This window comes from Armigeres subalbatus, chromosome 3 (assembly GCF_024139115.2).
Source record: "Armigeres subalbatus isolate Guangzhou_Male chromosome 3, GZ_Asu_2, whole genome shotgun sequence".
NCBI lineage: Eukaryota > Metazoa > Arthropoda > Insecta > Diptera > Culicidae > Armigeres > Armigeres subalbatus.
In genome coordinates, this window is record NC_085141.1 from 11,879,034 (window position 1) to 12,023,212 (window position 144,179).

The following is a 144,179-nucleotide window of genomic DNA, read 5'->3' on the forward strand; positions in this document are numbered from 1 at the left end:
CACTGTTAGTTTTGACGCTATTTATGAAAATCACGCATAAAATTTTATCTCTAGAATATTGGATTTGGCACCCGAGTACAATTTCTATCCCGAAGGGTATTGAAAGCATTGATATTGATCTCTATTATTGGCTCTCTGAAGAACCGTTTGTTTTTTGGACATACATGCTGCGTCATGTGGCTTGTCTTCAGCCTGTCTCGGCTCAGCACCGATGCCGGCCGGTCTCGGCTCGACTCTGCTGCTGCTGCCGGTATCTGCTCTGCATTGCTGCTTTGTCGGGTCTGTAGGGTGGACTGCTGATGTATGGCTAGGTTTCGGCTGATGATGGTGGCTTCGATGACTTCATTCCCTGCTAAAAGGTGTGAGTGCAGTTCAATCGATGATGCGGTTGCTTCGCTTGTCCCGGTCAGAATGAAAGGAAAAAATCGCGTTGCGCTATTTTATGGCTTCTCGGCAGACCCAGCGGCTGCTCATTCGCTGGTGTCAGCACCAATCAGAACGTGGTAATGGAATGATGCAAGAATGATGCGGTACCCATATTTATAGGTTCCCTTGATCTCAATGTTTTTAATTGAAAACAGTTTCATGCCTATTGAAACAAGTTTTTCGGGTCTTATCAAGCATGGACATGGAAGGCATACTTGAAATCGGTCGATTTAGGGGCTTACCGCGGAAATTCGTCCACTGAGACGAACGCTATTAACGTTTAAAATCTTTCAACATAGCGTAACGCGGTCGATTTGAATATTTTGAAATGACACCCGGTATAGTAAAGAGAGACGTAAGTCCTACGTCAAAACACATCCGAGATATTGTTCGATGTTTAATCTCGCAATTTTCTGGCGTCGTTTTATCTTCGAGCTAACACGCTAAACAAATTTACTCAAAATTGATATAAATTGAAGAACTCAAAATTTGGTCAAGTTTGGTTTATGCTATAGTTTAGAGTTCAATTTTCGAAGCGTGAATGTAAATACACGAAATAAATTAAGTACTTCTATACTAGTATACTATACTATACTTCTATACTAGTACTTAAGTACTTCTTCCATTTATTTTGTTAGCCTCAAATAAAAATATACAGCCATCCAGTTCCAACATTATTGATATGATCCCTCAAAATTACCTTATATTTGGTAGGATCGTTCCTTATAGAACAATATTGGACCCATTTTATTATCTCCCCTTTATGGTGACCAATTTCAATATAGGGTATTCAGAAAAATCGATTATTTCAGGAATTTTAATTTTTCATAAAATTGTAACTCCCAAATCATTAGGCCTATTTGTTGTATTAACAAATCAAATAAAAGCTCTTTATTTCTACAGGTATACCTCGATATAACGTAACTAATTTTTCACTCTTCAAATCGTTGTATCTCCAAAACCACTGGTCCTGCAAGAAAAATGTGTTTCTTGCTTTTGTGAAGTGATATTTGATCGTGCAAGTTGAATACATAAAATGGATTCAAAATCTAAGGAAGAAATAAGTATGGAACTTGTTGTCCCAATTGAAAGTTTTAAAGGTGTAAAGTTGCCTTCAAACGGTGATGTGCTTGGTCGGATGCGTTTTATAATGAAAAATCAACACTTGAGTATAAAACCAGCTGTTAAAACTGTAGTAACTGAACTTCAAATTTTTTGGGAGAAATATAGAATTCCTCTAATGCAACACTACAATGCTGTTGTTAAGCTCCTAAAATTATTTAACAAAATGCGAGCAATTATCAAAAAATCTTCTCACGCGGGAGATAAACGGAAAGAGCAAGAGTCTAGTTTCATTAATAATTTGGATCGATTGTTTGACATTGCTCGATGAAATGCATTAAATTTGATTAAAAACGATAAGGGTAAACAGTTTCTTATTCTGCAAAGAGAAGTTGGAAGGACTGGATCTGCCTTTGCGAGAGTTAAAAAAGGCAAAATCGAAGAAGAACCAACAACGGAACCAGAGCCTTCCTTGGAATCTCAATCAGCTACCAGCGTTTTTACTATTGATGGAGGAGGTAAGAATATAATCAAATAAGATGGTAACTTCTACTATATGTCAATATTTTTATGTATTGCTTCCAGATGAGAAACCCTCCACTAGTAGAGCGTTTTCCGAGCGAAGTAAATCAAAAATAATGACTCGTATACTAGCTGCCACCCTAGCCCGTATTGGACTAAGCGACCGAAATACAATGTATGTTATTTCTGCGGTTTTAACAAGTGCTGGACTAAACTTAGGTAAGTTCTCCTTAACCGTACTTTTATTGTATTGTTCTTTCTCCTTGAGTTTAATTTTATTATATTGATAGTATCTTGTAACTAAAACAAAATCTTTATCAACTTTATCTATTTTTCAGACGATTTTACCGTTAGCAGACAAACAATCTCAAGGGCCCGTGCAGAATATCACGAAGAGGTTGCACAAAATATCCAAAGCAATTTTGATCTAAATGGACCACTTGTTGTACATTGGGATGAAAAGCTGCTTCAAGATCTCACAGGTAATATATTTGAGTATTTTTATAGCTTTGAAATGTTTTATTCTGTGTTATGATTTTTGGATATCTTCTAACTAAGCATGATTTGAAGAAATCGATAGGTTTTTTTGTTATTTGAAATTTCTTTCCTATAATTGGGTCCTAAAGCCCTACCTCGCTTTCTGTTGTTAAAAAAATTCTAGTAAAATTCTACATCAGTAAAAATAATATTTTTGTGTTTAAGACATTTTAAGGCAAATTTTGGGCTGTGCAACATTTCAGAACGAATGAACCATCAGCCCAAAACGTCAGCCCCATATATTAGCTGTCAAAGGTTGAGTCAAGTGCCCTGCGGTGTTTTGCTAGTGCGTTTGAATCCGTACGTCAAACAAGACCGAAAATGTCGAGGAAGCATTTTTCACCTATTTTTCAATTTCAAATTAAACAATGTTCTTTTCGATTTTTGAGTCGAAAGAAAAAAACTTACATGTTCAGGATGATTAACTTCATCGTTCCCTGAAAGAAAATCGAATATCGGTTCTTCATTTTAGGACCCAATTATAGATTACATTTGGTAATATTTGTTTTTTTTTTAAAGAAGCTTTTTAACTTTTTTTTTAAGGAATCTATCTGATTTTTTTTTCTTTTCAGGTACTGACAAAATAGAAAGATTGTCAGTTTTGGTATCTTCTGGAGCAAATGTTCAGCTGGTTGGAGTCCCAAAATTGTCCTCTGGAACTGGTGAAAGACAGGCAAACGAAATTTGCAAATTGATGAATGTATGGGAACTAAGCGATCGCATCTGTGCAATGGGATTTGATACAATAGCAGCAAATACAGGAATCAAAAAAGGCGCTTGTACCCTAATCGAGAAGCGGATTGGCAGAGATCTTTTATGGCTAGCGTGTAGGCATCTTATTGCCAAAGTTTTGATGACAGCAGCTTGGGAAAAACTATTTCCTTCAAAAGGCCCTTCTTCAAGTATTTTTATAAAATTTAAATCGGCATGGCCTACTATGGATCAATCCTTTGATGAAAATATGGTAGACGAAAACATTATTGAGATCCTTGGTGATGAAACACAACATTTGATTGAATTTTTGAAAAACCAACTCAATATTCAACAGCAACGACAAGACTATATAGAGTTGCTAAATTTATCTTAAACATTTCTTGGTGTGAAAAGAATTAAATTTTCGCCACCAGGAGCACATAGCAATGCCAGATGGATGGCGAAACCAATATATTGTCTTAAAATATGGCTGTTTAGAGGCCAATTTGACATGACCGATGATGAAAGGCGAAAAATTCCAGTAATGTGTGCTTTTATTTTACGAGTTTACATTTGGTCTTGGTTTAAAGCTCCTTTACCCTCATCAGCAGCACGAAATGATCTAAACCTGGTAAAAAAATTGATAACTTTACGAGATGCTTTTGTCTCCCCTTAAAAACTTCAGCTTGTTGGCTTCAGTGGTAAGTCACCCCCTCCCTCTCTAGCTACACTGCTGTACAGAGCACGGAAAGTATTTACCAATCGGATAAAAATTCGCGAGATTGCGTGATAATCATGCATTTTATTTCGCACGGTACCGAATACGCCTGCATCGCCGCCGCAATGGTCGGTGGTACGTTGCTCTCATATTAAACACCCCTGGGGACACGCTCGACATCCTCGACTTTGGATGCTTATAACTTGGCCAATTTCAAAGGGATTTACATCCGGTCTTCACCAGTCGCTTCCTTATATAAAAAAGGTTCTACATTTTGTCCACAACAGGAATCCGTCGACTACAGCGCCACCTAGAAGCAAAAAACTGAAACGGTTGCGTTTCCTCATACATTTGGATCACTTTTCCCATACAAACTTTGAGCCATTTGCGCACGCCAATCACTGGACCGAATGAGCTGAAATTTTCAGGGGAGCTTCTGGGACCCCCAAACTGTCATTTAAGGGTGCAATGTTTGAAATTCCAGACTTTTCACTTTTTCCATACACTGGATATTGTTTTTACGCGATTTACAATTTCTCAATTTTCCACTCATCCTAAATGTTTAACGCATATTAATTATCATGTGATTTTTCTTCGATTTATTCTGGATTTTTTGAAACATGTTGCGAAGAGTTTGGTGGTAAATTGAAGTCACACGATAAAAAATACGAATCCAATCCAATTCCAATTCAAATGCAAGGCCTCGCTGCCAGTACAATGAGTCACACCGAATATGAGTACTTTCTTCTTTTTATGTGTCCTTTCGATGCTTCGGCATCGATTATCTAGAACTGCTTGTGATCGTAGGGCGCAGGAGTTAAAAAGGATCACGCTGTTTATTTTTTGGTGACCGCGCTGTGCATTTGGAGATAGCGCACTGACCGAGCACTCAGTTGTGTTGAATAACGACACACCTACTCATTGGCCGCAGGAGCTGGTAGATTGAATTTCGAGAGCTTTCGATCAAGTGAACTGAAGCTTATGAACCCTTATGATCAGTAGTGAATAAACGTTTGGCAAAAAAATGGAACCCGGCTTTGCAATCCAAAACCAATGTTTGACCGGAGTCCCAGAGATATTTAGCTTAGAAAGAATTGCTCAGTTTTAAAAAATCTCATATTTTACTTACTCGGACAACGTGAAAGAAGAGATCCATTATTTATATAACGTCTATTTTCACCCCTCCTCTCTCTGTTTGTACGAATCATCTGGAAATTGAATAACCCCTCGAAGTAGTAGAATTGTGTGTATGTGGAACGGGCACACAAAAAATAGTAATTTCTCAAAAAATAATAATTTAACGAAAAAAGCTAATGTATTTCTTAAACAATTAATCACACTCGTTGTAGTGCAATACTGAACAGTCACTGTCGCAGCTCGTTCGAAAGCAATCATCACAAAATAAGTCAATTTTCATCCTATTGTGCTCCCAGAACAACCATTCGCTCGTCCAATCTTTGGAAAAAGGATTGTGCAAACAGCGAACATAACGAACATTCACACGAACAGCAACATCAGCACATAAAATCAATTGCTCGGAATGCCATTCCATTTAATGTTTGCACCACCAAGGGGCCACTTCTACTCAATTCAACCACTACGAACTACCGAGCCAAGAAGAGCCCCAACACCAACAGCCAGCTGATGGTTAGTGTTGTACTACCGCCACTCGAAACACTAACTGTTGAAATTTATTTGGCTGAAAGTGATTTCCACGAGACACAAAAAATCATTCCCCCGTGGTGTTTCGAAAACAAAACACTCTCATTGTATATGGCTGTGCATTGTGCATGAAGCTCTATCGCAGCCAAACACTCGGTCCTACAGCCCGAACGAATAGCCAGATAATATTTGAAGATAAGGTGAGCTATGCATCCTCTCGATTTCATCGCCACAAAACTCGATATCGAACCTGCTGGATAGTGATAAACAAAATATAATACGATAACGAGATTTCCAGTTGATGTTTATCGAAGGGAATTCTGCTGCTGCAATCCACTTCAGTCGAATCGCTCGTCGTTTTCTCGATTTTCCACTGATTCGAGAATGGAACACGTTTTGCCACTATTGCCATGGAACGTAAGAACGGGTTGATTGCCGCAGGTGCCGGTCCGGTGGTGCTGTGCTGCTCGACACATGGAATGTAAGTGAAAGCCAAATGCAGGGCGCTGTTTGCGATGCTCAATTTCAAACAAACCAACCTCGAACAAGACGATAGTCTAGATCACGTTGGAATTGAAATTGAGTTCATAGATTTTTTTTTCGTATGGTTATAAATTGATTATGCACCATTTTCTTAGAACAATTTTAACTTTTCTCCGATAGTAATTTCATCACTGACGTAATTACTTTCAAATCTTAATCTTAACACATGTTAATTTGGAATCTGACTTTTGAATCTCAATTACAATTGAATTTTCCTTTGAATGAAATTCGGCCGATGCTATAAACTATAGAGTAATGTGTTTGACAAGGATATGCACGGTAATCCAGTGCTAACCTCTTTTCTGTGAATATTTTTTTTCTGTTCATTTTCCATGGAGAAAGGGATCGAACAAAAGCAAAACGTTTTTGTCCCAAGTAAAATATGTTCGATATTTTACTGACATTGACGAGAGAATATGGCAACCAACCAGCTGCAGAGTATCGGTTGGCAGACAAAGCTGAAATATGGAGCTGACGCCACTCAAGTGAAACATTCCAACCGTGCTCGTTCGTTCTGTTTTAAACGGAATGTCTTGTGGGGGTGTGATGAGAGCGAGAAACGTAAAATGATAGTTTACATTGGATATCAGATCACCCCAGCATTATACCGGAAGAAAAAGGAATTCATCCCAGAGTTTGTTCAATGAACATTGAATCGAAGCAGTGCTAGTGGCGGGTTTCCTACTTACTGCTACCAAATGAAAAGCGCTAACTTCTATGGACAAATGAAATCTATAACAAAACATCGAAGGACATAAGGTTGAAGACAAACACAAACTACTACAGTGTTGACCCGATTTTGTCACTCCCCGATTTTGTCACTCCCCGATTTTGTCTACCCCCGATTTTGTCTACCCCTGATTTTATCACGTTTTCGACCCGATTTTATTGTGTCCCGATTTTATCACGTTTTCAACCCGTCACCCCGTTATGAACGACTTCTGAGAACCTGGGAAATATTCCGTAAGCCATTTCGACAAGAAATAACGGGTACCGTTCACGCATTTGGCCTTTCCAAGGAATAAAATTATTCATATTTGTGGAATGAATTGAAAAATTGGAAATTTTTATCACCCTGTTTTATCACCCCTGTTTTATCATTTTTATTAATTAACCTTCTGTCTGTGCTCAATGAAACTTACGTTGTCTGTGCTCTGGGGTCATATCATATTGACCCCAAATTGAGATTGCTATAACTTTTTTATTGTTCGGCCAATTTAGAATTTTTGGGCTGTTTCGAAAGGTGGAAGGGTCGTTTGGCCGAAACTCATTCGGCCGAAAGCCATTTGGCCGAATGCCACTAAGCCGAACAAACCATTAGGCCGAAAGTCATTTGGCCGAATGCCACTAGGCCGAGCAAACCGTTAGGCCCAAAGGGTCGTTTGGCCGAAAGGGTCATTTGGCCGAAAGGATCACTTGGCCGAATAGGGAAGGGCCGTTTACCGTTTGACAGAAATGGTTATTAGGCCGAAAGGGCCATTTGGCCGAAAAGGTCATTTGGCCAAAAAAGTCGTTTTTCCAAAAGGATCATTTGGCGAAAAGGGTTATTTGGCTGAGTAGGAAAGGGCCATTTGACCGAGTATCTTTTGACCGGAAGGGTAAATTGGCCGAAAGGGTCATTTGGTCGAATGAGAGATTTGGCCAACTAGGACATTTGGCCGAATAGGTCATTTGACGGAATAGGTCATTTGGCCGAAAAGGACACCTTTACGTGGTGTGTTACGGTGTAAGATCTACCACGGTCATATTGTCAGCTACAGGCAAATCCTGACCCAACGAATACCTTCCCCAATATCCAACTCCGTGGTACTTATGAGGGTGTCGCTAAGTCGTTGGCCTCTCGTTAAGTAAGTACCACATCAACAGTTCCTTTCTCTCCCTAGTTACGGTGAAGATGGGCGTGGCCATGAGTAATAATCCTCATGCTTTTGTTATTTTTGTTCAAGACTGGAATCAAGGACCACTTCCCTTATTGATTTCTGATAGCATTCTAGATAAGGATTTCAAAAGTAAAACATGAGTATCACTAGTGTCCAATCTATCAATTACATCGTGACTATGCTAATGCTAATGCTAATAGGACTTCTTCTTCTTCTTATTGGCATTACATTCCCACACTGGGGGACAGAGCCGCCGCGCAGCTTAGTGTTCATTAAGCACTTCCACAGTTATTAACTGCGAGGTTTCTAAGCCAAGTTACCATTTTTGCATTCGTATATCATGAGGCTAACACGATGATACTTTTATGCCCAGGGAAGTCGAGACAATTTCCAATCCGAAAATTGCCTAGACCGGCACCGGGAATCGAACCTAGCCACCCTCAGCATGGTCTGCGTTTTACCGCACGGCTAAGGAGGGCCCCACTAATAGGACATTTGGAAGAATAGGACTTTTGACCGAACATGTCATTTGAAAAGTGAGAAATGAGGAGTGAGAACTCACTACTCATTTCTCACTGTTAAAAGCAAAAAGTGACAAGTGAGTAATGAGACGTCTCACTGCTCACTTCGCACTACTCACTTTTCACAGTGAGAAGTTAATGAAGAGTGGGACGTCTCAATACTCACTTCGCGCTTCTCACTTTTTACAGTGAGCATTGAGAAATGAGAAGTAGTGAGACATGAAGTAATTTCTTACTTTTCAAAAATGATCTCTTCGGCAAAATTGCCTACAGTTAAACCTCCATGAGTCAATGTTCTATGACTCGATATCGACTCATGGAAGCAAATTATTAAATACTTAAAAATATTTTCTGGGTTACTGGTCTCTCTAAAGAGTTTTACAAGGATTTTCTATTCCACATCTCGATATTTCCATGAGTCGATGGTCCCTTCAATATCGACTCATGGAGGTTTGACTGTATATGGGGAAATGTCGGAGTCACTGTATATCGGGAAATGGATCCTTTACACCAGCGGTTCTCAACCTGGGGTACATATACCCCTGGGGGTACCTTCGCCAAGCCCAGAGGGTACCTTGGTCAAAAATGCATAATGGCGGATATATTACAATTTTTATAAATAATAAGTTTGATTAAAGTTTTGATATATGCATAATTTTTTATTTAATAATTTTGTCTTGTACATAATATGCATGGCGATCAGTTACTTGAAAACTATTGAATCCTGCCCTCCACAACCAGCACAGAGGATGAAGATCAAAAGGACAGGACGACGAATGAGCAAATTTAAAAAATCTTCGGGAGCCTCCATTTGAGAGACATGAAGGTTTTTTTTTCTTCTGAAAAGCTCAGTTGCTTCATTGCAAGAGGATTGGAAGCATCTTTCTACGCTTCTCGAAAACCTCCTTTTAAGCACCTCCGAGTACTTCTTTCAAGAGAATTTTAAGCCTCCTTTCCAAAGCTTTGGAAACCTACTTTCAAGAGGCTCAGAGGCCTCCTTTCAAGAGGCCCGGAAACTCCCTTCCAAGAGGCTTGAAAGCCCCATTTTGAGAAGCCTGGAAGCCTTCTTGCAAGAGACCCGGAAGCCTCCTTTCAATAGGTTCGGAAACTTCCATACAAGAAGCCCGGAAGCCTCCTTTCAAGAGGACCGAAAGCATCCTTTCAATAGGACCGAAAGCATCCTTTCAAGAGGCCTAGAAGCCTCCTTCCAAGAGGCCTGGAAGCCTCCTTTCAAGAGGCCTGGAAGCCTTCTTTCAAGAGGCCTGGAAGCCTCCTTTCAAGAGGCCTGGAAGCCTCCTTTCAAGAGGCCTGGAAGCCTCCTTTCAAGAGGCCTGGAAGCCTCCTTTCAAGAGGCCTGGAAGCCTCCTTTCAAGAGGCCTGGAAGCCTCCTTTCAAGAGGCCTGGAAGCCTCCTTTCAAGAGGCCTGGAAGCCTCCTTTCAAGAGGCCTGGAAGCCTCCTTTCAAGAGGCCTGGAAGCCTCCTTTCAAGAGGCCTGGAAGCCTCCTTTCAAGAGGCCTGGAAGCCTCCTTTCAAGAGGCCTGGAAGCCTCCTTTCAAGAGGCCTGGAAGCCTCCTTTCAAGAGGCCTGGAAGCCTCCTTTCAAGAGGCCTGGAAGCCTCCTTTCAAGAGGCCTGGAAGCCTCCTTTCAAGAGGCCTGAAGCCTCCTTTCAAGAGGCCTGGAAGCCTCCTTTCAAGAGGCCTGGAAGCCTCCTTTCAAGAGGCCCGAAAGCTTCCTTTCAAGAGGCCCGGAAGCCTCCTTTCAAGAGGCCCGGAAGCCTCCTTTCAAGAGGCCCGGAAGCCTCCTTTCAAGAGGCCCGCAAGCCTCCTTTCAAGAGGCCCGGAAGCCTCCTTTCAAGAGGCCCGGAAGCCTCCTTTCAAGAGGCCCGGAAGCCTCCTTTCAAGAGGCCCGGAAGCCTCCTTTCAAGAGGCCCGGAAGCCTCCTTTCAAGAGCCCCGGAGCCTCCTTTCAAGAGGCCCGGAAGCCTCCTTTCAAGAGGCCCGGAAGCCTCCTTCAAGAGGCCCGGAGCCTCCTTTCAAGAGGCCCGGGGCCTCCTTTCAAGAGGCCCGGAAGCCTCCTTTCAAGAGGCCCGGAAGCCTCCTTTCAAGAGGCCCGGAAGCCTCCTTTCAAGAGGCCCGGAAGCCTCCTTTCAAGAGGCCCGGAAGCCTCCTTTCAAGAGGCCCGGAAGCCTCCTTTCAAGAGGCCCGGAAGCCTCCTTTCAAGAGGCCTGGAAGCCTCCTTTCAAGAGGCCCGGAAGCCTCCTTTCAAGAGGCCCGGAAGCCTCCTTTCAAGAGGCCCGGAAGCCTCCTTTCAAGAGGCCCGGAAGCCTCCTTTCAAGAGGCCTGGAAGCCTCCTTTCAAGAGGCCCGGAAGCCTCCTTTCAAGAGGCCCGGAAGCCTCCTTTCAAGAGGCCCGGAAGCCTCCTTTCAAGAGGCCCGCAGCCTCCTTTCAAGAGGCCCGGAAGCCTCCTTTCAAGAGGCCCGGAAGCCTCCTTTCAAGAGGCCCGGAAGCCTCCTTTCAAGAGGCCCGGAAGCCTCCTTTCAAGAGGCCCGGAAGCCTCCTTTCAAGAGGCCCGGAAGCCTCCTTTCAAGAGGCCCGGAAGCCTCCTTTCAAGAGGCCCGGAAGCCTCCTTTCAAGAGGCCCGGAAGCCTCCTTTCAAGAGGCCCGGAAGCCTCCTTTCAAGAGGCCCGGAAGCCTCCTTTCAAGAGGCCCGGAAGCCTCCTTTCAAGAGGCCCGGAAGCCTCCTTTCAAGAGGCCCGGAAGCCTCCTTTCAAGAGGCCCGGATGCCTCCTTTCAAGAGGCCCGGAAGCCTCCTTTCAAGAGGCCCGGAAGCCTCCTTTCAAGAGGCCCGGAAGCCTCCTTTCAAGAGGCCCGGAGGCCTCCTTTCAAGAGGCCCGGAGGCCTCCTTTCAAGAGGCCCGGAGGCCTCCTTTCAAGAGGCCTGGAGGCCTCCTTTCAAGAGGCCCGGAGGCCTCCTTTCAAGAGGCCTGGAAGCCTCCTTTCAAGAGGCCCGGAAGCCTCCTTTCAAGAGGCCCGGAAGCCTTCTTTCAAGAGGCCCGGAAGCCTCCTTTCAAGAGGCCCGGAAGCCTCCTTTCAAGAGGCCTGGAAGCCTCCTTTCAAGAGGCCTGGAAGCCTCCTTTCAAGAGGCCTGGAAGCCTCCTTTCAAGAGGCCTGGAAGCCTCCTTTCAAGAGGCCTGGAAGCCTCCTTTCAAGAGGCCTGGAAGCCTCCTTTCAAGAGGCCTGGAAGCCTCCTTTCAAGAGGCCTGGAAGCCTCCTTTCAAGAGGCCTGGAAGCCTCCTTTCAAGAGGCCTGGAAGCCTCCTTTCAAGAGGCCTGGAAGCCTCCTTTCAAGAGGCCTGCAAGCCTCCTTTCAAGAGGCCTGGAAGCCTCCTTTCAAGAGGCCTGGAAGCCTCCTTTCAAGAGGCCCGGAAGCCTCCTTTCAAGAGGCCAGGAAGCCTCCTTTCAAGAGGCCTGGAAGCCTCCTTTCAAGAGGCCTGGAAGCCTCCTTTCAAGAGGCCTGGAAGCCTCCTTTCAAGAGGCCTGGAAGCCTCCTTTCAAGAGGCCTGGAAGCCTCCTTTCAAGAGGCCTGGAAGCCTCCTTTCAAGAGGCCTGGAAGCCTCCTTTCAAGAGGCCTGGAAGCCTCCTTTCAAGAGGCCTGGAAGCCTCCTTTCAAGAGGCCTGGAAGCGTCCTTTCAAGAGGCCTGGAAGCCTCCTTTCAAGAGGCCTGGAAGCCTCCTTTCAAGAGGCCTGGAAGCCTCCTTCAAGAGGCCCGGGAGCCTCCTTTCAAGAGGCCCGGAAGCCTCCTTTCAAGAGGCCCGGAAGCCTCCTTTCAAGAGGCCCGGAAGCCTCCTTTCAAGAGGCCCGGAAGCCTCCTTTCAAGAGGCCCGGAAGCCTCCTTTCAAGAGGCCCGGAAGCCTCCTTTCAAGAGGCCCGGAAGCCTCCTTTCAAGAGGCCTGGAAGCCTCCTTTCAAGAGGCCTGGAAGCCTCCTTTCAAGAGGCTCGGAAGCCTCCTTTCAAGAGGCGGGGAAGGCTTCATTCAAGTGGCTTAGAAGCCTCCTTTCAAGAGGCTCGAAAGCTTCCTTTCAAGAAGCTCGGTAGGCTCTCTTCGAGAGGATCGCAATTCTTATTCAAAGATGCTTCGAAACTTCCTCATACGAAGCTCCGAAGCCTCCCTTCAGAGACTTTAAAGGTTCCTTTCACGAAGCGCGGAAGCCTACTTTCAAGAAGCTGAGAAGCTTCCAGATGTCATCAAAGATTCATAGAAAGCTTTATTATAAACTTAGTTTGAATTGCAAGAATTCGCGGAAAAACGATGATTTCAGATAACATTTTTGAGAGCATTAGTTTGCAGGTCTGTTTTAATATATCTTATGAGTTATTCTTATTTTAATTAACAGCGAAAAAATAGGGTGTATGTCAATGAATGTAAAAATTCGAAAGGGTACCTCTTCAGAAAAAGGTCGAGAACCATTATTCTACTGGATGAAGTTACTGAAAATATTTTCGTAGGAAGTTTGAAAGAAATTCCTGGAGGAACTCTTGAAGTATTTTCTGGAGCACTTTTTGAAGTAATTTTTGAAGCAATTAGTTGTCTTATTCGTCTTATTTGTCTTACTTGTCTTATTTGTCTTATTTATCTTATTTTTCTTATTTGGGGTGATGGCCATTTCTGGGTGTCTTATCCAACTCAATAATACTAAAAACATCAAATGATTTTCATCGTTTTGATTAAGCAAAATGAATTATTTCAAGAATTTAGAAGTCCGATGAAGAAAAATGATTCCAAATCTTCTGGAAGTCTATGTATCGTCGGGTTCTGCTGAATCGCACCAAGCGCCATCAAAAATTACCCATGTTTCTGCTCAAGCTTTCGTTTTGCAGGTTTTATTAATCACAAAACGTATCGGACATCCCTAAACTTCATAACTGAGGATATGTATGTGTTGTTATGAAATGATTTCCGTTTTTCTTGTACGATCAAAATGTCAGAAGTCAGTCAACAAGCCACCTGGTGCGGTTTAGCAAAATCCCTACCATATGACAATTAAAAACTTTCATCGAATGTACATATTTTAAAGCGCTATGCCATTAATTGCTTTATACTTGTACTGTGTTGACCTCTCCAAAGAACTTATCTCGATACATTTTATAATGAGCGAGAAAGGCATCATCGCCGATAGGTGGATTAATCTGGATTTTTATAATTTCCTCCACTGATCCACTACACGATAGATAAGCTTTTCACAGCCCAAATAATAATTCAGACTATTGAATTTTTGAATTAGAATATTTACTCCTACAGTGAATTAATTCGGATTGTTTTAAGTATGATTCCAAACACAAGCCAATTTCAGTCATGGGGTCAAGCGGAAATTTTATTCTAATAATTATTCCCAGCTAACTTTTATGTACAAAATTATTGAATTTACAATGATTCTGTGTTGATCTTGCTCAACTCTTGCATTTATTTATTTTTTCTTACTCAGCCCTCATTATTACAGTGCTCGACGTGGCTACGAGCCATTCCTCGTTCATCGTCATTTTTCTATGTACAGTGCGCTGGCTGGTGTTGGTGATTTTCTTGAATTCTTTTCTTCTCTGACATTCTCCTCACTTACTGTACAATAAATTGAAACCAAACAAAAACTTAACAGGAAAACTAAACTCGGAAAAAAGCTATTTTCTTTTGCTGTCAGCTCTCGAGCTGGACCATGAACGCTATCAAGTAAATCACGCCGTACTGGTTCCTACCTCTTCGATGCACCTCCCACCCCTTCTACCCTTAGCTCGTAAATATAATATTTATACTTTTTCTCAAGTGTGTCCTTTTCTCGATTCACGCTAAACTTTGCTCACTACTTTTGATATAGTTTGTCTTTTTCGTTTTTCCGTTTCGCTGTCTTCATTTTTCCCAGATAAAATCTCCGGGCTGTCGGTGCCGTCTTTTCCGCTGGATGGCCAGTCGAGGTCTCATAAGTTTTTCTCTACTTTCGGAAACTATACCCCCTAGAAGGAACCACTCGAGGGGACTTGGATGGTTGGATTGTTGAACGACGTCCATTGCTTTGCTTCCTAAGTTGGTGACAGCAGGACATGTTCCAATTGTTTTGGTGCGGACTGTAGTAGCTACGGATGCAATCTGAACGTGCTGATGATGACAAGGAGGACGTACCAAAGGAGCACAACCACACTGCTGAGCACCCGCCGTGAGCTGCCACTCCGCACTGTGAAGCAAAGAAATATGGGGGGAGAAATGATTAATTGAGCGAGGTGGTAATTTTTACTATTTCTTAGCACAATAAGAAAAGTTCTTATCGCATCATTCAAAAAAAAAATCTGTGATATATTCTGCCTCATTGGCACATTATGTGATTTGGTCCAGGAAATTGAACCAACCATCAATGCAAAATAAAAAGTTTTAAGCATCAGTTTTTGTTAATGCACAGAAGTAATTATTTATCAACTTCAACTATTTATCAAGTGCTCGATGTACTTGAAGAAGTATTAAACTGCGGTCGTTTTTTTCACGCGGTTTGGTTTTGATTGTATCCGGCCTATGGAATCAACAAAACAAAACGACAAATCAAATAAAAAATCATGTGCAATTTAAAATATTCTGGAAGTTGAGGTAGACCGAGATATAAATGAAATCTATCCACTAAAAGCTGACTTCTGTGATCTTTACAACATTGCTGATTACTCACCTAACAACATGGCGACCCGATTATCCAGTGGTGGTTGTTCCCACTGCATGATGCTCTCTTGCCCGTTCCGCCACAGCACTGGCGATAAATTGGCCACGCACTTCAGTTTCATGGAACCATCGATGTAGTGCTGCGGCTGCACCACCATGTTTAACCCCAGGAAGCTTGTCAGCAGTCCGTGCTGATTGACCATCCGTGGATAGTGCACGATACTTCGGGGGTCCATCACTAGTTTGTCGTTGAGATACCACTGCAGAGTTGACGCCGGATAGGACCGTCCGGAGGTGCAGTTAAGCTCCATGGATTCACCTATGTGGTAGGATCGTTTCTCACTCCCATTGATGTGCGGACCATCCTTGGGCAGATCTACGTGCACGAAACGTTGTAAAAAGCGAATGAAACTCTAACAACACCGTACTTACATATCACATCCATTCGGCCCTCGCCTTGGACCGAGTCGAAATTGGGTGCCTCCGCAGAAATCTCGCATCGGTAAACCCCGGACGACTTCAATGTGAGGGTTTTCAGCATCACCTTAGTGCCGTCCGAGTGATTCGGATCAACCCGAATGCCTTCGATTTTGTAGCTCTTGATGGGCTGATTCGCCGAAGGAACGTATCGGTAGAACTCTTCGTTATCTTTGTACCACTTGATGGAGTAGAGGCGTTCTTCGCCGGTTTCCGAATCGCTGTAGTAGTCATGGTCATGGTAGACGTGATGCCGGAAGCCACCAGCCGTGTCATTCCATGGGCGACCACGCTGCTGCTGATGGGAAGAGTGGTAGTTGTTGTGATTGCTGTAACCGTTGTGGGTTTGCTGCCCTTTTAGTTCGTATTGACATTGTAGCAAAGCTGATTCTCCTCGGAGCTTGTAAGGCGGGATGTGGACTGTTTTGAGCCGCAAGGCCAAGGAATCTGTGGAGCAGAGAATGAAATACAAACATGTTTTTTTTTAATTCATCCAGTAATAAAAAAGAAGCTTCTATGTCAATAAGTATAATATTTTATCAGATACGTCATATTTGTTGCATGTTGTTGCGAATTCAAATATCAAACACCTTGCTACATTCGAAGTGGTTTCACACCTGACTCCCTTTCTCATATATGTACCTAGATAAGAGCGTATGAATGATCGTAATTGATTGTCATAAATATGGTCTTTATACTAACCACTGACCTCATCGTATCGCACGAAATACGACAGGCAGTTAGCCAGAATTGAAACGCCAACCACATCGCATCGAAGCGATTTCATGCTCAACTCGATTCGATTCGATTTCATGTAGATCGCAATAAAATTTAAGAACAAAAGTGTTCAGTTTTCTATCACCAATAAATTTATTGTTGCTCATTATAAACTGCGTCGCAGTTCCTAAGTGCAAGTCCGAAAACGAATCCTTCCCCAACGTGCAGTGCCAAAAGCATGTGATTGGTCCTTCGAGCCAGACGACCGTTGGACGATCGATTGAGCACAAGTGCGAAGCGTTGTATATTGCTGAGGGTGGCTGGGTTCAATTCCCAGTGCCGGCCTAGACAATTTTTGGATTGGAAATTGTCTCGATTTCCCTGGGCGTAAAAGTATCATCGTTTTAGCCTCATGATATATGAATGCAAAAATGGTAACATGGCTTAGAAACATCAATTAATAACTATGGAAGTGCGGAATGAACACTAAGCTGCAATCTCACCTTCCAATCGATAAGAAAAAAATGTTTTAAGCTCTTTTTAGTGGAATGTATTCAACCGTCTAAGACGAGTTTAGTACTTTCCATTTAATTCCACTAAAATTTGTTATTTTTGCAGATACGTATTTCGACCTCAACTGTGAGGTCGTCTTCAGTGTATCGTACTTGACTCGACTTGACAATTAAATGGAAAGTACTAAACTCGTCTTAGACGGTTCCAATCGATGTGCATTCTGCTCTGAAGAGGCACACTCTGCCTTCAAGTGCCAAAGATTCATAAGGATGAAAGCTCCCGAGCGATACGGAAAGGTGAAATGCTTCGAGCTGTGTCTTAGCTGCCTGTCTCCATCGCACATGGTTCGAGCATACACAGCATACACTATTCGCCCCACCACTCCGTGGAAGATTTACCGCCTCTAAACCCCACAATTCTTCCTCCGGCCCACAAGTTTAGAACCTATCACAAGTGACAAACACACAACCAGCACAGCCAAAATCACGGAATCACCCAACATCGACTCATATAGCTGATCCTAGAACTAGCTCCTATCTATTGCAATCATGGAAATTTACTGCTAGCAAGAGTTCTTCTTTTCTTAATTGATGCTCGAAGTATTATTTCATTACAACAAGACTTGGGGGCAGCAGGGACTATGTCCAAGGGCTTGACGATCCCTCCCCAGGCCATCTGCGTTGTGGCGCCTGCCTGAGATGTGGTGGGGTTTGACAGTGGGCCCTGTTAAACCTCTATAAAAAGCTGCATGTATCCGCAAGTAGGCTCCGTCAAAGCGACCGTGTGCCGCTCAAAGCGCACAAGCCCAAGTCCTGGTGTTAGGTGGGACGCTAAACAGCCCTGACACGACGGCCCTCCGACGAGACAGGAGGTTTGCGCAGGCCCAATAAGCCGCCTTTAAAAACAACCATTCTTCTTCTTCGTTGGCATTACATCCCCCACTGGGACATTGCCGCCTCGCAGCTTAGTGTTCATTAAGCACTTCCACAGTTATTAACTGCGAGGTTTCTAAGCCAAGGTTACCATTTCTGCATTCGTATATCATGAGGCTAACACGATGATACTTTTATGCCCAGGGAAGTCGAGACAATTTCCAATCCGAAAATTTTCTACACCGGCACCGGGAATCGAACCCAGCCACCCTCAGCAATATACAACGCTTCGCACTTGTGCTCAATCGATCGTCCAACGGTCGTCTGGCTCGAAGGACCAATCACATGCTTTTGGCACTGCACAAATACGTATGAAGTTTTCTTCTATAAAACGTCTTCAGTGTTTCCAAAATTCAAATTCAAATTATGTGATATTTTTTTACTATTTGCACAATATGAATGCGGAATCGATCGTGGAAATGCAGTGAATGAAAAAATCTACCTCGCGTAGCAGAAATTTGTTTAACCAGTGTGCAATCTATCATGTTGACGCTGATCACGCCAGCTAGTGTGAGAGAACGCGAAGTGATAAAACTAATGTCTGCACCGAAGAGCACAAAATTATTTAGTGCGGAATCGATCGTGTTGTAGAAGCTTCTTAAACGAAGTACATTGATCTTGCGTTAGATATGGGTCTGTGAAATTCATTCTGAAATACATAACTTTATGCATTTTAGAAAGGTGCACAGGATTCTTCTAGTGAGCAAATGTATGCTATATGGAAAGGAAAGGATTTGCGTAACAAATGTTTCATGTGCCGAGCGGAAGGTCACCGGAAGGATGCGTGTCCATAAAGAACAAAAATGAACGATCAAAAGGGACGATCAATCGGAAAGAAAGAGGCGAACATGACAACGCAAGGTGGGCAACGGAAATCATGTTCCGGTGTCGTTATCGGATTTGATGCAGCAACCCGTCAAGCATCATCGGATGCAGCGCAGAACGACGTAATTGAAATGGCTGAGGAAGAAGTGATTGGATTGGATACCGATTCAACAGAACGGATGAAACCATTTGAAATTCCCGATTTAATGGTGGAGCGCGAAAAACTAGCAGAAACTATGACATTCAAGAATAATACAGATCGGATCTGGTTCGTGAAGAAAGGAATCATGGGCTACACGGACTCCTACAGAAAAATTAGAGAGGAAAATGATAAAAAGCAACTAGCGCAGTCTACGAGTCAGGGACGGGATCGTTTGGTTACTGATGGATCAATGGACCGATCCGCTCAAAAGAAGACCTCACGCAGAAATGTTTCTGAAACTTCTTCGGAATAATTAGTTCTATTATTTCTTATGTTTTCGGCTCCGTAGAGTTTATTATTTAACATCCGAGCCTAATAATTAAACAGATTGGTAAAAATATGTGCTATATATATATGTAGACGAAGAATAAGAAGGAAATGGCTGTTACGCTCTTTTCAAATGTCTAGTAGTATCAATTCTCTATCAACGTATACGTTTGGCAGATGTGGATACATAACTGAGTATCCCACTAAATAAAAAAATAAATCTAAGCATTAATTTCCCAATTTTGAGCACGATACTATAAAACCAGGCTGGCAAGACAATATAAATAGAGGTGTGCGCCGGTCCAAAAATCGTCGGCGGCGGCGTTTGTCAGAATTTTGGTCAGCGGCGGCGGCGTGAATCGGCGTGGAGATTTTTAACGTTTGTTTTTTAAGTTTTTTTTCTGCATTTTTACAGGATGTTTTTAAGACTTCAACGGGAGAATCTTTTGCATTTCGTCGGAAAAATCTGATGAATTTCTCTCGAAAATTCTCTGAGCTTCTCCAAAATAGTAATTTGAAAATTATTTTCGGACTTTCCATGGCAACAACTTTGATGTTTTGATATTTCTTCGGAATTTCCAAGGAAACACTTTGGAATTTCCAAGGAAAATTGTTTGAGTTGCCACAGGAAAATGTTCGGAAAATCCACGGAAAGAAGAAGGGTCGTTAGACCGAAAATCATTTGGCGAAAGCCGAATAATACGTTAAGTCAAAAATTATCCAGCAGAATTGTATTTGATCGAAATAAACGTTTGGGCAAAACGGTTATACAACGAAAACCAGTTTGGCCAGAAATTTCATTTGGTCAAAGCACTCTTCCCCAATACGTCATTTGGCTGATATGGTCGTTTGGCTGAATAGGTTATAAGGCCGAAAATGTCGTTATGCCGAAATGGATGTTTGACAGAAAAGGTCATTTGGTCAAAAATGTTGCTTGTAATATGGTCAAAAATATCCAACAGTTTTTTTTATCTGAAAATGTCATTTTGCCGAAATGGTAGTTTGTCCGAAAAAGGCATTTGATCGACTAGATCTTCTTCTTCTTCTTGGCATTACATCCCCACACTGGGACAGAGCCGCCTCGCAGCTTAGTGTTCATTAAGCACTTCCACAGTTATTAACTGCGAGGTTTCTAAGCCAGGTTACCATTTTTGCATTCGTATATCATGAGGCTAGCACGATGATACTTTTATGCCCAGGGAGGTCGAGAAAATTTCCAATCCGAAAATTGCCTAGACCGGCACCGGAAATCGAACCCAGCCACCCTCAGCATGGTCTTGCTTTGTAGCCGCGCGTCTTACCGCACGGCTAAGGAGGGCCCCATCGACTAGATCATTTGGCCGAAAACGTCATTTGGTGGAAATGGTCGTTTGGCAGAAAAAATCCTTTGGCCTTTCTGCAAAACAAACATTTCAGCCAAACAGCATTTTCTGCCAAATGACCAATTCATTCGAGCGACACTTTCGGTCGAATGCTTATTTCGGTCATCGGTCATCTGTTTTTTTTTTCAGCCTAAGGAACTGTTCGTCCAAATGACATTTTCGGCAAAGTAATTTTAGACTAGATGTTCAGCCAAATGTAGTATATTAGGCCAACCAACTTTCGGACTTACCAACAAACCACTCAAGCTCTAGCTGGAATAAGGGCGAATGTCACAAGAGAGGATTCTCTTCACCGACTTCCCCTCTTTTGAATAAAAAGTGACAAGCAGGGGATTTCTTTGAAGTTTATTACCTCAGAAAACTAGAAAACAATGAGAACTTGCATTCTGAGGTTATAAACCGCTAATAAATCTTCTGCTTGTTACTTTTATTTAAAAGAGGGGTAGTCGATGAAATTAATTCTCTCTTGCGACATTCGCCCTTTTGCCAGATAGAGATTGAATTTTAGCTATACAGTCGACTCTCTACATCTCGATGTTCTATATATATAGATATCTCTCCCTATGACGATAGTTTTTTCGGTCCCTCCAATCTACATACATTTGGGCCTTCTACATCACGATAACCTACATATCTCGATGTCTTCTTCTTCTTATTGGCATCACATCCCCCACTGGACATTGACGCCTTGCAGCTTAGTGTTCATTAAGCACTTCCACAGTTATTAACTGCGAGGTTTCTAAGCCAAGGTACCATTTTTGCATTTGTATATCATTAGACTAACACGATGACACTTTTATGCCCAGGGAAATCAAGACAATTTCCACCGGGAATCGAATCAAGGATAGTCTTACTTTGTAGCCGCGCGTCTTAGGCTAAGGAGTGACGTCACTATTTGCGTTGCATAAGATCAGTGGGAGAGTAAAAGAGAGAGCTAGTGGCACGCAGCGCTGATCTGCGCCACCTTAGTAAAGTCTAGCTCATTGACGATGGATGCCCACTGCGGGACGTCAAAATCGTCATCGGTGACATGAACGCTCAGGTAGGAAGGGAGGAAATGTATAGACCGGTCATCGGACAGGATAGTCTTCATACCGTATCGAACGACAACGGCCAACGATGCATAAACTTGGAAGCCTCCCGCGGAATGATAGCCCGAAGCACTTTCTTCCCCCGCAAGAATACCCACAAGGCCACATGGAAATCACCTAATCAAGAAACGGAAAACCAAATCGACCACGTTCTAATCGACGGTAAATTCTTCTCCGACATCACGAACGTACGCAATTACCGCAATGCGAATATTTAATCCGACCCCTACCTCGTTGCAGTATGGCTGCGCTCAAAACTCTCGACGCTGTACAACACGCGTCGGAGTCGTCCGCCGCGGCTATAAAACAGTAGCCTAGCCCAAGACTACACGCAGCAGATGGAGGTGACACTTTCAACGGAAAAGTAGCTAGGCGCAGCGTCTCTTGAAGATGGCTGGAGAGATATTCGATCCGCCATTTGAAGCACCGCAACCGCTGCACTAGGCACGGTGGCTCCGGATCAGGGAAACTACTGGTATGACGGTGAATGTAAGCAGTTAGTTGAGGAGAAGAATGCAGCATGGCATAGTGGCTAAAATCGTGTTTTGAGCGCGTTTAATTAACAGTTTCTTTATTATGCAATTTAGCATAATGGTGTCTTCGAGACATTTTATCAGTAAGTTTTTGTGATTTTTCTGAGGTATTCAGTTTACTGATCAATCCCCCTAAAAGTTAGATGAAAAATTTATTTTTTCCAAGTAGCAAGTAGTAGCAAAAGTTCTCCTGAAAAACTTTGTCGAATACACCGAGTTCGTAATTTCATTGCTTTTGGAGATTCATTGATTTTTATTCCAACAAGTTTTGAGCATGTTCGATGTATAAGCAATAAGCATACAAGCACATGGAGACGCATGGTACATTAGTTCATCAACTTTTATGAAGAATCAAATTTTATATGTTGTGAAGTGCAAAAAATATTTTTTTCATCTCACTTTTCATAAGGATGAATACCTCTAAAAAAGCGCGTCGATTTACTGATAAAATGTCTCGAAGACGCCATTATGCTAAATCACATAATGAAGATACTATTAAATGAACGCGCTAAAAACACGATTTTAGCCACTGTGCATGGGTGAGATTGCTGCAACACCGCACGAGGGCGAACGAGGCACGATACAAACGGGCGCGGAACAGACAAGACTCGATTTTTTGGAGGAAAGCGCGCGAGCTGGAAGATCGAGACCGTGGAAAGACGGAGCAACTGTACCGCGCTAATAACGCACGAAAGTTCTATGAGAAGTTGAACCGTTCTCGTTAGGGCCACGTGCCACAGCCCGATATGTGTAAGGACATAAACGGGAACCTTCTCGAACGAGCGTGAGGTAATCCAAAGGTGGCGGCAGCACTACGAAGAGCACCTGAATGGCGATGAGGCAGACAACGGTGGCGGTATGGTATTGAACCTAGAAGCACGCGCGCAGGACATGCGACTTCCGGCTCCGAATCTATATAAAATCCAGGAGGAGATCAGCCAGCTGAAAAACATCAAAGCCCCTGGAGTTGACCAACTACCAGGAGAGCTGTTTAAACACGGTGGTGAGGCACTGGCTAGAGCACTGCACTGGGTAACTACCAAGGTTTAGGAAGAAGAGGGGCTGCCGCAGGAGTGGATGGAAGGTGTCGTGTGTCCCATCTTCAAAAAAGGCGATAAGCTGGTTTGTAGCAACTACCGCTTAATCACATTGCTGATCACCACCTGCAAGGTACTCTCCCAAATTTTATGCCATCGGTCGACTAGCACCAACCCCAACATAGTTCGTGGGGCAGTACCAGACGGGATTTATGGGTGAACGTTCTACAACAGACCAGGTGTTCGCCGTACGTCAGGTACTGCAGTAGTTCCGCGAATACAACGTACCCACACATCATCTATTTATCGACTTCAAAGCCGCATATGATACAATCGATCGAGACCAGCTATAGCAGCCAATGCACGAAAACGGATGTCCGGATAAATTGATACGATTGATCAAGGCGACGATGGATCGGGTGATGTGCGTAGTTCGAGTTTCAGGGGCATTCTCGAGCCCCTTGGAAACGCTTAGAGGGTTACGGCAAGGTGATGGCCCTTCGTGTCTGCTATTCAACATCGCGTAATAGGAGGGAGTAATAAGAAAGGCAGGGATTGACACGAGTGGTACGACTTCCACAAAGTCCGTCCAGTTATTTGGTTTCGCCGACGACATTGATATTATGACACGTAACTTTGAGAAGATAAGGGAAGCCTACATCGTAGATTAGCCTATATCACGGATTGGATTAGTCATCAACACGTCGAAGATAAAGTACATGATAGAAAGAACCCCAAGAGAGGACAACGTAAGCCACCCACCACGAGTTTGTATTGGTGGTAACGATATTGAGGTGGTTGAAGAATTCGTGTACTTGGGCTCACCGGTGACTTCCGAAAACGATAACAGCAGAGAAATTCGGAGACGCATCATGATAGAAAATCGAACGTACTTCGGACTCCGCGAAACGCTCCGATCGAATAAAGTTCGCCGTCGTACCAAACTGACTATCTATAAAACGCTCATTAGACCGTTGGACGACCAACGCGCACTGGAAGTTTTCGAATGGAAAGTGCTGCGTACCTTCTATGGTGGGGTGCAGATTCCGCACGATATACGTGGAGGAGGCGAATGAACCACGAGTTGCATCAGCTGTTGGAAGAATCATCCATCGTTCACACCGCGAAAATCGGAAGACTGTGGTGGGCCGGACACGTAGCCAGAATGTTGGACAGTAATCCGGTGAAAATAATGCTCAACAACGATCCGGCAGGAGCAAGAAGGCGAGGTGTACAGCGAGCTAGGTGAATCGATCAGGTGGAGGACGATTTGCGAGCCATGGACCGAGCTGAATGGAGAATACGGTTTCGCACTGCACAGGCCACTCCGGCCACTGTCAAAGGTACAATCAAGTTATTAAATGGGATAGTACGAACTCGTTTTATGACAAGTGAAGATATTCCACTAAAACCTCAACATAATTTTAATAGAAGAAATGTTGTATTATTGAACTATAGTGTCTCCAGTAGCTTTGCGAGCAAAGGCGTAGGATTTCCAATCCGGAACTGGCGAGTTCGATTCGCGGTCCGATCTATCATCGACTCCCTGGGAATAGTGTATCCATTGTACTTTTTGTTTTCCAAGTTCATTTATTTGGTTGGCTCAGGCGTGTATAACACTTTACGGAGCCATGGTTCTTTGTGATATATACAATCAATATCATTTTATTATACAGTTAATAAGAGAGGGGAAGGAGCCAGCGTACTCGTGGTGACTCGAGGTTAGTTTACAATATTTAAGGATGGACGGGGCTTAGGATTTGGGATAAGGAAATTTCAGCTTCTCATCCGGGCATTTGGCGTCAGTGACGATGTGGCGTGTCGTCATGCTCGAGGAATGGTTCGACTGGGAGCATCTTCCGGATGGCAAGAGCTATGGAGCTCTAAGAACAAAAAGGCAGAGACTAAACAAAAAAAAACTTTGAAGAAAGAAGAAAAAAAAAACAAAATATTAAATTTTGATGTCAGAAGCACAAAGAAAACTATAAATGGCCTGCATATAGACAACATCACGATCTCCCAAAACACCTCGAACTTCCCTGAAGGGTTGTTTACCTCGGGCCACAAGGGTATCCAATAATTGCTCTCTGGAGGCGTCATTTTCCGAGCAGGACCAAACTACGTGATCGATGTCATCATAACCGGCTCCGCACCTACATAAGTTGCTATCGACAAGGTTTATTCTGTACAGATGTGCGTTTAGTGAATAGTGATTGGACATAAGTCTCGACATCACGCGAATGAAGCCTCGACTTAAGTCCTCACCTCTGAACCACGCTCGCCCAGAAACTTTAGGAACTATGGAAAATAGCCACCGTCCAAGTTCATTGTGTGTCCAATTCCTTTGCCAACTTTGAAGAAAACTCTGACGGACTAATGGGAAAAACTCGTTGCTCGAGAATTGTCTATCATAAACCTCACCTTCCTGTGCGCCCACCTTTGCCAGCGAGTCTGCCTTTTCATTGCCGTAGATTGAGCAGTGAGATGGGACCCAAACAAAGGTAATCTTGAATGATCTTTCGACCAAACCACGCATCTGCTCTCTTATGTTTGTAACAAAATAAGATGCGTGCTTAACAGGTTTCATCGACCGGAGTGCCTCGATAGAACTAAGACTATCCGAGAAGATGAAATAATGGTCTACGGGCTGATTTGAAATTATCCCCAAAGCGAAGTTAATTGCTGCCAGCTCAGCAACATAAACCGAACACGGTTCCTGAAGTTTTCGGAAGGTGGTTGAAGTTACATTGAAAACACCGAAGCCAGTGGATCCGTTGATGCGAGAACCATCAGTGAAATATCTGTGGTTGCAATTGACATGTTCATATTTTTCAGAAAAAAGTGAGGGAATAGATATTTGTCGAAGATGATCTGGTATTCCTTGAATAGCGTGTTTCATGGACAGATCGTATTCAATTGAGGAACTGTCGTTGGTGAAGTGAACTCGAGGTGGATTATAATACGGAAGACAAAGATCTGACGATATGTAGTTGAGATAAACTCTCAGGAATCTTGAATGACAAGTTAGTTCAAGCATATTATCGAAGTTATCTAGAACAAGTGTGTTACTTGTTCCACATTTGATGAGTATTCTAAGTGAGAGCTCCCAGTAACGGTGCTTTAAAGGAGTGACTCCAGCAAGCACCTCCAGGCTCATGTTATGCGTTGAATGCATGCAGCCAAGGGCAATACGCAAACAACGATACTGAATTCGTTCCAATTTGATCAGGTGGCAATCAGCTGCTGAGAGGAAGCAGAAGGAGCCATACTCTAAAACAGAGAGAATAGTCGTTCTATAGAGTTTGATGAGGTCTTCCGGGTGAGCACCCCACCATGTTCCGGAGATAGAACGTAGAAAATGGATCCTTTTCTGGCATTTTTGTATCAAATACTCAATGTGGAGTTTCCAGGTGCATTTGGAATCAAACACGACCCCAAGGTATTTAGAAGATAAAGATTGGTTGATGTCATCATTCAACAGCTTGAGTTTCAGTTGAGCTGGGTACCGCTTCTTAGTAAACACAACCAATTGAGTTTTTTGCGGAGAGAACTCGATCCCAAAATGTCTGGCCCAAACAGTCAGATTATCTAAGGTACTTTGCAATGGTCCTTGCAAGACAGCTGCACATGGTCCTCTTAAAGAGACCACGGCATCATCTGCAAGTTGTCTGAGCGTGCATTGTCCTTCCAAACAATTGTCAATATCTTTAACATAGAAATTATAAAGCAAGGGACTTAAACACGAACCTTGGGGAAGGCCCATGTAGCTATTTCTGGAAGTTGTCAGAGTGCCGAGTGTGAAGTTCATTTGTTTTTCTGACAACAAATTGTACAAGAAATTATTCAAAATAACGGGTAATCCACTACTGTGCAGATTGCCTGACAGTACTTCTATGGAAACAGAATCAAAAGCGCCCTTAATGTCCAAGAATACTGAAGCCAATTGCTCCTTGTGCGCAAAGGCCAGTTGTATATCTGAAGAAAGCAACGCTAGACAATCGTTTGTTCCTTTCCCTTTTCTAAATCCAAACTGAGTATTTGAAAGCAATGCATTTTCTTCGACCCAATGGTCGACTCTTGAAAGGATCATTTTCTCCAATAATTTTCTCATGCATGATAGCATGGCAATCGGTCGGTATGAATTGTGATCAGACACTGGTTTCCCAGGCTTTTGAATAGCTATTACTTTGACCTGTCGCCATTCAGGTGGCACAATGTTGTACTCCATGAAACAGTTGTACAGGTCAAGTAATCGTCTTTTTGCGATATCTGGGAGGTTTTTAAGAAGATTGAATTTGATGTTATCGCATCCCGGAGCAGAGTTATTCGATGAAAGAAGAGACATAGAAAGTTCCAGCATTGTGAATGGTCCACCCAAAGAACCGGGATCAGTGACTGATTCTCGAAATAGCGGTTCTGCTGGTACGGAATCTGGACAGACCTTTTTTGCGAAGTTGAATATCCATCGATTGGAGTATTCTTCACTCTCGTTGGTGGAAATGCGGATTCTCGTGATAGTCCCTCGACAAAACGTCGCCAGTAGCTACGTTTTTTTGCCTTGAGAAGATTTTTGAGCTTTCTTTCGAGCCTCAAATACTCTTCAAAAAGCTCGGACCTTCCGTGTTTACGGAAGGACTTGAAGGCATCAGATTTCTCAGAATACAACTTAGTACATTCATCATCCCATCCAGGAGTGGCTGGTCTTCTTATGACAGATGTACTTGGAACGCGTCGTTTCTGAGCTTCCAGTGCGCTTTTATGAATCAATTCGGTGAGGAATCGATACTCATCCAGTGGCGGAAGAATATCAGTTGATTCAATACCAATTTTTACCGCCGATGCAAATTTTGGCCAGTCAATGTTTTTCGTGAGGTCGAAAGGAACATTAACTGGCTCAGATTGTTGATAGCTACTTTTAATTGTGGTAACTATCGGCATATGGTCACTACCATGGGGATCTTGGATTACCTTCCACGTGCAATCTAATGATAGTGGATTTGAACATTAAGACAGATCAATACGGCTTTGTTGACCATTTGGTCCTATTCGAGTTACTTCAGCAGTGTTCAAAATATTCAAATTGAAATCGTCACACAAATCATAGAAAATAGGCGCTCTACAATCGTCATACGTTTCGCCCCACCCAATACCATGTGCGTTCATATCACCCAATATCAATACTGGAGATGATAGGAGGGAGACTGCGCTCCAAAAATGTCAACGATTAATAGAGGCATTTGGAGGAATGTACACTGAAGCTATGCAAAGATCTTTATTCTTCACATTTACTTGGCATGCGACGATTTCTAAGCCGGGAACAGTCGGAATGGGAATTCTGTAGAAGGAGTAGCATTTTTTGATCCCCAAAAGAACGCCACCATAATGATCATCCCGATCTTGGCGAATAATGTTAAAATCGTGGAAGTTGATTTCATCTTCAGAAGAAAGCCATGTTTCACAGAGTGCAAATATATCGCAATCGGAATTGCGAATCAAAAATTTGAACACGTCTAATTTATTTTTCAGACTGTGACAGTTCCACTGCAGCACAGTGATTGTATCTTCGGTGTTGGCCGTATTATCCATCGAAAGATACAATTTCTGCAAGAAGGGGCCATGAAACAGTCAATTGCTTCAGATAACTTTCAACTGTTGGAATAAAGAGGTCAATGATTGGCCTCAATGAATTCGGAATATTGAACAAGTTCAAAAAACGGTCCACAAGGTCCTGAAAGGAGATCAATCCTCGCTTGGACGGAATACTTTTTCTAGAAGTGCGAATTTGTTTTTTCTTTCGTTGATTCTCCTAGCCGGATGTTTCTTCGAAACATCGGATTTAGGCAATGGCGGGAATGTCTTACTGCAACTAGGATCAAAAGAAGCAGTAGGGACAGATTGCTTCGGGATTTTAGAAAAAACCCCATTACCTTCAGATTTTGGCAAGCTTTTATGGATGACTTTTGTTCTCTTACGGCGCGATCCCGGGAAGACGGTTGCTTCCTCTTTTCGGGCACGTGTACCTCCGCAGAATCATCCATGTCGGCTGCGTCAGAGTCCAATTCGTCAATTGATATGGAATCATAATAATCACTTACACGAACGGTGGCTGAAATAGCAGTCGATGCAGTGGCTGTGGCGGATGTGTCTTGCGACCTAACCATTTCCGCATACGACTGCTTGGAGCGCTGTACCAACGAGCGCTTCACTTTTGGGTGCGCTTTTGTACACCGGGCATTCTTGCAAACCATGGGAGGGTTCAAACCACAATAAGCACATTTTGTTGCTTGTTGCTGGCAGAACTCCTCCCGATGTCTTTGTGAGCATTTGCCACAACGTGGTTTGTTGTCACAAAACTCGGCAGTGTGACCAAGTTGTTTGCAGTTGGTACAATTAAATACCCTTGGCACAAAAAGACGCACCGGAAACAACATATTTTCTATATCGACATACTTTGGAAGCATCGGACCGGCGAATGTCACCCGAAGCGAGCCTGACTTGGAATAAACCTTTTTGCCATCTACCGTGGCTGCTGAATGCAATTCCTTGCAGTCCAGAATATCCACGGTAGATTGCAGGGCAGGCGACCTTTCCCTGCAAGCACATCCTTGCAAGTCAAGCTCGCTGCGTTGATTACGCCTTCTATCTCGACCTCCCGCGAGGGCACATAAACTAAATATTCAACATTGTACGCCCTGTCGCCAGCAATTTCATTCGCCACCTGGTATGTAGGTGCGGTGATGCGTAGTTTGTTCCTGTTGATTTGGCTGAATTCAAGCTTCGTAAAACGACGCGTCAAATCTCGTTTTATGCCCAGAAAATCTAGGCTCTTCACTTTCTGCCGAAAGTAAACAACCCAAGGCCCAGGCGAAGCCGCATGGTACAATCGTGTGCGCCCTGCATCTTTTGGAGGCCCATTGCCTTCCACAGTCTCTGTCTCCATTCTCACCCCGCAAGGTGGAAGGATGATTTTGCTTATGTTAACTTAAGACTAATAGCCAATCAGAAAAAAAAATAAAAAAAACTAATTTTATTTATTCTATCAGTCCCACTCCGAAACAAGCAGATGGGAGAACAATAAAAACGTTTCTACTTATCTGCCCCTGCTGCTGTAGGTAGCAGCAGTAACAATAGCCTGCTTCACTGGCGTCACCAGAAGCAACTAGGGGAACTAGGTTTAAAATGCGCCAGTCAGCTAATACGAGCCATTGCATTTTCTGGGTTAATAGGCTAAATTAAGTTACAAAACCGATGGCAGCTGGCGCCTAAACATGTTTTTAGATTACCAAATTAAAAACAATAGTCAAAACATCTATAATGAAATTTTTAAAAATGAATTTGTTTTTTCCGTCTTTTGATAAAATTTAACCTTCCGTTCCCTTAAGGCTTTTCCACTGGATAAGAACATTTTTACAATAATCTTTGCACATGTCTGGAAAAACAAATTAGTAAAGATTGTGCCAAGTTACTAAAAGTTAACTTTACTACATTTTTCATAGAAAAACACACATTTTAATAAAAACTCTGCATGCAGGATAAAACGCGCCCATCTAATGTGCTTGACTATGGATGTCATAGTTTGAGAAGGGCGTGTGATAATAATTTATTTTTAAAATATTATCAATTAAAAAGTAAAAAAGTAAAAATTGAAAAGTGATAAAATAAAAGTGAAAAGTGATGAGTGAGAAGTTATGAGTGATGAGAAGTGAGAAGTGAGAAACAACAAGCGAGAAGTAGGAATTCAGAATTCGACTAAAAAGCCCTAAATAGTTTTATAATCAATCGTGAATTGTAAGCTGGATTTGGGATATGAGAACTGAGGACTGAGGTGGGAGAAGCAAGAAAAAAAAAAGAGAATTGAGAAGTGAGAAGCGAAAGGCAAGCAGTAAAAAGTGCGAAATAAGATGTGATCAGTGAAAACGAGAAGCAAGTAGTAGAAGGGGAGAAGTAGTAAGCGAGATACTTTGTGTGAGAAATGAGTAAAAAAGCATGAAGAGGAATATTACAATTGATAAATGCAAGGTGCAAGGTACAAGGAGTGAAATTGTAGAATAGAGAAAAAAAAGCAAGAATAGATGCGAGTTTTTTCAGCATAGATTTTTGGGCATCCAATACATCCTTTTGGGTATGTATATGTAGAATATTCTAAGTCAACGGCAGAAGTTTTCGGTCATCCAAGAAATCCATGGAGTTAGGTCCTCTGATCTACACGCGTAACAAAAGTTCAGTTGGACTGTTTAAATTATGGCACATGTCCTTTTGGATGGTTAGAATAGAATGAGCTATCGTAAGAGATTCTGGGTCATTCAAGAAACCCCTGGAGTTAGGCCTTAAGATCTACACCCGTCACTTTAAGATTTATCGGACTATTTTAAATCTAGTACTGCAAAACCTCTTTTTGCGCCCAAAACGGGGGAGCGTAAATTGAATCAGAGCGTGAAAAGAGGGAGCGTTATTTGGAATTTTAGGCGTAAAAAGAGGGAGCGTTATTTGTGATTTTGAGCGTAAAAGGAGGGAGCGCTATTTGGAATTTGGAGCGTAAAAAAAGTTTGCAAACTTTAAGGTAAGCAAAGTATGCTATTTAACACACTTTTAGTCTTAAGATGTGTCTTTTACCTATTTCGGTATTAGGGTCGTCCAAATTGTTTTCGTTATAATGGTCGTCCCATTGTTTGAGGGCTGAGGCCTTAAGATGTTCTTGGTACGCCAAGAAATCAAGAAGTCATAAGTGGTAAAGATTGATGACGCACAGTAAGACGTTCGTTATCATTTTCAAGGCTTTAAAGTTTTTCGAGAACCTCCTGGAGCTTGGACCTTTGTTTTGCGATACATTGGATAGAATGCAACCATTGCATATGTTCATGGTCATCCAAGAAAACTCTGGAAAAGGCCTTAAGATCTACACGCGTACCCAGAGCTCTTTCGGCTTGTTTCAAAAGTGGTACAACTCCTTTGTGGTACATAGAATAGAATGCGTCCATTGCATAGGTTCATGGTCATCCAAGAAAACCCTGGAATAGGCCTTAAGATCTACACGCGTAACCAGATCTCTTTCAGCTTGTTTCAAAAGTGGTACAACTCCTTTGTTGTACATAGAATGAATGCGTCCGTTGCATAGGTTCACGGTGATCCAAGAAAACTATGGAATAGGCCTTAAGATCTACATGCGTAACCAGAGCTCTTTCAGCTTGTTCTAAAAGTGGTACAACCCCTTTGGGGTACGTAGGATAGAATGCGTCCGTTGCATAGGTTCACGGTGATCCAAGAAAACTCTGGAATATGCCTTAAGATCTACACGCGTAACCAGAGATCTTTCGACTTGTTTCAAAAGTGGTACAACCCCTTTGTGGTACATAGAATGGAATGCGTCCATTGCATAGGTTCACGGTGATCCAAGAAAACTCTGGAATAGACCTTTAGATCTACACGCGTAACCAGAGCTCTTTCGGCTTGTTTCAAAATTGGTACAACCCCTTTGTAGCACATATAATAGAATGCGTCTATTGCATAGGTTTATAGTCTCCAAGAAAACTTTGGAATACGCATTAAGATCTACACGCGTAACCAGAGATCTTTCGACTTGTTTCAAAAGTGGTACAACCCCTTTGTGGTACAAATAATAGAATGCGTCCATTGCATAGGTTCATAGTGATCCAAGAAAACTCTGGAATACGTCTTAAGATCTACACGCGTAACCAGAGCTCTTTCGGCTTCTTTCAAAAGTGGTACAACCCCTTTGTGGTACATATAACAGAATACGTTCATTGCATAGGTTTATAGTCTCCCAAAAAAACTCTGGAATAGACTTTAAGATCTACACGCGTAACCAGATATCTTCCGACTTGTTTCAACAGTGGTACAACTCCTTTGTGGTACATAGAATAAAATGCGTTCATTGCATAGATTCACGGTCATCCAAGAAAATTAGGGAATATGTCTTTAGATCTACACGCGTAGCCAGGAATCTTTCGGATTGCTCAACAAGTGGTACAAGCCCTTTGTGGTAGGGGCCTTCCTTAGCCGTGCGGTAAGACGCGCGGCTACAAAGCAAAACCATGCTGAGGGTGGCTGGGTTCGATTCCCGGTGCTGGTCTACGCAGTTTTCGGATTGGAAATTGTCTCGACTTCTCTGGGCATAAAAGTATCATCGTGTTAGCCTCATTGATATACGAATGCAAAAATGGTAACTTGGCTTAGAAACCTCGCAGTTAATAACTGTGGAAGTTTAGCGTTTAGCGTCCCACCTAACACCAGGACTTGGGCTTGTGCGCTTTGAGCGGCACACGGTCGCTTTGGCGGAACCTACTTGCGGAGAGGTTTACCAGGGCCCACTGTCAAACCCCACCACATCCTAGACAGGCGCCACAACTCGCAGATGGCCTTTTAGACCTGGGGAGGGCCTTTTAGATCTACACGCGTAATCAGAGATCTTTCGGCATGTTTCAAAAACGGAAAATGCTCTTTGTGGTATACAGAGGAAAAAGATTGATGGTCATCCAAGAAAACCTTGGAAAAGGCCTGCACGCTTAACTAGATATCTTTGGGCCTGATTGAAAAGTTGAACATGCACTTTATGGTACGTAGAATAGAATGCGTTATTTCAAATTTTCATGGTCATCCAGGAAAACCCGGAAGTAAGACGTTTGGATCTAAATGTTTAACCAGAGATATATCAATCTATTTTGAATGTGGTACTTTTCCTTTGTGGTCCATAGAATAAAATGCGTTCATGGCATATGCTAATGACCATCCTAGAAATTTATGGAGTAAGGCTTCTAGGCTTACACACGGTAACACGGTAAGGTAAGGTCAGGTGGTAACACGGTACATGATCTAATATAGCGCCGTTTTTTCCTTACGTTTTTAACGTGAAGTTATCTCGTTCCAATTTATTCACATTTTGCATTTCCAAGAAATAAACAGTTTCGTACGTGATATGAATAAAGTTAGTATACTACCTGGAACCCATGACAACAAGAACTACTTGGAATGCGAATATATCAAAATGAGGTTGCACACCTTGTCAATAACTGCCTAGAGCTAATGACACAAACTTGAACTATTTGGAATGCTAACATATACCAACAGCCTCCCGTTCGGGATTAATCTGCAAATCATAACTGTATCGTGTTCATACATAGTTCCTACTACCATGGGAACAACTAAAGATACTTGGAATGCATACATTCACTCAGATGAGGTTGCACAGCTTGTTATTTTTTCGATAAATGGCTTCATCACGGAGGTTAATCAGCAGGCCCTAACTGTACGAATTTCGTAGATTACTTCGAACCCATGACAATAATATGCTCCACATGGAATGCGAACATATACAGTATTTACTCGATTTTGTCGACCCCGATTTTACCACGTTTTCGACTAGATTTTATCACCACAAAAGTTTTTAATTTTTTTTGTCGTTTCTATTGTTTTCAAATACACCCGATTCTTTTTTTACACGGGGGATGCGTGCCGTGTGAAAAAAATCCGTGTAAAAATAATCCGTGTTATTTCGAGAATCCGTGCAAAAAAAATCCGTGCTATTTCGAGAAACCGTGTAAAAAAAGCCGTGCAAAAAATATCCGTGTAAAAAAAGTAACCGGGTCTTTGTTAAGATGGAGGATGCGTTCCGTGTAAAATAAATCCGTGTAAAAATAATCCGTGTTATTTCGAGAATCCGTGTAAAAAAAATCCGTGCTATTTCGAGAAACCGTGCAAAAAAAATCCGTGTTATTTCAAGAATCCGTGTAAAAAAAGCCGTGTAAAAAAAATCCGTGTGAAAATAATCCGTGTAAAAAAAGAATCGGGTGTAATACCGAAAGCAACAATAAATTTCATGAAATAACTTTCACCGCCTGTGGTGTATTATGGATCATTACAGAAAATCTGTCAAGAATTTTGCAAGCCTGTTCGACAAGAAATTACGGGTTCCTTTCACGTATTTTGCCTTTTTCTATTTCATCCCCCCAAAATTTACTAGGATTGATAAAATCTGGATATTACTGTACCAAAAGGGGTCACAAAAAGTGTTTAATGCTCAATAACTACGTCCATTACGGAGCCCACGACAGCAAAAAGAACTACTTTAAAGACAAACATATATCAAGAAGGGGCCACACAACTTATTTGTTTTCAAATAACTGCCTCCATTAAAGAGGTTGATACACCGACCTTGATTCTATGGAGTAGACTACCTGGAATTCACGACAACAACAAGAACTACTCGAAATACAAACATATATCAGGAATAAGTCACACAACTTGTTTATTCTTCAATAACTGCCTCCGTTTCGGAAGGTGATCCACAGACCTTGACTCTATGGAGTTTAAAGACTACCTGGAGCCCACGACAACAACAAGAACTACTTGGAATACTAACATTTACCAAGAAGGGGTTCCACAACTTGTTTATTTTTCAATAAATAACTGCCTCCGTTACGGAGGTTGATCCACAGGCCTTGACTCAATGAAGTTCGTAGACTACCTGCCACCAATGACAACAACAAAAACTACTTGGAGTACAAACATATACCAAAAAGGGGTCACACAACTTGCTTATTCTCCAATAGCTGCCTCCATTACGGAGGTTGATCTACAGACCTTGACTCTATGGAGTTCGTAGACTACCTGTAGCCCACGACAACAACAAAAACTACTAATAATACAATTATATACCAAGAAGGGATCTCACAACTTGTTTATTCTCCAATAGCTGCCTCCATTTCAGAGGTTGATCTACAAACCTTGACTCTATGAAGTTCGTACACTACCTGGAGCCCACGACAACAACTCGGAGTACAAACATATACTAACTAGGAGTCACACAACTTGTTTATTTTTCAATAGCTGCCTCCATTACGGAGGTTGATCCACGGACCTTGAAACTATGGAGTTCGTAGACTACCTGGAGCCCACGACAACAACAAGAACTACTTAGAATACAAACATATACCAAGAAGAGGTCACACAACTTGTTTATTCTCCGATAATTGCCTACATCACGTAGGTTGACCCATAGACCTTTACTTTCTGGAGTTCGTAGACTACCTGTCACCAATGACAAAAGGAAAAACTTACTTAGAATACAAACATATATCAAGAAGGGGTCACACAACTTGTTTATTCTCCAATAGCTGCCTCCATTACGGAGGCTGATCTATAGACCTTGACTCTATGGAGTTCGTAGACTACCTGAAGCCCACGACAACAACAAAAACTACTTGCAATACAAACATATACCAAGAAGGGATCACACAACTTGTTTATTTTACAATAACTGCCTCCATTACGTAGGTTGATCCCCAGGCCTTGAATCTATCGATTTCGTAAACTACCTGGCATTAGTGACAACATCAAGAACCACTCGAAATACAAACATATACATAAAAGGGGTCACACAACTTGTTTATTCTCCAATAGCTGTCTCCATTACGGAGGTTGATCTACATACCTTGACTCTATGGAGCTCGTAGACTACCTGGAGCCCACGACAACAACAAGAGCTACTTGGAATACTAACATATTTCAAGAAGGGTCACACAACTTGTTTATTCACCAATAACTGCCTCCATTGCGGAAGTTGACCCATGGACCTTGACTCCATGGAGTTCATAGACTATTTGGAGCCCACGATAACAACAAGAACTACTTGAAATACAAACATATACTAGCTAGGGGTCAAACAACTTGTTTATTTTTCAATAACTGCCTCCATTACGTAGGTTGATCCACAGACCTTGAAACTATGGAGTTCGTAGACTACCTGGAGCTCACGACAACAACAAGAACTACTTGTAATACACACATATTTCACACAACTTGTTTATTCTCCAATAACTGCCTCCATTGCGGAGGTTGACCCATGGACCTTGACTCCATGGAGTTCATAGACTATCTGGAGCCCACGACAACAACAAGAACTACTTGAAATACAAACATATACTAACTAGGGGTCACACAACTTGTTTATTTTTCAATAACTGCCTCCATTACGGAGATTGATCCACTGGCCTTGACTCTATGGAGTTCGTTGACTACCTGGCACTAATGACAACAACAAGAACTACTTGGAATACAAACATATACCTAGAAGGGGTCACACAACTTGTTTATTCTCCAATAGCTGCCTCCATTACGGAGGTTGATCAACATACCTTGACTCTATGGAGCTCGTAGACTACCTGGAGCCCACGACAACAACAAGAGCTACTTGGAATACTAACATATACTTAGAAGGGGTCACACAACTTGTTTATTTTTCAATAACTGCCTCCATTATGTAGGTTGATCCCCAGGCCTTGAATCTATGGTGTTCGTAGACTACCTGGCTTCAGTGACAACATCAAGAACTACTTGGAGTACAAACATATACCAAGAAGGGGTCACACAACTTGTTTATTCTTCAATATCTGCCTCCAATACGAAGGTTAATCAACAGACCTTGAATGTATGGAGTTCGTAGACTACCTACAACCCATGGCAACAGGTAATACCACTTCGCATCCAAGTAATCTTTGGATCCGCATGTAGACCTAAAGGCCTGTTCCAGGGATTTCTTGGATGGCCAAGAACTCATACTTTGATCACATTATTTTCTGTGCATCAAAAAGGGCAAGTCCCATATTTGAAACAATCTAAGAAATCTTTGGTTCCGCGTGTAGACCGAAAGGCCTATTCCAGGGATTTCTTGGATGACCTAGAACCTATGCTGGGTACGCATTCTATTCTATGTGTCATAAAGGGCATGTACCATGTTTAAAACCGTCCGATCGATTTTTTGTTGCTTCTATAGACTTTATAGCCTTAATCCAAAGATTTCTTGGACTATCAAGAACCTATGATGTGAACACGTTCTATTCTACGTATCACAAAGGGCATATATCACATTCAAAGCAGTCCGATAGATCGTTGGTTACTCATGTAGACCGTAAGATCACACTTCTTGGAAGTGTGATACATGTACCATGCACAGAAAATCGTGATTTGGCTCCGTAATGCACAAGGTCACATGCGCCCACCAAATAAATTAAAGGATAAACATATCTTGTATGCACACATCAACTAGTTACACGAAAATTTAGCAAAAAAAAATTAATTTACATTTCATTGCAGTGGAAACGAGAATAGGACTTTTCATAAATCGATACTTGATTCTTCTGTCAGTTCACTGCTGTTTGTTTACATTCTTAGGCTGGCGCGTTTTAGCCTCGGGGTGGCGCGTTTGAACCCACATAGTTTGAATTTGCAATAAAATCGTTTTCTCGGAATATAATTGGTTTTTCGTCCAAATTTTTATTCCTTATCATAGATGGTAAGTTAAATTAGTGGTTAACACATTGGAAGTACATAATTTCGACCATTATCATCGTTAAATTCGAAGATTTGCTTAGGGGGCGCATATTGAACGTCTCTCCCCTACTTCACTCGCCGACAGCGATCGCCTTGGATCCGTAGGTAGGCACCACACAATAGACTCGCACTACCGAACACAATCCGCGATGAGACACAGCACACACGTCTGGCTCGTTCGAACTATCGGCACGGAATGATATCCATTGTACTTGCCACACACGATACATATTCATGCAATGGCGGGCATGAAAAAGCCTCCAATTATTAACTGAGGAAATGCTAATAGAATACCAAGTTGAACAGCAGGCCAAGTTCCAGTTGGAATGTAGAGCCATTGAAGTAGAAGAAGTGCATTGTTGAACTTTAAACTCACGACAGTCCGAAATGGACAAAGACACTTTGAACTTATATCAAGAAAACATATTTCAAATGAGTGATGTGTTATAGCATCGGTAAGCAACACCATCTTTATTCACAGAATTAAAGCAACGTTTCTCCAGCTTTCAAGCGCGTTCCAAATGCTCACCAAATTAACAGTAATAGCGTTGCTAGCAAATTACGGTATCAATCCCGCAAGAATTTCATTGCTAACTGAGAAAATCAATTCCACCCTCGTTTTTGTACAATAAACGGCAAATTGTAAGATATTGGAACATTTCGTCGAACAGCAATTGATTCGATAACACTTAAATAGAAAATGGTAGAAAATGAACTACAGTATGCCCCTTGTAACATGTTTTTTCAATCGAGCATTATATTGTCACGTTTAGATTAGGCAAGTGAATAGACTCAACTCCAACTTTCCTTTCAAGGAAGTTCAAGGAAGTAATTTTTATGCCCAATTCGCACTCAAGTCAAACGACTTGCTAAATTCACTTGCCCAGTTAGGACACGTCTAGCGATGTGGTGGAACGTGGCTTGAGTACTCGTAAGGCAGTATGTCGGCATTAGGAATCCCTTTGTTCCGCACGTACTGGCATTCAAACACGCGTTATTATGTCATCAGTGTTATGCATTCGAATATGTCCAATTGTTTTCGATTAAGTTTGCTTTGTGCTCTATGCTCCAATTTCCACAACCAGCTAGCTCTCAATTTCATTAAATGGCTTTCCCGTGGTTTGACAAACAGCACAGTGCTCCAGTTTCGTGGCATAATAGAAGGGAGCTCGAACCTCTTACCACCATTTCCCACCCACGCAAAACAAAACCCTAATAGACAAAAGCATTCTCAAATTACCTGATATTGTAAGTAATCCCAATAGCATTCCAATGAAGCTCCTCATGGTTGGTGTTTCTTTGGTGCGGCGGTTTCGGGGGCTGCTGCTGATTGTATTGTAGCTCCCGCCAGCGCAGTTGCCATCCATTCCACGGTCGTCGATGTCGCCTGGTAAGTATTGCTTCGCTTTGTTCGGCATTAAATTAAATTCAGCATCCGCCACCACGTTCCCCGTCATAACCCTTCTTCTGCCTGGTAGAGAGCTCTTCACGAATTTTCACACATACATAATGTAATACGTCGCTGTTGCTTGTTCCAAAATGAGTCTACGCTCTACACTTTCTTCATCCAGGTGCTGCACAGTCGTCTGCGTGAACGAGGGTCTATCCTGTGTCGGCACGGTTGGGATGAGCGATGCTCAAGCGCGAGTTAGTTCCGAGAAGGTAGTTCCTCAGCTAGCGGTTGATGCTAGACTAGATAAGATTGACGTTCATGGTTTATCTGGAGTGCACTTTAGTGGTTAGTATTCTGATTTCACTATGATAGGTATAAAGTACGTTAACGAGGGGTGGAGGTATTGGTTGTCTGTTTCTCATATGACATGCTTACATCAAAGGGCATCAATTCTGATATCAGTAAATTTGAAGATAAAATTTAATCTTTTCATTAAATGGAATTTCATCAATCTAAAATTTAATCAATAATTATTTTAGAGACATCACGTCATCTAAAACGGCAAAAAAAATAATTAGGCGATGTGTATTGTTGTGTTTCTATCCGTGACTTTGCAGTTGTTCATAATTCAATTTGGCCATTCATGCCAAATTAGGCCGATTTAAGGTTCCCTCAAATACATGCGTCGCTAAAATCGTGACGCGATTTTGACTATATTGATTGATTTTTAGCGATAATCGCATAAAAGTCCTAAACGCCAAATTTGCCAAACAGTGTTTTTAAAGTGTGATTTGTTCAAAGTGGTTGCTTATCAGTCAATTTCGATGAACCTTGCTAAAAATATCAAATTTCCAAAGTCTACTGTGATGATTTATTTGCTTATTTTGAAAAGAAAGACCAAAACATTTTTTTTCAATACTATTACTATTGGATATTATTCAAATTCGTAAATATTGGTTCTTCTTCTTCTTCTTCTTTTTATTGGCATTACATTCCCACACTGGGACAGAGCCGCCTCGCAGCTTAGTGTTCATTGAACACTTCCACAGCTATTAACTGCGAGGTATCAAAGCCAGGTTACCATTTTTGCATTCTTATATCATGAGGCTAACACGATGATACTTTTATGTCCAGGGAAGTCGAGACAATTTCCAATCCGAAAATTGTCTAGACCTTCACCGGGAATCAAACCCAGCCACCCTTAGCATGGTCTTGCTTTGTAGTCGCGCGTGTTACCGCACGGCTAAGGAGGGCCCCTATAAATATTGGTAAAATACACGATTCGTGGCGTTGATCCAGTTTGAAAAAATGATTTTTGGCGACTAAACGTGTATTAAACGCAAATTTATGGTATTTTTTACATATGCCGATTATACGATGGGGCGGAGACGGGCAGCTGTTTTAATCGGCCCCATTGCATAATCGGCATATGTGAAAAATACCATAAAGTTGCCTTTTTTCCACGTTTAATCGCCAAAAATCATTTTTTCTACCTGGATTACCACCACGAATCGGGTATTTTACCAATATCTATGCATTTGAATAATATGCAATAGTAATAGTGTTGAAAAAAGTACAATTACTGATCAAATTTAATTTTTTGGTCTTTCTTTTCAAAATAAGCAAATAAATCATCACAGTAGACTTTAAAAATTTGATATTTTTAGCAAGGTATGTATGTATGTATGTATGTAGTTACCCACCATCCTGGCTGGAGTCTTGCTCTGCATGCGGTTCCACTTGACAGTAAGGTCAAATTTCACTATGATTTTGAATTCAACATATTGCTGTATGAAGGGCCAAAAATGGGGGTGGTGGACCTGTAAGCAGAGACACTTACACGAAACCCACGGGAAAATAAGAATCTCCTTCCAGCAGAATGATCCAACAAAAGGAATAATGAAATTTGCAATACTTGTCAAGCTTTCCACGGGATGGTTTGTTTGAAGAAGGGCGCGTCAACTGGTTTACAACTGTTTGGAGATTAAAGTAATAGACGCGAACGACTGATACTTTCCTTCCTTGACTCCGATTGGCTACCACTTCATTGTCCAGTTGTAACTTCATTGATGCCCTGATGCTCCCTCCCAACCCAATCTCATATATTTACAATCAAATCAGTAATATTGTAAGTGAAATTTATGCATCTGTAGAAAGTATATGGAATATTTATCTGGCTGATAATCCTGGAAAGTTACTGTGCTCCAATACTCTACTCTGAAACATCAACTTCATCGTTAATTTAGGTTATAAATAAGGTTATAAATCCTGTAAGAACAACGTAATACGGTGGTGTTTCGGTTGAAGAATACCGCTTTTACTAGACCTCGGGCCTGTATCGGAAAAAAATATTCCTGACGGCATAAGTAGTCGTAAATCTACTGAAAAAAAAATTATAGATATATACAATATATAATATACCTAGCATATGTATTATAAGTTATAAGATATAAGATGAAATATATACATGATAAGAAGCAATGTTATAGTATGAAACAATAGTAATGAATATTTAGAACATAATATATTCAATAGCTTTGCAAGCAAACACATAAGATGGCCAATGAGTTTTATAATTGGTCCTATGTTTGATTTAGCATAGCATAGCATAACTGGGTTGGCTGTCGATAGAGATGTTGGATGCGCCAGAAAAAAATAGCATTTGACATGTTTTTCATTCAACGATCTCTCTGTTCAACCTGACCAGGTCCATATTGAGGTGGGGATATGGGTAGGAAGTGTTGATTAGATACCTATTTAAAAGATGTGGAGAACTCGCGCAACCTTCATAGATATCTGGAGATGGAACGTGGTCAGAACGTAAACAGTCAGAATGGAAAAGATAGAATTTGATATTGAATATGCAAATAGAGAATATTAAAATAATTTATTTACTAGTTTCAAAAACACCGTAGTAATATTAACTCAATGCAATACTCAGCATACCTCTGAAATAAAAACAATAGTAATTGTTTGATTTAAGGTTGATATTGTGGTATAATCCCGTCCCAGATTCTTCATCAGAATCATATGTGACCAAATGAGATTGATAGTGGGGTTAATTATGACAATATAAAGGGACAAAATATTCTGAAATTATGCAAGTATAGAAATATAACTCTATGAATGTATGAAAAAATGGATAAGTGAAAATATGAAAACATGAAGCGGTGGGCTCTGAAAATTTAAAATTACAAATGAAAATACAAAAATATTAATATGTATGGAATTGAAAACAAGAAAATATTTTGAAATATGAAATTATGAGAATATATGAAAGTACGGGTATGAAAACATGGAAATATGCAGATAAGAAAATATGAAAATATGTTTATAAGAAAGTATGAAAGTGAGATATCGAAGTAAGGTAATATGAAATACAAGAATACGAAAATATGAAAAGCGCACATTTTTAGCGTTATTATCAAAAATGTGCTTGGTACACCTTTTTAAAGCTGCAGTGATAAATATTTTTCTACAAATCGATGTATTATCGATAAATTATTGTATACGTGATGAGCTACCATTACCTCCCGTCACCCTACCTACATAAACAAATAAGGTGTGTTCAGTTGAATTGACAAATTAATGCAAATATCGACACATATTTGTTTAAAAAAAATATTGAGAATAGCGACTTAATCAATTGTACTATGAAATTACGGAATATAATAAAATTGTTTTTGGATGCGACAATGAGTCAAATGAGTCTTACCTCCCACTCTCTTATACCACAATAAGAAAAAATGCGGTGACTCGAATTTCGCTCTAAGGGATTTTCCCGTAGTGTTGGTTGGCCTAATACTCCTTCATACGATTGTAAGATACTCCCTTTCCGTTAATAGTTTATGGAATTTATGCAATGTATAAACTATGATTTTTTATGAAATATATAGTACAAGAATGCTTACAGAATACAACTTCGAACTGTATAAACGTGAAAGAGCTGTACAATGGAAAGTTCTGTTCTCAAAAAATGTGTTCTTTAGTTCGCGAAAGGTCACCAATGAATATGGAATTATTTCATAGTATGGATCCGGTGGAATAAACGATTATTAAAGCTATTGATAATCAGTAGCCAACCAGGTATTCCGGTAGTATAAGTGACGTGTAAATCATGGAGTCAAAAAATAGTAATCATATAAATTAGGTGGGTCTCACCAGATAGGTCCTTAGTACTTTCCGATACGTTTCAGTCCTAATCCTGTATACTTGTATGGAGCCTCAACATAAACCATCGTCATCTTGTACAGCAATCATATTTCTTGACCTTGATTCGCCTTCACTTTTCAGCAGACCCGTTACTCGGTGTTTTTTTATATGCAAATAGTGTTTTCACAGCACACAGAAAACAAAGACTTTGAGGAAAAAACACATTTTAATCAAAACTGCCAACAGAAAATTGCATATTCGATAAAAAGTTGACGGAAGTAACGGAGCAACATGTTTTGCATCCTATCTCAAACGCGGCACACTTCGATCTGATTTGATATTTTTAGCAAGGTTCATCAAAATTATCTGATAACCAACTACTCTGAAGAAATCACACTTTAAAAACACTGTTTGACCAATTTGGCGTATGGGACTTTTATGCGATTATCGCTAAAAATGGTGAATATTGACCAAAATGTCGGCATTAATGTATATTGAAACTTCGCTGAAGACACCCATGGTCAATTTCATCATTTCAATGACTGAGAGGTTTATTCCATATTTGAACAAGGGCTGTCCCAGTGTGCGTCGCTGTTAGTGGCTGTGGTAAGCGCATGAAGAAGCGTAAATCTGTTCTTCTCATGACCACTATTTTGAGTTTAAGAGAGCTTATTTAAGTCGAATTTTCTTCAAAATGACAGAACATTGTATAAAAATGATGGCTTCGGTTGCATTCGGCATCGTCGTGATTTCTGCAGAAAATCTATTTGCCGCGATAGCCGCTGAAGCCATTCAGCGGTAGAAGAAGAATTTGTTTGGCTAGATTCAGATATTTGGTTGTTGGTAACGTTTGGATGGCCGAAATTATGACAAAAATATATGTATTGGACAACAACGACAAACTTTAAAAAATCTAAAAAGTTAAAATTTAATAAGTAAGAAAATAATAATTATTTTGGTATTTTGAATTAATTTTCAATTCAGTACATTCTTTCAACATCGAAACACTCTCCAGCTAGTCTGATGTTTATTATGATCAATTGTTTTCATTCATCAACAACAACATAACCAAAGTCGGAATCTTATGAGAAAAATTCACTGAAAATCTATCGACGCTGACGACATTCATCTGATAATTTACCATTGAATTGCTAGATGCTGGGACCGATACCGACGCTATCGGATTTTCTGCAGTCACCATGGGATTGTGCTTTGTAATGTGATTTAACTTGTTTCCTACATTATAGTGGTTCTAAGAGGATTATTAAATTTTCAATTATGCTCCATCCTGTCACTAACAGGATCAAAACGACTCGGAATGTTGTTCATCATCAAATTCAAATTTGACAAATCAAACCTTTTCCGTAAAAACGTGACTCTAAAAAGAACCGAATTATTTTATGAATGCAATTTTGAAACCATTAACAGCATCCGAGGAAATGTCACTTAAGTGCTGCTGCCAAAAATCACCACTCGATAATTTTCAACTAAAAACAAAAGGTTCCTTCATTGGGGCCACCCTGATTGTGACTCTTCGAAAAAGCTTTCTGTCCGATTTACTCCTAATTTCTCCTTTTCTTTTTCTCTCCTCTAAAATTGCTGGTCCTGACAAGCACCGATTGTCCATTGTCCAATCAACTCAACAACAGCCAATCATTAGCACGAAACTTGCTATTACTTGAGTGCTGCTGTTGAACGATGACACGACGATTTCTCGCTAAGCTGCAGCACACGCCATCGCTGAGGTTGAATTCTTAGCAGTAACCAACAGAAGGCCATAACCGATGCTGATGATAATCCTTTGCGACCACTACTGGTGTCATCTTTGCTATGCTGCCGTTAAATGTTCGAACTAGAGTTTCCATTTCCCGGCAATTTATGCTGTCCCGGGATTCGGGATGAAAATTCTTGTGTATCCCGGGATCCCGGGATTTGCCGATGTTTTTAAAAATATTATTTTTTTTGTTCTGAAAAAGTTTTTTTCGAAGTTTAGGGGTAAAGTTCATATTTTAGAAAGGCCAGATGATACATAATTTAAATTGAAACTAAATTCAATTTCAATTTAAATCGATCCTTGGTTTGACTTCAAAAAGCAAATAGTATTTGCGTTTGTATCGAAAAGTAGAACTGGAAGCCCGAACAAATGTTCGCCGAGTTCAAAAAGACGCGTTCGATGTCCGTCGAAGTAGGCTTGATTGTTTGTACTATATTGGATTTAGTCCAGTGCTCCCCAGCGTCCTTACAATCAAGGGCCGCATAGCAATTTTGAACTGCTGAAGCGGGCCGCAGTACATACATACATGCAACATTTGATTTTCATTTCATGTATAATTTTAAAGCTTGATCAATTTTTTTTAATACATTTATTTCACATTTATTTAAATAAAACTTGTTGAGATGAATCTTCTTCAAATAACATAGTAAGCACATTTTATTCTACAGGTTTTATTGCCGTAGCTGACTTTTAGTTGATACTGTGGTAGCGGACTTGACACGAGAAACGTATTTTCGCATAATGTCACCTGATACTAAGATTTTGAATTTTATTGAAGGATTTTTGTTCACTACAAAAGAGTAACGATTCCTAATTATGGATCGACTGTACGTTTTAATGGAATTTATTGAACGGCTGTCTTAAAATTTTACAAGGATTTTATTATTTACCCGACGTTTCGCCACGGGGATTGTGCCTTTTCAAGGGGAAAACAAAAATATTTTAATAATTTGATTATTTTAATAAATATAAGTAACGATTCCTTAACCTCATTCTATCGGCTCAAGGACTTTCAATATGCAAAATATTTGCGCGTAAATTTATGGAATAAAGAGATTTTGATTGATTTGACTCTGATAATTTTATGTCCAATTTGGGTAGTCAAAATATTGAAATCTCCCAATTCTGTGTCATTGAATAGATAAAAAGTAAGATAAGAGACTCCACTGATCGTTATTTGTCGTGTCAAATCGGTACCAACATTTCAAAAGGGCGTAACTGCTTTTGTAAACAAAAGCTTCTCACGTCGCTGGTGGGTTAATTTGAGCCCACCCACGCAATCCAACACCACTGATGGAAGCATCGAATCCTCTTCTTTCATTTAATGGTGCTGGATTGCGTGGGCGAGCACAAATAAGCCCACCAAAGACGTGAGAAGCTCTTGTTTACAAAAGCAGTTTCGCCCTTTTGAAATGTTGGTGCCGAAATAATGTTTCGGAGCCAGGTGAACTTGCCAGCAATTTTGAATAGAAGTTGAATAAATCTGAACTCCGCACTATTTACCGTGTTTCCAGATTTCCGATCAATTGAAATTTACTAAAACCTTCATCAACTAATCGGAGCATGGACAAAATCTTGACTTTGTTGAACAATTTAAGTAGCCAAAAGTACGTTGATATTCAGCTGGAGTTAAAAAACCAATTCAAATTTTGCCAAATCCTAACTTGTATTGAAAGATTGCTCATATCAGAGCAGTGTATGACAACATTATTTTGACCTCAAGTCCAACTTCGTCCTCAAGTCCAAGTTCGCTTGAATATGTGGAAATAAATTATTTGCATAGCCCGGGGCAATACCATCACAGTTGTTTGTTGTTATCCTACGTAACATATGAAGTGATGAATTAAATCAATCATGATGGTTCTTAAACATCAAAATGATGTGAAATTGAAAGATTCCCTGAGAAGCACAAACAATTGGGCATGTTGAAAAGCATTTGGTGATATCTAATGCGTATCAACGGGCCATATGAAGTGTATATTCTGAAATCCTTCGCGGGCCGCAGCAAAAGGCTTCGAGGGCCGCATGCGGCCCGCGGGCCGCACTTTGGGGATCACTGATTTAGACTATTTCTAAGTTTTCATTCAAGCAGCGTATTTTCTGTGGTAATACTAGGTAGTGTCAGATACCTCGCTGTGGACGGAAGATGCACAGTGGAATCGCACTGGGACCATAAGAGTCACAACGAAAACACAATAGTAGAGTTCCCTATACTACATTGCAGGTTACTGACTGATGCTTCTACCAGCATTTACAGCTCCCCCTATTCATAAACAGGTTATGGAACAACAGGCCCAGGAATGGTTCCAGATCTACAACTTAGTGTTGATAAACTTTAGACTTGATCAAAAACCAACTAATTAAGTAACTAATCTTTGACGTAATCGCAGTACGGGATCCATGAATCGATTGTATCTGAGTCGCGTGGCGCCGTGGGCGTGGGATCATGCATTGACTGCGTTAATCATGGGTAGCGTCATACCGAATTTATCGGTGTAGGTCAGCAAAAGTCTAAGAAGAGCAACTTCAAACATTCAGAAGCTGGTCAGCAGAAGTCCTGAAGAAACTCGGACCAAAACATAAACATAGGGGACGAAGAGCTCAGGATGACTAGCTCGGTGTTAGGAGGGCCGAGGAGATTAACGAGGCGTGCACACTATGTAATGACAATTAAATTACGCGTAAAATAGAATCGCAAAATAAAATAAAATAAAATAGAAAAGCAAATATAAACTTTATTTGATTTATTAAAACTATTTTCACATCCTTTACAAAATCAATTTACAAAATATTTCAGGCTGTGTAGAAAAATGCAGAAATATGTATCGGATGCGACTCCGATGTAGACGGAAGATAAGTAGGAACAATGCGTCAGTTAGATGTATCCGCTCTTTTGTAATATCAAGAAATATTGTTAGCTAGCGATATATTGTAGATACTTGTTGTTTAAATATAAGAGAGTTGCAGTTGCTGGCAGAAGTATCAGTCAGTAGACCGCCATAGGGTAAAGAAAACTCTAGTCTTGTGTTTTCTTTGTGAGGGAGATCCCCTTGGCGTTCAATGCAAATAAAAATTGTCAACACTATTAGTAAGACCGATTTTTTGAAGATTTTTTGTCCCGGGTCTCCCGGGATTTTTGGGATTTAAAAAATCATATCGGGAAATCCAGAATTTTCCTAAATCCCGGGATTTTTCGTCCCGGGATGTCCCGGGATGGAAACTCTAGTTCGATTGGAGTCATTGGCGTATATTGCTTGATTTTGATGTTTGTGCTTACAATGCACGCACGGGATTGGTTCTATTTCTAATCTTTTGAACAATGAAAAATGATAAGGCCGATACAAATATTTATAAACACTGAAGACGGCCTTATTGTTGAGGTCGAAATACGTATCTGTCAAGATACAATCAAGTGGTGGAATTCAAAGGGATTGTACAAACTCGTCTTATGACAAGTGAAGACATTCCACTAAAAAGCTCAAAATAATTTTCTTAAAAAATGCTAATGACTTCGCCGGGAAAACTCTTATCTTCTCGCGGTTTTAACATTCCAGGACTCGCACCGTTGTAAAAAGTGGTTGTAGGACAAAAGGTCGAAGGTCAAAAGGTCGAAGGACAAAAGGTCGAAGGGTCAAAAGGTCGAAACAAAAAAACTGCGTCAAAAGGTCGAAGGACAAAAGGTCGATAGGACAAAAGGTCTTTCATTTTTCTTCCTTCTTTCTTATTTCTTCTACCTTTTTCCTTCTATTCTCTTCCTTTTTCCTTCTTACTTCATATGTTTCCTTCTTCAATTCTTTTTCCTCCTTTCTTCTTTCTAACTTCTTTCTTCCTTCTTCCTTCCATATTTCATCTTCTTTATTTCTAACTTCTTTTTTTTTTTTAACTTCCTTCTTTCCTTCATCTTCCTTCATTTTTCCTTCTTTTTTCCTACTTGTTTTCTTCTTTTTTTCTTTTTTTCCTCCTTTCTTCCTTCTTACTTCCTTACTTCTTCTTTTTTTCTTCTTTCTCTCTCCCCCTTTTTGATTCTTTTTTATTTCTTTTTTTTTCTTCCTTCTTTCTTTTTACTTTCTTCCTTTATTTCCTTCTTTACTTTTTGCTTCTATCCCTTTTTTCTCTTCCTTCTATCATCCTTCTTTCTTCTTCCTTTCTTCCGTTTTTCTTCTTTGTTTTTTCTTCCTTCCTTCCTTCTTTCTTCCTTTCTTCCGTTTTTCTTCTTTCTTTCTTCCGTCTTTATTCCTTGTTTCCACCTTCTTTTTTCCTTCTTTCTTCTCTCTTCCTCCTCTCTTTCTTCCTTCTTTGTTCCTTCTTCTTTTCTTCCTTCTTTTCTTCTTCTTTCTTCCTTCTTTTCTTCTTCTTTCATCCTTATTTATCTCTTCTTTGTTCCTTATTTCTTCCATCTTTCTTCTTTCTTCCTTATTTCTTTCTTCTCTTTTCATCTTTCTTCTCTTTTCCTGTTTCTTGATTCCTCCTTCTTTCTTTTGTTTTGCTTCATTGTGTCTTCTCTCCTTCTTCATCTTCTTTTCTTCTTTTATTTTCCTTTTTTCTTCCTTCTTTTTTTCCTTCTTCCATATTCCTTCTTCTTTCTTTCTTTTTTCTTTTTTCCTCTTCTGTTCTTTTTCTTTTTTACTATACGTTTCCTGCTTTCTTTTTTCTTCCTTTTCACTTCTTATTTACATTTCACTTCTTACTTCTCCGTTCCTCACTTCTCACATCACATTTCCCACTTGTCATTTTTTTCTTATTATTTCTTCTTTTCCACTTCTCATTTATTTATGCTCACTACTTCCATCTTGCATCTCACTTGTCACTACTAACAACTCCCATCTCTTTTCTTGTCTTTTGTTCTTTAGACCTTTTGTCCTTCGACCTTTTGACTTTCGACGTTATGACACATATTCGACCTTTTGACCCTTCGACTTTTTGTCCTTTTGACCTTTTGACCCTTCGATCTTTTGTCCTTTGACCTTTTGACCTTCGAATTTTTGACACAGATTCGTAAAAAGTACAACACCTTTGAAAAAAGCAAAATCGTGTTTTTAGCATCTTTATTATGCAATATGAATATAGTGTAATGGTGTCTTTGAGACATTTTATCAGTAAGGTAATGCACTTATTTGGAGGTACTCAGTTTATTGATCAATCCACCTATCTCATTTGGAGAATTAAACTGAAATAAAACTTAATAGTGACATGTCAATAATTATCAAATAACCCTGCCCGCAGAGCATGATTACTTTTGACAGACATCGAATCATTTTGCATCGATGTCTTATTGGAATTGCTGGGTAGCACCAGCCATTTTTATGAACTTTCACTTTTAAGTTTAATTCTCCAAATGAGACAGACCGTAAAAGTGAGATGAAAAATTTATTTGTTCCACTTCACAACATATAAGGTTTGATTCTTTATCAAAGTTGCAGCAAAAGTTCTGCTGAAAAACTTTGTCCAAGACACCAAGTTCGTAATTCCGTTACTTTTGGAAATTTTTTACGTTTTATGCTGACATCCTCTAAAATTTTTTTTCCTCATATCTTGTTCATTTTCATTTTTACATTTTTGCATGCTCTAGAAAGTTTAAGATAATATTAAAATACGCTGTTTGGGGGCTATTGCGACTTTTAAACTATTAATAGCTAGTACCAAGTTAATTGTCTTCATTATGGATAGAAATCCGTCGTTGTAGCGTACCAGCTTTTTATACGTGATTAGAGATGTCGTAAAATCCCGATTAATCGATTAGTAACTAATCGATTACTCTCGATTCTTCTCGATTATTGAATAGAGTAATCGTTGGGTAGTAATCGAATCAAAATTAATCGGTTATCACAACGTTGAATCGATTAAGTTACGACATCCCAGTACGTGACGTAGGCAATTACCTTGAAAGTCGAGTCAAGTACGAGACACTGAAGACGGCCTTACTGTTGAGGTCGAAATACGTATCTGTCAAGATACAATTAAGTGGTGGAATTCAATGGGATTGTATAAGCTCGTCTTATGACAAGTGAAAACATTCCACTAAAAAGCTCAAAATAATTTTCTTATCACTTGAAAGTAGATTGTTACAGGATAATTATATCAATGTTGATATGAAGGTATCAACCTCTGATTCAATTGTGTTACGGCTGGAGGGATTTTTGATATAATTTTTGTTATTTTAACAACTAACCAGCGAAATTTATAACACATTTAATTACAACATTTTTCTGAAATAAATATATCCCCTGGTTATATTTTTGTTATGAATTTGCTAATCGGGAAGCATAACATTCTGTATTTCGTTCTGCAACTACTGAATGAGTATCATAGTTCTCAATCGTTTATGGTACCATTCAGCTTCAAATACCTGTTTTTCGATCAACTGTCTAAGACGAAGTTATTATTTTCCATTTAATTCCACTTCGATTTGTTATTTTTACAGATACGTATTTCGACCTCAACTGTGTGGCCGTTTTCAGTGAGTCGACGAGTCAAGTACGCGACATTGAAGACGGCCTCACAGTTGAGGTTGAAGTACGTATCTGTAAAGATAACAAACCGTAGTGGAATTAAACGGAGAGTACTAAACTCGTCTTAAACAGTTGAAGACATTCCACTAATAGAGGTTAAATAATTTTTCTCCTATTTTTCGATGTTTCCGTATACATTTTTCATATAAATTTCCAATGAGATTCGGCTAAAATTTTGTCTAGAGAATCAGGGCATCAAATACTACGGAATAAAAGGGCGACCCATCAAAAAAAATTAGATACGTTTTTTTTATACTGCATTGAGGCACCCTATTTCACATGGAGAAATGGCTCTGTTTGTGCCTAGCCAGATCCCGTAATAAAGTAATACTTATTCCGTTTAACACATTATAAACGTGATATTGAAGCAAAAGGGTCGATGATGGTAACGACTGATCAAAAGATGATTACCATGTTAATCAGTTCACTGATTATGGATCGACTGTAGGGTTCAATTTTATTTATTGAACGGCTACTCAGTCTTGAAATTATTACAACGAGTTTTTTATTTACCCGACGTTTCGACACGAGGATTGTATCGTTTTCAAGGGGAACTGAAATTTATTGAGTACTCTAATTGTCTTAATTTTATAGATAATAGTCAATTGAACTTATTTTTGTTGTTTGTCGTCGTATGTTTGTCTAATTGTTCGTACATGCTGTAAATTGATGATTTAATTTAATTTGTGTGAAAAATTTGTCTTTGGATATTTAGGACATTTTAGCAACCAAAATGAATGTTCATGTTATGGGGAGGTAGAACAAAGAAAATTTGCGCCATTAGCTAGAAAAAAAAAAGAAAATTGATAACAGTGCTTCCGAAGTGTAAGAATTTAAACAAATATACCTAAATATTTAAAAACTAATTTTTCACACAAATTCAATTAAATTATCATGCTGTACGGACAATTAGACAAACAGACGGTGCAAGTTAGACTAAACATACGACGACAAACAACAAAAATATTGTAAGTTCAATTGACTATTATCTATAAAATTAAAACAATTAGAGTACTCAATAAATTTCAGTTCCCCTTGAAAAAGATACAATCCCCGTGTCGAAACGTCGGGTAAATAAAAAAAACTCGTTGTATTAATTGCACGACTAAGTAGCCGTTCAATAAATAAAGTTAATCACTTCTTCTTCTTATTTGCATTACATCCACACACTGGGACAGAGCCGCCTCGCAGATTAGTATTCATTAAGCACTTCCACAGTTATTAACTGCGAGCTTTCTAAGCCAGGTTACCATTTTTGCATTCATATATCATGAGGCTAGCACAATGCCCGTGGAAGTCGAGACAATTTCCAATCCGAAAATTGCCTAAATCTTACCGCATGGCTAAGGAGGGCCCTTACCATGTTAATCACACCAAGTCGTAAAAAAGTTGCACCATCGAGTGACAATTGCAAGCGTCATTTGATTTCAGCCTTCCACTCTGCAATTAAGTGAACCGTCAGAAGTTAAAAAAATTTGCCATGAAGCCCTCCAGATTTTTTTTTTTGTAATTATCGTTTCGAATTCTTTCATTAAACAATGAATCAGTTTAGTTGTTAAAGATGTACCGAAGAAATGGAGGCTCCGTAGTTGGATTTCAGAGTATTCGAGACCTTCATTTTACATCCCCTCCCAAAATTAAACCCTGTGCACTGTTGATCCTTTCAGAACCTAATCCGATAAATTTCATCGCATGCCACTTTCAAATTTCTTTAAAAAATTTGAACTTTATTGCCTGTTTGAACGACACTCACTCGGCACTTAAATTTCAAACAGCTTATCCTGCTATTCCAATAACCTACACACCAAGTGGCAATTTCCGTCCACCCGCACACAGTCGCCCACTCACTAAGATAGACGGAGTACACCACCGTCAGTACATCCATGAGCTACACCGAGAGTGCAGGTCGAACCGAAATTCCATGACCGGAATTTGTCCATCCCGGTCAGATTGCAGCGACCAGCAGACGGCTATCTTTGTTCATGCTGGGAGCTTCATCTCGAACCGAAGCATGCAACGTACGGTGCGGATCGGCATTAGTTAGTGATGCCTGCTGAGTGCCGGTCGACGCGAAGGATGAAAGGGAAGCGTTATTTCTTCTACCGCTGATATCCAAGCAAGACCGATCCACCTATACAGAAACGGATATAGTCGGGCGCAGAAATAGAGGATATTATGATTACTTTTTATTGTTATAACATCCTTTCGCAGAACTGGGCACCCACCGTCATCTTTTCATGGACTGACTGGTGGAATAAAAAAAATCAGGATCTAAGTTACAGGAAAGGTACTGTGGGTAGTTACGGGAAGGTTCTTTCATCTTAGTCGGTGCTTTACGCGAACAGTTGGGTGGATGGAAAATCCAAGAGAAACAATCGAGACGAAATAGTTGTGCGGTTACTAGAGAATTTCTTTTCTGTGCGGACAAATTAATCCCCTAAGAAATCTCGGGATATTCAGTATTCAACTTTCCTGAGTCAGCATATTCATAGAAGACAGTATGTCATAACAAAATCTAGCGATTATCATACTTCTAAATGATAAAAAAATTGTTTGAAATTTAGTAAAGAGACGCCCTCTGACTCGGAATTCTTGGTTAACTGAAATAAGTACGACGAAATTAATTTAAAACTGGATAATTTCATCTCACAGAAAAATGTCCCATTGCTTTTCTTAAATGAGTGAAAAATTATTTCCAAGTCCACATCCAGTCATAACCATCAGAATCATTAGGAAACGACCAAAGTTTCACTTCATTGCAGCCATTGACCCTTTCTAAACGAATGGAGAAGCGCTACTTTTTTGCACGTTTACCTAGCTGGCGCTCACTGACTGTCGTCCAAACAGGGCAGAAGCGGGACCTAAATGAAAATCGTCGCTTAGCCGTCTGCTCGTCGACCGACAAAGGCCAACTAACCGAGTTTTAGTTTCAATCTTAGCTGTGTGTGGCTGATGGACTACGTAGTGCAGAATGGTGTCAAAGAACAGGTGAGGCAAAAAAAGGGTTGTTAAAAAATATTTCGATCGTAAAATGGAAGAAACGTAAAATAAGTATGATGGAGAAGCATGGTTTTTCATTAGGGTGATTACCAATTGTCCTTAAAATTCACCATTTCATGAGTTCTTTTTAGTCGAGGACGCATTTATGCTACGCATTTTAAATGAAATATTACAACGCCAAGATTTTAAGTTGGAAGTACGTACACCACAAAAACACAAGAAAATCCATACAGTATCATGCTCCCCTGTACGAATCGACCCAAGGACGTCTGCTGCATGCACATCCTCTGGGAAGAAGTGGTATTAAAATTGCAAATCCCTTTTTCTGCAAACCATGACGGTGAGGATTTCATTTTCGAAGGGCCCGCCGCTGCTGGTGCCGAACGCTTAGGGAAATGGACCTTTCGAACACCTTTTCAGCAGAAGGATTAACATTTACTGGTCCATTCGTTAGGGTTGTTTCGGTTGGTTGCGTCAGCACCAAACCCGGTGGGTCCGGTTACCTCAACAATTGGAGTGAGAGGCGAATAAAATAAAAAAAAACTGGGCTAGGTAAAGATTTTAGGTGTGTCAATTGAGGTTATATTCTCGCCAAAAAAGAAAAAAAAGGTTTTCACTATATGTATAGTGGGTCGTTTTGAAAATAATATGATGTTTGCGTTTCTTAACCACCTTTTGTTCGCTTTGGTTACTAAACTGGGTCATAAAAAGAATAATCAAATATCACGGGACCTGTTTGGAAACGAAATAAAATTTGCACTCATGTGAATTAACATTCGATACAGCTAGCATGTGGCTTTTATTATGTGCTGAAAAATGTTGAAAAATAAATTTAGTAAGTACTATTACATCATACTGAACATAATAAAGAAAGCCTTCTCTCATACAGAAGAGGGTAGTATAAAGTACCGTCATCGCAGATGACAATGGTTCAAATAAGAGTAAGCCAAATGTTCCCACAATTTGAAAGCACTGGCGGTGCCAGAGTTCTGGTAATGATAGATTTAGCAATAAGAATTATAATTGGAGGGGTAAATTAGTTAAGCGATGAATCAATTTAAATAAAAGTCGACTAGTTTAAAATATCACGAAATTTTAATTGCATTTAATCTACCATAATATAAAAAAAATTCAGGTTGATATAGAACATGCTTCCGTCCGAACGAACAAGGGAGCATTTAGAGACATTGAGTACCGATTAAGCTGACACCAGGCTGCAAAAATCTCGAGTAGCCGCTGTAGAAACGTAGCATCGCTTGGGCATCTTATGACATAAAAAAGTTTTAAGTCGTCAGCGTGTGATAAAGTTAAGCAGCTTAGGATAAACCCGAGCAGCACAAGTCAGACAAAAATAATTCCAGCAACCTAAATATGACTGAATCTGGTCACATAAAAGTTGCAGTGACCCATGTGGAACATGTGCGCTGCTAGGGAAATTAACATCGTTCATATAAAGTACAAATACAAACGGTCCGATAAGGATGGGAGCATCTTGACGGACGAACGTGTGGTGATCGAAAGGTGGAAGCAGCACTACGAGGAACATCTGAATGGCGCTGAGAGTACAGGCAGTGAAAGTCAAGGCAGCGGAGGAGATGACTACGTCAGTTCAGCGGACGGTGGAAGCCAACCAGCCCCCACCTTGAGGGAAGTTAAGGATGCCATTCAACAGCTAAAGACCAACAAAGCCGCTGGTAACCCGACTAGAAGGTCATATCAAAATTATATCAACCTATGTTATTATGTTATACTAAATTTTTATAACAAAATTTGATAGAAACATGGTGCAGGATGTTGTTAAAATATCTAAATTTCTATCAAAAAATACACTACTGGAAACAAAAAACTATCAAATTTTGTTGCAACTTTATCATAAAAATAACATATTCTGTTACAAATTTGTAAAAGAATCAGATACAAAATATATTGTTTACTGTGCAGTTGGAATTTTTACAGGTCGTGATAGGTCTCCGGATAGTGGTCAACAATCAAAAATTTTTGTTTTTGTTCGAACAAGAATATTTTTCGAGAACATGAAACTAACTACAATTCAAATACGGCAACCTTCTCAAATTATATCAGCGTTGTGATATCTATGGCTGGGAGACTTTGCTAAATCTATTTTAATTGCCTACTGTTGGGCAATTCGGTGTTAGACATTTTTCAAATCATATTATGATATATAATCCTGTTACAACATTTGAAAGATAATTGCTACTGAGAACAAAATTGTATCAAAATAAGTTATAAATATCACAATATGTTAAAATCGTGTTCAGTTTCTGTTATGCTCTTCTAGTCGGGAAGGATGGTATCGGAGCTGAGCTCATCAAGATGGGCCCGGAAAAGCTGACCACTTGCCTGCACAAACTGATAGTCAGAATCTGGGAAACCGACCAGCTACCGGAGGAGTGGAAGGAAGGGGTTATATGCCCCATCTACAAGAAATTGTCGCCTTTAGTGCTGGAGTGTGAGAACTTTCGAGCGATCACCATCCTTAATGTCGCCTACAAAGTGATATCCCAGATCATCTTCCGTCGTCTGTCACCATTAGCGAATGAGTTCGTGGGAAGTTATCAAGCCGGCTTCGTTGACGGCCGCTCGACAACGGACCAGATCTTTACTGTACGGCAAATCCTTCAAAAATGCCGTGAATACCAGGTCCTAACGCACCATCTGTTCGTTGATTTCAAGGCGGCATACGACAGTATAGACCGCGTAGAGCTATGGAAAATTATGGACGAGAACAGCTTCCCTGGGAAGCTTACCAGACTGATCAAAGCAACGGTGGATGGTGTGCAAAACTGTGTGAAGATTTCGGGCGAACACTCCAGTTCGTTCGAATCGCGCCGGGGACTAAGACAAGGTGATGGACTTTCGTGCCTGTTGTTCAACATTGCGCTAGAAGGTGTCATGCGGAGATCCGGGTGTAACAGCCGGGGTACGATTTTCAACAGATCCAGTCAATTTATTTGCTTCGCGGATGACATGGACATAGTCGGCCGAAGATTTGCAAAGGTGTCAGAACTGTACACCCGCCTGAAACGTGAAACAACAAAAGTTCGACTGGTGGTGAATGCGTCAAAGACAAAGTACATGCTTGTGGGCGGAACCGAGCGTGACAGGGCCCGCCTGAGAAGCAGTGTTACGATAGACGGGGATACCTTCGAGGTGGTCGAAGAATTCGTCTACCTCGGATCCTTGCTAACGGCTGATAACAATGTTAGTCGTGAAATACGAAGGCGCATCATCTGTGGAAGTCGGGCCTACTACGGGCTCCAGAGGAAACTGCGGTCGAAAAAGATTCGCCACCGCACCAAATGTGTCATGTACAAGACGCTTATAAGACCGGTTGTCCTCTACGGACATGAAACATGGACAATGCTCGAGGAGGACTTGCAAGCACTCGGAGTATTCGAGAGACGGGTGCTTAGGACCATCTTTGGCGGTGTGCAAGAAGACGGTGTGTGGCGGCGAAGAATGAACCACGAGCTCGCCCAACTCTACGGCGAACCCAGTATCCAGAAGGTAGCTAAAGCCGGAAGGGTACGATGGGCAGGACATGTTGCAAGAATGCCGGACAGCAACCCTGCAAAGATGGTGTGCGCTTCCGATCCAGCAGGTACGAGACGGCGTGGAGCGCAGCGAGCGAGATGGGCAGACCAGGTGCAGAACGACTTGGCGAGCGTGGGGCGTATCCGAGGATGGAGAGATGCGGCCTCGAACCGTACATTGTGGCGTCAAATTGTTGATTCGGTGTTATCTGTTTAGATGTTAACTAAATAAATGAAATGAACAAACGGTCCGAGATGGCTACCTTGTGGGACGACTGAGCTAACCGGAAACGGCGACGAAACATGATCCGCGATTTTGACAGCCATGTTGCGATCGGTCAAATAAGATCGAAGCCAGTTGAGAGTTATTCTACTGAAGCCTAGTTTTTCAAATTTAGCAAGCGCTGTGTCATCTGCAAACAAATATTTTTGACACCCTGGTGGTAAATCAGGTAAGTCAGAATTAAAAATGTTACACAATATGGGCCCCAGTATGCTGCCTTGGGGGACACCAGCCCTCACAGGTAATCTATCAGATTTGGAATTCTGATAGTTTACCTGCAGTGAGCGATCTGATAAATAATTTTGGATCAGTTTAATGAAGTACAGAGGAAAATTAAAATTCATCAATTTTACAATCAAACCTTCATGCCAAACACTGTCAAATGCTTTATCTATATCAAGAAGAGCAACTCCAGTCGAATATCCTTCAGATTTTTTGAGCCGAATCAAGTTCGTAACTCTTAATAACTGATGAGTGGTTGAATGCCCATGGCGAAAATCAAATTGCTCCTCAGCAAAAATAGAATTGTCATTAATATTGAGAATGTCTTCGAAGCTCCGAGTAACCTGATCCTCAATAGGACTAGTGAGACCTAGACTAAAATTATGGGCACTCTCGAACTGCTGAGCAAGTTTTTGAGCCTTTTCGCCATTTGTAAATAAAATTTTATTTCCCGCTTTAAGCGCTGGAATTGGCTTTTGAGGTTTTTTAAGAATTTTCGTTAATTTCCAAAAGGGTTTCGAACTGGGATCCAACTTCGAGACATTATCGATATATGTTTTATATAAATCCCAATCAGCTCTATGATAATTAAAAGTAGAGCTGATTGGATTATAAATGGCTTCTTGTGAGATTTCAAACGTCACAGGAAGGTGATCAGAGTCAAAGTCAGCATGAGTTACCAATTGGCCACACAGCTGACTTGAATCCGTTAAAACTAAATCAATTGTAGAAGGATTTCGACTGGAAGAAAAACAAGTTGGGCCATTGGGATATTGAATAGTATAATATCCCGCAGAACAATCTTCAAATAAAATTTTACCATTGGAATTGCTTTGAGCATTATTCCATGAACGGTGTTTGGCATTGAAGTCACCAATTACGAAGAATTTTGATTTGTTGCGAGTCAGAATTTGAAGATCAGCTTTCAACAAATTCTTTTGCTGCCCATTGCATTGAAAAGGCAAGTAGGCTGCAATGAAGGAAAATTGTCCAAAATTTGTTTCAACAGAAACTCCCAAGGTTTCAAAAACTTTGGTTTCAAACGAAGAAAATAATTTATGTTTGATACGTCTATTAATGACGATGGCGACCCCGCCTGTGGCGCTGTCAAGACGATCATTTCTGTAGATAAAATAGTTTGGATCTCTTTTAATGGAGAGTCCTGGTTTTAAATACGTTTCAGTTATAATGGCAATATGCACATTATGAACTGAAAGGAAGTTGAATAATTCATCTTCCTTACCCTTTAGAGAGCGGGCATTCCAATTTAGAACTTTCACACAATTATTTGGATCCATTAAAACGGAGTCCGATAACAATTTTTGTGTGTACTTTATACCAACCTGAACAGCTTCAGGTATGGTATTTGCTTTGAACGTTTCATCAATCTTGTGATACAGTTGTTCAGTTAAAAAATCAAAATCGTAAGCAGACATGCTCCCTGTATCGGCAGCATGATTGTTTTTTTCCTTCGGGAAATGTGAAAAAACCTCATTTTGAGAAGAGAAATTTTGTCAACCAGCAGCGATGTTTGCATACGTAGGTACATTGGAAAAATTGGAATTTACTGAAGTGCTTGCTATCCGTTGACGAGCGGCAAAATTTGTTTGTGAATTGTGGTGGATATGAATTGCTCGACCGGTAACTGGTTTCGAAATTTGAGCGTTTGAAAAATTTCTACCCGTCGAATCTGGGCTCCGATTGGAATTTCCCGTCATCAATTTTGCACGGGAATTCAAAACTTTTTGCGTGAAGGGCATTCCCAGAAATTGGATTTATGATTGCCCCACAATTTGCACATTTAAATTTATTGGAATCTTCTCTCACAGGACATGCGTCCTTGGCGTGAGAGGTTCCACCACAAATCATGCATTTGGCATCCATGTGACAATGTTTGGTTCCATGACCCCACTTTTGGCACTTACAGCACTGGGTGGGGTTTTGGAAATTTCCCCAGGCCTGCGGAAATGTTCCCATGTAACACGGACATGGGACATAATAAAGCCTTTTCCAAACTTTTCATATTATTTAGTTCACTTTTGTAAAAATGAACTAAATAAAATTCTTGAGAAATGCCCCTTTGGGAAGTACCAGAGTGGGATTTCTTTTTCATCTTAATTACTTGGACTGGTGAAAATCCAAGTAATTGAGAAATTTCAGTTTTAATCTCATCCAGTGATTTATCATCACTGGGGAGACCTTTCAAGACGACTTTGAATAATCGCTCAGTTTTGTCGTCGTATGTGAAGAATTTATGGTGCTTCTCAGTTAAATACTGAAGAAGACGTTTGCGATCGTCAAAGGATCCCGGCAAAACGCGGCAGTCACCCTTCCTAGCAATCTGAAATGAAACCTTGATCCCCTGAAGGTTAGTCAAGATTTCATTCCGAAAGCCAGAAAACTCGGCAACAGATACCACAATTGGCGGAATCCGTTGTTTCTTCGCATGAATCGAATCACCTGGGCTAGAGGTAGATTCGATTTTCTCAAATTAGTCGAGTCCCGCAGCATGCATCAAGAAGACATCTAGAGTTCAAAACTTGTTGACATAAAAATCTATAAATCTCCCAAAGTGATGAAATTACGAACTTGGTGTCTTCGACAAAGTTTTTCAGGAGAGCTTTTGCTACAACTCTCGCGAAGACGTATACCTTCCATGTTGTAACGTGGTAAAAATAAATTTTTCATCTCAGCTTTAGGGGGATTAATTATAAAAAAGCAGGGTTTGCAGAAATCGCTCTCAATAGATAAGGAACAACGATAAAAGAGAGGCAAAAACTGTTCCGAATCATAACAAGCCATGATAACAAATTTATCAAACTGGTATACAAGTGCGAAAAAACAAAATCGGATAGGCTACCCCCACAGAAAAATGGTGATTTTCGCTTTGTTTTCGTTCATTTCGTGTTGGTTACTGCACAAGTTAAAATGCATCATCAGAGCTAGTGCTCCCCGCATTTGGAGCTTTCTAAAAGAAATTTATCATGGGGTATAGCCTCCCGAATCAGTTCTCTATCATGACAATTTGCGAAAAAAGTCTCTCGCGGGATAAGTGATAAGTGAGAGACTTGCTCATTCTCCTTAGGATTCAATCCCTGTAAAAAAGAATTGATTATCCAAAGAAGAGCGTCGACTTACTGATAAAATGTCTCGAAGACGCCATTATGCTTAATCACATAATAAAGGTGCTATTGAATAAACGCGCTAAAACACGATTTTGGCTACTGTGCGCTGCACTGGTGATGGCACTGCGTTCTCTTAGCGGTTACAGACCAGTGTTGGGAAATGAGTGAGCATGGTTCGTTCCATCCTTACTCACTCACTCATATGAGTTGAACCAGTTCTACTCACGCGTGAGTACTCACAGGTATGGTGAGCACTCATGCTTGAGGAAAACCACGCCTGAATGAGTAAAACTAGTCATTCGATTTATTTGGTGAGTAAGTGAGGAAATAGGCGTATTGAAAAAAATCAGAAGGGTTATGTACAAGACACAACCGCCCAACGTAAACTACGTAAGGCAGTTTTGTTTATTGAGGATTTGTTTACTTATGTCACTGGTTTCGAACAAAAATAGCGTATCTTAAGATATGAAAATTGTTGGATACGATAGTTGCTTAAAAAATTTACTATGAAAACCCAAATTTAGTCCTCAGTGGTAATGATGCCTTTCTTGGATCCGAATTGCCTACATTCAGGTTTTGAAGCATTTGATGAAATATTTCAATAGAAGAAGCCCTAGGGAAGCGTTCTCTTTTCCGTTTCCAACATTTATTATTCAGAAACATTCCAATCATATGCATATCTTGTTTTTCGTGCATCACTAGAAATCATAAAATGTCAATCATGTACCAAAACCCTATTAATTTGGTTGTGGTGCGCGCGAGTGGTAAACATTGCGGACGGGAAAAGATAGTAAAGCCTGTCCACGTTAAATTTCGGACACTTAGACAATGTCTAATAGATTTGTAGCCATTTCATCAATTTGGACAATAATGAAAACATGCTGAAAGTATCACGTAAAGCGAAGAGATTCAGCTATCATGAAAATTGATCTTCTCAGTGGTTTGTGAAAATTTAAATAAATAGCATTGGATGGGGGGTGTCCGAAATTTAACGTGGACAGGCTTTATGTGTGTTATTACATTCTAACTCCTACTGTCTGGCAGTGTCACCAGTGTCGGTAAAATCTCAAAATCTCAAATCTCATCGGCGATTCAAACCATGCGTGAGTCAATCCCATCAGAATTATGGCCGAGAGATTTGCTCATGATTTGAATCGCAATTTGCATAATTGCATGATATTTACGTGTTCTTCATTGTTGAATGCATTGAATTAACTATTTTTCGTCTAAAACAATGGCTAATAATTATATATAAACAAAACATACGTCTCGATTGCGTTTTGACGCTTTGTAGAACGAAATCATTTTTCGGTGAGTGAGCGAAGCGATGCGATTCTGGCCGAGAAACTCAAGCGCGATGCTTCCCCTACAGAATCGCAGGCGAGTTAGCTCGTGCATGAAACCTCGATGATTCAGATTTGAGTATGATTCTACTAACACTGAGTGTCATTTAGGATAAAATATTCGTGCAAACATTTTATTAATATCATTGCAAGAATTTTGAATCAGGGAGCAAGAAGGTGATAGCTCTATTGTATTTCATATAGCCTGTTTCAAGAACGTATGCGTTCTGAAGCTTTTGTCGTGTACAATAAGTACCGCATTATTGCACCCACGTATTATAAAAATATCTTAAGTGCATTCACACTTCCTGAATCAAAGTTAAATCCTTCTGATTCAGAAGCGCATTTAATTGGACAAAATATTATTAGGCCGATATAAATATTTTTTTTTTAAATATGTCTCACCACCCCCCCTCCTTCGAATTGTTTTGCTCAAAAATAACAACTTGAGGGGCAACAAAAAAAATTTCCGGTAAATTTTGAGAACTTTCAAAACATTCTTTAACAAATCCGAGGAGTTTTTTTTTCCATTTTAATATTTATTTTTTACTAGCAGACCCGTCGAACTTTGCTTCGCCTAAAATTGATTTATTCTCTGATTAATTCTCGAGTTATGCAGAAATTTTTGGTTCATTTGTATGGGAGCCCCTCTTTCCAGAAGGTCGATCTCGAGTTATGATGAGATTGGTGTTTCATTTGTATAGGAGCCAGGTTTCAAAGAGGAGAGGGGTCTCTAACCATCTTAAGAACCTTCCCCGGCCTCAAAAACCTCTGCATTCAAATTTTCATGCCGCTCGTTTCGTAGAAGAAGAAGAAGATTACCTCCTCCCCCTTGACTTTGCGGAGACCATAATTTTTAATAAATATGTGTAACGGCCTTATTAGTTTTCAGTTTGCAAAAAAATGCATTTTCCAAAGTCGTTTTTTAATATAAATTGATTGCATTACTAGCAAGGGCATTGGCATTGATCACAATTGATCGTCTCATGCCTGCACAAACATGCCCCTATCTGGATCACTTTTTATACACCATACACTACATTACGCATTTTTGTTACATTTGTTTCGACCGCGGTCGCTGGTCCGGCTCCATTGTTCTACTTTTTGTGCGAAACACCGCACAAAAAGGAGAGTCCAAAAGCCAACCGCACTGAACGGCGACGGCCGAAACGAGACTCTTTCGGACAAGAAAAGAGGGTGCTGCCAAAATGATCCGATACCCTATTTTAACATTCATAACCTAAAGTTTCAATATAATAGACAAATTGGTAGAGAATTTCCGAATCGATTGATATATAAATCTCAAAAATCCATCGGAAGATAAAGGCGCTATTAAAGTTTAAAATCTTACATGATTTCGTGACGGTCTCGAATTTGGAAATTTTCATTTGTCACCCTGTATCCGAGTCTTCCCCTTAGACGTAGTTTACGTCAAAAAACCTGATTAACCCACCTAGTGGTGACGGTGCCTGTCTCGTTACTTGCGAGTGAGTAATTTCTACGCACTTTTGGTATGAAAAACTCAAAGGTGCAGCCCAATCGGGTTGTACGCAAAGGTGACGTATGACTACGTAGCTATTCGAAATTGATAGTATTTGCCATAATAATTTGTGTCGTTTTATTAACATTGAGCAAACTGCTCGGAGGCCAACTGAATCAAGAAGTCGAATAGTTTCCCAGTTGGATGGATTTTGAATCTCTAACCGTGGAATTAACATGACTCATTGGCCGCTGAAGCCACTCGACTGGCTTTCAGTCGGGGACATCACAATCCTTACTTTGCCACGAACGCTTACATCGCGGGCGAAAACCAAACGTTGCATATAAATATATTTGCGTTTGGTTTCGCGCCCCTTCTGATTTCTGATTCTGCTTATTTCTTCTTTATTTCGGCCATTTTTGAGGATGGTGTCCTCCATAAAGGTCTTTATGCATACAAAAGAAGGTTGATCCGACAATTCGATATAAACTTTCTTTAAAGTGCAAAACTCAATCGTAACTAGCAAATTTGATAGCACGGCGGAGGGAGATGATGCAATTAATTTGAACGGGTGGAATCACTAACAGCAACCATGCTACCACGCTAAACCCGATGCCGTCGAAACAATCCATTTTCGCAATTAACTCTTTCTTTCCATAAAAAGCTGGTCCTGAGAAGAACCAATTTTCTTTTCCCAATGCGTCTTTCCAATAACTAACTGCATCCAAACGCTTGACAGCACCTTGCGTTGAAATTGTCCGACCGCCACTTGATGCCTTCGTGCTGCTGTGTCCGCTCCGCTGCATCGAATGTTGAACCCCTCTTTGTGCAATCCCGATCAAAATGGCTCGCGCGCGCCGAATAGCAGCTTCCTTGTATTTAATAAATTAAGCGCCTTCTGTCCAATAACTAACTGCATCCAATCGCTTGTCGACACCTTGCGTTGCAACTGTCCGACCGCCCCTTGATGATTTTTCGCTAAGCCTCCAAAAGTAGAAATAAATTTGCAGCATTGCCACCCACTCCTTCGTGCTGCTGTGTCCGCTCCACTGCATCGAATGTCGAACCGCTCTCTGTGGAATCCCGATCAAAATGGCTCGCGCGGGCCTGAAAGCAGCTTTCTTGTATTTAATAAATTAAGCCCGTTAGTCCCGCTCCTTTGTGATCTGATATGGGTGTAGATTAGAGATGAGCGCTCCGCTCAGGAGCTGTTCCAAAGATTCGCTTCCTTACATTGAGCTGATGAGCCATGGATCTTTTTAAAAGAAACCCAGCTCAGCAGCTCACTTTAAATTGATGAAATCATTGTCAAACACGCGCCTAGAGAAATTCTCTCGAGCGTACGCACTCGAGTACGCGCGCTGTTGTATTTTGTACAGCACAAACGAAAATACCACGCTCGCGGTACACAACACAAGCGAGCTTGTATGAGCATTCCAGTCCAGTACCGCGCACGTGCTGATCGTTTATTATTTGCACCTCAAGCACCATCAAGCCAAGCGACAGCACCATCTAGCCAAGCAACAGAAATCATTTCTGCTGCAGAGAGGAATAAGAAACACACAAGCAAAAATAATCTAGCTTGCCGTCTATTTCTTAACCCATACCCACATACTCGGCGCTACGAACGGACACACAAAAGATACCTAGTAGTGCGGTAGCGAACGAACCGTACTAAGCAAAAGATCCGAAGATCCGAACAACTCTCAGTTCCGCTCATGTCGTCGTCCATCTCGAAATTGCTGTGACATGGTAGCGGGAGCTGCGCTACCAGTTCTGATCCGTGCGACACGGATCTCGATCCGGATCAGTCGCGACCGATTCTAGCGAGCGAACCGTGTGGTTCAAACGAACCGAACTAGGAGCTGTGTCAGCACGGAGCGGATCTTTTACTTGCGACGGGTTTTCCCGCCAGCATACTGCTACATGTGCACTCGGTTTGTTTGTAGCACCGTGCTCTGTATTTTTTTACTCTCTTGTTTTTATTTCTCTCGCATTTCGGGAACCAATATAGATGAATAGGATCGCTTGTATGAAAATGTCAACTACGCATGGTTAGAAGGGTTAGAAGCCGCAAACAAGGCATTGATTTACTGCACCCAGTATGAAGAGAAAACTTATGACACGTGATATGATTCATATAGGTACATATCAGAGACTAGGGACTGAATTATTCAAATTAACGTTTTGAGAAACGTTATCAACAAAATGTAACTTAGAATTATGAATAGAAAATAATGTTGCGTTAGTTTTTGTATAGAAATAAATGTGATGGTTCTAAATGAACTCCTAGACTCAGAAAAAGCGTAATAAATGTTATTAGTTTAAAATTGTCGGTTTTTCAATAGAAATTATTACCTCACTGTAGCTTAACATTTTAAAAATTTCAAAGTGAGGTAAATAGATGAATGATGAATGGATGAATAAATTAATGCATGACATAAATTTTTCAAATTTTTGAACAATAATTAAAATAATAATATTAACAATTATGTTTTAATATATGTAGCACTAGTCGACCCGGCAGACGTTGTCCTGCATAGTAAGCGAAAATACGCGTTGTAAACTGCCCATTCAAAATATCCATACAAATCTTGGTTTTAGTTTTTCATCATTTTCTCAACTTTACTCGTGATTTCAGCATGAGGAAATATCATATAAACCCGTCGGAAATTATAACGGACATATCAGCTGAAGGAATGAAGAAAATCCGTCCACCCGTTTGTGAGTTATGCGGATACGAACACAGACCATTTCATTTTTATTGTATAGATTAAAGAACTGAAGAGCTGATCCAAGGAGCTGACTCTTTTCAATGAGCTGAACGGATCAGATCCGCTCACTGCAATGAGCTGTTTTGCCCATCTCTAGTGTAGATATAATGTGCACTCATAACGATTAATGAAGGGGCGGGGCTAATGGAATTACTTCATTAGATATAAGAAAGCTGCTTTTCGGCGCGCGCGTGTCATTTCGATCGAGATTCCGCAGACAACGGACCGTTCGTAGAATGACAATTTCTAAGAGTCCTATGAATTTTCTCGATTCTGAATTTGCTAATGAGATGTAGTTTATCTTAGATGCGTATTGTTGCGAGGAACGACAACTGAAATTTGACTCGAGGCGAAGTTTCTTCATATTGCAAAATATTAGCTTTCGGCATCAGTCTGTCCGAGCGACGTTCACCGATGGGTGGTTGCTGTTAATAGTTTCCACAGAGGTGGCGTTTTCATTGATTTTATACAAAAGAAGGTTGATCCGAAATAAACTTTCTTTAAAGTACAAAACTCAATCGTAAATAGCGAATTTAATAGCGCGTCGGAGGGAGATGATGCAGTAAATTTGAATGGATGGAATCACTAACAGCAACCAAGCTACCACGCCAAACCCGATGCCACCGAAACAGTCAATTTTCGCAATTAACTCTTTCTTTTCATAAAATGTTGGTCCTGTTTAAAATAGTTTAAAATCATTATTTTCAAGTAAATACAAAGAAGCGTTGACTCATCCTTGATCGAATGCTGCAAAAAAAATGAAAATCCATCGAGAAACGGCTTAGATATTAAAGTTTAAAGTCTATCATATTTTCGTGACGGTCCCCGATTTTCGCAATCGTAAAGTGTACCCCAATATAGAAAACACAGACGTAGTCCTACGTCAAAAAGTGTTTTGGCCATAACTTCTGAGTCCGATCCGGTCAATTTTCAATATGAAACAAAGGGACAAGATTCTACGACGAACGAAACTTGTTGCAATCGGTTAAGGATAAGTGCCTGAAAAATGAGTGAGATTATTTTGCGCACACACATACACACACAGACATCACTTCAATTCGTCGAACTGAGTTGATTGGTATATAACACTATGGGTATCCGAACCTCCTATAAAAAGTTCATTTTTAGAGCGAACATATATCCTTTACGTACACTTTGTTTACGGGAAAGGTAAAACCCTGATTAATCCACCTAGTGGTGATGGTGCCTTTCTCGTGCAAATAAAAAAATGTATTTTGCCCATAATGTCGAATGCAACTTGTTGCAAGCAAATCGGTTAAAGATAAGTGCCTGAAAAATAAGTGACACGTTTGCCACAATTTTTTGGGGTGGGTGCGCACGGAGGGAATAACCCTCCTTAATTCGGCGTTCAAAATTATGTCCCGTATTCTGTTTAACAGATTGAGACCGCTTGAAGAGTTAATCGTCGGCGAATACTAAGCAGGTTTTCGTGAGGGCCGTTCAACGACGGATCAAATGTTTACCCTGAGACAAGTTTTTGATAAATTCTGGTAGTACAACTTGCAGACACATCATCTGTTTTTTGATTTCAAGACGATTCAGTGGAACGGAATAATTTATGGCAAGAGCATGGTTTTCCGGCGAAACTGATACGGCTCATTCGTATAACGTTGGACGGACCGGAATCAAGTGTAAGGGTTGCGGATGAAATATCGACTTCATTTGTTACCTTAGATGGGTTGAAGCAGGGTGATGCACTTTCAAATCTAATGTTCAATATAGCGCTCGAAGGAGCGATTAGGAGAGCTGGTGCGCAAAGAAGCGGTACCATTATCACAAGATCGCATATGCTCCTTGTAACGTCCATTCGGTCCGTTACAGTTTTGTAAATATTTAGTATAACTGAATATGAACTTGATTTAAATATAGGAAGTAGTTTAATTAATAGTTTTTTTTTTGCAAATAGTACCAAATTTGAAATTTCCTAGCATTCCGTTGTACCGCGTTTCCAGAAAAACAAAAAAGCTCTTCTAGCTTCAAAATTATCTCGCGCTCGCGAAGCAAAGAACGTTCTAGACCAACAGATCAACGTGCAAACCATGTGTTGGCAAATGCGAGCGCGTGTGACTACGTCACGGAGTCGGCTAGTGACCATCCACCTGGGGAAAATTCCAACAATACCATTTAATGATTTTCTGGAAAGATCAGCAGGCAAAATGGAATGCAATCCGAATGGACTAATTGCTTCCTACACTTCGATCGTTAGGAGGGGGAAATGCGATCTAGGGACTTCGTGAGGTCAAAACCGAATGCTAAGAATTAGGACAATCTTACATTCAATCTGAGGATTCTTGACTGCGACTCGTTCACTTTGACCTGGATTGTGGAAGACGCAGGAGTTGTCCGATTTAGTTTCGCGTCGTGAGGTGATATTACAGGTAGACAAGTGACATGGTAGCCCAATTTGAATAATTCGTGTTAAAACTCTCTCCTAGTTATAGCAAGGACGACCGTTAACTAGTTCCTAGTTTAGCTAAAAACTGTGCAAGATGAGAAAAGTGTGCGAGTGTGGAGCGACAACCAGGTAAATAACGTGCTTTGAATGTGCTTGTAACATCGTGGCGAACACGCTTAATCCCTAGAATCGTGGCCGGTGTGCCGATAGCCCGTCACCTCACCCGTTTACCAGTAACCACTCCTGACCCAACTCTGCAGCGAAAGAGTTTCCCGGCGGTCCACTTTGTCGGAAGGCAAAGGGTGAAGGCAAAGAACAGTAAGTCAGCACAGCAACCGTTTTTCCATTGTCGGTGACAACCGAGAGCGCAGCAGCAGCAGCAAAGCCCACATCTCGTTGGCGAGGCGCCGTCGGCGCATGAAGAAATTCATAGCGTAGAAGGAGGAACCGCGACAGAGCGCGCACCGCGGGCGCGGTATACGAGAACGACATCAACGTGATGAGCCGTAGGTAAGCTTCACCCTCTCCGTCAAGCAAGCACATGGCAAGCGTCGCAATCCGTAGAGCACGTGCGTAGGCGTCGTCCGCTCAATAGGCCGCCTACGGCACCGCACCGTTCGTCGACCGGTCAACAGGATCGTCCGGAGAGCAACCAACAGCAGCATCCCCGTCGTGGAGAACAACGCAGACAAAAATACATATGGTCCGTTAGTAGAAAGAAATCCATGCAAATCAAATCGCCCAAGCGCGCATGGCGAAGAATATTTTTTTAGACTAGCTTTATGTACCCGGCCTTGCTCGGAATTGCCAGTTTGGTTTGCAGTTTTCTTTTACAATCGGACAATGATAAAACCAATTGATCAATAGGGTAATTGTGTTTACTTATTCATACTTTATCATTTGATTAAAAGAAGGCTTTTGGAAACATTGACTGATTTTGAAGAAGGGATCTTGGGTTTGAAAGGTCTTATTCCGGGAAAACGTCTATTTCTAAAGAAGGAAAAACATTCATCGATGCCATATTCGGGCAACGCATATTTTTAAAGAAGGGATCACACCCACCATTGCCTTAAGCCGGGCAAATGCCTACTTTTGAAGAAGCAATCACATCCACCATTCAGAAGGAAACACATTAATCATTGCTTTTCACTGGGCATACAATTATTCCGATGAACAACAATACCCAATCCCAATACCCCCCACATCCCATTCCAAAAGTCCCTTCCAGCCTCTCTATAATAGTTTCCTTTGGGTAGGGATTACGTGCTTACGTGTTTGGTTTGAATTGACCTATGCGATAAAAAGGTATACTAAACTGTTCGTTTAATGAATATACCCTCTCTCTCATTTAGCTATGGCACTCATACCCAGTCTGATATAGTCTTCCTTAGACAGATAATATGTGTTCCAAATTTAGTGGACATCGATAAATGGGTTCAGAAGTCATGCTGAATTGATCGATAACTAAACAATACCCCCTGTCCCACACCCTCCCCTTTTTTTAAAATTACTTAACCACATCCACTAAAATCGCTTCCTTAGGACAGACAATATTTGATACAAATTTGGTTCAAATCGGTCGTGACGCTCAGGATTTACATTGAGTTGATCGATTGCTAAACAATACCCTCCCTCTTTTGTAAAGAACACCCCTCCTCCCACACCCTCCCTCTTTTCAAAAGAGCATGCCTAACCCCCTATCGTCCCCTTCTTAAGATAAAGAATTTGTGTTCCAAATTTGGTCGAAATCGGCCAAGGGGTTCAGAGTTTACACTGCGTTGATCGATAATTAAGCAATACCCCTCCCACCATACCCACCCCTTTTTCAAAGAGCATACTTAACCTCCCTATCGTTCCCTCTGTAAGATAAAGGATTTGTGTTTCAAATTCGGTTGAAATCGGCCAAGGGGTTCAGAATTTAAACTGAGCTGACCGATAACTAAGAAATACCCCTCCCCATACTCCGTCCCTTTTCTAAAGAGCATTCTTAACCCCCCTATCGTTCCATCTGTAAGATAAAGAATTTGTGTTTCAAATTCGGTTGAAATCGGCCAAGGGGTTCAGAATTTACACTGAGTTGATCGATAACTAAGCAATACCCCTCCCCTCACACTCTCCTCCTTTTCCAAAGAGCATGCTTAGCCCCCTATCGTCTCCTTCTTAAGATAAGGTAATTGTGTTCCGAATTTGGTCGAAATCGGCCAAGGGGCTCAGAATTTAAACTGCGTTGATCGATAACTAAGCAATACCCCTCCCCCCATACCCTCCCCCTTTTCCAAAATGCATGCTCGACCCGTCCCCTCCTTAAGATAAAGAATTTGTGTTCTAAATTTGGTTGAAATCGGCCAAGGGGTTCAGAATTTACACTGAGTTGATCGATAACTAAGCAATACACCTCCCCCCACTTTTCCAAAGAGCATGCCTAACCCCCCTATCGCCATCTCCTCAAGATAAAGAATGTGTGTTCCAAATTTGGTTAAAATCGGTGAATGGGTTCAGAAGTTATGCTGGAACATACATACAAACATACATACAAACATACAAACATTGAGTTTTATATATATATATATATATATATATATATATATATAATATATATATATATATATATATAGAAGATATAGATATAGATATAGATATAGATATAGATATAGATTTGCCGGCTCCCAGTTTCTATTGGTGATGCGCGGCTTTTTGATTTAGCAGATCCGCTTGAAAGTGAATGCCCATACCGCACAAAAGCACGTGATAGGAGAATAGAACGTTAGTGGAAGATAAACAGAAGCGAAAATAATTAGAGGATAAGAGGGAGAGAGAGAGAGAGTTCTAATGATTGTAGGCCTACGAAATAAATAACTGAATCGAACTGCGAGTGCTTTGTATCAAGAGGTTGAATAAAATGTTATAGGGTACCAAAGACAAACCGGCTTGAGTTGATGCACTGGACGAGAAGAGGTAATGTAGAGGAGGTTTTTATGTCACTCGGTATCGTTTTCCTGTAGGAGCGGGGTGATCTGTTATAGCCAACCGATGATGATATCAACTGTAAGCGGATATTCTGCCTTCAACTAGATTGTCTTTGCTCTTTTGAATGATCGAGCGTGTTTTGAAGGGGAAGTAATTTTTATTTGGAACTAGCTTTATGTACCCGGCCTTGCTCGGAATTGCCAGTTTGATTCGCAGTTTTTTTCACAATCGGAAAATGAATAAACCAATTGGTCTACAGGATAATTGCGTTATCTTATCAATACTTCATCATTTGATCAAAAGAAGGCAGATTTCATTTGAAAACATTGACTGATTTTGGAAAAGGAGCGAACCCATAATCGCCATATTCCGGGCAAACGTCTATTTCTAAAGAAGGACAAACATCCACCGATGCCTTATTCCGAGCAAACGTCTATTTTTAAAGAAGGGATCACATTCACCATCCAGAAGGAAACACATTAATCATTGCTTTTTACGTTGGGCAAACCATGATTTCGATAAATGGTTGAATTGATCGATAACTAAACAATACAATAATGGGTTCAGAAGTTAGGCTGGAGCACACACACAAACATACAAACATTGAGTTTTATATATCTCGGCAACTTATTCAAAACGACGTATGTGATTTTGTAAACAAAGATGCATACGTCGATTTGTCAAATATGATGACACTCCCACGCAAACCAATACAACGAACATGTAGCCGAAACCTCCCCTACCTGTATGTGGCGATAGTTTGCGTGGGAGTGCTATCAGATTGCAGAAATCAACGTTTAAATTTTTGTTTACAAAATCACATACGTCACATACGTTGAATAAGTATCCGAGATATATAGATAGCTAATAGCTATATGTATCCGGCTTTGCTAGGGACTGAAAAGTAAATTATAGAATGTCCAATGCTGTAGCACGAAACCCACAGAGGTAGATCTACCGCTCATAGAATTGAACCTTTGTATCAATATATTTTTATATCTTTGTTTGGCCCTACCTTTTCAATAAACATCTTCCAAAAATAGAGAATAAGTGTACCAAATCTGGTTGGAATTTATCCTGGGAGTTACACTGAATTGCTCATTTTTAAAGACAACCCTTCCCCATAACTTTCCTTTTCCAAAATGACCCTCCACCTTCTTTGTTATCTTCTCCTTAGAATAGAAAATGTGTGCACCAAATTTGGCTGAAATTGGTCCTGGGAGTTGGGTGTTACACTGAATTGCTCTTTTTCTAAAGACAACCCTTCCCCTTACCCTCCCTTTTCCCAATGATCATCCCACCCCTTTGTTATTTTCTCCTTAGGATAGAGAATGTGTGTACCAAATTTGGATGAAAGCGGTCCAGGGGTTCAAAAGAAACACTGAATTGCCTGTTTTCTGAACAATACCCCTCCCCAGACCCTCCCTCTTTCCCAAATTACACTTCCATGTGATCGACTTCTCTTAGTGAATATGTGTACAATATTTGGTTGATATGGGTACTGGAAGTTGGGAGTAACACTGAATTGCTCGTTTTATAAAGACAACCCCTCCCCCCATACCCTCCCTCTTTTTACAATGACCGCCCCACCCCCTTTGTTATCTTTTCTTTAGGGTAGAGAATGTGTGTATCAAATTTGGTTGAAATCGGTGCAGGGGTTCAGAATTTACTCTAAATTACCCGTTTTCTGAACAATACCCCTCCCTTCAGACCCTCCCCTTTCCCAAAATCTCTCATATGATTGTTTCCTTATAGTGAATATGTGTACAAAATTTGGTTGAAATCGGTCCTGGGAGATGAAAGTTACACATAATTGTTCGTTTTCTAAACAAAACCCCTCCCCCTTTCCCAAATGACCCTCCCCCCCCCTTTGTTAACTTCCCCTGAGGATAGAGAATGTGTGTACCAAATTTGGTTGAAATCGGCCAAGTGGTTCAGAAGTAGTTAGCGAACATACATACATAGATTGGTTTTTATATATATTTGGAATTGGAATTGGAATGGAATTGGAATGGAATACCTGTAGCCTGTCGATCTTCGCGCTTTCCTTCCATTATTGGAAAACAATAACCCTTTCCCCTGAAAGGTCTTAGGCCGGGCAGCCCTAAAACAGGTGGATGGTCTCCATTAGGAATGGCGCTTAAACCATCCGCTAATCTTTTCGAAAGGCGTGGACGGATCGTACGATTATATCCTGGGATTTGCGGACGATATCGATATTATCGGGATTGATCGCCATGCCGTGGAAGAGGCTTTTGCGCCTTTTAGGAGGGAAACAGCGAGGATTGGACTCACGATCAATACCAGCAAAACGAAATACATGGTCGCCGGCAATCAACGTGGGCTCATTAGTGGGGGTGGTAGTGAAATATGTATGTATCAGAGAATTAATCAATTAAATAAAAGTAGAAACGAAATGTAAATATCTTCAACCATTAAATAGATGAAAAGAAACTGACTTTAACGTTTCTGAGCGAAAGCAAAGAATTAAAATCAATCTTTGTACATTTCAAGTCATAAGTTTAATAAACAAATACAGTTCAAGTACTCTGAACAGTTGCCACGACAATTTGACGATCTTTCGATTCCAAAACATGGCTTCGGACATAAAAACTCTTACACTTCTCAGAAAATCCTAAAGTTTATTCCAAGATCACGCTTCCAAGCAGTAGAATGGCATACGCAGCTTCTAGTTTGATGATACTGTTTACACTGGGAAAAGCCAAATTGATTCAACGAGTATACTGCCACTACAAGCATGAGTGACCCATGTATTCTTGGTTTTCTATCTGTATCGGACAGTTATGCATCTACGGGCAGTATATTATACTTCAGTTGAAATTCCTCCACATGGTTTATGTCCCCTCGTATCTCGACGATCCGTGTGCCATCAATTGTCGGTGGTAGATGACATTCATAGTCGGGCGAATGTTGCGTATCTTCGTAATACACCTTTATGTTATCCTCATCTAAACGGAAAACTATGTTCACTATTCCATCATTGGAAACTTCAGCATAGTGGACCGATCGTTCACCGTTGCTGCATGCACCGCTTTCGATCACTTTATATTGACGACCTTCATCAGCAAATTCGATTCCGAAATGATACGCCATCAATCGCGATTCAGCACCCAACTCTGGGTGATCCAAGCATAAGTTTATGAAAAATCTGATGATTTTTAATAGAAATATGTTATATGACGGCCTATCTTGATGACATTTCACTTGTCAAATTAGTATTGGATTTGTATATCTCACCTTTTTTCATTATCTCGAAGAACCGCGTTGATTGCGATTTCTCTCTCGTACCCTGATCCTTCGGTAAATCTAGAAAAGAAGATACTATTTCCCAGCTCAGGGAAAATTTCCATCTTGCTTTAAACTAACTAGGAGAACTTCTTCGCACCACTTCCAAAGTACAACTAATGTTTGATGATTCGAAAGTTACGCTACATGAGGAATGAGTTTTCGATGATGAAGGAAAATCAAATACAATTAGTTCATGGATTTAATCCATTATAGGGTAACTGTTCCGTTTCTCGTTTCACTGAGCATATAATCATCCCATCGCGGAACAAAACATTATAGCACCAATGTCATCACTTCTTTTTTGCTAACATGCGTGCTCACTGCTGGAAAAATCACAAAAAATGCTCTGAGCTCTGAAAAAATGTCCAGCAGCAGTAGCCCTATATTAATCAATAATTTGAGCTCATTGGCTCAAAGCATAAATACCATACCATGATACCATTAACGCTATTTTGTATTCGGTATCGTTTTCCCCATTAGATGTGCCTGTATTAGTGGCTCTAGCTCGAAACAATTTCTTTGAAATTATTACAACAATAATCATTCTGCTGTAAATATAATAAATTAAATCGAATCGTTCTCCTCTCGCGATATCATTATTTGGCTGCGGTATTGTTCTATTTTTGTCAATGGAGTGCCAGCGTAACTTTCGCACCACCAAGCATTAGTTGCAGTTTGGAAGCGGTGCTGAAGAGTTCTCTTAGTTAGTTGGAAGCAGGATGGAAAATCGCATCTTCTTTTCTAGATTTACCGAAGCATCGGCATACGAGATAGAAATCGCTATCAACGCTGTTCTTCGAGATAATGAAAAAAGGTATGAAATACAAAGCCAATACTATTTTGACACGAGAAATGTCAAATGATCTAATAGCATATTTCTTTTAAAAAATCATCAGCTTTTTCATAAACTTCTACTTGGATCCATCGGAGGAACGTGAGATGGATGATGAATCGAGATGGAGAGCGTATCATTTTGGAATAGAATTTGCTGATGAGGGTCGCCAATATAAAGTGATCGAAAGCAGTGCATGCACGAAAGGTGAATCTTCGGTCAACTATGCTGAAGTCTTTTATGAGCGAACTGTGAACATAGTTTTCCGGTTAGATGAGACAAATATAAAGGTGTATTACGAGGATACGCAACATACGCCCGACTATGAATGTGCTCTACAGCCACCAATTGATGGTACCCGGATCGTTGAGGTACGAGGGGACATAGACAATGTGGAAGAATTCCAACTAAAGTATAGTATAATGCCAATAGAGGCATAACTGTCCTATACAGATAGGAAACCATGCACACATGGGACGGTCATGCTTGTGGCGACAGTACGTATATACTTATTGAAATAATTTGGCTTTTCCCAGCGTAAACAGTATCATCGGACACGTAGCTGTTCATTCAACTGTTCGGAAGCGTGCTCTTGGAATAAACTATTTTCTTCAGGATTTTCGAGCCCTTGTTGTTGACCTGTTGACCTGTCCGAAGGCATGTGTTTGGAATCGAAAGAACACCATATTTTAGTGATAACTATTTAGAGTACTCGAACTGTAAATATATATTATAATTATGGCTTAAAATGTACAAAGATTGGTTTCAGTTCTTCACCGCTGCTCAGAAGGCTTAAATCAACTACTTGCACTCGCGGTTGCAGATGCTTACATTATTTCTCCTCTTTTAATTAATCGCTGATGTTAATATTTTGAAATGTTCATAAACATATTGCTAGGCATGCATTAAAATCGCTTTCAGATCATAAGCAACAATCGTTCCAAATAAGAAATGATTTGGATTGATTGCCTGTTTTTGGTGGTATGTAGGTAAGAGGACGTGTTTCAAAAATGCCTTGACTTTTGAAAGCCAATAAAAAGACTCTAAGAAAGTCACCAATTTTCCTTCCTTTTAGAGAAGACGCAGAGAAAAACACGGTCTGTGATTAGCAAAAGTTAATAGCACGCAAATTAATCAATTATTCAGCATTATTAAGCATAATTTAGTTACATTAAGCCAGTACTTCTTCCACTAATAAACGCAATAAACTTGCGTGGAAAATCACTTTCGACTTGGTTTTTCTTGGCAGCCACTCAGGTGGTGCAAGAGTTTTTTCTTCTTTCGTCCGATAAAGCAGTTTACTGAATGAACTTAAGACTCAAGACTCCGTAACTCTGTTTTGAAAATTAATGACGTTATTGCTTGTTAGTATTGGTGAGGCAACTTGTACGAAAAAGTGACGAAAATTTGAGGTGGGTGGAAATGGGGTGGTAAAAGCTTGTCAGCTGCTACATAATGTTGCCAGATGCAACAAAATGTTTATTTTTGAGCATTTATGAAATATTTATTATATGGAAACTTATTTTAAATTTCTTCGTACACCACTGGGCTTTCAACATACAGTGTTGGGGAAAGTACAGTAAAACATTTTGATTCTCCGAATATTTACATTTTATCGGGTAAAATTTCGTGCACTGAGACAGTTTCCCAAATAAATGTAAGACGAAATTAAGTTTTTTTTATTCTTCACCCGCAGACTGTTTGTTTGCTGCTGCGTGAGTCTCGTGCCATCCATCCACACTTTCTTGTGCGCAGTGCAAATAGAACAGAATCGAGTTGAATTAGGCTGTGGCACTGGCACACAGCCTTGAAAGAGTGCTAGCCACAGATTCTGATTTATTAGTTCTAATCTGTAAAATGAGTAAGGAATAACGAAATGTATATTTGCCACCAAAACCGGCTATACGTTGAGAAATTATTCTACGAAAACATTGATTGTGGGGGGAGAAAATAGTAAAAGTATGTGCTGTCGTCTGTTTGGTCGTGGCTGCTGCTGCGGCTGCCGTAGTTTTGTTTTTTTTTGACTGCATGGTAGGATGAATGGTACGGTAAAATTAAATGTCAACCATTATCCACCCTGCCAACAGAAGCTTGCATAATCTTTTCTTTTTTTCTGGTTGATTTGATTAATTCGACAAACCGCAGTAATTATTTGATCAAATAAATCTGGCAACGATGAAATGATGATTCTTTTCTTGTATATGCATAAAGTTGTTTGCGTGTCGACTAGCATATTCGATGTATTGTTTGATATTTCTAAGTTGCTTTGCCGAGATTTTGAGCGCACTATTTCACCTAATGCGGTAGTGAATTTGGGTGTTCCGAATTTTGCAACATTCACAATACTGCCGTCAAATTTGTCTCTCACTTCAAATTTTTTAAAGCAGTTTTCGTTGGTTTTTCGACATGAAGTGAAGAAATTCGTATTCAACATCAAAGACAAAAGTGAAAGTTAGGTAGTGAATTATGTTTAGTTGTGATAAAATCAAGAAAACGGCGAGAAAAGAACAAGTGAAAAACTGAGTGCATGTGTATGTGTGTGTCTCGATCGTTCGGAGTTGGTGTGTATATAATTAGCATACGAAAATTTGTCTAGGAAAAAAGCAGTTTTAAGCGCTTTTTAGTCAATTAATTGATAATTAATTAGCTAGGTGAGTGAAAAATTCATATGAAAATACCATGAATATACGTTGACAGAGGTAAGTTGGTGAATAGCAGTGAAATATTGAATTTTGGCAAAAATTGCATTAGTATTAGTGCAAATTAGAACAAAATCATCTTCATCATCAAATTGATTACGGTTTATAGAGCCTTAACTACCTTAAGGTTTTTACAATCAATTTATAGTGAATAATGCACCAACCTTTCATGGACTGGAAAAGCATCCACCACCACAGCTGGGGTTAGAAAACTTGGCGAACATTAAGTCCATTTTCCTCGAGGCTTTTGAAGACTTAAACAAGATATTGCGCAAAATTATTGTTGTTTCTTACTACTTGGCGTAATAACTAAAAGTAAGCTATTCGTGGCATTTGGTTAGAGCCTCCATATTTAAAGATTTATAACGATAAATGTGCTCAACCATAGCAGAGTTGAATCTTATACCCTACTTTTGTGTTTTTTTTTTGTTTGCCTGTTTGGGATACCTATGTTCAAAATATGGAAATTTAGGATTCTACTAGGAACAGTCAGTACAACAGAAAATTAGAGTGCCATTGGACTGCAAGAAAAGAATTTTTTATCAAAGGCTATGTGTTCGCTATAAAACCGAATTTGTGTAGAAGGCCCGGAGATCCATAGTGCTCTATACAAATCGACTCAGCTCGACGAATTTAGGCGAATGTCTGTGTGTGCATATGTGCGCATAAAAATCCCACTCATTTTCCGAGCGCTTATCCTCAACCGATTTACTCGCAACAAGTTGCATTCGCGTAATCTTGTCCCATTAGGTCGATACAAATATTAAATTTATTTTATGTCCGACGGCTCTTGGAAGGTACGAAGGGGGGGGGGGAATAAAAAAAATAACAAGGAAACAAAAAAAGTCCAAAATGCAATTATTCCGTGCAAAATTTGAAATATTATGAAATATTAATTAAAACAAAGAATATGAATATTTGTATCATATTTTTATCCAGTAGTGAATTTACCACAAAATTTTATATAAATAAATAAATAAATACTGAAACTTATTTCTGAAGAAAATTTGGTTTTTCTTTTTGGAAAAGTGCAAGTTCTTGCATAGGTTCGGAATTGCAGACTTCCCGTGCTACATATACGGAATACATAGGTGGAGTCTGAAGTAGAATCGGTGGAGCACGTCATATCAGCATGTCCACGTTCCTAAAATGATTGGAATGCCATTCTTGTTAGCAGCATAGTTACCTCGGACAAACCCATAGACAGGATACAGGACGCTAAATTCACCCATACAAGAAACATGCACGGGTGTGCTACGGGGTCATTGTGGCTCATCTGAGGCACGATCTGAGATGTTATGCATTAGTTCTCGTGTTATGCAGAAATTTATGCTTCATTTGTATGGGAGCTCCTCTTTCCAGAAGGGGGAAGAATTTCGAAGCACCACTGAAACATATTTTCCCTTCCAAAACCTCCACCCACATGCCAGTTCGGTTCCATTTTCTTGATTCTCGAGGAATTGGTGTTCCATTTGTATGGGAGCCCCCCCTTCCCAAAAACATCTGCATACAAATTTTCACCTTGATCTGCTCAGTAGTTTCCCTGTCCATAAGGTGCAGACAAACAGAAATTCATAGAAAACATTCTTCCAAACAAGTTCAAAAATAAACTCTATTACTCTGTAAACATAGCGATGGGTATTGTTACATTGTTACATAGGCTATACGGCACTGGGATTGGGTTCCTTCTCTCTCCATCCTTGACTTGGGCCCAAGTCTGATTCTCGACTTCATTTATTTCTCTGTCTCCGTCGCCAGGATATCTCAGGTCTGCCTCAGCTGCGATGTCCTGCCAGATTCCACAGATTTCACGTTAGAGTTGAGTATTCAAGGTTTGGTGCAGTGCCTAGGCCGATTGGATCTCCATGTTCTATGTTTGATCTTGGTCCGCCACCCGACGTTGGCTGGCTTTGGTTTTAGACCTTCTCCACTGTTTGCCCGGATACCGTACAGTTGGAGTTGTTCTATACAGCAATTTGGTCTTGCTGACGTTTATGAGGTCATTCAGTTTACTCTACATGGTAGAGCGCTCATACGTTGGTAGAGCAGTATAATCTTCTGAGTCGAGGTCATTCGACTGCTTTATGGTGGTGGGCTGCTAGAGCGGCCCTTGATTTCGTCGATTACGATTGCCTCACTTTAGCGATTCCATTGCACAGTACTCTCGATTTTGTCTAGACCTCCCCATGGGATGCCCGCAGTTTTTTTGTGATACAGACGATCGAAGGCTTCTCCGTGGCTAATCATTATGTAATGGAGGGACTTTGAAATTTTTTGATTTTCAGCAACTTTGACAGAAATATCGGCAAAAAACATGTTTACTGGGGCACGGCTGTACAAATCTCGGTAAAAGTTCAACATTTTGCTGATATCCCGGTAAAAAAAATTAAGTGTGTAGTAGTGGGCAGGACTAGTATTTGGATTCTCCAGAAATGGATCATCTGAAGACGGAGACGGTGCCTTCTTGAGTCCGTAATAAACGCAGAGTTAGCATCACGTTTGACTCTCATCTTCTAATTGACGAGATCCGACAACGAGGCTCCGAGGTTTTTTATGACTGACTAGGCTCAAATTTGGCCTAAACGTTCTTTGCATATCAAAGAATATTGTGGCCAAATTTCATAAAATTTGGTCGACAAAAACCCCCCTGCCAATAATAGAACAAAACCTGCCAAAGCCGTCTTTCCCCCTAGTTGCATTCGACGGGTAATCCTGTTTCATTCACCTATTGTAAGACGAGTTTGGTACTATTCCATTTAATTCCACTACGTTGTATTCTTTACGGATACGTATTTCGACTTCAACTGGAAGGCCGTTTTCAGTGTCTCGTACTTATTAATGGTCAACATATATTTTCTCTTGGCAAAAACAAGTGTGCGTTTCTTATTGAAAATTGACCAGATCCGAATACAGGCACAGAAATTATGGCATAAACACATTTTTTATATGCAAAATGCATTTCAAAAACTCATTAATTTTTCCGGCGCTTATCCTTATCCTCAACCGATTTGCTTGCAACAAGTTGCCTTAAACGAGGAAACCTATTTCATTATTTGCTATTAATGAATGGAAATGATGGGCTCAGAATAAACGTCAAAACTTTTTTTTTTCTCAAAATGCGTCTAAAAAACTCATTCGTTTCTGAGGCCCTTACCATCAACTAATTTACGCTCAACAAGTTACAGTCAACGAGTAATCATTTTTCATTGTTTTCTGTCGAAAATGAGTCAGATCGGATTATGGGCTCGGGACTTATGAAGAACATACATTTTTTGTATGCGTAATACACTTTAAAAACTAACTTATTTTATGGTCTTTTATCCTTAACCTTTTGTCTGTGGTCTGGGGTCAATATGACCCCAGGCCACGTTGACATGCTATTATTTTTATAGTTTCCAACCGATTATCCTTACTTGGTAGCTTGGTACAGTGTACCCCAAATTGAATACGTTTACTTTTTTACTTTTTTGGGCCTTTTCGAAAGATTTTTTAATCTTTGGGATGTTACCTAAGCTTAAGGTCACTCCTGACGGAATCCAAGTTTCAAAGTGCTCAGCAAAGCTAAATCGACAAAAATGACAGTTGTGCGCCGCCTCCGTATCGAGTGGTGTGCCCCCGAAAACGTGAGCACTTTGAAACTTGGATTCCGTCAGGAGTGACCTTAATCATAGGTTGGCGGGTATCTCGCGGGGAGGGTTTTTTTTGTAAATAATGGTACAAGAGCATTGATTTTTTATGTTTATTTTCCTTATATCTGAAAATTTTAACCATTTGCATTGCAAATTTGCAAAAAAGTTATGCAGGAAGTTAGTTTTGAACTAAGCTGCTAGATGCTGGTCTATATTATATTTGAGTTTTATCATACTCTAATTTTGGAGAGTAAATTTACAAGAATAACAACAAAACTAAAAACTCCATGGTAATCTCTTGAAAACCAAAAGAGTAAGCTATGACCAAGTGGCCCACCCTTGAGAATGTCTTCAATGCAAGTCAAGTCCGATAATAAGACTAACGTAAAACCACTGTCAAACAATATGAACTTTTTTTATTCCGTGGAGCCAGCTGTTATTGTTTTGAATTGAATGGGAAAATGACGAAATGGAAAAAAAAAGTAACACACAATCATGGATATGGAAGTAAAACAATTTTTAATCATCGTATAATTAAATGCTCAGAAAGTCGTTGGCGTACAACAAATTTTTGTGTGCGATCAAATTTGGATAGGGAACCTTGGGCCAACAACCTACTGTTCCCGAAACATCAATTTATTCGAGAATCCGATAATTAAAGCATACGGACTGATTTTACGGCGACGACTCTTAGCGCGAAAAAACGGACACGAATAGGAACATGGAACGTTTTAACCCTACCCCAGCAGGGTAAATTGGCACAACTTGCCAATGAGGCACGTCGCATAAAGCTTGAGATCCTGGGACTGAGTGAAGTCCGTTGGCCAAACTTTGGAGAACACAGAACGCCGTCGGGACAAGTTCTGCTATACTCTGGTTTACGAGGTGAACACACTACCCGGCATCGCGGAGTTGGCTTCCTACTAAGCGCTCAGGCACACTCATGAAGTGGGAACCTATAAGTGAAAGGATAATCGTTGCCAGATTTAGAACACGGGTCCGAAACCTTACTATAATCCAATGTTATGCGCCAACCGATGCTGCCGATCTGCAAGACAAAAAGTCTTCTGCAGTCAACTCAATGCAATCGTAGATAGAATTCCGAAGGGTGATACCAAGATCTGTCTGGGCGACTTCAATGCGAAGATCGGATCCGACAACTCGAACCATGAGCGCATTATGGGACGGCATGGTATCGGAGAAATGTTCGCAGAATTTTGTGGCAATAACGACATGATGATCGGGGGTTCGCTCTTCACTCATCGACCGGTTCACAAGGTCACGTGGATCTCCCGTGACGGCTTTACAGAAAATCAAATCGACCACATCTGCATCATCCGAAAATGGAAACGGAGCCTTCTTGATGTACGGAATAAACGTAGTGCCGATATCGCGTCTGATCATCACCTCCTCATCGGCAAAATACGCCTGCGCATTACGCGTATTCGTCGGTAGGAGGAAAGAGTTGGACGACGATTCAACACTCGCCGACTGGGAGATGCCACGGTGAAACGGTCCTTCGTTGCAGAACTGGAGACGCGTGCCTCAGATATTTCGGAAGGTGGCAGCGTGGAAGACCAATGGACCGCCATCACGAATGCCTTCAGCGAGAACAATCTGGGCGAACTGCGCACCCAGAGAAAACAATGGATCACCGATGAGATCTGGAGGAAAATAGATGAGCGAAGAGAAGCCAAAGCCGCGATAGAGCGATCGAAAACCAGAGGAGCCAACGTCTTGGCCCGGCAACAATACTCGGCTCTTGAGAAGGAAGTAAAACGCTCATGTCGACGGCCGACAAAGGAGAGAGAGCCGCCGCAACCGGGGACATTCGTCTCCTCTACGATATCTCACGACGCTTAAGCGGGGCGAAGATGAATGCAACGATGCCTGTGAAAGACGCGAATGATCAGTTATTGACCGACCCAACTGACCAGCTGAAACGCTGGTTCGAGCACTTCGAACAACTTTTTCAAGTGCCAGCCAGGCCATCACCACCTCTTCATGATCTGCCTAGGATCCGACGTTTAACACGCGTCAATACCGAAGCTCCATCACTGCTAGAGATTCAAACAGCCATCCAAAGCATGAAATCGAATAAAGCCCCAGGGGTCGACCGCATATCAGTCGAGATGCTCAAAGCTGACCCCATGACATCCGCTCAACTACTGCATCGTTTATTTCGTAATATCTGGGACACCGCAACTTTCCCGGTCGACTGGATGCAAGGTATCTTAGTGAAGGTGCCCAAAAAGGGTGACCTGACTGTATGCGATAACTGGCGAGGCATTATGTTGCTGTGTACCGTTCTTAAAGTTCTATGCAAAGTTATCCTAGCCCGGATTCAGGAGAAGGTCTATGCGACTCTCCGGCGGCAGCAGGCTGGATTCCGTGCCGGAAAATCCTGTGTGGACCATATTGTCACACTCCGTATCATTCTGGAGCAGGTCAACGAATTTCATGAGTCCCTTTACTTGGTATTCATTGACTACGAAAAAGCTTTCGACCGTCTCAATCACGAGAATATGTGGGGCGCCCTGAGACGCTACGGGGTTCCTGAGAAAATCATCGGCCTCAACAAAGCACAGTACGAGGCCTTTTTCGTGTAGAGTGCTGTACAATGGGGTCTTGTCCGATCCTATCCGGGCCGTAGCTGGTGTGAGGCAAGGATGTATTATAGCACTGTTACTGTTCCTCATCGTAATCGACGAGATTCTGGTAGATATGGTTGACCGTGAACCAAACCGCGGGCTGTTATGGCAGCCTATAAACATGGAGCACCTGAATGACTTCGAATTGACTGATGACGTTGCACTCCTCGCCCAACGGCGCTCTGACGACCTTGTCAAGCGCTCCTCTTCGGCAGGTTTAGTCATCAACGTCAACAAAACCAAATCGTTGGATGTAAACACGGTGACTCCTTCCAGTTTCACAGTAGCCGGGCAACCAGTGGAGAATGTTGAAAGCTTCCAATATCTTGGTAGCCAAATGGCGTCAGACGGCGGTACCAAGATCGACATAGGCGTACTGATCAAGAAAGCAAGGGCTGGCTTTACGAGTTTTAGAAATATCTGGAGAAACAGGCAGATAAGTGAACGCACCAAAATACGAATTTTCAACTCTAACGTGAAATCTGTGCTGTTATACGCTAGCGAAACATGGTGTGTATCAGTGGAGAACACTCAACGGTTGCAGGTGTTCATTAACAGATGCCTGCGGTATATAATTCGGGCCTGGTGGCCTCACAACTGGATCTCAAACAACGAGCTTCATCGTAGTTGTCATCAGAGGCCGATAGCAATAGAAATTCGGGATCGAAAGTGGGGCTGGATCGGCCACACTCTACGTAGGGGCGGAAACGGAATCTTTAAACAAACATTAGACTGGAACCCAGCGGGGCATCGCAGCAAAGGCAGACCCAGAGGCTCTTGGCGGCGAAGCCTCAATAAAGAAATAAAAGAAGTAGACCGAAATCTAACCTGGCAACAGGTTAAAGCGACAGCTGGACCAAGATGAATACACCACTAGGTGTTCCAATCTGCCAAATTCACGATTCAGCCATCTTGGATTTTAGTATGGAAGAGCCAGCCGGTTTGTTTATGTTTTGCACCGAAAATGAATTTTTCACCCCCGCCTTCTTCTCGCCCATAAATTGGGCAGATTGAAACACCTAGCTGTGTATTCATCTTGAGCTGGACAACGCTCAGGATGGAGATCTTTCAAGTCAGCCCTTTGCACCACCGCGGTGTGTACACCGGAGGTGTACAGGATTCATAAGTAAGTAAGTAAGTTCAGATGGATTTAATTCATATTGGCGCGATTTACGGAAGGATGAAATTAATTTTTCAACTTTCTGCTCCCGCTGAAAGCTGGATTTAGCGTTCACTTCCAGTAAAATGAACACCAAGGACTACATTAGTGTCCTTCAAGCGAATCTTCTACCATTCAAACGGCGTTAGTCCAATGTAAGCTAATTTTTCAGCAAGATAATGCATCGATCCACAAATTTTGAGACGATGAAGTGGTTGAAGGACATAATGAACGAGAAAAAAAGACTGATCGTAGTGTGCCGCGAGTGATTAGAGGTGTCAAATATTATCTGGTGATTTTTCAGCAAAAACCAGTCTTTTAGAATACAACACTTTAGCTGACTAACAAAAATGTTCTTAGTGACGTACCAAAAACGTAATATAAAATTCCAATCAGAAGACAATAGACTGGATATATTTACCTCGATATCCCACGAAGCCAAAGTTGCATATCTCGGACTTTATTGCTGACAAGCGACACATTGTTGCGACACAATGTATTGTTCAACAAATAGCCCAATATATGACTTCATGTCAAATATGAGCTCAATCGGTCATGTTTAACGACAACTTTTTATTCGAATCATTTTTTAGTATTTTCACAAATGAATTCTCGCCTTTCTCGTACAACAATGTTGTACCGAAAGGCTGTAGGATTATTACAAAAAAGAACTGCTGATAGAATTTCCAAAACTTGTTATTTTCTGTTGATTCGTTATCGAGTCTTTTCCGAGCGTGGTCAGCGACTAATTGTTGTTTGAAACTAAACTAAGAATAAGTAATAAAGTCGATATTCAATAAAACGAACGTTTTCAACAAACGGAAATGGCTTGTGTGTCTTAATTTTGGATCTGATCAATACACCAAAAGGGTCACAAAAGCAGTGTTGGTAAAAACTCAAATTCTCAAATCTCATCAACGATTCAAATCGAGCGCGAGGCAAACCTCACTCGACTCATGGCTCAGGGAATCGTCCATGATTCGACTCGCGATTTGCATCATTGCGTGATTTAAGCGTGTTCTTTTGTCTCAAATTCATCGGAATAACTTTCTTTGCTTAAAACAATGGATGATAAATCCATACGTAAACATAAAAAAACGCTTCGATAGAGTTTTGACACTTTTTGGAGCGAAATCATTTTTCGGCTAATGAGTGAAATGATGCGATTCTGCGTGAAAGACTTATACACGATGCTCTCCATGCAAAATTGCAAGCGAGATGCACTGAGACAAAAGTAGCATATATTGGGTTGACGAGACTTTTTCGTAACTCATAAGCTAAAAAAAAAGAGCAAAATTTGTTGAACACAATACATTTACACTGAACACAACTAGACGTTATATATGAAAATAATGAGCCAAAGGGAATAAAAAGGATTGCCACACTCGATACGAAGACTACGGTATATGAAAGGAAAAGGGAAAAGTATGTATGAGCTACTGGGTTGCATTAAGCTAAAGTCTTTTCTGATCTAGAGCGCCAAGTGAGAAGGTAGACAAGTTTTTAAATGTTATTCGTTATTGGTGGGTAACGTCTAAAGCTTATAGCTCAAGTATAATCCCATATCGGGGATTTGACCTATTATTTGGAATCAGGTATGCTATAAATTGAGGCCGAAATTAGCAATCAAACTCCAGTAGCCAATTTCATACCTAACCCATAACCCTACTACCAGGACGCGTTAACGTTCGGCTGAGAAGTACTAGTGAGAGACCCCCCCCCCGGAAAGCCTTTTTATAATTGTGGGACACCCGAAAGTCCAGGGAGAGACTCCGAGGACATTGTTGGGACCGCACCGTCGATTCCGTCCAGACAATCGACGTCAAAAGAGCACTGGTAATCTACCCGTTTTCGCTGCCTGTAGGGCATTCTGAGCTGCCGTCGAATCATTCATCCTATCGGTGGCCCGTTCCCCTAAGAAACCATTCCGGGATACCAAAGAGTTCCAGCATCGGCCGGCCGCAACTACACGCCACACAGACACACACACAACCGTAAGTCAAAAAGAATATATATCAAAAAGAACAAGAACGTGTTTTACTTGTGTCCTTGACCAGCCCTGTAAGCCGACCCTAAGAGTCCCATGCCCTGGGCCAGGTCCTTCCGACCCGCTCAGTAATAACGTCAAGTATGATACAACGGACTCCACGGCACATGCGTTTAAATGAAGCCCATGTTTTGGATGATGAATGTTTTCAAAAGTTTACCCAACTCTTAGTATATTCAGTTATTTTGTTTTTGAAGTATAATCTTTATCTGCACTTGTCATAAGACGAGTTTATACAATCCCATTGAATTCCACCACTTAATTGTATCTTGACAGATACGTATTTCGACCTCAACAGTAAGGCCGTCTTCAGTGTCTTGTACTTGACTCGACTTGGTTTTGACTGAAAATTGGCTTGCAAACATTCCCAGTATCATTTTGGTTTCATGTTGGTTTTATCCAGTATTTTGCGCTCCGTAATGGCGGCGTGAGATACCTCCTGTTTGACATTCAAGAGGTAGAAAACATTGGAACTCATCAAGTATGCCTTGACTGAGAGGCCAAAAATCCATCAACAAACAAACGTAATTCATTTTCAAAATTGAACTGGTTTTTAATACCTAGTGTGTGGCGTTGGACAGGCCTATAAACACGAACAAGTCTAATATACTGTTCTTCAGTCACATGACAGATCGTAGCAGCCATCGCATGCAAGAGACATATTCGCGGTCAGTCAATTCTTCCTTCATCACGAGGTCAGTCGCGAGTGCAAGCAATGTAAACATGATGGGTGATTCGTATGTGCGATGTTGAATTGCACATTTGGCGATCCTGCCAGGAGTGTGTGCTGGCGTTGCTTATGGAATCACCCATCATGTTGTGTAAAGATGTGTGCTAAGCAGTTTCGAACGAACTTCACGGGAAGCCGAAAAGAGGTTGGAGCTGCGAAGCACTTTTTTGCATAGGTAAGAAGTAATGGTTTCGTTATATTTGTGTGGATGCCGCTCTCGGGCTGGGAGCCGCGGACTCGAGAGATTCTAATTTTCAAAATGTTTTGCTACAGACCCGCAACTCTCCTCTCAGTGCACACATTGCGATTTTTTCACGTGGGATTGTCATTGTGTTGTTTTTTTAATTAGTTACAACTATTTCTTCGATTGCATAAGTGATTGCGCCGAATGTAAAATTAATTCATACCGTTCACTTATTGAGTTTTGTTGGTAGTTAGCTATAAGATATTTTATGAGACGTATAGCGGCAGCCCGATTAGTTACATTTAAGGTTTTGTTTTGATATGATTCTGCTTGAACATTCCGGTAGATCCGAACACAAAATGATGTTTGTAACGTTTTACTTTTTATTAATGTTTTCTTCAGCATTTTATACCTAGAATGTAATGACAAGAATAATCTAGCAGCAAACAGGCAAGACTGACATTTCTAACAGAAAACAAAGAAATGCTTTGTAAACAATGATAATGATAAAAACCTCAATAGTATGAGTTTATTTTCACGTATACTGTCTCAACTGCGCTCAGAATGCGATTTAGATGTGTATCTATGCGAAGAACACTTTTTTACAGCTTATAACGGAGATTTTCTGACAATGATTTTTGATGTTTTGATTTTATCCATCGACCCAGCCGTTGGGTGCTGTTCTTGGACATTTGAAAATCATCGGATGTTTGGGACGTTTATGTGCTGGCATTTTATGGTTTTTTGGTACGTAAAACAGAGTAACTTTCGTAAGGCTTTCTTTAGATTAGGTCAATAGAGTAGTAGAAGAGTAGAGTAGGATTTGTTTGTTGATGGATTATTCCAAGTGTGCGATGGGTGAAAGATGATTAACTTCGGAGCAAGGCGATATGAACCGGTTTAAGTAAGGCTTTTTAAATTAAAGTATGATTATCAATACACACACAATAAAATTATTGATAAAAATGAAAGTATCGTTGAAAAAGTATAGGAGTGATTTTCAGTAAGACGAATGAAAATTTGAAATTTACTTTTGAGAAAGAGTTGTTATTGTGGATCGGAATGATCACAATTCAGCGCGGTGGGACGCCCGCATTCAGTAGATTCTTCCTCTGCGTTGGTGGGACGCCCGCAAGAAGAATGGTGTTATTGTGGATCGGAATGATCACAATTCAGCGTGGTGGGACGCCCGCATTCAGTAGATTCTTCCTCTGCGTTGGTGGGACGCCCGCAAGAAGAATGGTGTTATTGTGGATCGGAATGATCGCAATTCAGCGTGGTGGGACGCCCGCATTCAGTAGATTCTTCCTCTGCGTTGGTGGGACGCCCGCAAGAAGAATGGTGTTATTGTGGATCGGAATGATCACAATTCAGCGCGGTGGGACGCCCGCATTCAGTAGATTCTTCCTCTGCGTTGGTGGGACGCCCGCAAGAAGAATGGTGTTATTGTGGATCGGAATGATCGCAATTCAGCGTGGTGGGACGCCCGCATTCAGTAGATTCTTCCTCTGCGTTGGTGGGACGCCCGCAAGAAGAATGGTGTTATTGTGGATCGGAATGATCACAATTCAGCGTGGTGGGACGCCCGCATTCAGTAGATTCTTCCTCTGCGTTGGTGGGACGCCCGCAAGAAGAATGGTGTTATTGTGGATCGGAATGATCGCAATTCAGCGTGGTGGGACGCCCGCATTCAGTAGATTCTTCCTCTGCGTTGGTGGGACGCCCGCAAGAAGAATGGTGTTATTGTGGATCGGAATGATCACAATTCAGCGCGGTGGGACGCCCGCATTCAGTAGATTCTTCCTCTGCGTTGGTGGAACGCCCGCAAGAAGAATAGTATTACTATAGACCGAAATGGTGAGAGCTCTGTAGTAGAACGTCCGCATGCAAGATTTTAATTTCTCCACAATGTTAGAACGCCCATAAGAATTAAGATTTTATCGTGAATTCGTAAGGTGCTCTTGGAGATTGTTTGTTTTGGGAAAAGATATCCGCCTATAGCTAAGAACAGTTTATCGATACTATTCCGGATCGGTTTCTAGTTTTTGTTGCTGGTTGTTTGACATTTATAGTTACATATTGAAATAGACGTGTGCTCAAAGAAAGTAAAGGTAGTATTAGTACTGATGATTTTTACTAGAAGCAAAAAAGGGTTATTAAAAATGGTGTTTCCATTGCGAGTTACCACTGCACGGGAAAGTCTTGAGAATTATTTTCCATATTTAGTTGGGCAACCATAATGATGGTTTATCCATAGTGTTTTTCGATTACGAAATTAGACGCTCGCTGTACAATAATGCGCCGGAAGTGATCGTTTGGTTCAAGATGCCTTTTTATCATTGTGAAAGACTATTCCTATCATTAATAATATGTCGGTAAAGTTTTTTTCTTTAAACATAGATGCCAGTCGTTAATTTTTTTTTAGAGAAGAGGGGAGATGTGTGGCGTTGGACAGGCCTATAAACACGAACAAGTCTAATATACTGTTCTTCAGTCACATGACAGATCGTAGCAGCCATCGCATGCAAGAGACATATTCGCGGTCAGTCAATTCTTCCTTCATCACGAGGTCAGTCGCGAGTGCAAGCAATATAAACATGATGGGTGATTCGTATGTGCGATGTTGAATTGCACACCTAGTTTGTAAAATTTTCCTAAATTGTTTTTTTTATTTCAGAGTTCGAAAATCAGAAGAAAAAATCCATAGTATTTAACGTAGTTTAGGTCTAAAAGATCAGAAGAATCATTTTGGGAAGTTTGCGCCGACGAGATGTTTGTATAAACCAAAAAAAATCAAAAGCGACTCCAATCTTCGAACTCCAAACAAAAAAATAAGTTAGATTTAAGTCTACAATTGATGTTTTTTTCCTTTGATTATAATAGATAAGAGGAATATATATGAAAATAGTAGTAGCTTAAGCCAAGATTATCTAAAAGCTCATATACATTTTGCTTCCAAAATGATACACCAACATACTTTATTGAGATTTTATATTCCCAAGCTTCAATGGTCGCGACCTGTGTATTGTATGTTTAATAGATGCAGCTTATTGTATGTTTCATTTTAAATCTTTTCCATATTTGTCTGTAATAGTCTAGGTATTATTGAACATTAAATTTAAAAAATGTATGCTGCCGTTATGAGCAGTAATCAACAAACTGCGTGGTTGCACAACCCAAATCTCAAACAATTTTTTGTATCGTAAGGACCTTAACGGTTGAGCTTCAACATATCTTTTGGATACTTTTCTGATTTTTGAATTCTTAAAAAAAAAGAATCGTTATTTATGAAAACTATTTAATCTATTAGAAATCCGTTCAATTTTGCAAAAAAAATGACGTTTGTTTATTGATGGAATTCAATAATTTGTTGGCTCTCAATCGAGGCAAACGTGATGAGTTCCATTGTTTTCTACCTCTTGAATGTCAAACAGGAGGGATCTCACGCCACCATTATGGAGCGCAACATACTGGATAGAAGTCATGTAGAGCAAATATTGATTTCCATGACCGCTTTAAATCTAAAAACGTTACTTGGGATATACAATGACGCTTAATTTGTTTGTAAAGTTGATTAAATTAAATTTATGATTGAAATAAAATTTGTCTACAATGGTATAAAATGAAAAGTGCTAAGCTTCGCCTCGGGGAATTGATTCCTTATCAATAGATAAAATAATATTTTATTTCTTGATTAACGACTTGTGAGCGAAGTAAGATTTTCTTTTTGAAAAAGATGTTTAATTTTGATACACATAGTTAGGTTTGCCATTTAATAAGGTGTTTCCATGAGATATTGCGAAAAAAGATTCTGCTGCCGGTGTGATTTGAACCCATACGCCCACATGTACTATTCCATTAAAGTAACGGACGTATTACCAATTATACAACAGCTGCCCTTGCGAGAAGCTGTTCCATAATAAGCAGAAGCCAACCCACCTCAATACGACAAATAGAAGCACATGTTTGTGATTCAAACGCATCCGACTGTTGTTCAATTCTGATACACATAGTTGGGTAGAGAGAAAAGGTGTGAATTGTTACCAAAGCAGATTCGACGGATGCGGGGAATTGACTGATATCCCATCGTTATTAGCTGGTTATGGAACAACTTCTCACAAGGGCAGCTGTTGTATAATTGATAATACGTCCGCATATATGCACTTTACCTCCATGCACCTGGGGCCCTCCTTAGCCGTGCGGTAAGACGCGCGGCTACAAAGCAAGACCATGCTGAGGGTGGCTGGGTTCGATTCCCGGTGCCGGTCTAGGCAATTTTCGGATTGGAAATTGTCTCGACTTCCCTGGGCATAAAAGTATCATCGTGCTGGCCTCATGATATACGAATGCAAAAATGGTAACCTGGCTTAGAAACCTCGCAGTTAATAACTGTGGAAGTGCTTAATGAACACTAAGCTGCGAGGCGGATCTGTCCCTGTGTGGTAATGTAATGCCAATAAGAAGAAAAAGAAGATATGTACTTTACACAATTACGAGAAAACAACAAAAAACTGTTTTTGATCAAATTGGCACCGAATTTTACGATTTCTTTGATACACATCAATAGTTTTTGGCAAAACTCAATACCCTGGGGCAGTTCCAGTGCGAAAACATTAAGCAGCACTCCATAGTTGCTCTTCAAAGTATGTGCACATATGTAGTTTCTCGAACAAACGAAACAAATTTCATACATTCCTGAACAATTTATGTTTGTGTTTTTTGTCGTATTTTTGGGCGAGGATTCAGAATATATAAAAATCTCATTTTGGTCAAAAATGTTACATATGCATTTGCTCAAACAGACAGTTTAAATACGCTTTGACTTCATATCATTGACTGTCACTTAAGTCCAGTAAGATACAGAACGTAAGCTCCACAACGAACATCTCTATCTCAATCCTCCACAAAATCCATGTACAAACAATACCTCCACCCTGTAAGCTAGAGAACCATCTCTAGCTCCATCAGATCAAAACGTTTTTCCTAACGAGCGAAATTGGCTTGAATATTAAATTTGTTCTCCAACCCCCGTCACTGTTGTTCACTGACCGCACGCTCGAACTTCGGTACGCATCGGTTCGTTGTACCAAACCCTCCAGGTTTCACTTCACTTATCGTTGGTCGGTCGTTGGCGGTGAAACTCAGGTTCATCCCATCGCTAATTAAAGCTCACGTACGATATTACCGTACCGAAGTTGTCGCTACTGCCAGTTCTTCGATCGGCTCACGTCCTCGACTGATTATTTTCCATGAAAAGCACACTTTCATAAATTTCGAATTCGAGTTTCACATCTTTTTGCTCGATTCTTCATCCATTCCCCCACTCGCACTCCAAACACCGCACTTTGACCCCCGCAGCACCGCCAGGGCTATTGTGAAGAAACTGTCGATAGAATCGCTCCCCGGTGTGCAATCCGCCGTGTTCGAATCGATTGGTTTCGATTGTTTTTGTCCCGGTTCAACATACACACATACACGCCCTTACACCCGCCGTTCGGGATCCGGGAATTTGTCGTACAAAAAGCATACCCGTTCCGTTCCCAGAGCTGTCGACCCCAATGATTACTGCATCAACATCCGACGTTTGTTAGTAGCGTGCAGGTAGAATGCTCGAACCGACATGCACTTTTCCGCACGCTTTTCCGTCGATCGCACTACTGGCAGTTGGAAAATGTTCCCGCAAACGGTCGATAAATCGAAACGCGTCCGGTTCGAATCGCGACTGCAGCGAAACTGACGCTCGTGCGATTAAATATGAATGCCGATGTTTGGCGCTGGCTGACAAGAGCACACACAAAGACGGCTCGCGTTTTCCCACGTAGGGAACGCATTCGCACCGCTCGGCGCTCCAGGCGTGCGTGAGGGTGAGTTTTTCCGAACCGGAGAGAAGCTTTCCAGTCGGTGACTGGAAAATGCACCCATCGTTGTAGGGGGAGAAAAAAAGGGAAAATCCGCTGGTTGAGAAAGTTGAGAGTTTCCGTTGGTGAGAAGAGAAACAGTTCCGAGTGAGGGCAGAATGAGTTCAATGAGAAAAGCGAAATTGAAGCCAATTTTCGAGTTACTTGGTATTCATAAGCTTGTACAAATAGGAGGTATTCACGGTTGAACTGCCGCTCAACAGAGTGGAGCTCGTAGTCGGGATCGGCGACTACATCGTTAAAAAATCATATTTAATGTGTCAAACATTGTGAGCCGGTGTTTGAATGTGGAATCGATATTGAAGCTTCTCTACGTGTAACACGAGAATAAAAATATTAAAAAAAATGCTCGCAAATTTACAATGTCGAAATTCATTAAGCGGTTTTCTCGGAAGGTTCATATTTCTTAAGATTTGGTATAAATCACAATTTGAGGCAAATAGGTCGCCTCAGTAGGGTAAAATGCTTCGTTTTTTAATCATCATTGCAAAATCAATTGTTTTAGATTCTATGGTATTGTCAAGATTGGTCTCAAAATTCAATATCTATTATCTCGAATCCATTCTTCCAATATTCCATTTCACCGGAAACAATTTCTGGGAAATATAACCACCGACCAAAGGCGTAGGATTGCCAATCCGGAGATGGCGAATCAAATCGAGTCAAGTACGAGACACTGAAGAAAAAGAGGAAAAAACGCCTTCTTTGAACGCCAGGTCCTTCAGAGGCACCAGCATTTTTGGCGTAAATTGTTAATTTTTAATTTGAACTAAACTGGGTCTCCAGAAGCCTTGCGAGCAAATGCGTAGGATTGCCAATCGGAGATGGCGAGTTCGATTCTCGGTCCAGTCTAGGATGTTTTCGGGTGGGAAACATTTTCGACTAACTGGGCATAGTATGTATATTAGGGTAGCTCCCATTTCAAAAATGTTCGAAAATTCCAACTCCCATATGTCTATAAGAATCATTTTGATAATATAGGAGTCCTGGCAAAATTTCAGGTAATTCGGTGGCCATTTAGGGGTGGCGCGAGGTCAATTTATGTTTATATGGAAATTTGTATGGGAAAAACTTAAAATTTATTCAAATCCCCCTACAACTCTTAAATCGTGATGAATTCAAATAAACATCCCCAACCTCCATTTTTGGAGTCTATTTGAGCTTAACCAGTGGGTAACTCATTAATTTTGATTTATGTTTCCACTGCTACGTTGAGGCTAATTACACCATTTTAGCCATTTATCTCATATTCACGCTGTCAATAGAACCGTTCAATCCACTCATAACTAATGTGTTATCCGGAGGTCTCATTTATATAGATTCCAAAAAGAGAGGTTGGAAATGTTTATTTGAATTCATCACGATTCGACAAATGTAGGGAGCCTTTAATATTTTTTTAGTTTTTCCCATACAAATTTCCATATAAACATAAATTGACTTCGCGCCACCCCTAAATGACCACCGAATTGCTTGAAATTTTGCCAGGACTCCTATATTATCAAAATGAAGCTAATAGAAATGTGGGAGTTGGAATTTTCGAACATTTTTTAAATTTGAACTGCCCTAATGTATATCCATTGACCTTGCCACACAAGATACATACTCATGAAATGGCGGGCATAGAAAAGCTTTTAATTTATAACTAAGGAAATGCTTATAGAATACTCGCTTTATTTTCAAAAGGACCTAAGTAACATTTTTTCTTGAGTTGCTGTGAATAGCGCAATCAACAGAACAACATGAAAGCTTTTGATTGCAGTACTCAAATTATTTCATGAATTTTTTTTTACTTAGGTCCTTTTGAAAAGTTAAGCGAGAATACTAAGTTGAAAAACAAGTCAAGTTCGACTTGGAATGTAGATCCATTGAAGAAGAAGAAGAAGAAGATTTTCGGGAATTCAGTTCCCTTGGAAATTTATACAATAATTCCTCCGGAATTTCCAGCAAAAAATCCTAACGGATTTTCCAAAGTAACTCCTTATGGTCACTCCTGACAGAATCCAAGTTTCAAAGTGCTCGCGTTTTCGGGGGCACACCACTCGATACGGAAGCAACGCACAACTGTCATTTTTATTTTTTCACGCATGCTGCGATGCAGCAAAGCTGAATCAACAAAAATGACAGTTGTCCGCCGCTTCCGTATCGAGTGCCCCCAAAAACCCGAGTACTTTGTAACTTGAATTCTGTCAGAAGTGACCTTAAGGCATTTCGAAATTCTTAAATTTCTTCAAGAATATCTTTGTACATTCCCCCAAGAACTCTTTTGGAATTTCACCTATGGATTTCCCCACAAAATCTTCCGAAAATATCTTCGGAGATATATCCAGAAATTCCTTTGGAAATCTAAATAAGGAATTCCAAGAAAATTTCAAAAATTTCTTCGGAAAATATTTTACGTAATCTTTTAGGAATATCTTCAGAAATTCTTTTAGACATTCTTTTGGAAATTCCTTCAACATTCATTTGAATGTTTCTTCGAAAATACCTAAGGAAAAGCCTTTGGATATTCCTTTAGGAATATATTCAGAAATTGTTTTAGGAATACATTCAAAAATCGGTAATTGATTTATGATTTTTGTTGGGATATGTTTTAGGAAAGATTTAAGATTTTTTTAGATTTCCTCCAGGAATAACTAAGAAAACTACGCCGGGAATTCCTTTTGACATTCGTCCAGGAATTCCTACTGAAAATTCTCTGGAAAGGCCTTTTCTACGTAAATTCCTTAGAAACTTTCTCCAGGAAATACTTTGGAAATCTTTTTGGTGAAGCCACACGGAATTTCTTCCGATATTTTGTTGGAAGAATTATTCAGAATTATTCATTCATTTATATTTCTGATTGAATTTCTGAAGTGATTTCCGAAATTTTTTCAAAGGAATATCCGAAGGATTGAGACTAAATTAATTTCCGGAGGAATGTCCGAAGGCATTCCCGAGAATTCCTGGATGATGTTCTAATGCAGTTCCAGAGAAATTTGTAAAGGAATTACTGGAAGGAATTTTTAGAGAAATTCCAGAAGCAGTTGCTGAAGGAATTTCATAAAAAAAGTTTGAGGGAATTCTTAAACTAATTTACGCAGGAATTTCTAGAGCAGTTAAAAAAATCCTAAGAAGGGTTTCCTTGATGCAATTTCCGTAGGTATTGCTGAAGAATTTTACGTAGGAATTCCGACCAAAAAATTCTTTAAATAATTCGTTAATAATATTTCGAAGAAGTTCTCAAGACGCAAATATTCTTTAGGATTTTTTTTAAAATGATTTCCGTATAGGTATTTTTAACTGAATAAGATATGCATTTCCAAAAGAATTTCTGGATCCATCTCCTAAGTAATTTTTTGATACTTTGCCGAAAGAATCCTTGCAGGAACCTCCGAGGTAGATCCTGGAGAAATGTACAGAGAAATTCAAGAATTTTGGAAATTCCTTCAGGGGTTCCTGAAAGGAATTCCGGCGGAATTACGGGAGCCAAAGGAATGGAGCACCTAGAAATATTTCTGAATTTCTGAAAGGAATTGCTAAAGGAATTCCTGAAGAAAATTCCGGAGAAGTTTCGAAAGAATTTTTTGATATTTTTTTCTAAGAAATCTTTGAAAGAATTCCAGAGGTATTACTAGATTTAATTGCGGAGGATTTTTAAAGAAATTCTTGAAGGAATATAATAATGAATGAATTTACGATGTATTACATAGACTACGATGGAATTTCTGGAGGATTTTTTGAAGGTATGTCTGAAAGAACTTTTGGATGACAAATCGCATTGATTTCTGTGCGTATTATTTACGAAAAAATGTGTAGAGGACTTTCCGAACGAACTTTTGGTTAAGTTCATGAAACCTGGATAGATAATGTAGAATTTTCCGAAGCAACTCCTGAAGTAAATTCTTAAGGAATTCTTGAGAATATCCAAAGAAGTATGATGAGCCCTCTTTAGCCGTGAGGTAAGACGCGCGGCTACAAAGTAAGACCATGCTGAGAGTAGCTGGGTTCGATTACCGATGTTGGTCTAGACAATTTTCGGATTAGAAATTGTCTCGACTTCTCTGAACATAAAAGTATCATCGTGCTAGACTCATGATATACGAATGCAAAAATGGTAACTTGGCTTAGACACCTCGCAGTTAATAACCGTGGAAGTGCTTAATGAACACTAAGCTGCGAGGCGGCTCTGTCCCAGTATGTGGGGATGTAATGCCAATAAGAAGAAGAAGAAGAATGATGATGAATCGACTGCAATCCCGATATTTTTAGGTTTTTCTTTTTGGCATAAAGTCGTAATTCCAGACTCAAAACTTTTTTTTTGCCTTTCCCCCGTATTTCCTCCCCAACCTCGCTAACATCTGTGGTGGTAGCAGATTGTATTGAAATGGAAATTAAATAGTGCTGTCCAATGAGAGCTTGAAGTAGCTCGAAGTTTCGCCCTGTCCTGCTCATGCCCATTTATTGACAAAAAAGAACAAGCAGGACGGGAACAACTTCGAGCTACTTCGAGCTGCTCATTGGACAGCACTAATATCTCTTATGGAAGCATGATTTTTTTGAATGCATTGAAATGTCTCAGGCACTCGTTCGGCCACTACATGGCGTGGTTAGTAGCTGGCCATGCGGTGCTATTTCTTGTGTAAAAGAGAGAAAGGAGGAGAACAAAATATATAAGAGAAAAAAAGAGAAAAATGCGATAAAAAAAAGGAAAATGAAAACTGCTCCTCGGTGGAAAAAGGAAGGAGAAGCAAAAAAAAAAGAAAAAAAGAATGGAAGAAAAAAAAACAAAACAGGTTGTTGGCCTCCGGCAGTGACAGATTGAGAGCCACAAGAAGTAGAAGAGTAAGCCACTAAATTTAAAAAAAAAAACAAAAAAAAAGAGTTGTTGAAAAAAAATTTTGTTGAAAATTTTCTGACTTTGTTGTATATGGAACTGGAAAACTAAACTTATTTTTTGCTATTGATGCATGACGAAAATCGAGAATACAAGAAAGTGACTTTCTACGATCAGAAATCAATAATTAGGGTTTCATAAAAGAGTGTAGTGGTGAGCGGGATTGTGGTGGTAGCAGATTGTATTGAAATGGAAATTTAATATTCCTAATGAAAGCATGAATTATTTGAATGCATTGAAACTGTTAATCAAAGAAATCGACTTCTGAATGCAAAGGTGGCACGCTTTATCTAAATGTGAGCTCGATTGACAGAACGAAGGGAATAAAATAAACTATTCGTATATGAATCTTTGGTACTAGTGTGCAAACTCATATTTCGGACACTTAAGGCAAGTTCTGTTATAAATGAGAAAGATATTGATGGAAACTATTCTGATTAGTGTTTTTAAGCGATAATATGATTCGAATACCGGACAATTTTTTCGACTAAGTTCATATTTCGGTCAAAGTAGATGCAAATTTCGGACAATCAAAAGCGACACTACGCTGGCTTACCTATGTGTATTACACCCAAAATCGTATTGTTTAGAGCAATAGTATGTTCCAACGAAAATTATGGACAATTTGGAGTTATCACTAAATTAAGAAGGTCACTGGAAAATGTGTGTTATGAATGAAAACATTTTATTATTTAATTTTTTATATTTAATGTGTCATATTTTACATCACATTAAATGTTCAGATATTTATTTGACTGTAATTGCAGAGTTTGGTAGAATTTTCCTTGTCTTCACTAACGTCCACTTGATTTCCTATTTCCTTTCTTCTTTTAAATGCTTCTCATTTTTTCTCAGTTTTTGCCTCTTCCAGTTTCTCTTTTTGCGTTTCTCTTACGTTCTTCCAAGATTCTCATTTTTTGCGGCCATTTTCGCATTCTTTTCTTCTTCCATTTTTTCCTTCCGCCTCATTCTTCTTGCCTTTCTTTCTCTTTCAGTTTCAACTCGACTTTTTCCTTTCTTTCTTCTACTCTTCGTTCCTTAGAAATTTCTTTTAACTGCTTTGCTGTTTCTTCGTTCTTGTACATCAGGTCCCATGATTCACTTGTGCCACTTCTGGAATAGCGCAATGTTTCCGTTTTCTGGAGATACGCGGATTTACCTCGCAATTTTCTGGTTCTATCATTTCCACTGCAGTGCACTGTTACCATATTTTCAGGATAGTATTTTTGTTGAACTTCCGGTTTCCTGGATACACGGTTACACATGGGAGATCCAACTCCGCTTGTAATGCGCAATTGTTTGTAACACACTTATATCGTTGCTGCTGGTAGCCGTAATATATTCTTCAGGACGTACAACTGTAGTTGTAAAAATAAAAATAATAAAATTCAGAAAGCACTACTTAAATTCTAATAAGCATTTATGTCATAGTTACTTTCTTGATAAACTTCGGATTCTTAACTTTCTAGAACCGATGCGTTGAGGTTCAGACCAGTTTGGGATGGATAAATTTCAATGAAATCCGGTAGACCGTTGACCTCGATGGATACCCTTTTCCATAAATCAAAAAGTAAGCAGTCGATGGTTCAAATCACGGAAAAATAAGGAACTTGACAATTGTGGTTCATCTTGGAAGTTCTGTCTGTTTTCTTTAGAAATTGAGTAAGGATTTGGCAATGAATTGTAGTCAATTGCATTCACATCCCACGGAACAATACCACACTTCCTGAAACCATTCTTGAGAGTGGCATCTTTATTCTCCATTGCGTCTATTGCTTGCTTCAACAAAGGTGCAAAATCCGATCTTGTAATCATGGCACCACCGTGATCGAACCTCCATTTAACGAGCACTGTCTCCCAGGAACGTTTCATTGGCTTGAAGAAGGAAACATCCAGTGGTTGGCTGAAGTGGGTTGCATAGTATTAGCGGTGCAACATCAGTACTGGCTGCAGAGTCATCCATCATGACCGCATAGGACTCTCGGTTTAAATTGCCTTGAACTGCTTGTACATTTTTCGAAGACTTTGCAGCAATTCCCTTTTTTTCCTAGGACTAGGAGCTATTTCAAAAGCGCTTTCATCCATGTTGAATACGCGATTTGGCACGGTAAGTATATGCATCCAATCATTTGACACCAAGTACTGCTCGGTCTCGGCGAACCATGCTCAAACTTTATCCTCTGATATGATCCTTTTGCCTTTCTCGTACAACTAAGTTGTACCGAAAGGTTATCATTTCACTCGAAAACGAACTTTTATAGAAGCCTCTGAGACCCATAGTATTATATACCAATCAACTCAGCTCGACGAGCTAAGCACATGTCTGTCTGTCCGTGTGTATGTGTGTGTGTATGTGTGTATGTGTGTGTGTATGTGTGTGCACAAAAGCTATAAAAAACATTAGACAACTTTTCGTATAGTAATCCTTAACCGATTTTCTCGCAACAAGTTTCATTCGAAAGGGGACAAAGCCTTGTTGATCACTATTGAATTTTATAACGATCGGTCATTGCGTTTCAAAGTTATGAAGAAAATGGTACATCGGACCATATAAACCCCATATAAGGTTGGTGTCTTAACTAAATGCGAGAAAGGCACCACCAACGCTAGGTGGATTAATCTGGGTTTTTATATTTTATTCGCGGTACGCTTTTATATGTTTGGGTGCCACTTCATAAACCTTGCTACCCACCCGTTCGACGGAACTTCTTTGGGAAAGATGCTTTGCTTTCGTTTTGTATACTGCCCTACGCTAATTCTTAATATTTCTTCACATACCGGACGTACTGCTGAAGCCATTTCCTTAATTGTTTTTGGATGTTTATCCTTTAGAAAGTCGAAGAGTGTGCTCCGGTGGATGTCAAACTGGATTGCAGCAGCTCGGATTGAAGAACCAGTCCGTATCGCATTCAAAGCCTCCCTAATGTTTGATTTCCGGTTCATTTTCATGATGCATAAACGCGTATAGTTAAATTATAATTATAAAGCACATACTTGTCCGAATTAAAAATTGAAGAGGCAAAATATAATCCATATTTTGGATGGATTATTTTATGCTTTTCTAGGTAAAATCTTGTAATCTATATACATAAAAATGAATTTCTGTCTGTCTGTGCCTTATAGACTCGGTAACTACTGAACCGATCGTCGTGAAAATTTGTATGCAGATGTTTTTGGGATCGGGGAAGGTTCTTAAGATGGTTCGAAACCCCTCCCGCTTTGGAAAGGGGGCTCCCATACAAATGAAACACTAATTTCTAAATAACTCGAGATTTAATCAGATAATAAATCAACCTTAGGAGAAACGAAGTTCGTCGGGTCTGCTAGTATTTAATAAATCGGAATAATAATCAAGTCAATACTTACCAGATTTGATTAGTAGGTTGAAATTAACTGAAAAAAATAAAAAAAACTCGCAAGAATGTACATAAATCAAGAATCGCAATTTCTGCACTATTAAGAAAACGTCAGTTTAATATAATAATGAGACGCGCGTTTATAGTTTCGCCTACTACAGCGTAATTTTAATGCAAACCTACTTTAAAATCATTTTTAACTGAAAATAAGGCTCATAAGCAGTAAAAAAAACAATTCCCGAATATTTCAAACCCATAAGAGGATGAATAATTCGGTATTTATTCTTTAGTGTCCGAAATATGAAGGTGTCCAAATATTGTTTTTACACAGTACTATTTTCATGCATCACTAGAGTCACATGTTCCTGCTGGCCGTTTGCAAGTATGTAGGGGAACCTGGGGTAATATGCATCGGTCATTGGGGGGAAGAGTCATTTGGCCGAAACCCATTCAGCCGAAAGCCATTTTGCCGAATGCCACTAGGCCGAAAGTTGTTTAGCCGAATATGCCATTTGGCCGAGACGTTGAACTTTTCACTCCTCATTTCTCACTTCTTACTGTGAAAAGTGAGTAGTGCGAAGTGGGTAGTGAGACGTCTTTCTACCCATTTCGCACTACTCACTTTTTACAGTGAGAAGTGATAAATGAGGAGTGAGAAGTGAGACGTCTTAATTATCACTCCTCATTTCTCACGTCTCACCGTGAAAAGTGAGTAGCGCGAAGTGGGTAATGAGACGTCTCTCTATCTACTTCGCACTACTCACTTTTCACAGTGAGAAGGTAAAAATGGGGAGTTCAAAGTGAGACGTCTCACTTCTTACTCCTCATTTATCACTTCATGCTGTAAAAAGTGAGAAGCGCGAAGTGATAAATGAGAAGTTAGAAGTGAGACGTCTCACTTATAGCTCCCCACTTCTCACTGTGAAAGTGAGTAGTCCGAAGGGAGTAGTGAGACATCTCTCTACTCATTTCGCGCTTCTCACTTTTTACAGTGAGAAGAGAAAAATGAAGAGTGAGAAGTGAGACGTCTCTCTTCTCATTGCTAATTTCTCACTTTTCAAATCAACTATTCGGCTAAATTTCCAATTCGGCCAAATGACCCTTTTCGACCAAATTCCCTTTTCAGCCAAATGACCCTTTCGACCGAATGATCCTTTCGGCTAAATTATCCTTTTGTCTAAACGACCCTTTCGGCCAAACGACCCTTTCGGCCAAACGACTCTTTCGGCCAAACGACCCTTTCGACCAAGTGACCCTTACGGCCAAATGACCCATTTGGCCAAACGACCCTTTTCGACCAAATTCCCCTTTCAGCCAAATGACCCTTTCGGCCGAATGATCCTTTCGGCTAAATTATCCTTTTGGCTAAACGACCCTTTCGGCCAAACGACCCTTTAGGCCAAACGACTCTTTCGGCCAAACGACCCTTTCGACCAAATGACCCTTTCGGCCAAATGACCCATTCGGCCAAACGACCCTTTCGGCCAAACGACTCTTTCGGCCAAATGACTTTCGGCCAGATGAGTTTCGGCCAAATGACCCTTCCCCGATTTCATAAATGGTGACCAGACAGTGCTACAATATTCTAAAATGGATCTAGCATACGAGACATACGATGTTTTAATAGTGTAAGGGTCATGGAAGTTAATGCTAAAGCGTTTAATGCATATTCGTTGCTTTATGTATTATTGCATTAAAATGATCAATTTAGAATCAACAATAACACCTAAATCTCTAACTCTTTCGCATTTTTCCAACAATTTTATCTCCTGAAATCACTGTACTGTGTTTTCTGCTGAAAGAGATTGAACTACATTTTGTTTTTACATTCAGCTGTAGTAAGCTCTTTTTGCACCATTCATGGAATAATTGTACTTCATTAATATAAATGTTTTTGTCTTCAGAGTTTTTGATTTCCATAAAAATTTTCATATCATTTGGGTAAATAAGAATTTTTAGGATCCTAAAAATATAAGAAGCGTCATTCACGATCAAACTGATGTGAACCTTGTGGAACACCAGAAGTGACATATATGGGGTTGGACGTTTTTCCTTCCAATCTAACCATTTGTTTACGATTTGTTAAATACGATTTAATCCAGTTAAGAAGTTCTTCATTTATACTCATCTTCTCTAACTTGAAGAGTAACATAGTGACCTACGAGGTCAAACGCTTTGCTGAAATCTGTATACATACAGTGTTTCTACATAATTGCCATGATCCATTGCATTTAAAGAAAAAAATTCTAATTCTAACAGGTTCGTTGTGGTCGAACGTGCCTTGAAAAATCAATGTTGTGAGCTTGTTATTCAGTTGCCAAAACATTTTTTATTGAGAATCGACTCAAACAACTTTGGAATGCAGGGGATTAAGGCAACCCCACGATAATTTTGAACATCAGATTTTTCCCGGATTTGTAGACAGGAAGCAAAAATGACTCTTTACAAATCTTAGGAAAATGACCCGACTCAAGGGATTTGTTAAATAACCAAAATAAGGGAGATGTCAGTTCTACTGGTAAGTTCTTTATAAATACAGATCGAATTATTTCGTCCGCAGCCGAGCAGTCATCTCGGCCACCTGTGGAATCTATTTTTTGCCATCTTCGGTGGCGCGTCCCATGAGACGCCGTATTGTTCGACCATCGTCATTGTCCGAACCGAACCCCACCATCCGTCCGCTATTGTGTAGCAGCCATCGATTGCCATTGCGATATGCAGCATCCAACGATACGAGTTGGCAACGAATTCGTCAGCAACAACAACCATCTCCATCTGCTAGTCATCGAACATTCGAGTCCGTTTGCCGGTTTGCGAACATCGCTGTCACTTGGTGGAGTTATCGCAATACTACTTCGACAGGCGAGCCACATCAGAAAAGGTCGGTAAAGCAGAGCACCAGAATCCGTTAACGGTACCGTGAGTACACTGAACCAAATCTTCATCCTGACAACGACTGATACTTGCTTTGGTCCCGCCCCTTAACGATAATCATCCACTTTCAGGATGATCGGCATTTGCCAGTTCCCATTCGCTCGCGTGCGTTGCGTGTGATAGTCATCCCATTTTTATTACGCAATACAGATGGTGTAAAGATGGAGAGCATTCTATTATCAAATGATTTGAGGATGGTTTCGGAATTATTTTAATTTGAAAATAATGTTTTTTTGAATTCGGAATTTGGATGATAATTTTAGTTTCCTTTTTCGAGACCAGCCAGCCTTGGACTTGGAAGTTGCCTTTTTGTACGATATAGAATAAAACAAATAATACATATATTGAAATGGCGTTCACATTTTATTTTCGTATCGTACACTTGATTGATTGTAAAGCCCCAAACACAATTTAGGAGAACGGCGATGGAAACGGGAAGTTTGACAGAATGAGTCCTGCCATTTCTGTTGCCGTTCCGCTGTATTGCGTAGGGGCCTTAAGTATATTTGCTCATCAAATGAAGTCCTTATACGTCACAGCAATCGCAATCCGTCCGCCGGGTCAAGATTCTGAAGAAACAAAATTTATTTTATTTTATTTTGCGTATTCCTCAGACGAATTTTTGAACTTACCGGATGCTGCGCTATCGCAACCCAAGTCGATGACGAGCAACACGAATTAAAACTAAGGATGAAAACAACATTGTAATTATTTTAAGCACTTATTAACTTCCGTATGATGTATTTTATATGTACCGCAAATCCATAGCGCTGATAATAGCTTCCAAGTTGCTTTAAATTATCTTGCGATCGAAAATAACACGGACACAATTGGCAGAAGTTCGAACAAAATATGGCGATTATTTCTGCTTTGCCCCTGCCAGGAACTCACTCAACCAATCCGCTCGTTCATATGCAACACAATGCATTCCAATACCGAATGAACTTCGTTGTGCGGCCGAACCAAAACAAGTATCATCCCATACCTAAATGATTCTAGTTTGGTATAGATGCATCTGGATTTTGAATGCTACATCATCCAACAACCGTTATAAGCATTGTTCACTGTTTGGATGATTTTCCTCCGAATTTTCAATGGGTGTGTCATACACCGTGTGGCAGCATACGCTTGCGGAAAGAATGATAGTTTAAAAGAGGAGAAAGCCAAATCAGTCGATTTAAGGAGGATGTTTTGGCTCAGTGTACACGCAAAAAAATATTGCAGTCGAAACTACCATTCCGAGGGTTATTTTAAGAATATGCACCGACGATTTTCAGCAGATAACAAATCCGTTTGATTTTACCATGCGCGCAGTAAAATCAACTGTGGCCCATGCGGAATGTTGTCACATGAACTGAAACAATGGTGAATTTTTCTGAAACCATGGGAAAATTTACTGAAATTTCATGGTAGTTTTAAAAACAGAGCGTTGTCTACAAAATAGTAGTTTTTACCACGGATTTTTTTTCTGTGTAGCTAAAATTATAAATACCGCACACATGAAGTACACAGACAAGATAAGGTAGAGACAAAGGAGAGAAAAAAGGAAGTGAAATGATCCTAGGAAAAGTGTAAAGTGTGTGTAAAAAGTGTGTGACAGTGTGTGTAAAAATCAATCTGTCACTGTACTGTTTGACACTAGCTGGTGGAAAGCTCACTGGCGTTCCTGGGTGAGGGGAAGGGAAAAAAGGCCTTTTCGCCAGTGAGTATTCCTCCAGCTAGTTACAAAATGTACTGTGACCGATTAATTTTTACACACCGACAAGCCGCCATTACCGAGCGTGGAAAGCTGGATAGTGACTAACCGGACGATGCCATCGTAAACTTGCGCGTGGGACGGCCATCTTGCCGAAAAAGAACGGAAGTACTTCATAACCGTTCGGGTCTGCTAGTGCGTTTCTCATCCACTGATTCCTATCGAGGACCTCCCAAGTAACCAAAAGTTCCTTTAAGAGTACGTTTTTCGCCTAATCAGGTTCATTGAGCTGCTTTAAGCGGGCTTGGTAGTCATATGGCTACTGCTTCTGCCTCATACGCAGGAGGTCGTGGGTTCAATCCCAGGTCCGTTCCATTCTCCTACTTTGTATCTTTCTCTTTATTTCTCATGTTCTAGCAATCGCTAGAACTGGAAATGGATTTCCATACCGTTTCCATTACTATTCCTATATCTTCAACTTGAGTATTCTAACAGTAATCTGCTAGAATTGGAAATGAGCTCGTTTCCTATATCCAATTATAAATTCCATCAGTTACCTTCTCCTATCTATCACATTGGCAGCTCGTTAACCAAGACGAACCTCTGCCTCTCGAACCTAACCCAGAAATTCCAACAAATTCCGCATGAACTCGTGGCAAGTGCAGAGGTATATTCGGCTTGCAGTGGGCGAGTGATTGCATCATCATTTCCTTCCCCTTTCCTACATTGACTTGCATTCTGACGTGGCAGGCGCCAGTATGACCTAACAAATGAGATCACCAGTACTTGTACATTGAAGATGTGTGCTAGTCCCAAGCAAACATCTGTTGGTTCCCTGTGCAAGAACAGCTGATCTGGTCATAATGGAGTAGCAACTACGAGCAGTCAATCAAGCTCAAGCTCAAGCTCAAGCTAATCAGGTTCATTGAGCTGCTTTAGCGAAAAACGTAGTAAATATAAAGGAACTTCTGGTTACTTGGACTGCCCTGAGGTTTGGATTCTTGCCGGGCACAAAAACAGACAGGCGGCTTCAATGTTGATTGAGGTGGCACTTAAGCCGCACGTTTACGGATTCAAGGTCGAGACACCACGTAGCCCAATGTTTCAGTAAAGGTGTGGGCCATAGTCCTCTAAGTCTGTATTAGTCGAAAAAACGAACAGTGGGTAATGTCTGTGACATAACCGCTAAGTGGACGTAGGACTTCACTTGACCACCATTGTCCACCATTGACCTTTAAGATACATAATATGTCCAAATTTCTCATATCAACTATTTTGGATAAATAATCGGCGTTGCATACCATTCCTTGGCAAAATCTTCTCATCAAACCGACACAGAAATCAAATCTACCTTGAACAAAAATCATCAAAAAAAAATCAGGAAGTATCTGTCCGGTCACGAAATATTAGATTCGAAAGTGGCAACCTTCCCACTGAAGGACTGCCTGAAATAAACCACAAGTTGGCTCAGCAGGGGTTGTAGACTGTATCTCAGCCCTTCCACTGAAGGGCCTTCTAATCCGTGCGATAGCGACTGAAGGAGAACATTATTTTTAACTCTTAGAGCCTTGCTTCGGTTAAGTGCAAAAAGTAAGAAAACGATCTTTTCAAATAACCGCGAATTTCTAGTGATGGTATAAAAAAGACTGAATGCTGGAATGCTCTGCGAGCAAATGCACTTTTTTTTTATACTCATTAATTTTGAATCTTCTCTGCTTCTCAATTGGTGGGCCAATCAGCTAGTGTCTTGTATCCCGCTTCTTTGTCAGCCAAAGCGTCATCATCATCAACGCGTTCGAGAAGGGCTTCTTCTTTTTTTACGATTGTTGCACGCTGTTGGCGTCTATTTCTTAACGGGACTTTTCGCTTGAAATAGGCCAATAAGCCGGGTAAGCGAGCTTAGAATTGCAGTTCAGGTGGGAAGTAGGGTGTTCTTTTCTGAGGATTTTTCTTTTCGCGGATTCGGCGCGGATTTACATAACGATTTTAGGACTTTGTGCGGATTTAGTTTTAGGAGTATTTAAACAAATGAAATTCTATATCTAAGGACGTTTATTTGAAAACTAGTTTTATGTCTATCTAGATGGGCTTTATTCTCGTTAGCAAATGTTTTCGAGAACAAAATTTACGTTTGTAGTTATTTACTAACATCAATTTTCGGATATTAACAAACCCTGTTTGAATTCCATGGTTACACTCTTGAGCATTGATTAAACAAATGTTATGAGGAGAGGGGCGCCACTTGTTGTCATTTTGGAACCATTCTGAAGCATGGCGCATTCAAAAAATGTCTGTTGAAGGACATGACACCCGTCTTTTAAGTGCATCCGCAGAAATTGTTTTTGATGTTGATTTTGAAAAAAAAAATATTGAAAATTTTTGAAAATGTTTTCCCGGAAGAGTTTTTGCAGAGATTCCCGAGAAATTCCCGCAAGAATTCACGTTGCGATTTCCTTCGAAGTTTATTTAGCTATGATCACAAGAATTTTTGTGAAAAATCCTGAAAATTTAACAACAGATTTTTCGGAAGTTTTTCAGCAGAAAGTCACCAACCAATTTCTGTTAGAATTTCCAAAGCGATTTCTGTAGGAATTAATTAGGGGTGTCCACATACAGTTTCCGAAAATTTCCTGCATGTTGTTTTTGAGGAATTCACAAAAATTTATGAAAAAATGAAATTCCGCATAAATTTTCGTGGAACCTTTTGCAAGAATGGAGAAATTTCCACAGATGTTCTCGGAGAAACACCCGCAGACAATTTTGGAGCCACTTCTTCAGAAATTCCAAGAAGGACCATCTAGATGAGTCCATCTGCCATCTGCCTTTTCCTTAATCCTATTTCCAATTTTGTACAAACATGTGTTACGTTGAAGTTAAAACATATACTTAAAATCAGTAATATTATAAAAACGAACTCGAAAAAAGACGTTCACTAAATTGTTGTAATGTTTAGCGTAATATTTAATATTGATATTTAACGTGTATTTGCTTAGAATTTAGTTTTGGGTCGCACGGATTTGGCGCAGAATGGATTTTCATGTCGCGCGGAAATGGCGTGGATTTGATTTTAGTCGGCGCGGATTTGGCGCGGAAAATATTTCAGGATCTCCGTAACAACCCTGCAATTTCTATCCCGAAGGGAATTGAAAGCTTTGATATTGATCTCTAGCATTGGCTCTCTGAAGAACCGTTTGTTTTTTGGACATACATGCTGCATCATGTGGCTTTTCTTCAGCCTGTCTCGGCTCATCACCGATGCCGGCCGGTCTCGGCTCGACTCTGCTGCTGCTGCCGGTATCTGCTGCTTTGTCAGGTATGTAGGGTGGATTGCTGCTGTACTGGCTAGGTTTCGGCTGATGATGGTGGCTTCGATGACTTCATTCCCTGCTAAAAGGTGTGAGTGCTGTTCAATCGATGCAACCGCTTCGCTTGTCCCGGTCAGAATGAAAGGAAAAAATCGCGTTGCGCTATTTTATGGCTTCTCGGCAGACCCAGCGGCTGCTCATTCGCTGGTGTCTGCACCAATCAGAACGTAGTAATGGAATGATGCAAGAATTATGCGGTACCCATATTTATGGTTCCCTTGATCTCAATGTTTTTCATTGAAAACAGTTTCATGCCTATTGAACCAAGTTTTTCGGGTCTTATCAAGCATGGACATGAAAGGCATATTTGAAATCTGTCGATTGAGGGGCTTACCGCAGAAATTCGTCCACTGACATGAACGCTATAAACGTTTAAAATCTTTCAACACAGCGTAACGCGGTCGATTTGAATATTTTGAAATGACACCCGGTATAGTAAAGAGAGACGTAAGTCCTACGTCAAAATAATGTAAACATTGCCACCCACAGTGGGCGGGCGGAGTGAAACGTCTCGTCTGTTATAAAAATTGTACTGAGTATACCAGACGTGACGTCACATTCGGTTGCCTTCGGCCATCTTCGGTAACCCAGTAGAGAGTTTCTCTCTCAAAAGAGAGAATTTTCGTTGAACAAATACTCCCGTAGCCGCTAAAGCGTGTTATAACATACACACATACAGACATGAATACCAGTTCCCAATGCATCATCTGTTCGTTGATTTCAAGGCGGCATACGACAGTATAGACCGCGTAGAGCTATGGAAAATTATGGACGAGAACAGCTTCCCTGGGAAGCTTACCAGACTGATCGAAGCAACGGTGGATGGTGTGCAAAACTGTGTGAAGATTTCGGGCGAACACTCCAGTTCGTTCGAATCGCGCCGGGGACTAAGACAAGGTGATGGACTTTCGTGCCTGTTGTTCAACATTGCGCTAGAAGGTGTCATGCGGAGAGTCGGGTGTAACAGCCGGGGTACGATTTTCAACAGATCCAGTCAATTTATTTGTTTCGCGGATGACATGGACATTGTCGGCCGAACATTTGCAAAGGTGGCAGAACTGTACACCCGCCTGAAACGTGAAGCAGCGAAAGTTGGACTGGTGGTGAATGCGTCAATGACAAAGTACATGCTTGTGGGCGGAACCGAGCGCGACAGGGCCCGCCTGGGAAGCAGTGTTACGATAGACGGGGATACCTTCGAGGTGGTCGAGGAATTCGTCTACCTCGGATCCTTGCTAACGGCTGATAACAATGTCATTCGTGAAATACGAAGACATCATCTGTGGAAGTCGGGCCTACTACGGGCTCCAGAAGAAACTGCGGTCAAAAAAGATTCGCCACCGCACCAAATGTGTCATGTACAAGACGTTAATAAGACCGGTAGTCCTCTACGGACATGAAACATGGACAATGCTCGAGGAGGACTTGCAAGCACTCGGAGTATTCGAGAGACGGGTGCTTAGGACCATCTTTGGCAGTGTGCAAGAAGACGGTGTGTGACGGCGAAGAATGAACCATGAGCTTGCCCAGCTCTACGGCGAACCCAGTATCCAGAAGGTAGCTAAAGCCGGAAGGGTACGATGGGCAGGGCATGTTGCAAAAATGCCGGACAGCAACCCTGCAAAGATGGTGTTCGCTTCCGATCCGGCAGGTACGAGACGACGTGGAGCGCAGCGAGCGAGATGGGCAGACCAGGTGCAAAACGACTTGGCAAGCGTGGGGCGTACTCGAGGATGGAGAGATGCGGCCTCGAACCGTGTAATGTGGCGTCAAATTGTTGATTCAGTGTTATCTGTTTAGATGTAGACTAAATAAATGAAAATGAACATACAGACATCACTTCAGTTTGTCGTGCTGAGTCGATTGGTATATAACAGTATGGGTCTTCGGGCCTTCTAACAAAATTTTGGAGTACTCTGCTCTGCATTCCGGCACATACTTCCGACGTTGGGTGCACTATGGGGATCCCCATACAAGCGGCCAGTCAAAAATAAAATGTGGCTTTTAAAGCAAATTTTAACATAGTTTTAGCTGAATTTGGTCAAAATAGCTAGAAAATATCATTTCTAGTGCCCCTCTCTCCCTTTTAAGGAACATCCATCAATTACGTTATATTTTTTTTAATGATAATTCGATTAATTGTCACATTAACCAAATAAGGAAGAATTATTTTATTTTTTTTTTTCTAAGGAGAAGAAAGGTTGTTGTCCACAAACTAAGGGGCCAGCGTGCCCCCTCCCCTCTATCCTTTTTGAAGACTTTTGTATAATAAATATATAGGGGAAATGACGGCTTTGGCAGGTTTTGTTCTATTATTGTCAGGGGGGTTTTTGTCGACCAAATTTTATGAAATTCGGCCACAATATTCTTTGATATGCAAAGAATGTTTAGGCCAAATTTGAGCATAATTGGTTATAGAAACCCCCCTGACAATAATAGAACAAAACCTGCCAAAGCCGTCATTTCCCCTAAATACATATTTTTTGTCTTTCTTTTGTGGAAAAAAGTAACAAAACGCTTCATAAAAGGGAAAAAACAACAAAAACATACATAAACCATATCGTGGTTGCGAAAGGCCAATGTTCTATGACATTTACGTGTATAGTTTTGAAAGAATGTATAAGCTTGTATTCCTTATATTTGTTCCTAATATTGGATTCCCTAATTTAAAAACAACATAATTTTTTCTCAAAACTTTTGGTTTATTTCCATTATTTTCAACATCATCATTCTTCTTCTCTATCAAGGTCTATGTCTTCAACAAAATTTTCTTCAATTTCATCAACGACATCCATGACGTCATCTAAAGTAGCAGAGGATAAATAACTTTTTGAATCCTGCAATTTTACTTTAATTGTTGATCCTGTTTGTTCTATTGAATCTTCAGGAGGAGCGCATAGTTTCTTTGCATCTTTAATGACATCGTAAGGCGGATATCGCGAAGGAGTGTCATAATGAATCGATTCATACTGATATTTACTTAAACCAGTTTCGATTAAAACCCAAATGCTTCTTCTGGCGTCTTAAGCTTATATGAATCTGTTGAATGTATTCTAGAAAAGTGATGCTTGTCTTTCAAAAGTTGACCGATAACTTTGACTATATTGACATCACGTCTCTTGTACGCTGTCCTCCTGGTAAGCAATAATGCCTTTTCCACGGTATCTACATCGGGATTTAAACATTCCTTGTCAATTGTACGACGCTTACTTCTATCACTCAACTCCATAAAAGGCTTACCCGGTCGTCCGCGTTTTAAATACGTTGTAGAACATGTAGCAACATTTTTTTTTCTTCGATGAACTCGTCAATATCAAACTTGGTTTGCAACCATTCTCGGTTGACATACTCAAACCTTTGCGTACATCGAGATGCCTCCTTCCATTTACAAATGAATCTGCTTTCCAATTTGTATAGTTTCTCTTGCAAACGACACTTCATTTCTTCTTTTATTTGAAAACTAGTACAAATATATTCAAAAGCATTTTTAACATTATCCTTGCGTTGCAGCTTTGGATCGAAATTTGAGAATACCGATTTGTTATCCATTAGGCGCACTTGTCTTTCACTTCTATTTCAATAATAATATAACTCTGCACTCAACTGCCGCTTATGTAGTCTACTTGGGTACCTAATTACTAGCGGTAGGTATTCACTACAGCTCAAGACACTTACCTTTGATATTTCTTGAAGAGAGTACCCGCAAATGTGTCGATAGTGAAAGGGTTGAAGATTTCTTAGATATTCCTTTCAAATTGATTTACCTTGAAAATAGACTATTTTTGCTTGTTAATCATGCCTAAAACTGCATTTTCATTCACCTTAAAAAAATGGGGATAATAATAAGGGTAAATTTTTAATCAATATGACACGGTGAAAAAATCAAATTGAAAAATAAAATAAAATTGAATTATCTCTGCTAATTGCAAATACTGGTGAAAAATTTCTTCGGATATTGCAGTCGAAGCTTTACTCTTTATGTGTATCATGATTAGACCCGGGGAAAATTGAGGAAAAAAAAGTTCTTCACTATCGAAGTTGAAATTCGCGTTTTTTTAAAGAAATTTTTGTGTATCTGCATTTAAAAAAAAAAATTTCGCGTGTATACATTACTTTTTGCACACCATTTGAAAGCTTAGACAACAACCTTTGTAACGATGTATTAACATCATGGAAAAAATATGAGATAAAAATTTAAAAAATAGTTGAAAAGCGAACATTTTTTCAGTAAATTTGTCTAATTTTTCACCAATTTTTGACTTTGGCACCTTGTATCTCTGGAACTAAAGTACGTAGAGACTTCAAATTTTGGATTTTTCCTAATCAGAATATTGGTAATCTATAAAAAATATTTAAAAATGATTTGGGAGACATGACATTTTCGATTAATGACCGCCTGAAATCCTATAGTGGGGTGGTAGTAACTTCCTGACATCTCGGAGAAAATCTGTACAGGTACCACTTAAGGCATCCGTAGCCTGTTAAGAACTGGGTCAAGACAAAGTTGATAATGAAGAGCTCATGATTTTAGTTAGCAACCCTCAGCGTGTATGGAATAGCAGTTGCTGGCTAAAGTCCATTCAATGATGTTTATTTTATTTCTTTAGGCACAAGAACAATGGTATGCTTTCCCCACCTTTAATCGTGATCTTACAGCAAGGAGCTAAACTTTATTTAGGTGGCGCAGATCAGTACTGCGTACCACTAGTTGTCTCTTTTACTCTCTCTTTGATCTTATGCAACGCAAATAGTGACGTCACTATTTGCGTTGCATAAGATCAGCGGAAAAAAGCGACAACTAGTGACACGCAGCGCTGATCTGCGCCACTTAAGCAGGACCTTCAAATTTCAAATGGGTGAACAAACAATATTGGAAAATTTTTAACAAGTTAAATTTTATTGCTAAGCTTTTTTGTAGGTTTATAACTTAGTAAATTCCTGCATTGTATTGTATTTGATTTTCAGAAGTAGTAATGAGACAAAAAATTCTAGGGAAAAATTATTTAAGCTCTTTGAGTGGAATGTCTTCAACTGTCTAGGACGAGTTTAGTAATTTCCATTTAATTCCACTACGTCGTGTTATCTTTGCAAATACGTATTTCGACCTCAACTATGAGGCTGTCTTCAATGTCTCGTACTTGACTCGACTTATGAGGACGGCCTTACAGTTGAGATCGAAATACGTATCTGCAAAAATAACAAAACGTAGTGCAATTAATTGGAAAGAATTAAACTCGTCTTAGACAGTTGAAAAAAAAAAATGTTTTGTACCCTGCGAAGTTCGCGTTTCATCTCTAGATCATCCTCACTAAAAAGTTTAAACATTATAATAAACAACAATACAGAAAGGTATATGCAGTTTATAAAATAATGCTAATCACATTGCAGAGTACATGTTTCATGAACTGTATACACATACATCGTTCAGTCATAGAAACAAGCAGTGAAATATCCCCCAAAAACAAATTTCAAAAGATTTGTTCATTTTCGCTTCCAGCTGCTCCACTCCACTGACTGTCTGTCTCGTTTGTTTCCGGTTGCGCCATTCATCGATTTTGATGTTTTGGGCATCATCAGTGTTCCGGTGAGTTGGAGGAGCGTCCGGCGTTGCATTCAATAGAAAAACATCCAGACGGGTAAATCCTATGGGGAAATTGAAAAGAAACCGTTTTTAATCCATTTGCAGTGTCGGTCGGATGGTCGGCCCCTGTTTGTGCTTTGTAGGAGAATGTGGTATAGAATTAAATCTTTTAGATATTTTTTTTTCAAAAATATTGTCGCCACATACCCACACACACGTTTGACATAAGCAAGAATTCTTCAAGAAAATTATAACAAACCAAATGATAAGATTTGAAATTAAAAATTCAAAATACTCAACATTGGGTATAATACGGGACACTGAGGACAGACTTAACTAAGAACGTGGAAAGCCTTTAGAACCGGACACATCTTTGCTCGAATCCTTCCATTACTTTTATCATAGATCATTCAAATTTGTAGGTTGAAAAAAGATCATTCAAATTATTATTGAGGTTAGAAATTTTGGTTGTAATAAATTCATCTTCATTCACCAGTAAAAATACAGTGACACTCAACAAATTATGGACCATCATCTCCTATCGATAGCGCACTGCTCTGCTAGGGGCCGGTGCTATGCGATTACGATGAGAATTCAGATCGAACCTTGCTTGGTATTGAGGAAGAGAAACCAAGCTGCTTTTGTTTTAGGACGGCGGCCGACGCGGCGATGAGGATGACTGCCGAAGCTTTTCGAATATTTCCCGATTTATATTTCGATTGACCACTTCGCTTTTTCGCCTACAGGGATTTCGGAACATTTTGTATTCCGTTGGTCGAAGAAATGGAGCCGAGGGCGAGAGGGTCAGGTGCTGTATGGGGATTAATGTCTTTTTTTTATTTGACGTCGAGAATTGTGTGTTATACCTTTTTGTCATTAAAACTAATGGACTGGCTCACAGACGGATAATTGCTTGGGGATTTGCTTTTTGCGGATGGTGAGGCAGGCCTTTTTCAATAAAACGCTGGGAATGGCCGTTCCTCAGTTGTCATTCTCTATACATGCTGAATGCTAGGATTTCTGTCTGCTCCATTAGGCTGATTTGAATGCTTCACGGGTAATGTGCAGAGATTATGTGCAATACTGTAATGGTAAATCACGCTTGAAATGTTGTAATAACAATAATCCTTATCCCGCCATATGTAGCCTCCAGCCTTTCTCAGACTATTCAATGTAAAAAGAAGATAATGTGCTTTTTGAATCAGAAATAATGAACTAGTGACTGCCTATTCAGAATCGAGAAATATACGATGTGAATATCTTTTGGCACATAAGAATTGTATCTCTAAAGTTTTCATCAATTCTAATATGTTATGCCTGTTCAAAGTAATTGCATGGACTTGTATTTACATTGGAGGTGATTTATTGTGACGGTAATAAACAGTAATGAATAATCAAGAAAAATCAAATGACCAATTTGTTGACCATCCCAGGAAACAACAAATGAGCATAGAACCATTAGCGTGGCATTTGCAGGTGTTATCAATCCTGGAACTGAATGCATTGAATCATGTGTATGTACTCGGTATTATTGACGTTGGCCGTTGATGAATAGATAATGCGTCGGTGGCATTCGGTACTTGATTCGAATATGAGGGAAATGCACAATGACCATTCCAGTAAAGTTGGAACAAAATCACGAAGGAAATGGTCGTACAGTCATTAATAGCAAGCTTTTTTTTTATTAGCGCCATTGCATGAATATGTACATTGTGTGGCAAGCAGAATGGACACACATTACACAATGCCAAGGGAGCTGAGAATGTTTCCTAAACGATAAAAATATGTGACCGGAACGAGAATCAAACTCACCATCTCAGGATTGATAATCTGATGGTTTTGCTCGCATGGATAACTGGAGACCCAACCGACTGATGATGTTTAAAACAAATTTCCTCAATGTGTAAAAAGTAGTGAACCAAAATGGAACAAACCAGCGCCAACCATGTTCGAATGCAGATCAACTAAGGAATCATCCCGGAATATGTACACACTTCATCTAGTATTTTGAATTACCAACGTATCATATCCAAGCAAAAGCGTACTCTCCATTGTATTATACTTAGCCGTGGAGCCCTCTTTCGCGATGATACCATTTTATTGAAAACATGCTAAGTGATGACGTCGGGATGGTCATGTTGCGTTGGTAATGCGACCTACCCCCCCTTTTTTCCATCCCACAATCTAACTCGCGTATTACGTGCACTTCGGCAGTCAGAGATGGGTTCCGGGAAGGCTTAATTGATACACGCACCAGGGCAGCTTTCGGGCCCCGTTGTTCATCTCAATGGTGCCAGGCGAGTAGCAGCTGGTTCCGAAAGTAGCATCCGCGGTTGAGTCGCTGCTGAACCGAACACACATCTCGGTCGATCGATACTGATACCCGTGCGAATTAGTCCGTCCGCTGCTGCTGCTGCTGGCCGGGAGCCTTCCCCGAGAGCAGAACGGAACGGTGACGTTGTTCTGAATGAGGATATTGTTGCGTTGCTGCATGGAGTGAAACGACGACGAAATGATGTGTAATGTACATTTGCTCTGATAATAAGAATAATGGCTCTCATACGACCGCCCACTCCATTTCAAATAAAAGCGGGTGTTGAGTATCATTGTGCATAAACCTTTATCGAATTATGAAATCCTATATGGCGACATTAATGGAGTGGTTACGCTTACGGAGTAGACATTTCGCATTGTTTACGACAATGAGTGCTAACAAAAGCAAATTTCTTTATAGACTTTCGGCAAGCGCTGATATTCGACAGTATTGGGTTTCTTGACTTATAACGAAACATTTGAACTGGGTTTTCTTGAACATTCACTTGAACGTCATAGAATTTAGCAGTCATCATTCATTTTCGAAACAGTCAGCAGTATTTAAGGATAGTTCGTGGCATTAGCCGGCCATAAGCACTCCTAAATAATAATAAAAAAAAAAGTTTGTTGGAGATGTGTCATGGGGCAGTTCATAATTGAACATTTTTGTCATTTGACATTGAATAACTATAGACCAACATTTGTAAAATTTATTCTTACCGGTACATACATAGACAAAGAACTCAAAAAATACGTTTTGGCTGTCAAGCCCTTTTCAAATTTTGATCTAGAATTGAGCGTCCTTAGATGTTTGTTTGTCCAATGAAGATTGACACCGTCTTAGTGAAACGCAGTTTTTTAAATGCAGTGAAAAATTAATTTTTGTTGGTTTCCTTGTACCTTTCTGATTAGCCTCCACTGAGTGTCTGGTTTCGCAGGCTGTTGGCCAACCAAATTAGTTGCTATATATGGTGGTTTCAACAGTTTGGTGTATAATGTAAGCGCGCAAATCATGGTTTCACGGTTTATTGAACGCAAATCCAGCTGTTCAATGACCCGGGTCCACCGCTCAGTGATCGCTCAGCGACCGAACATCACGTTCTCTCTTTGCTACATCCAAAATAATATACCTAGCTTAAACGAACATTTCACTGGTTGCTGACGATGGCGAGCTGAATGGAGGTTGCGGTTACTAACGATAACGAGTAGCAACCTCATCTAGTCATCAGAAAGATCCTATTGGACCGATTAGACAAATCGATTTACAAATATCTATGGTTTCAGTTTTGACGTTGGACAACGTCTTACCCGAAGGTACTGGGATTGCTGACAGGGAAAGGGGGATTTGCTCCTCTCCGGAGGTGCAAATCTAATCGAGCGTCTGTTCTCCATGTTAGGAGCGGCTCACAACAGCGTCTGTTCCCCATGTTAGGGGCGGCTGATCATCGTCCGAGTGCCAGCGAAGGACTCTAAACTAAACTGTGCACACCATGTTGCATCGTGTCAGCATCGAGAAGGCAGCCCCTTCAACGCGATGTAGGTAGTGCAACCCTGGTAAACGGTTGTTCGGCCACATTGAGAGTTGACGTAAAGTCAATGTCAACTTCTCTCCACGAACAGCCTAGATAGCCGTGTGGTGTCGGCAGCCGGTTGTCTGGCTAAAAATAACGCTACGGATTGCCTGTTCCAGTGGTAAAAGTCCACCATACAGGTGACCCCTATTTCTCGGTGTGATGCGGCTTTATGCTTACCGTGCCTACGAATGAATGGTTAGGGGTGTCTAAAAAGAACCTAACCGCTAACGGAGCCTATGAAGCACTAGGGCACCCTTCACAGTATTGAGCCCTTACTGCGCTAACCGGAGCTATGGCGTACTTTTTGCTTCTCCGAAATAATCGGCTACTCTTATTCAATCTCAACTTGAGGTTGAATAAGGGTGAGATTATGAGCATGTTTTCATTTAGTTTTTCAACAAATTGTCACCTATATGGATTCGCTATATGCGTTATACACATTGTACTCTGCGGTTCGTCTTTGACTTTCTTGATAAGATACCAATTTGGTTTCATTGTTGCTGCTCATATTAAAGCTGAAGTTGTGGAGTGCATTATCTTAATTCGCAATGGCTTCGGTTAAGATAGCTCAAATCAATCTTCAGCATAAAAGAACAGCAACGATTAATCTTTGTAGACTTATGCAAATTGGCAAATCCCAAATGACTTTGATGCAGGAACCCTATTTTCGCAAGGGTAGCTTCTACCTAGGTAACCTAGTGAACCCGGTTTTTGCTGCTTTCAGTAAAGAAATGGCAAACTCTTGATCAGTGCCGCGTGCATGTGTGCTTGTTAACAATGCTATTGTTGCTACACTTATCTCTGAACTAACAACCAGAGATGTATGTGCTGTCACAATTGATGCAACTGGCGGAACCCCCGTCAGGAAATACGTCTATTGTTCGGTTTATTTACCACATGATGAACCATCCCTACGGATGCTTTCAAACGAGTTGTCATATATTGCACTTCAAAAGGCCTTCCGCTAATTGTCGGCAGTGATGCTAATGCTCATCACATCATCTGGGGTAGCTCGGATATCAATCTGAGAGGCTCCAGCTTGATGGAATACTTAAGTAGTACCGAACTTTTTACTTAGCATAGGCAATCGCCCAACTTTTATGATATCTAATAGAGCAGAGGTGCTAGACATAACCCTTTGCTACAATAGAATCAGTCACGAGTTGACGAATTGGCATGTGTCAGATGAGGAATTGAGGAATAGATAACTGACCATCGCTACATCTACTTTGATCATTTGAATGTTACTTCGCAGACCTTGCATTTTAGAAATGCCCGTTCAACAAACTTTGATCTTTACACATAGTTGCTCTCGACAAAATTTCATGGATATCTACCATCCATTGGAACTCCTACCGACTTGGATGATGCCGTTGATACTACAACGTTGCATATCGTGGAAGCTTTCGCAGAAGCGACTACACTTCTTCTGATGAAGAATCGTTAGAGCACTTTATATGATACGCACTTCCCTTGATGTGTCGATATAACATCTTCGGATGATCCTGATGTCTTTTAATGTAGCTATGGGTCTTGGGCTGAAGCACGTCATAACTACTGAATCGATTCAATGGGCACTTAACAGTTTTGCTCCCTACAAATCTCCAGGGGAGGATAGGGTTTATCCCGTTCTACTTCAGAGAGATTTTGAGGATATCAAACATGTATTAAAAAGCTTTTAGTTTCAGAACTTTTAGTTATAGTATGCTACTGAATATATTCCCATATCCTGGCGGGATGTCACTGTAAAGTTTATCCCAAAAGGAGGACGTGCTTCGTATGAAGAAGCAAAGAGTTTTAAACCCATCAGTCTGACCTCATTTCTTCTGAAATGCTTAGAACGTATTATTGATTATCACATTCGTGATAACTGTTTGGCAAACATGCCTCTTCATGTTAATCAACATGCTTACCAATCTGGAAAGTCCACCGTGGCTCTTCTACACAAGGTTGTGTACGATATCGAGAAAGCATTCGCTCAAAAGCAATCGTGCTTGGGTGCTTTCCTAGATATTGAAGGTGCTTTCGACAACGTGTTTTTCGATGCAATATTGGAACCCGCACTTTGTCATGGGCTACCAAATGGATTCACCAGATGCTTAAAAACCGACATCTCTACTCGACATTACGTCAAGCAACGATTAGGAAATTAAGTGTCTGCGGATGCCCTCAAGGGGGAGTATTATCTCCACTTTTGTGGAATCTCGTTGCAGATACGCTATTGAGGTTACTCAATAATGGCGGCAAACCTATGGGTTTGCCGACGACTATCTAACATTGATAGTTGGTTTGTGCATTACTTGCTTATTCGACCTGATGCAAAACGCTCTTCAGGTAGTTGAAAGTTGGTGTCGCCAATATGGCCTTTCGGTTAATCCGAATAAAACATCTATTGTTCTTTTCACGGAAAAACGTAACCGTAATGATATTCGTCCATTACATCTTTTTGGTTCTGAAATCAATGTAACTGATCAAGTAAAGTATGTGGGTCTAATTTTGGATTCAAAGCTTTCCTGGACTTCCAACCTTGAGTTCAGAATCAAAAAGGCGTGTATGGCTCTCGGCCAATGCCGACGAACCTTTGGTAAAACTTCGGGTCTTAAACCCAAATATATCAAATGGATTTACATAATAGTTGTACGACCAATTTTGGCTTATGGATGTCTTGTTTGGTGGCAAAACGGGAAGTGAGGACAATTCAGTCTAAATTAGGCCATCTTCAAACGATGTGCCTAATGGCAATGACTGGTGCGTTCTCTTCAACTCCCACGGCTGCTCTCGAAGTTCTCTTCGACGTGGCCCCACTACACATACATCTCAAACAAGAAGCATTTTCTTGTACTTACCGACTATGGGTACTCGGTTTTTTGGAAGATAATCCTGTAAACCGCAGTTCTACACATACTTCGTTGTTACCGCTTATGGTTAATTGGGACACAATTGCTCCAAGTGATCTCACACACGTTAGTAGTTTTCCTTATAGGACATTTTCAACACAATTCCCCTCGCGGGATGAGTGGACATTTGTCGGACAGCATTGTTTGTTACACTGACGGCTCCCTCCTAGAAGGTAGAGCTGGTCCAGGCGTCTATTCACGTGAGCTTAGATTGGAACAGTCACACTCACTGGGTACACACTGCACTGTCTTTCAAGCGGAAATATTTGCCATCATGTGTGGAGTGCAATCTGCACTGCAGCAACGCATTATGGGCAAAGTAATATACTTCTGTTCAGATAGCCAACCAGCTATTAAAGCTCTCGCTTCAGCCAACTCAAGGTCGAAGTTAGTAATCGCAGTTCGAACTCAAATTGAGGAACTGAATTCAGTTAATACTTTACACCTTATATGGGTACCTGGCCATTCTTCCATAGCTGGAAACGAATTGGCTGATGAGTTAGCTCGTAATGGAGCATCACATGACTTCATTGGTCCTGAGCCAGCTATTCCAATATCCAAGTGTTGGGTGAAGCTTTTGATCAACTCTTGGGCTGTCACTCAGCACAAATGGCATTGGAGTAGTCTGGATTCATGTCATCAAACAAAGTTTTACATTCGGGAACCATCTCCGGTAGTAGCAAGCTATTTAGCTAATCTGTCTAAACATAATTGCACTGTCTAAATCAAGGCCTTGACAGGTCACTGCCGACTGAACTATCACATGGCTAATATTCAACGCGTTGAATCATCTGTTTGTGATAGTTGTGAATCCGATTATGGAACTTCTTATCATCTAATATGTAACTGCCCAGTCTATGCACAATTGCGCTTCCAAATATTTGGTAAACACTTACTTAGTGAAATTGACTTCAGAAACCTGAACCTTCAGAGTATTCTGTTGTTCATAACCCGTTGTGGTAAGAAGCTACCCGATCAGGAATCCATAACAAAATTATAACTCAATTCTATCAATGGTTGTTATTTAAAACAACGTGTGTTATAATTAGATAATTCGATAAAAATGTGTCTTCGGCCAGTTTTATTTCATATCAAAATTATAACAACATTAGTTATGTATATTTACACAAAATAATTGCCTACATTTTTGATATTGGAAAAAAAGCGGAGGTAATCACCTCCAGTATAACTTGAATCAATGTTCGATGTTAATAGCTAGTACAAAGTTAATTGCCTACATTATGGATGGAAATCCGGCGTTGTAGCGTATCACATTTTTATACGTGATGTAGGCAATTACCATGAAAGTAGATTTTTGTACCTCATAATCATATCAACGGTTGTTATAATGTTGAAATGAAGGTAACAACCTCTGATATAATTATGTTACGGCTAGAAGGAATTTTGATATAATTTTTGTTATTTTAACAACTAACCAGCCAATTTTATAACACATTTTGTTACATAATTTTTCTGAAATAAATAACTCCCCTTGTTATAATTTTGTTATGCATTCTTGATCGGGTATAAGCTCTTGTAATGTTCCGGAAATATGTTTGGGAATTTCTTCAGGAAATCCTTCAGAACTTCTTACGAAAACTTGTAACGGTAGCCCGTCACACGAAGAGAATTTGGATAAATTATTTAAATAAATATCTTGTACATATAATTGTTTGCATCAATACACATGGAACGACCGAAGAGAAGCATAAACCGTCTTAAGAATTGCGCGCTTGAAACATATTTTACGATTCGCCTACGCATAGGCTATCGCTTGAAATGAGGTGGTACATAATAATTGTTAACCCTCTCGCGAGAGTTAATTGGTTGCTCGCGATCAGGGATGAGCCGAAGGTCAAGTTCGGAGGAAGACCTTGGGGGATTGGGGATAAGGGCAAGGAAGTTCGCTTTGCGACTACTGGTGGGAGCGAGAAGTCAGAAACCAGAACAAGAACATGAAAATCGACTTTAAACTCTTCGCCAAAAGTAGACAATTCCCAAGGCTATTTAATCTGAGGGCCCAAAGATTCTTTTTCACTTTGCCTGGACAGTTGAAACGATTAGGAAGTTTTCCCGCGTTCCGTTTAATCTTGAGAGTGAGAAAGTTAATCTATAGGAAGTAGTTCAGTGTTAAATAGTTCTTGATCATTGCAGAAATTCAAATCAGTTTCCCCGAGAAGAATATTGTGCTATCTAAGTGTTAAGTGGTAGCAAGAAAGGTAGTAAAGTCGTGCATTCATAGTCGGCGTTGCTCTCGTAACCCTTTTATTTGTCGCACAGCCGTTCGACGGCTTTTCCTCTCGGATTTAGAGAACTCGGACCGCATCCGCCAACAACTGTCGACGGGCAACCCGCCGGCCCATATCCATCCGGAACCGGAAGGGCCGCGGATGGATATGGGCCGGCGGGTTGCCGCACCCCAGCCCGTTCTACATCGAGGTCCACGTGAGTACGCACCCGACTGGCAAATCTCCTTCTGGTGTACCGCCACCACGTGTCTGTCGGGCCCAACGGACGTTGGATTAACATTTCATCGTCGGTGGAAATACCACCGTCCATCGCTCGAGAAAACGGAAATCGGTTATCGAGAAAGGCTCACCCGCTCTGGTAGGTGAATTCATCGTCGCGTTCTTCCCACGCCGGCTAACAATAACCATTGTGGGAATGTGCTGTGCTAAGCGAAGCAAGCCGAGCCGATAGACAAAAGCAACGGTGGACAATAGGAGCAAGCCAAGCCGTTGAACAAAGGGGCATCTTCAGCTGAGGCCACCATGCCGCGCCGGCGCTAGAAGGCGGTTACGTGAGTAGAGTTAACTACATGTGCACATGTGATGTTGGGGGTAGATAGATTACAGGGGAGAGAGCACGCACGCATAGGTAGTGGTAGATGTATAGGCCAATAACGAATCGAGATGACAACTGTGTAGATAAGCAATAAATTTGAAATGTTTGTAATGATCCTCGTTTTCTACCATACTGTGTAAACCCTATCCCCCCTCTCGTAATGGTCTTCAAGCTGGTATTCATTCATTCGAACCATTTCCTTTTATCGCGTCTTCGTTATTAGTTGAGGGATTGATGAATGATCTCCCATGCTTTCGAGTCGGTGTCGCCATCTAGGAAACAGTAACAGAATCTCCCAGTGATGATAAGCTAAACTCTATGTGGGAAAGTTCTTCTTGGATGTGGGGAAGTTAGGGTTGAGTGAGTAATGTTTGGTTCTAGTTTTGTGAAGTTCTAGTAAGTCGGACGCTAGGAAAGTGGAGGGGCGGAATTGTTCTTCAAACCTTTCTTAAAGGGATTTTCTCTCAATGGACTTACTTAGGTGGGTCTCAGACCGGGCAACAGATCAACTTGAGCGGGAAGTCCTCTCACGAGGTGGCGCATAAGCTTCCTGTTTTTTTTATAAGAACAATTTTACCAGTCCACAGTAGCGCATTATTTCGGGAATTAATGTCCGGTCACGAAAAGCTCTGTTCGTGCGACTATAAACTCCTCCAGGAAATGTGTTGATGCAAAAATATGTGATTGCTGGGTCCATGACGTTAGGCATAATGCCGTTAGGCATAAGGACGTTAGGTAAATACCTTCTTTATGTCGTGGGCTGTTTTTGGGGCATTTTAAGCTTAACATCCTTTATGTCTAACGTACTCATGCCTAATGTCCTTATACCTGTTCGCGTGACCAACATCTAGTTTGTTCTAGTTTGTGACCAACATCTAGTTTGCTTGGACCTAGCCGGTACTATAAGTGTCATATGGCCAAGTTATGGTCTATTCAGATTACGCCATTTATGATCATAAATATCATGAAAAACAATAACCTGATGAACTCCCCGTACATTCAATTTTCTTTCTCCGCTTTAACACGATATTTATTACGATAAATAATCTAATCGTAATCTGAATATGCTATTAAGCTTCTTCTTCTTCTTGTTGGCATTACATCCCCACATTGGGACAGAGCCGCCTCGCAACTTATTGTTCATTAAGCACTTCCACAGTTATTAACTGCGAGGTTTCTAAGCCAGGTTACCATTTTTGCATTCGTATATCATGAGGCTAACACGATGATACTTTTATGCCCAGGGAAGTCGAGATAATTTCCAATCCGAAAATTGGCTAGACCGGCACCGGGAATCGAACCCTGCCACCCTCAGCATGGCCTTGCTTTGTAGCCGCGCCTCTTACCGCACGATACATCCTACTTAGTTCAAATATATCAAATTACTTATGGGAAATTTGTCTGCGTGTCCCATGGTGACATTATAGAATCCGCGAAATGTTCAAAGTTCAGCTGGTAGTCTAGGGTGGTCGGTATTGGATTTTGGTATTGGTTTTCGGTATTTGATGGAGTCAATACCGGTAAAACCGGTAGAATACCGGTTTTTGTGTAAATTTCAGACAAACTTTGAATCAACCGTCTAAGACGAATTAAGTACTCTCCATTTAATTCCACCAGTTAATTTTCGTTATCTTTGCAGATACGTATTTCGACCACAACTGTGTGGCCGTCTTCAGTGTCTCGTACTTGACTCGACTTGATTGACTTGACTTAAGTCGAGTCAAGTACGAGACACTGAAGACGGTTACACAGTTGTGGTCGAAATACGTATCTGAAAAGATAACGAAAATTAACTGGTGGAATTAAATGGAGAGTACTTAATTCGTCTTAGACGGTTGAATACATTCCACTAAAAGAGCTTTATATATTTTTCTGAAACTTTGAATGTTAAAATCATTGCTTGTTGAGCTGGGCAAAGCGAAACTTTAGTAAACAATACAAGCGACAATACTGAGCGACTCATCTCCCAATCCGCATTGGATTTTGTTAGCAATGTTGCCAACTACTGAGAAAGCCCTCTCTGGTTCAACCGAAGTAGGACGAATGGTTTCAAGACCGTAGAAAATCAATGGCAAATACTTGCCATTAATTTCTTCCGATTCATAGTAGGGAAATTCCTTACGGATTGTATGCAAGGATCCTGGCGTCAACGTATTTGCCATAAGCAACGCAAGTGTTTTCCTTTACTACAGTCTCTTCCCAAGTTGTTCTTGGTTAAAGAAACCAGAAAAATATTCATAGAGGTATCTTCTTCGTACCGATCGTCAGGTATGGTCGTTGTCTCAGTTTCATCGATCGCATCAGGAATGATTAGACGCTTTAAGAGCATGGGAGCTTGCTTAATCAAAGTAGCTCTGGATGCCTTGAAGAAAATGCCAAAATCATTTCTGATTAATTGCTTCACGGCCAAGTTCACGGCAGAATTATTCAAAAAAGCAAAAAAAAAAATCCGGCGTATTTAGATCGCCTCTCTTGGATTCATTCCTGTGGCTTGATTTGATATAGTTCCAACGTAAATTGGAACGTCACGTCGGCTTCATATAAAGTGCAGAACTCACAGAGCAGTAGTTCCACAACAGATCGAACAGGTTTGAGGGCTTGAATTAATTCAGTGTGCCTTGACATCAGCCACTAATTCAAATTCTTTTCCGAATTCAGAACGAACATATGTTTGCAGAGAATCGTTTTTCACAGGTGATATACGAAAAAGAATTACTGCGGCTCGTACCGTTTTCACAATTGTATACATTGCGGGAAAATTTTGGACGATATCAACAATGTTCATTGAAGAAAAAGTCAGATTTTTTATACTGACAGCAAAATTTTAAATACCGATAATACCGGTATTTTCCGTCTATAATACCGGTATTTTCGGTAACAAATTTGGCCGGTAATACCGGTATTACCGGTTTCGGTACTACCGGTTAGACCACCCTAGCTGGTACGAACTACGCAACAACAGCCTCCGAGAAGTTTTCGGCAGCTGTAAAAACTCTTCCCAAAAGTTCTTTGGATACCTGCCAAGAAATGTTATACTGATCTTCCTGCATTTCAATACACTGAAGTCCACCCAAATCGTTCTTGAGTTTAGGTCGTCAAGTATACAATCAAGTGAAGGCGCAATGTTTGTTTCAAGTCAAGCTCAAGTCATCCTGTTTCAAATGATTGCCCAAAATGTTCTGAAGTTTAGCTCGTAATACGCAACAACAGCCTCCAAGCGCCTATCCAACTGATTTATAGATACCTGCCAAGAAATGTGGTACTTTGGACTCAGAATGTATGGCCACAATAACTACAATTGCTATACAAATAATTCGTAGAAAATCTCGCATAGGTAAACAATTTAGACTGGCCCAGGAAACAAAAAGTTGTCGAATTCCACGGGGCACCCCGCCATGATTGTGACTTTTGGTGAGAAAATCAATCTCTCAAAATTTCAGCTCAATCGCTTGTTGCATAAGCTGGCGCATTTGGTTCGTCACTCATTCGATCTGAAAATTGGTTCTGATTGCTCGATTGAGCTCAGAATTGCAAAAATGCACAGAAAAACAAACGTCTCAATTAGAACAAAATGCAATCAAAATCATCGTCACGAGAACATTACCGCCCAATGCTAAAATCATTGTAGGAGGACAAGCGGCAACCAGGTGGCGGTAGTGAGCTAACGTCAAGCACAAGCAAATCCGATGGAAGCACCATCGGTGACCGATCGACCACCTACAAAAAATTTGATTTTAATACCGTTTAAAAGCTGAACAATGGTACATGCGTAGAGTGAGACGTCTGTTTGTCTGTGAATGCACGATGATTAAATTAACTTTTATAATGCTTTCATGTCCTGTCATGAAACAAATATTTATTTAGATTTTTGTAGCATGCCATTTATCCTTCGCGTTTCGATAGATATTGAAAGGAGCAGATATGTAAACATCACGTGACATCTTTCATTGGAAATGAGAAATTCCAGTACTCATCTGAACATACGTCGCTGCAAAATTTCCCTTCTAGTTCGAAACTGTTATCATCAAAAAAGGCAAAACGTTGGAAGATCAGCGATAACAAATTGAGCTGAAATTATGATACTAAATTCAAGTATTATATAAAAAAAACCTTTGATTGAACTGAATTTGATTGAAATGATAGACATAGTCATTTTATATCAGCCCTGGACAAAAGTTGTCATCTTTCGTAGATTATTCTTGCCATATCCATATAGAACAAAATGTGGATAAAAAATGCTATTACTTTTTTTATTTTCCACTGCGGATAAAGTTCATTCCTAATAATTCATAGCTCCGTTGAGTATTCTTCAAATTGACGTGTTAATGGCAAAACAGATTGCACTCAACATACTTCTGAAACGAAGGCAGAAACAACGGAAACAGTTAACCTAATCAAACGGAGTAAACTTTTGCCTGAAATCACTGTCATTTGCTAATCACCAGTAATTCGGTATGCAGCTGCTGGCGAAGCAATAATCGTAGACCTACTATAGCGAACAATAAAATGATAGAGTAGAAATGAAAAAAAAAACCGACTATCGTCTAGTCAACAACATCGCAAGGACAACAAAATGAAAGTTGAATCACAACACATTATTGCATAGCGCGGTAGGGTAGCCAACTCAAATCCAATACCATTATGTTTGGCATGACTAAAATAAAAAATTTCTTAAATATTTTCGTCACGGAATCCAAAACTGTAAGCACTCGCGTTTTCGAGGCCACCGACATTTTCATTATTTTACGCATGATACGACGCAGCAAAGCTGAAATAATAAAAATGACAGTTATGCGTTGCTTCCGTATTGAGTGTTGTGCCCTTGAAAACGCGAGTAAATTTAGTTTTGGATTCCGTGAGGATTGTCCTTAATTATTGAAAGGAGGATTTTTGTTTACTATAGTGGTTTTGCTCATAAGAGTACAATCAATTATCATGAATTATTTTTATTTCAAGTTATTGAAACTGAAAGTGCGAGTCCTCATGCTCCTAGTCACTCTAACAGCATTGCGCCATGCTCGGACAAACACTTTTCGTTTTGCCATGATCCCGGGACGCGGGACGTGGAAAAACCACACGCGCGAATAGAAAGCCCGTCTCACACCCAAAATCGATGCCAACCAGCTGAAAATATCCTCCAATCACGCCATCCGGCGATTAACATTTACACTTTTGTATAGTTCGTTCTGCGGATCCTTTTTGGCAGGGGGCGACACGAAATGGAGACCATTCAACCGGGTGGCGCGGCGGCCAAAATGCCCAAGCCACACGCCACGGTTGAAAGATACTTGATCCCGGAATAGTCCCCCCTGCCACGTTTCAGTGCTGGTCACAGGTTCAGTACCGACCTGTGAGTTCGGTGGTTTGTCGTCGTTGGTTGGGTCGGTTGTTTTGGGCGCTAGTTTTGAAAAGAACGGAACGGACTAAATCGCACCAAGTGGCTAAAATGAGCTAATTAGTAATAAGAATTTTGTGACAAAATAAAAACTTTTGAGGTGAGGAAAGTTAATTGCAAAGGTCAAAAACTCGGCCAGAATTTTTTTTTTCAAGATGAATCGATACTCGTTTTTTATTTTTATTGCTTCGAAGAAATCATAGCAAGCGTAAAATAAAAATATTTGCTTCGTTGTCTCATAGGTACATAGTTTCTGGGGGAATATATTATACCGCTTTGACTCAAATCCCGAACACTGGCGTTTTAGCACCGTAAAACAATAATTTTTATCGGTTTTAGATACGGAGGATCAAGATTACAAAGATTACAAAAGCGAGAGTTCGTAATATGAGTCATGTTCGGAATTAGAGTCAAAACGGTATTACTCAATGCTAGAATAGCAGTAAAGAAGTAATTTAAAAAAAAGCATCATTGATGAGGAAAAGATTTTGAAAAAAATTAACATTATGAGCAATTTTGTTAATATCTGTTCTAAAATAACTTTTTTACTGATCTTGAGCATTTCTCACAATATTGTGCCATAGTATACAAAAATCGTAAAATTCGAATGGTGCTTAAGATACTATTGTTCCCTTTCTACTACCCCCATGGGTAAAAAAAAATCATAGCAGTGAAGGACACAATGGAATGGTAATGAAGGGTGTGCGGAAAAGCGTGAGAATGGAGCGTTTGATGTTGTGTGGTCGAGTCGATTTCGTTGAAATTAAAAAGTGGTTAAGAGCAATATGGTACAACACTTTTTGTTTCGACTTGCAAGACTTGCGAGAGCCGGGAAAGCACGAAAGTAATTTAACAAAGTTTAGTTCGAGCAGAATGTGTGCCCAAAACTGATGTCAAACAGTATGTTGGGACTAGACGTCGATTTTTGTATGATTTCTTAATGTTGTCAATCACACCTACCTACTCCGCCAGAACAATCAGAAGTTTTTTTGACATACAGTGTGGTTGTTATCTATTTAACTTGAAAATCTTTTAGCGTTAGTGATTGAGGTTTACCAACAGGTAATTAACTCACTGATGTCTTGCCGTCTGCAGATGTTGAACCGGATTATCATCAATCCACGACTTCAGGAGTATACAAAGGAAGAAGGTACATTTTTTGTGAAATGTCTGTGAAGAACGAAGAATTCCTCTCACCCGAAAAACAAATAGAAGGCACTGCTTGACACTTTCATGGCCAATCAAGCGCTAACATTCACTTAGTTGCGCTCCAGTTAATCGTTATTTATTACCATCGTGTAATGTTTCAAGACACCTCCCTGTTGGGGAATATTATCTCGTCGAAGTGTTTAAACTGTCAATAACTTTCCAAAAACAAGACATTGACGACAAGATGGTTGTAGTCCGAAGCCATTGGCTCGATGGTTCTTTCTTAGCATACCAACAAAACATACCATGCTGAAGGGGATCGGGTTCTAAGATACATATTCTAATGTAGTTTGGACAGTATACAATATTTTACATAATACAAATATTTTACATAATATAATACAAATATTTTTTATTTGTCACGTGACAGCTGGTCCGAATGCATGCAGTTTCAGTTAAAAAAAGAATTCTGTTGTAAATATGAGTTTATCATAAATATCTTCCACTTACGGCGGATAATAATGTTAGTCTTGAAATACGAAGGTGCATTAACTGTGGAGGTGGGGATTACTATGAGCGGGCCATTTGGCATGAGTTCCTTTGTCATATGACCGTAATGCCAAATTACCCTTCTGTCAAATGACCCAGCCTAGTTGTCCATTGTTACCTTTAGTATACCTACATGTTTATATTTTATTTGCAATGATGCAGTTGATAATTACGATGATATCCCAGGTAACCAATATGCATTAAAGTAAGCACTATAGTAGCATTATACTGGCATTGCATATGCTCCATGCTGTATATAAGCATTTCGTAAACCTGGCTGTTCTAAATAAGCATTCTCAAAGCAATGATGTGAGGCATAGTCTTATAATAGCATTTTGAATACACTATGTTGTATATTGTTAAGTGCAATGAAACAGCTACATTAGTGCCCCATTAAAGCATGTAGTGTTCATACGTCGAAAGTTTTCCAATATTGAACCCTATAGCGGGGACTATTTGTCCAGAATGTTTTTTCTATTCCGTCCATTGGCAGGAGTACTTGTCGTTAATCTAACCATATCACTAATTACATAGTTTAGTTACATTTTATTATTCCATTACGGGTCATTCCGCGCCAAGTGACCGAGAAAAAGTGAAAACTTGCAGGTGAATACTATGAATTCCAACCAAAATAGGTGTATCTACTTACTTTGGGCCTACATTTCGAAAAAACATTTGATCCGACCGTTTGAGCCGCCCCTCCGACCAAACACTCCTCCCCGTTTTTGAAGATTTTTAAAAACATGCCATTTTCAATAATCGATATCTCCACCCCTGATAAAGCTACAAAAAACGTTAGTACCAGTTTTCCGCTTGAAATTTTGTGAAGATTTTATAAAAAATATTTGAGATGCAATTCAGTGTTGCCAACTACATTATTTTCATAAAAAATAATAAAAAATAGCATTTTTCTCAAAACACGTCCATTTTTTTTTTTTTGATTTCTCAGCGGATTTGAGTTTATCAGGCAATTTCCTGTCAGGAACACTTATCGTTACAAAGTAAAATGAGCAGTTGCTGAGTTATGACGGTTTTAGTTAGGCATAATCGAAGGTTTTCATTCAGCATATCGTTCAATTCGTTCTGTAAAGGTAAACAACTATGATAATGTAGTTTTTTTAGTTTTATTCGAATAATTTACAAAAAAAACATATTTTTGCAGCACATAATGCTTTTGAGGCCAGTGATGCCAGATTTCCACTAAATATGTTTTAATGGTTTAAAGTTATTTTTGCAATTCCTGATCATAATACCTGGTTTACAGTTCGTCTTTGATTGGTAAAACGGCCTACTTTTCCATACCAACGAAATGGATGATTTAATGACCATTATGCAACTCAAGTGGGTTGCCTAAATTTCATTATAGCACTCATTTTGGGTGCTGTAATGAAATACCAACATTAGGACAGTAGTTACATGACTGCATTTAGTTACATGACTGCATTTTGCTCAATTAGCTCTGCTGGTGGGCTACAAAGGTTCAGTTTCAATAGATCTTTAAACGAGGGAAATGTTTTGATTCTATTAACTTCAATTTTCAAGAGAGAACAAGTTTTGCTCCCGTAAACATCAGTTTGAAGTACTCGTGGATTACACATATACATACTGTATGAGTGCCTGCTGCTTCTGCTAAAACGTATTCGGGCGGCCGATGTTCGGCGAATTTGATAAATCCAATTTTGTACAAAAAAAAAAATTCCTTGAAGAGGGCATATATTTCAGTCAGATTCGCTAGAACCAAACTTCTTGTTGGAGGAGATTACCCCTCTTAAGATTGGGGCAGCACAAAATACCTTTTGTGTCAACGCATTTTTTCATGTTCCTTACTAAGCGTTCTGAACCCTGAAATTCGTCTGAAGATAATAAAATTTTGATAATTATGTTAGAACATAAATTTATAATCAATAAGGGGTGGCCTATAAACTACGCTACATTTTCGAACCCCATCTTCTTTAATTCCTTAGTACAGAGGTTCTCAAATTTTTGGATATGCTAGGTGGGTCTAGCAGAATCCAATATTGTTTGCGACCCACAAGGTGCAAAATGAATTGATTTTTAGAAATTTAATAAAAAGTGAGTTATATTGAGCGAATCATAAATTACTTTATATTCTTTCATTGATTGGATTTTGATTGGTTTTAGATTGGATTGGATTTAGATTTGGATTGAATTTCAAACGATTTGGATTAGTTTTGTATTGGATTGAATTTGGATAGGGTTTGGATCAGCTTTGGATTGGATTAGATTTGAATCTGAATTGGATCAGATTTTGATTGGATTTAGATTGGATCAGATTTAGATTGAATTTGAATCTGATTTGAATTGGATTTCTATATGATTTGACTAGATTCTGATTTGCTTTGGTTTGAATTTGGTTTAGATACGGATTGGATTTCGAATAGATTTTTCAATTGAATTTATATGGTTTTTGGATTGGACATGGATTTTGACGACCAGCACAGTTCAGCATTCATATTTTCACCTGTTTTGGATACCTAAAGAAGGCTATTTACTTCTAAAAATTTGTTGTTCTTTAGTCATTCGTTTATTAGTATTCCAAATCTAATCATTACTTATAAGATTCAAATCTAAAAGCTGGTATACATTTTTAGGACAAAAAAGGGACTCAAGTATGAATCAAGAGTTGTCTTTTGCGGCACATCAATGATTATCCAGCGACTGTTTTCTTGATGAGTTTTTTTCGTTTCTTCATTTTTACTCTTCACTCACTTTTCGCGAACATTTGTGGTAAGCAATTTCAATAAATTGTGTTTTGACGGGAGTAATTATAAAAGAACGATTTGGCTTTTCCCTCTTCCTAAATTTTTGTTAAAATAAATAATAATAAATAATAATAATAAAAGAACGATTCCAAGCACGAAAAATATGGAGATTGTAAGTAACAATATGATATAATATTATCGTCTTATGAGTTTTTGCTTGTTTTTCATCTCTTTTGTTTCTTTTTCTTTTTCTCGTTCCAGAGAGCGAGTAATGGCGCTTAAACCTAGGCCTATATGTACACTGATGTACATAAGTATTCGTCATGTTTTCATAGTAATATATCTGAATTTATGCGAATATTTGTGCCCATCAGTGTATAAGCTAGGGCACTAGACTAAAAACTGTGTCCCATCCCAAGATGTTGAGGTCCCAAGGAGTGTACATTAATCTTCTTAGCAAAGTCACTCCCAGCGATTCGTCAATCACCTTTCCCCCTAAATGTGAAACGGTTGGTACGGCTGTCCCCGTTTCTTCCTTTCGTGAATTCAAAACTCGTCGTTGATCATGTTATTTAAAATTAATTAATCTGATTACCGGAGAGTTATGGATTGTCTCCCAAATTCAAGCCTGCACGGTGGGCCTGGCCGTTTTAACACTTGTGTCATATTTATGATATGCAGCAAATATTAATGCTGACAAGAAAATGCTCGGAAATACAACCGACATTCCCAGGATGCTTTTCAATACTGGCTGTGCATGTGCTAAGACAAGACAAGACAAGACAAGACATCAATGATTATCCCGCGACTACCCTGGGGGTCGATAAGTGTTTTCGACAGGAAATTGCCTGATAAACTCAAATCCGCTGAAAAATTTAAAAAATATGCGTGTTTTGATAAAAATGCTATTTTTTATTATTTTTTATTATTTTTTATTTATTATTATTAAAAATAATGCAGTTGGCAACACTGCTCTCCATCTGAAATATTTTTTTGTAAAATCTTCACAAAATTTCAAGCGGAAAACTGGTACTAACGTTTTTTTAGCTTTATTAGGGGCGGATATATCGATTATTGAAAATGGCATGTTTTTAAAAATCTTCAAAAACAGGGAGGAGTGTTTGGTCGGAGGGGCGGCTCAAACGGTCGGATCAAATGCTTTTTCGAAATATGGGCCCAAAGTAAGTAGATACACCTGATTTGGTTAGAATTCATAGTATTCACCTGCAAGTTTTCACTTTTTCTCGGTCACTTGGCGCGGAATGACCCAAATAAGATTTACTAAAGCTGCCATATCTCAGCAACGGCGCATTTTACTTTGTATCGATAAGTGTTTCCGACTGGAAAAAGTCTGTTAAGCTCGAATCCGTTGAGAAATCGAAGAAAAAAATACACGTATTTTGAGAAAAATGCTTTTTTATTATTTTGTGACAAGAATAATATAGTTGACAACACTGCTAAGCATTTAAAGTATTTTTTCTTAAAACTTCATCAAATTTCAAGCGGAAAACTGGTATTAAAGTTTCTTGTAGCTTTAGCGGGGGCTAAGATATCGATATTTGAAAATAGCATGTTTTTAAAAATCTCCAAAAACAGGGAGGGGTTTTTGGTCGAAGGGGCCGTTCAATCACCATGGTCATATGATTATTCAAAATAATGGACCAAAATTAATATGTGCTAGGTATTTTTCATTATTTTTAAATAGGTTAATTGCACCTGCTCGGTCACTTGGCGCGGAATGACCCTTACACTATTTTCGATGGATGCATTAAAGCAGCATTACTGTAGCTGTTTCATTGCACCTGGGTATGACGTTTGTGATGGTTGCATTCTGAGATGAGTTAGATTAAGTTTCAATGTTCCTGAAGGGGTGTAATGTTTATGTTGGGCAAAATTATTCCCACTACCATCTCTCTCTTATGGGCCAGCTGGTAAGGGCGATAGCAACTACAGCGTCGGGTGGCAAGAGCGCGAGTTCGAATCCCGCTCGAAGAAAGTAAAAAATTGTGTTCCATTTCATTATATGAAAATACAATATAGATATAATATGAAAAAAAACTATGTTAAACAGAATTAGAAAAAAATGCCATTAAAAAAACTTTTTTCTTGTTTTTAAAATTAAGCATTTATTCAGCATTTCGGATGCTGAATAAATGCTACTTAGCAAAATTTCTACTTTATCGATAAAGTAGGATTAAGCACTTAAGAAGCCATATATTGGGCCAAAACCTGCATTAAAATAGCATTAAAGGCGACTATAGGGCTTATTGGCATTTAATGTTTTGCAGTAAAGGCGCATATAATGCCACTTAAATGCTTTATATAATGCTTACTGGTTACCTGGGATGTTATTGTACCTTGCAACAAAATGACAACTTTCGTGATCATTTTCCAAGGCTCTCATAAATGTGAAAAATTTCTCCGCAGTACAAATAGCACGTGCTATCCAAGCATTCACCGCCAGAATGCACCACATGGCGGATTTTTTTTTGAAAATATCGAAGTAGCATTTTTTCTGGAGGCATGTTTTTCTTAGGCGACTATCTGGCGCGAATTTTTCTTTGCTACCAAAAATGAGCGGAAGAGTAGGTTTTTTTTATGAGCGGTACAGTACAAATGTTGAGTTTAGATTCCGTGAGGAGCAAGACCTTAAGGACAAATTTTGGTTTGTCTCATTAAGCAGTTTTTTATATCACTTGTTTTTAAGCTTGTGCCAACAAATAGAAAAGAGGATATCTCAGTTTGTTTGTTTAGCGTTTAGGTGAAAAATCCCCCATAAGTTTCGTTCTGGTTCTTCCGCTGTGAATTTAACTTCCTTACGTCCACTGAGTTCCTTGAGTTAGTTCATCCATGTATCTTGTGGATTATTTATTTATATTTAACTAAAATCTATTGACTAATTATTCATTTTACTAAATTACCTATTCCTGACTGAAATTCGCTTTCAACATTCGACTAAGTTTCTGTTCGACTAAATGTCCTTTTTTTTCGAGAAGTAGCCTTAACCGAGACAAAGCCCCCAAACTCACAATTGAGACAAAATGAAAACCTTCACTAAAAAAATATCAATCAGAAAAATATATATAGCTCTTTTAGTGGAATGTATTCAACCGTCTAAGACGAATTAAGTACTGTCCATTTAATTCCACCAGTTAATTTTCGTTATCTTTGCAGATACGTATTTCGACCACAACTGTGGTCGTCTTCAGTGTCTTGTACTTGACTCGACTTCCGAAGTCGAGTCAAGTACAAGACACTGAAGACGACCACACAGTTGTGGTCGAAATACGTATCTGCAAAGATAACGAAAATTAACTGGTGGAATTAAATGGACAGTACTTAATTCGTCTTAGACGGTTTAAAATATCAATGTTATTTTGGGGAAGGGTCATTTGGACGAAACCCATTCGGCCTGAAGCCATTTGGCCAAATTCCACTAGGCTGAACAGACCATTAGGCCGAAACTCATCTGGCCGAAAGTCATTTGACCGAAAGGGTTGTTTGGCCGGAAGAGTCATTTGGCCGAAAGGTTCGTTTGGCCGAAAGGGTCGTTTGGCCGAATGGGTCATTTGGCCAGAAGGCTCGTTTGGCCGAAAGGGACATTTGGCCGAAAGGATCATTTAGCCGAAAGGGTCATTTGGCCAAAAGGGTTATTCAGCCGAAAAGGTAATTTGGTCGAAAGGGTCATTTGGCCGAACGGGTCATTAGGCCGAAAGGGTCATTTGGCCAAAAGGGTCATTTGGCCGAAAGGTTCATTTGGCCGAATAGGACATTTGGCCGAATAGGTCATTTACTTGAATAGTTCAGTCTAAAAGTAAGAAATTAGGAACGAGAAGAGAGACATCTCTCTTCTCACTCCTCATTTCTCACTTCTCACTATTAGAAAAGTGAGAAGCGCGAAGTGAGTAGTGAGACGTCTCACTACTCACTTCGCTCTTCTCACTTTTCACAGTGGAAAGAGAAAAATGAAGAGTGAGTCGTCTAACTTCTCACTCCTTATTTTTCGCTTCTCGCTGTAAAAAGTAAGTAGTGTGATGTCTCACTACCCACTTCGCACTACTCACTTTTGACAGCGAGAAGTGAGAAATGAGGAGTGAGGAGTGAGAGTCTCACTTCTCACTCCCCATTTCTTACTACTCACTGTAAAAATTGAGTAGTGCGAAAGAGATAGTGAGACGTCTCACTACTCATTTCGCGCTCATCAATTTTTACATTGAGAAGAGAAAAATGAAGAGTGAGAAGGGAGACGTCTCTCTTCTCATTCCTAATTTCTCACTTGTCAAATGAACTCTTCGGTCAAATGACCTTTTCGGCCAAATGACCCTTTCGGCCAAACGACCCTTGCGGCCAAATGACCCTTTCGGCCAAATGACCCTTTCGGCCAAACGACCCTTTCGGTCAAATGACCTTTTCGGCCAAATGACCCTTTTGGCCAGATGAATTTCAGCCTAATGGTCTGTTCGGCCAAATGGTATATTCGATCAAACAACTTTCGGCCTAGTGCCATTCGACCCTTCCCTGTTATTTTGTAAATACTTCATCGTAGTTGGCTTTGGGACATTTCGATGATTGACATTAAGTCGAACAGCATTTGGTCAAATGACATTTCGTTGGAAGGACGTTTAGTCGAAGGGACATTTGGTCGAATAGATATGGTTTTCTCATTCTTTTCATTGATACTCTTTATTATACTCAGTGTCTTTATACAATTATTAGTAAGTATGAAATTCACTTCAAACCATTATTTGTTAATTATTGATTACATTTTTCGACCAAATAGTCATATGACATAATGTCTATTCGACGTAATATCTTTCCGACCAAGTGATATGTGACGAAACATCATTCAATGAAATATCTTTTGACCAGGTTGTATAGGTTCATCGTAGTCGGTTAATGGGGTTCGCCAAAGTCAATATCCTGTAGGGAATATTTACTGTTTTCCCATTATTCATTCTTCTGACAAAATTGGAGCAATAATTATTTGACTTTTTGAAACACCGCAATAAATCACTTATTTTTTAATTACTACTGACTAATAAAGTCTCTTCTATTCTCTAAAATTAACGAGACTTTCAGCCCAAGGCTGGCTCTCCTCGTTATAGTCTCTTTCTTCAAATATCCATTCGACGGAACGTCATTCGACTAAATGTACCAAGATTATTCAATTCGCTTTCGACAAAATGTACGAAGATTCTACATTCTGAAATCTCGTTTCGACTAAATGTTCATTCGATCAAATTTCCATTCGACTAGTGTCATTTCGACCAAATGTCATTCAACTAAATGTCATTCGACTTCGATTCCTTTCGTTACGCGTATTGACCCTAAGCCTAAGAAATTATTGGATGGCTTGGAATGAAACAAATGTTGAAGGCATATTCGGTTTGATTAAAAAGTCGCAAGGAATATTGATGTTTGGACCACTGGGAGTAAATATGTACCATATCGAAAATACCTGTAGATGTTAGTTTATGCATTATGGTGGCCCAAATTAGTGTGGAATTTTTTTTTTCAAATTTTTCTTATTCGGTTCTATTTGATGCCTTGACATTCTGAACAAAATTTCAGCCAAATCGGTCAACGTTTGGGCGGTTCTAAATACGTTTGAAGTTTATATTCAAAAATGTATGCAAGAACATCGAAATACAGTGATTTGCAGTTAGACGACCCAATTAACTGTGAAGTTTCAACGTGTATTTAACGTGTTTAACAAATGCAAAATGGTAACTTGGCTTAGAAACCTCGCAGGTAATTACTGTGGGAATGCTGAATGAACAAGGGCTATTATTAATAATATTCCGCGAAATGGTGCATTCCGCCGAATGGTACATTCCGCCAAAAGTCATTCGGCGAGAAGGTATAAATCGCCAAATGTCGTACAGCGAAAAGTTACAAACCGCTAAATAGCATTCCGCGAAATGCTCAACCGAGAAAATCAATTCCGCGAAATAGTTTTCGGTGAAATGTTATACAATCTATTACATTTGCTTTCGACAAAATGTATGAAGATTTTACATTCTGAAATCTCGTTTCGGCTAAATGTTCATTCGATCAAATGTCCATTCGACGTAGTGTCCTTTCGACCAAACGTCATTCAAATGTTCTACGTCTTCTGTGGATTAAAAATCATGTTCGACTAATTGTCCCTTCCACCAAATGTAAGGCGTAATGTCCTTTCGACCATATGTCATTCGACGAAATGGTA

General features: G+C 40.1%; 2 protein-coding genes across 18 annotated transcripts; both read right to left on the reverse strand.

Moving 5' to 3' along the window:
* Positions 1-13,911: 13,911 nt before the first annotated feature.
* LOC134225845 (uncharacterized) lies at positions 13,912-96,519 on the reverse strand. Of its 17 annotated transcripts, none has more exons than XM_062706253.1 (5): positions 96,334-96,519; positions 39,813-40,179; positions 15,684-16,175; positions 15,262-15,627; positions 13,912-14,781 (listed from the first exon to the last, which is right to left on the reverse strand). In XM_062706253.1, the coding sequence occupies exons 2-5, from the start codon at positions 40,027-40,029 to the stop codon at positions 14,684-14,686; spliced, it is 1,173 nt and encodes a 390-aa protein (XP_062562237.1). In that variant the 5' UTR covers positions 40,030-40,179; positions 96,334-96,519; the 3' UTR covers positions 13,912-14,683. The 17 variants fall into 17 exon arrangements, with proteins under 17 accessions (XP_062562237.1, XP_062562235.1, XP_062562234.1 ...); XM_062706251.1 differs by having other exon boundaries at positions 39,813-40,259; XM_062706250.1 differs by having other exon boundaries at positions 39,813-40,264.
* LOC134224937 (uncharacterized) lies at positions 76,225-76,963 on the reverse strand. The gene is made up of 2 exons (XM_062704588.1): positions 76,823-76,963; positions 76,225-76,733 (listed from the first exon to the last, which is right to left on the reverse strand). The coding sequence occupies exons 1-2, from the start codon at positions 76,933-76,935 to the stop codon at positions 76,367-76,369; spliced, it is 480 nt and encodes a 159-aa protein (XP_062560572.1). The 5' UTR covers positions 76,936-76,963; the 3' UTR covers positions 76,225-76,366.
* Positions 96,520-144,179: the final 47,660 nt, after the last annotated feature.

Bases quoted from the DNA above. Each gene is read 5' to 3' on its own strand.
- LOC134224937 (XM_062704588.1), bottom strand. From the start codon at position 76,935: ATGGAAATTTTCCCTGAGCTGGGAAATAGTATCTTCTTTTCTAGATTT. The intron at 76,734-76,822 runs GTGAGATATACA...AAAAATCATCAG, and splicing joins CTTCGAGATAATGAAAAAAG to ATTTTTCATAAACTTATGCT.
- LOC134225845 (XM_062706253.1), bottom strand. From the start codon at position 40,029: ATGACGGGGAACGTGGTGGCGGATGCTGAATTTAATTTAATGCCGAAC. The intron at 15,628-15,683 runs GTAAGTACGGTG...TCGTGCACGTAG, and splicing joins GGGCCGAATGGATGTGATAT to ATCTGCCCAAGGATGGTCCG. The intron at 14,782-15,261 runs GTGAGTAATCAG...TTTGCTTCACAG, and splicing joins TCGGGTCGCCATGTTGTTAG to TGCGGAGTGGCAGCTCACGG.